General features: G+C 40.9%; 2 protein-coding genes and 2 pseudogenes across 2 annotated transcripts in view; 2 read left to right on the forward strand and 2 right to left on the reverse strand.

Moving 5' to 3' along the window:
- Positions 1–32,839: 32,839 nt before the first annotated feature.
- Positions 32,840–94,003, reverse strand: MREG (melanoregulin). The gene is made up of 5 exons (XM_037850153.1): positions 93,511–94,003; positions 76,476–76,635; positions 38,241–38,331; positions 35,221–35,384; positions 32,840–34,684 (listed from the first exon to the last, which is right to left on the reverse strand). The coding sequence occupies exons 1-5, from the start codon at positions 93,603–93,605 to the stop codon at positions 34,550–34,552; spliced, it is 645 nt and encodes a 214-aa protein (XP_037706081.1). The 5' UTR covers positions 93,606–94,003; the 3' UTR covers positions 32,840–34,549.
- On the forward strand, positions 60,204–74,538 carry LOC119544513 (annotated as a pseudogene).
- Positions 93,604–115,673, forward strand: LOC119543824 (annotated as a pseudogene).
- Positions 115,674–137,714: 22,041 nt separating this feature from the next.
- PECR (peroxisomal trans-2-enoyl-CoA reductase) overlaps positions 137,715–144,179 on the reverse strand; it is a 43,054-nt gene continuing 36,589 nt past the window's right edge. Inside the window, exons 7-8 of the mRNA XM_037848669.1 lie at positions 140,553–140,664; positions 137,715–138,328 (exon numbers count right to left, since the gene is read on the reverse strand). Coding sequence (XP_037704597.1) covers positions 138,243–138,328; positions 140,553–140,664 — 198 coding nt within the window. The 3' untranslated portion in view covers positions 137,715–138,242. The remainder of the gene's footprint in view (positions 138,329–140,552; positions 140,665–144,179) is intronic.

Genomic DNA, 144,179 nt, shown 5'->3' on the forward strand with positions numbered 1-144,179 from the left:
GAGGGAGTGAAGCGGAAGGGAGAACCAGTCTTGTGCTGGGCACTGCACAGGCATTCATGTTTATTAATACAGTGCAACCCATTGCTCAGAGTTTCCAGAACAGGGGTCTTTAACCGACAAGCCCCAACCTAACTGCCAGTCCTGAAGCCTGACCTAATGGCAACCAAGTGGAGATCTAGAGCATATTCTTCTCCACAAGACTTCTGGAAATTCCTACAGAGGAAAAAAAAAAAAAAATGATTGCCTCAGTCATGGACTTACACCCCGTGTGCTTCTCTCCACCACTGCATTCCCAGTTCAGTATGAAAATCTTGAGGACTTGTGGACACTAAATGTAGCTCTTCAACAGGAAGTGACTGAGGAGTTGCTGAGCCCCTCGTCCAGGACCTTGTCTCAGGCTCCAGACACAACTCATGAGTCTATCACCACCTGGCGTAAAAGTAGATAAATCAAACATGAGCCTGAGCTATAAAAAACCACATTAAAATAATACACATGAGCAAATGTAGCCCATGAGACAGGAGCAGTGTTGCTGGAAAAATCATTGGCTCAGAACAAAGGACTGGGTTTGGCCTCTGCATCTCACCAGGACTTAATCAGCCCCAATTGCTCAAATTCTGCTTGATTCCTAAATACTGAAACAGTAGCATCAGCACTTTGTATCCTCCTGTCTTCTGAGATGGAAGGTGAGCTTCTTGGTGAAAAAACGCTGATGGACCAGATTGTAGGGGAAGGAGAGGGAACACTTAAATTCATGCACTTCTGAATATAAAATAATAATAATAATAATAAAAGCATGCGTGAGACTTTCTTTAAGAGAGTTTTATGTTGGAGGATAAAAGAAGGCATATCTCAGACAGGTGTGCCATGACTACATAGACATTCTCAGTGAGAGACAATTCCAACTTGCTCCAGTGGAAAGCAAGGAGAAAACTTACCTCACCCGGCTCATGACACCAGAGCCACATCATGCTGAAAACCAGAGTTGTGCTTTCTGGTTCGATGGGGCACCACACCTGGACTTCTCTTCTGGTCTTCCGGCCTCTGTGGAGCCACGTACAAGTGTCCACCCCACTAAGAGCTGTGCCTTGGAGGCTGTCTGCGGTGTCCTCTGCAAGGCCACTTGCCCAAAACCAGGACCTACTCCCAGTCTACACCAAATGATTCCTTGTTTGCAGAAAACCCCGAGTCCCACTGAACAAACTGGTTTAAACCCTCAAGGCCTGTTCCAAAGGTATACAGCAAAAGGACTTATGAGAAGTCATGTCTGGAGACAAAAGGAAAACATTGGGTAATGGGAGCAGTCCATTCACAGAGGCTGGCTGTGGTGTGTATCTAGACATCCATCCTCAACTGGGGCAGAGAGCTGGGCCATGTCACCTGGACTCGATGGACCCACAGTGGGCCCCATTCATAAAACCGCACCCCATGGCCCAGAGCCCGGAGAGCCTCCATACTGAGGGCACATTTTCCAAAATGTGGCAAGTCCAACATCTAACCAGAAAGAGTCTGCATCTCCTTGTGGTCAATGTCTGAGACTGAGCATGAGGCAAGGCTGGCATTGCACAATGACTTTCAGAGCTGGAAGGGACTCCGGGGTGCATTTGAGGGTGATTTCAAACTGTGCCCCACGGAGCCCCAGGGATCAGAGCAAGCATCACAAGGGACAAGGGTAAGGCCGAGGGGGACTCTGGGATGCCTGTCCTGGCTTTGTCAAGAATGGTGTACCATTTTTCTATTTTATATTGGTTCCTTCTCTATGAATACTAGATAGCTTTGCACTCTGATCTCAGCTTGGAGCAATGTTCAAAGAACAGCTGTCCACCAAAAAAGTATAATTAAAAGCAATTGGAATCTATACTCAGCCTAGCACACCAAGATATCTTTAAAATCCATTTCTCCCAATATCTGCCAGTCCCAATAGCCTCTGCACAGATCTCAGCCACTTCCCTAAATCTTATTCTCCTTCCTATTCACAAAAGCCAGACCAAAAATTTTCCATGGCATCCAGGCTGGGTGGCTTGTCCACCTCTCTCCCCCCGGCTTCTAGGCTCAGTTTCCCATTACAGAGCTTAACCTAGCCTTTCTGGCTTTATTAGGGTTTCTTGTTTGTTTGTTTGTTGCCCTTGGTACGTTACCCACAGTCTGCTCCAGACAAGAAAACCCAGACACCAAAGTCCCAAATATGAATCCTTCTTCCTTAGAAGGCAGGGAAAAATGGAGAAAGATTGTGAATAATACAGTGGTGATTTTTCCCTTGTTGCATTGTGGTCCCACACAAAAATTCATTTTTAAAAGGATGCCACTGATCTCTTCCATCCTAAAGGGAGCCTGGTCTCTGAAAAGTCTAACTCGTAATCATTCCACCTCTACAGATCCAGTGACAAGGAATTCATTTCTTCACAAAGCAATATGCATAAATTCTGGCCATCTTTCATTTTTGACAGTGCTTCCTTAGTCAAATTTTTCATAGGTATTGAGGTCTGGCCAAAGGTCCTTCGGCTTAAAAACATTTCTCTCCATCAACCAGCAGCAATGTCTCAATGTCTAAAAGTCTCACACTGAGTTCCCAAGGACTAATTAAAGATAAATATATTCTCTAAAACGGGCAAACTTTCCCATCACTAACACCAGCCTCATTCTTTGAATTCATTTCTCAAAATTAGCTAGCCAAACCACCAGTGACACTTTGGGACATGGGGTTAGGAGTGAGGAAGGAAAAAATTCTGCAGTAGGAGGCAGCCAGGAGTGAAGGCCCAGAGAGAACCCACAGCAAAGTGGAGGAGGGGCTGGAGCTGTAGGAAAGATGCCCTAAGGCAGGCAGTGCTCAAGGCCCCTCTGCCCAGGCCCCCAGCCCCTGGGGTTACGTATCTTTAACGACCAGCTCACCATCCAAGAGGCCTGGGGCTGTCATAATATTATCAGTGCTTCAGATGTACTTTGGACTGGAGTACCCCTGGGCCCACATCAGCAAATGCTCCCCACTTGGCGAACTCACTAATTTTCTCTTCATTTGTAACAAAAAGAGCTCTACCTGGAGGCTCATCACCTGGTTCCAAATGCCCCACCTCTTCATTGATCCCTGTGATGCTGTCTGGTCCAAACTTCACCCTCTCAAGCCTGCCTAATCACTGTGCCTCTCATCTCCCAGTGGTGACCAGGGACTCTGTCCTGACCCAGCCCAGTCTGTTCCGAAGACCAGAGAAGCTCTGGCTCCCCAGAGACTCTCCCCTCAACCAGCCTTTTTCTTCTCCCAAGTGTCTCTAATTGTTCAGCAGCAGCTCTGCCTGGTATCTCCTGCCTCTGTCCTATCCAGGCCAAGCCTAGTTTCAGGAGCAAAACAATATGAGAGGAACTTTAGTTGACATCTTACTAAGGGACACATTTTGCAACTGACATCACGAATCCATCTTGCTGAATCCTTGCATTCTCAGGGCTCTCTAAACGTTAGCTGAATGAATGAATGAATGAATGTACAGTTTTTAGCATCTGGCAGGGGTGTTATGAGATTTACCAAAAAGAGGTTTCTTCAAGTGATATGTGTTCAACAATAACAACAGCAATGACAACAAACGTATTTCAAGGTTAATGCCCATTATATATCTGTTCTTGGAGCCCTATCTGACTCCAGGAACAGTGAATATTTGTTGTGTTTGTCCAATCAGCATCCATTCTCTCCTTTCTGATTCTCCTCTGGGGATTGTCAATCAAAGAACCTGGTCCTCCCCTGGCCAACATATGGTCTCATGGCCCAGTTGGGTCAATCAGGCCTCCCTCCCTCAGAAATTTGCATCTTTAGCCAAATGACCCAAGAATGGAAATAATTAGAGCAAATTCCTCCAGAAGGCTGTGTCCTGCTGAGATTGATCAATTGTTTAAGAAGCAGCATGGCACCACACGGGCAGTAGAGCAGCCTGCCCAAAATTTGAATGCAGATCTACCATTTATTATCCACGTGACCTTAAGATCTACTTAACTTTGCTCTGCCTTGGTTTCCTTTTCTGAATAACAGGGACATACAATGTCCACTGGGGGGGTCTCCTTATGTTCAAGTAAAGGTTTAGATTCCCAAGATGACCATAGGTGCTAATTTTGACATCATTCTACTCAGAAACATATCAGACGTTCTTTTCAGCACAGGAGTCCTGGCAACATTCACCCAACAGGATTCAAGTGCAAGGAGCCAAGATCCACATCAGGTAGGGAGGGGATCTGCCCTGGTTTAAAAGCCTCATGACTCACCCACCCTCTCCTAGGAGCTAGGAAGTCTTGCAAAAATCCCATGGGTATCAGCATTCAGGACATTACAGTTACAAGAGTCAGAGAGAAGCCCAAAGCTATAACTCCCCAACAAGTATTTATGGTTTTCACAGTCTGGGTGCAATTTGCCAATCAGGGGTCACTTTTACAACAAGCACTGTTGTCTAGCAACAACATGGTTGTAACAGAACCATTGAATCTGGTTCCCTGGGTAACAGCCAGGCAGTCACCCAAGGGTCAGATTGTCATGCAGCAGGGGAATTGAACTTCAAATCTTTCACCCACAAGATAATAACGCTGCCCACCTCACATTTTTGTGAGGATCCTGTGGTCAGTACCACAGTGCCTGGAACACAGGAGCACTCAATAAAAACTTGCTACTGAGAGTGTAGATTTCTGGAACTGCCTGTGTTTTCTCTCCTTTCTAAGGTCTTAATATTCATTTTATCTTCAGCTCCCTGGGCTACCAATAATCCTTCCAGTAAACTGAGTTTTGCTTAAGTTGGCCAGGGGACCTTTCTATGGCTTGCAGCTAATCAACTCTGATTATCCTGGAGTAGCCAGTTTGGGGGGGGGGGGGGGGGGGGGTTGTTTTGCAACCAGGTAGTCTAACCCAACCTGGCTCTCTGGCCCTCTCCTAAGTCACAGATCACTAAAATTATCACATGAGGGCCAGAAACGTCCACTATTTCCCTGACCCAAAGTGGTGTAGAACCTGAATCTGATGTGGCCTCCAGCTTTGTTGTTGAGGGTAAAAAGGGAAAAAGCCATGTTACTCTGGTTATCTTGCTCTGTGATGTTAGGTCACTGAGTTCATTTAGGTCACTTGAGGCAGAAGGTTGTCAGAGAAGGTAGGTTTAAGCAGAGAGTGGTTTCAGAGAAGGTAAGTTGTTAAAGCAGCTCGTTAGGGAGCCGGGAGTGAAAACTCAGGTAAACAAGATTAGGATGATCCCTGAGAAGCAAAGACCTCAGTCCAGAGAGGAGCTGGTTACACTAAATCTGTCACTAAAGCAGAATTACCACAGACGGTGTCTTCATTTCTCTCCCCTGCCTCTTGGTGGAAAGGGAGACGATCTCAGCAAATCTTGTTCCCCTCCATTTCACTGAGGTTCTCTCTGGTTTAGAAACAATATGACTTGTGTAAAGCAATTCTCCTCCTCTCTCCTTTTGATGGCTGTGGTGTCCAGTTTTTGGCACTGATAATTCCTCCCCTTGTCCCAGCTTCCCCAAGTCCCCTACCTCCAACACCCGGGTCAGGTCTGGTTTCTGCCCTGCTGCCTCTCGCACACTGACTACAACAAGCAGAACAAGAAACCAAGGCAGCTTCATGCCCCAGAGGTCTGGTTGGGTGTCCGTAACTGCTCTGCAGTTTCCATGCCTGTTCCCGGGCCTAAGGCACACTGGCTGAGAAGACGACTTCTTCAGAAAAGATGAGAGCATGAACGGGTATGAAAAGCTATCAAGGGACCTGATACAGGCTTATGACTCCCACTGCCATCTTTCCATTCAGAACAAGGTCAAGAAGGTACAGCCCATTCGAGCCTCCTATTGGGCTCAGTCTGGTTTGAGCTATAGTCCTGCCTGGCACCAACTAGTGCTTCCAAAATGTCAGTCATTTCCTTCATATATGATCACTATGTGCACTATTAGTTAACTATTTTACTTTGACATGACCCCCACCTTTTTTAAAATATAAATGTATTTTACCCTCTCCAAAGTCAAAATATCCATGCAATATGAACATGCTATTTATATTACTTATATGCTATATAAATATGCTATTTATAGAATTTCCATAACACTTATAGGGCACTTACTATTTGTCAGGCACTGTCTTGTCTTGTCAAATAATTAACTCTTCAAATATTCACAAGAACCTTATGAGGTAGGGGCTGCTATTATCCCCATTTTACAGATTAGAACATTCAGGTTTAGACTGATGAGGAAAACATCACATACTAACTAGTAGAATCAGGATTTGAATCAAGGTAGGAAGATTCCAGAACTTCAGCTTCACCTATGTTAACCTGAGTTAATCACTGACTGTGATATTCTGCCTGTTCTCTTTTTTTCTTTTTTTTCGTTTTTTTTTTTGTACTCTTTTTAATTTATATTAGAATCAAAACCTAAATATTAAAATATTTCTATTTCCATTCATATACAACCTTAAATCATCTCGCATACCACCAGTTGCATGTACCATGCTTTGCAACATACTAGCTGAGTGGAAAGAGCTCTGGACTTAGGAAGAACTTAGTTTCAATTCCTTTTCCACTGTTTACTGGCTGTGTGGCCTATGATCAGTCTAAGCCTCAGTTTCCCCATATATTGACCATAGTTGAAAGTGCCTTGGGGAATATAATTGCCACAAGTCAGCGTCATCCCCTCTGAAGTTGAATAAATGTTTAAAATTAAGGAAACCGTGCCCATACTTTCTCATTACAAAAAGCCCTTGCTGGTTGGAAAATCATTCAAATTAAAAATAGATCCTTATGTTCCCTTGTGCTAGAGATTGCCTCAGCTGCTGCCAATCCAGAATAAATTACTTCATGAAGTAAGGTCTGTTTATATTATTCTACTACCTGATGACTTCCTGTGTATAACATTCAAATGTGAGCATCTCAGCCAAAGACCTATAAAGCCACTTCCCCCACACTTTGCACTTAGCTGTGTTAAACATCTGCTTTTCTTGGCCACCTGAGTTGATGAGTTTCACTTCACACTACGGTGAGGTCCAGGTGTCAAGCGAGGACCCAGACAGTCTCTTCCCTCCATGCCTCAGGAGGGGGTCTGGGTTTATAGTCCCACTTCCCCCACAAGAGCTACAGTGAGGAAACCACTGCAGCTGGGCTTTATTACACTCAATCAGCGGCCATGATGGGGTTTTTTGGGTTTTTTTTTTTAAGGTAGCCGTCCGGGCTGAAGGTTGCCTTCTCACATTTTCAGCCAGGTTGAAGCTGTGGCCATCTGGAAAGAAAGACATGAATATAAACCTCGCTGAAGGCACTTTAGGAGCCCCTACAATGTAAAAATTCCTTATGTCCTTATGCTGGGAGTAATCAGTTTTCTAGACTGAGCCTGGGAGTGTGGGCAAGGCTGTTTTTGTTTCCTGGGCTGCTCAAGCGAATAGCATGAAATGGTTCAGCTTAAACAATGGGAATTTATTCACTTACAGTTTTGAGGCTGGGAAAATGTCCAAATCAAGGAATCATCAAGGCAATGCTTTTTCCCCAAAGACTGTGGTATTCTAGGCCTGGCCACTGGCCATCCCTGGATCCTCTGTCAAATGGTAGGGTACATGGCAGCGTCTTCCGGTCTCTTCCTTCTCTTTGGGGTCCTGTTTCAGCTTCTTGCTTCCTGTGGCTTTCTCTCTCTGTGTCTTAATTTCAATCTGCTTATAAAAGGACTCCAGTAATAGGATCAAGACTCATCCTAATTGTGGTGGGCCACACTTTAACTGAAGTACCCTCATCAGAAGGTCCTACTTACAGTGGGCTGACTCCCACAGGAACAGATTCAAGTTAAGAACATGTTTCTCTGGGATACATACAGCTCCAAACCACCACAGCTGTGCTGTTCCTTTCTGCTCCTCTTAATTATCAATAGGACATGTGAATAAATACTGTAATGTTTTTGGCCATAGTTTGATATCCTTTCAGGAACGGTGATCTGTAATTAATCAGTGAAACTCATATCAGAGATGCCTTTGGGGATCTCATTCCTGATTTCAACAACACTTCAGTATCAAAGGAGTTCTTTTGAACCCTGTGTCCATTTTCACCCTCCAGAACACATCTCAGTATAAGAAATAACTTCCCCTGGTACCTGATCATTGTGAGAAGAGAGGAAAAATAAATGAAGGGAAGGAACACCTCCAGACATGGGGAAAACATCTCCTAAATCCCACATGGCTTATCTCTGTGCACTCTGTCAGCCAAACCAGAGCCTTCCAACATGGAAAGAAAGTGACTCTCTTCCTGAAACAATAAGGATCATATTTTGGAGACCAGATCTTATTAAAGAAATGATTCAAAACATGTTGCAGCTGAACCAATACACTGATACCCCAGGCGCTGACTTTCACAGCTTTTGTATTTAATAACATGGGGGCCTCGGTGACTTGGTAACACTTCAGGGGATGGTAGTATAAATGGAAAATGGACCAAGAGCACAAGCTTACGTTCTTTTCTGAAATAAGATTTGCACACAGATTACTGTCTGTCCGACGTGCTTCCGTGCTGATAGTCTTGTCCTGCTCGTATTTTTCCTACGGCACCTTGATTGCCTATCCAACAAGCCCAGGCCACTTTTTTAAAAAATGGACCTGGTTGACTATAAATAAGTGTATTCATTTAGCTGCTTGGGTTTTCCCCTTCAAACATGTCTTTATTGTCAGGTATACATTAGACTTTGGTGTATACTTGAAGAAAAAATTGGCTTAAAAGTGTTGCCTGTCCCTCCCACATCTTCCAAAGCCTCTCCCTTTCCCTATCTACCACCTCCCTTTCCACTCCTGGGTTCTGTGTTCTCAATTCTTCTTATGGACCCAGACATATTCCTGTGCCTCCAACCTTCAGCCTTTAGATTCTGATCCACCATTGCATACTCAGGATGACTCTGTTCTAGGCCCTTGTTGGATACTTTTGTATGCATTACCCCATTTGATTCTCACAAATGCAAGATAGCCAGAATCCCTCCATTGTTCATGCAGGAAAACTGAGACACGTAGAGGTCACAATTTTGCAGTGGTTGATCCAGGATTTAGGTCTGGGTCTTTTCCAAATCCTGTACCTCTCTACTAAATAAACTCCTTCAACTTCACTTCCCTCTGGCTGGGCTACCTTGATTGTCATTAGTAAGTACCCACTCACCCTTTTATGAAAAGTACCCTCCCTCCTTTCCATTCACAGTCCTAGATGCTTGTTCCCAGCTATGCCAGGACCTTTCTCCCCTGGGTGTTGTATTTTCTCCCTTTTACCGAATCCCTTCCTTAACCTGACAATCCTCACGGAACCATTCTATCTTCTCTCTTCCCATCACAGCCAAAATTCTTGAAAAGTCAACTACACTCTTCTGCTTGCTCAATTCCTCAATTCTGCCCCTCATCCCCTTGAAGTTGCCCACCAAAAGGACATGTTCAATTGCTGCCAGTTTTTTCCTTTATTTTTCCAAGTTCTGATTCCATCCATACCTCCGGCAAACAAGCACATTCTGATTTTCATGCAGTTGTGTATGACAAGAGAAGATACATACATATCCAGATACACATTTTTATCCAAGCATTTTTCAAAGGCACCTTTCAAAACATTTTTCCGGATCTTTCCTTTCACTTTCAATTGTTAAAACAGTTTGAGCTACCAGGAAATAAGAACTATATCCTCTTCTTTTCAGTAGTGGGCCTTAGGACATGCATGCAATCAAATCAAAATCAAATAAGACATTTAATTCAAGCCATTCCTACCAAATGAAATCAACTGAACTCACTCTCCAAATACTAAAATTCCCATAACTTCAGAGAATGAGAGAAGTAAGAAAAGTCGCATTATCTAGGAGACAACAATTTCTGCTTTGAAAGTCAATTAAAATTACGTAAACGCCCCACTTTTGGTAGTTGGAATAGAGATGGAAAGAATTGTTGTTAACTCTGTCAAAAACTGGGGCTAAGAGCGTTAGCAGGAGTGTAAGGAAAAATCATTCTCGTGCCTTGCTAGTGTGAGTGTAAATTGGTAGCACTTCTTTGGAAAAAAATTTGTCAATATCTATCAAAATTAAAAATATACATAACTTTTGACCCAGCAACTCCATTCTTTTGGAATAATCCCCCAGGTCTCTTCATATCCATGCATAAAGAAATGTGTGTTAAAATATTCATGTGGCATTTAAAAACAAAGAGCTTAATGTGACATGAAATGATATTCAAGATAAGATGTGTATAAAAAGCAAAATACAGAACTGCATGTGTAATGTGTTATTCTTTATGGAGGTGGGGAGACACACACACTTGTATTTGAAAAGATTGTACACCCACAAACACACATATAAACCCTTTTATTTGAAAACAAGCATTTTATACCAGAAAATTCTCTCAGCAGTTGCCTAGGGGCTCAAAGTAGGAAGGAGATTTAATTTTCCTGTTATGTGGTCAATTCAAAGTTTGCCTTGTATGAGTATTAAAGCATTTTTTTTTTTAATGTTTCAAAAGCTTGGGCTATTTTGAACTCTTTTTTTTCCATTTAAGTGTAAAGAGTTGCTGTAAGATTTGGAAGGACTCTGAATTGAGATGTTTTAGCCACTGACCTAGGATGAAAGAGGTTTTCTGTTGTCTCCCACTGTTTTGCATTGGGGGACTGGTGATTATTTCACTGTTTTCAGAACCTTGAATGAAGTGTTACTGCAAGGCAAAGCCCAAATTATTCAATCTATACACATTCACACCTCACATTCACACCTCTTGGGTCAAACAATGGTCATCAATTTTGCCTGGAAGATGCAGCAAGGGGCAGTGTCACTGTCCCATGAAATATTTTTATGTCCTACAGGTTCTGGGTGTCAGAATATAAGCAGTGACCTTTACTAGCCTCTGTCCAGTCTGTTCCTATACTTGGTTTAGCTGGAGGCATTATAAGGTCAGCAACGCTAAGTAAATAGCATTCGATCATTTTAGCTATCCCCTCGAGCTCTCTATTCCTGGCACTCAGTTGCAAGTTTATGGCACCAGAGCAAGTCCAGACCTTCCATTTCTGACTCATAATATCTTTGCTCTTCTCCCCCAGGAATTGCTTCTCCTAGTATCATCTCAGCAGTCAACCTCACACCCCAGGAAAGAAAGGGAAGTTCCGGAGACCCTGATCCACCAGCCACCTCGGAAGCACCATTAGCCATCAGCAGACATTCTAGCACTTCAGGCAGTTCTGGTCCTTTTAACAACTGTCATCAGAAAGACAAATTGACAACAGCCACTACTGTCAAGTAGAAATAAATTTTTAATAATAAAAATAACGGCAGCAGACAGATCCTTTGGCCCTTTTGGAACAGCCATCCAGGGATAGTCTAGCCTTACAGTTCTATTAGTCCAAGCAGAAGCTGATGTTTCCATGCCACTGGAGAGCATTTTAGTCCTTAATCTCTTTTGCAAGCAGCAGAGGGCTTGAGCACCAAAAAGCAGAGGGCCTGGCTATTTATCCAGGTAGCCTGTGAATGAACGACTGCAGAGGAATGAGGCTCTTCTGTTTTTCTCACTAGTCTTTCTTTCCAGCTTTCCCGTAGGTTGTGGTAAATCTGAATGCCTAATTCTCAGAAACTTTAACTCACACTTTCTCCAGGTGCCAAACAATCTGAGAATGCTAAAATGATTTCGATAATCCACTTCCCCGTCTCTACTTCAGCTTCTGGCATTGATCAAGACAAGGAGACATTCTCATCTGCCCTCCTCATGTCATTCATATGCTGTCGAGTTTGACCTATGAGAGGAGAAAGACTTGTTGCAAGCAGACGATGTGAATTTATGTCTGCACGCTTAGTATACTGACCATTCCTGAATCCTCATGCAGTTTGAAAGAGAACATATTACAAGTAAAACCTGAATTGATTTTAGCCTGATTTTCCATGGAACAGGGACTTGTAAATCACTCCATGTGTCAGACTCTGCCCTTTTTCCCTGATCCAGTAATCACTTTCTTAATAACTTGGGAGAGCTAAACTTGACATTTGTAGCTACCATGGGCCCTGCCTGGGCTATTTATTTAATTCAGCTGAGAATCTGTGGTGTTATGTTCCATTAATTCACCAACAACCTATTTTAAATTAATGATTTTGTGCCAACTTCTTTTTGAAATGTTGGACTTGATATAAAAACAATGCAGTGAGAAGTAATTCTCCATTCTGGCTTAACTTTGTTATTATCCTAACTCTTCCCATAAGGAAAAAAAAATCTTCTAATGCTTTGAAGTTTCACATACGTATTTTTGTGTGTATGGTAAGAAAGGAGATCAAGTCTATACTTACTTTTCATACTTTAAAAGCAAGAAGAGGATTCTAAACCAATCCAAAAACCCCAGCAATTTTGAACTAAAGCCAAAATTATGAAAATTAGTTATAACCACGAATTATTGCTGGCTTTTAAACTGTCTCTAATACATGGATGCAATTTAGCCAGACATTGGGTTTAGAAAGAGTTTGAATGGTTGTAAAAGAAAATTTTCTCTTTCCCTCTTCTTTTTTTCCAGAAGAAATTGCTCAAGTACTATGATACTAAGACCTGAAGTTAAATTAACTACTGTTATTCATACTATTTCAAAAATTCAAGTGCAAAAAGAGTAAAGCTCTTCACCAATGTTTGTATAATGGAGGAAGAGGAAAAAGAATGAGTAATCAGATAGCCTTATTGTGATTCAAAGCAATGGCTTGTGCTAAATGCCCCATAAAAAGGTAGATTCTCTAGGATCACCCTTTCAACCCCAAGTCTGGCGGTTGATATTGTATATGACGACTAATGGGATCCATTTCATAATTCAGAAATATTGGACCACTTCAGCATGTTACTTTTCTCATCCAAATGTCTGTCTCCATTATAGGAAAGCAAAGATTTCTTTCCTAATTTTACCACTGAACTTCAAATGGCCTCTTTTGGTCTGAGCTATGAGGTCAACAAAAATCTGTCTGAACTGACTTTTCAGATGTACTTTTTTCCCCATCTTTATGACAGTGCTCTGATGAAAAGGAAGCAAATGTGCTCTTTGAGAAACATCCTACATAGCTTTCTTAACATCCTACTCTGTGGTGCTCCTTTCATTTAAAAGGTCCTCTTCTCCCCGTCCACTCATCCAACATCTCCTCACCCTCCAAATCACACGTTGTTCTCATGACACTTCTTACTCCCCTAACATCTACCAAAGAGCCAACCCCATATGAGCGCTCAAAGAATTGTGGAAGGGTGAAGCCATGCTTTTCTGCTCTTGAAGGATCTCTGAGTAGTAACCTTTCAAGACTTTCATGTACCTCCCATGCTGGAGCTCAAGTTATGGCTGAGGTTAAGTAAGATGAAACAGGTCAATACTTGGTCGAAAGCTTAACTATACTTGCTATCTCAGAGAGGCATGCTGGGGTACACCCTGTCAATACATAATTCCTTCCCTCTCCCCTTTCCTCATTTCTAAATGCTACCCTCAAACATTTCATCTTGGCTTTTTTGAGTTATTAGATCAGGAAGTTGCTGATCAATTTATTTTCCTGAAAGTACAGTCTGTTGCAAGAAAGAAAATGTTACTATTAGACAATGGAATATATACAGGAGTAGGAAAAAAATTGTAAAATACTTTGAAATGGACCAAAGAGATTATAAGATACCTTTAGGCATTGTCTAAGTATACCCTTATAGGTTATTTGATTCTATGGGGCTTCAGGGCCTTTCACTGACTTGGAGTTATTTTACAGCTCTGTAAGTTGTAGATTACTCTGCAATGAGCCAGTTTTACATCTATTTGTAAGTTGACTGCAGCATTACTTACCAGTTCTTTCAATTGTCCTTTGAACCAGTTGTAACATCTCAACTGGTGTCTTCATTAATTAATGAGTTAAATAAATATTTAACATGTATTCATTTTATAGCTGAATGAGATTCATGATTATACTCTATTTTTAAAATAAACTATCCTTCATTGAAAGGAATCCAGAGGACAATACAAAATTGTTCTTTACTTTCCCTTATGGAGGAAACCATGGAGTTCACCTCAGGTGAGCATCAGGGAGCCCCTCTTCTGGGGTATCTTTCCTTGTTCTCTCTCCAACCCCCATCCCTAAAATCTTTTTGGCTGGTTAGACCTACAACATGCTCTCAGCCAGCCAGTTCCACATCAAGGGAAGAGTGGAGAATAGTCTGATTTCTTCAGTTCCCTAAGCATGAAGGAGCTACAAGAAATATAAATCTTTCTATTATTAGTACTGATGACCGATCAGACCAAAACTCCAATGTGCTATGCTAATTCCAGTTGTCAAAGGTCCCCTCCCAGAAAGAGGGCAGGGAGGAAGGGCATAAAACTCCATTCTGTCACTCTGCTATTGCCTTCCTTTTCTTACTAAAAAGGTGTGTTCTCTAATTGGCCTTTCCATAAATGAGGATGCTTTCTATTGATCCACCCTACTCTTTTATGGCTCTCACCCTCTTCGATATAACATTAATTGGTCATTGGCAATAGGGTAAGCATGGCTATATTTGTTGGGGATTTATAGACCTCAAAGAGCTCACAGTTTTAAGGGATCACCCTTAAAGTGATCACCATACAAATGGTTATAATACAATGTAGCCATGCAACACTTAATAAAACTGTACACTTGCAGGATGAAGGCCAAGGACTAGATATCCTACCCTCCAGATAATTAACACAACCTAAGATTCAACAGAGCTCGCAAACCCAAGGTCCTTGACTTCTTTGACATTAAACTTGGATAAACGCAACCATTTCCAGACGAGAACCTATCTCCTATCCAAACACAAAATAGTTGTAGTGGTTTGGAGGCTTAATGGACCCCAGAAGATCATGTTCTTAAAGCTAACCATTCCTGTGGGTGGGACCTTTTGATTAGGTTATTTCAGTTGAGGCCTGCTCCAGGTGGGTCTTAACCCTATTACTGGAATCCTTCATAAGAGGATGAAATAGACAGAAAGAACAGAAGCTGAGAGAGAAGGACACACACAGAAGCTGAGAGAGAAGACCCCAGAAACAGAGGGGAAGCCATTGAAGCCAGAAGCTGGAAGCAATGAAATTCGGAAGAGAAGGGAGAGACCAGCAGACACCATTTGTCTTGCCATCTGACAGAGGAGTCCAGGTATCATCTGATGATGCCTTGATTGGACATTTTCATGGCCTCGGCACTGTAAACTTGCAAGCTAACAGATCCCCATTGTTAAAAGCCAGTCCACTTCTGGTATATTTCATTTCCGGCAATGCTTCATTTGGCTTTCAAGATGACAACTCATGAAAGGCAGAGTTAAGAAAGCTATCTTGATAAAAGTTTAAGTGATTGCTACACTCTGAATTGAGACTTGAAATTTGGGGGGTCTGGGGGAAAGGCAGGGCTGCTTGGAAGTGCCTCTCTCATGTGAAACAAGCAATTCATTTCCCCACCTCCAAGAGGCTTCCAGAGTTTGTCATGTTTCGTGAATAATTTTTAATGTAACTTCTAGGCCTTCCTCCTGATCCAACTGCTCAGGCCTCACTGGGTTTTTAAACTTTCTATTTCATTACAGTACAAACAACTCTACAAGCCGGCCTCCTGCTTCTCCCTTCAGGCTATGCGTAATTATTCATACTCAAGGTCTAAAGAGGAACATCAGCATGAAGGAAAAACAGACTAAGGAGTGAAAACAAATTAGCAATCCAAACAGCCCTCTCCCTGCCTGTCACGGGAAGGCCTTTGGTGTCTCCTCCTAGAGTCAAGGGGTTTTCTGAGAAGAAGATTAAAGGAGATATTTTCCGGGCTCAGAGAACAGACACTCTGTGAAATGTATATTCCTCCAAGGTGACCAGGAGGAGCTACTCAGCTGCAGAACCAGAGTGTGCCTTGAACCCCGCACGAGCCTCCACAGCCAGATCAGCCCGGCCTGGAGGTTTGCTACTCTGGACCCACTGCGCACAGGTCTGAAAAGTGTATCTCATATTTTCTTCATGCTTGGACAGGAACAAAAAGAAAAAGAAAGAAAAAAAAGAGAGAGGAACCATTAAGCTGTCTTTGGAAGTGTTGTAAAACCTTACCTTAAACCAATTATTCTCAACCAGGGTGATTCTGCCCCCCTCCAGGAGGCATTCGGCAATGTCTGAAGATATTTTTGATTGTCACAACTGAAGGTGAGAGGTGCGACTGGCATCTAGTGAGTAGAGGCCAGGGATGCTGCTACACATCCTTCAATGCCCAGAAAAACCGCCACAGCAAAGAATTATCTGGTCCAAAATGTCAATAGTACCAAGGTTGAGAACCCTGCCTTAAAGGAATTAAGCAGTAAAAATAGTATTGAAAAGAGAAATGAACCCAACTACTTCTCTCCTCACCCACCCTCACACACACACCCTCACACACACACACACATGCACACGCGCACACACACACACACACACACACACACACACACACACACGGTTGGCTGACTTCATAGACATGCAACCTGTGCCATGTTGGGGCATAATCTTGCATAGGGGACCCCACATTTTCATTTTGCTTTGGGCCCCACAAATTATGTGGTTGGTCAAAAGAGACTCAGCCATATATAGGAGCAAAACTATGTATTATGCACTGTACTCCCATTTTGCCCCCAAATTCCACTTAATCATACATTGCATCTAACTGTTCTGTTTTTGAAACCCCTTTTTGGTGGTATGGCAGAGCTGAAGCTGGAAAATATGCCTGAGTCATGGATTTCAAAGTGCCTGCAGATTCTCTTCTTCCCCATCAAACTGTCTAGAAACTCCACATTTTGCTCCATGTGGCAGGCAGTGGGGTTGTATGACTAAAACAGACATTTTCTCAAAGAGCCTGGAAAGAAGTGGTAGAGGCTGTAGAAGGTGTTCTTTCCTCCAAGTAGGAGAGCTCTGTCCCAATAACCCTTGCAGAGATGACAAAAATAATCTGGGCCAGGATCTTAAAACCTGTAATTAAACAAAATCAACTTCCCCATCTGTCCTCTTCCTGTACGTATTATGTTCTTTTGCATATTATCTTCTCCATTGTTGAGAAACCTATGAACAAGCTTAAAATACCCTTTAAAAATCAGGGAGGTAGAACCATCAATTTTGTTCTTTTCAATCACTTTTTCATCTATTACCATGGATCAATTAGCAACAATTGGTTGAGCCATTGTGAAGGGACATAAGACCCTTATCTACAAATAGCTCACAATCTTGCTGAGGCTCCCAAATGTATCCCTTGAAAATGTTCCCTTTAGGGAGATATATCAATCTCTAGAAGCACCAGAAGGAACACATAGGTAGATTATCTGCGATGGTTACCTGGAAAACAAATTCAGCTTTTGAATACTAGATGCGTGTGAGAACCCCCGCCTGGAGGGACAAGGCTAGGCTCCTCGCAGGAGCTGTATAAATGTGACTCTACTGCCATCTCTTGATGGGTCATCCAGCACACACGCCCATCAGACCTGCCGCTTGGGATGCCTGTAAGCACTTTAGAACCTCACTGCAAAAGTAAACGGGCTTTGAAAAAATATTAAAGAATGAACTGTAGTCCCTGCCACGTTAGCAAACAAGTGAGAACATCAGTAATAATTTCCAGGTTTACAGGCAATTTGAATGAAAACCATACATGCAGAGCAGAATTCAACACCACAGTCTGTGTGCAGGCAGCCTCGACCGAGCAGTGGGGCTCTTCAGGTACTTGCAAGGACTGTGGGTGAAGATAAAGGGGAGAGTTGGCAGTGCCTGATCTTAACAACTTCAGTTCTTCAGGGGTGTTGTTTGTTTCTATGAAGAAAAGGCCAAAAGCTGTGAGTCTACTTTTTTAGACAAAAGAGAAGTATGTTCAATGTCCCTTTGTAGGCATTACCTAAGACATGCCCAATTCTCTTTTCCCCTTTGTGCCTAGGAACACAGATCAGATTTGCAATAATAATGATGATGGTGATGATGTAGATTCCCCAGGGGTAGGGGCTTTATTCTGTCTACTGCTACTTTCCCAGGACTAGTGGCTGATTCATAGTGGGTACTCAAAAGATATGTGCTCAACAAAGGAACGGTACCAGCTATCATCCCTTGATGATATATTTGATGCCAAGTCATTTGCAGTTCTTATCTCATTTAATCTTTATAATAACCAATGAGGTTTTCATCCATATATTATTGACGAGGAATTGTTAAATGGCCAGACTGACCAGAGAGAAGAAAATTCATGTTATGCCCACATAGAGATAACTACATAATAATAATGAATGTCACTTATTGAGAAATTACTATGTGCCAGGACAATGCTGAGCATTATCTTATTTACTCCTATCAATAGCTCAATGAGATAAAAATTACTGAGTATTGCCATTTTGTAAATGAGGCTCAAAAGTGTAAAAGTTTGCCCAAGTTAGGAAGTAGAGAGCTAGTGTTCAAACCCAGAGCTAACTTACTGACCCAGCCTTCTCCTCCCCACAGCCTGCCTCTCATGGCATGCACCAGGCTATACGCCTTCCTTGGGAAGTCACCTGTGAGATTAACAGCAGTGTAAGCCAGCGCCCACTTGGAATGCCCATGAACTAATTGCAAGGTCTTTCCTCCTGAAATATTTAGTAACCTGGATACACAATAGAAAAAGTCCTGAACTGGAGACGCAAGGATTCAGGTTGGTTTGTTTAATGGTATGGAGTCTCCTAAACCCAATGACAAAGGTCAGAGAAGGTCAGCTGTAAGAAGAAAGCCTGGAACTATGGGCAGCAAGTTGGCTTCTCCACTTGGCTGCTCATAAACATCTCAAACTTAAAATATTTAAACAAAACTCTTGAGTGTCCACACAAAAACTTGTATACAATGTTCACAGCAGCATTACTCATAATAGCCAAAAAGTGGAAACAACCCAATGTCCATCAACTGATGAATGAATAAATAACATGTAGTATTGCCATACAATGGAATGTTATTTGGCAATTAAAAGGAATGAAGGATTGATAGATGCTGTGACATAGATGAAACTTGCAAACACTATGCTACATGAAAGAAGTCAATAACAAAAGAGCACATATTGCATGATTCCACTTATGTGAAAGATCCAGGATAGACATACTCCATAAGGACAAAAAGCAGATTAGTAGTTGCCTAGGGCAGGGGTGGTGGAAGATGGGGGGAATGGAGGGTGACTACTAAAAGATGCAAGGTTTCTTTTGAGTGACAAAAATATTCTAAAATTGATTGTGTTGGTTGCACAACTCTGTGATTAAATGAAAACACCATTGAATTGTACCCTTCAGTGGGTGGATTGTATGGTATATGAATTATATCTCAATAAAGCTGTTACCAAATGTTTGCATATGTATATGTATATTCAATATGTGCTTGGAAATAAAATGAATTTTCTAATTATCGGCGAGGGGAGCTTCGATATTCCATCAAAGCTGATCAAGCCAATTTCCAGTCTTCTTTTTCTCAGCAAATGGAGCCATACTCTTCCACAGACAGAAAGCTATGATTGGCCTTTGATTTCCAACCAAATCCACTGGCACCCCAAAATCCAAATCCATCAGCAACTAAAGTCCATTAATGTCTCCAAAATATATCTATATATCTCAACCTTTGCCATTTATCCTCATTCTCACTGCCACTGCCCCAGTTCAAACCACCACCATCTCTTATTCAGACCACTACAAAAGCTTCCTAACTGATTGTTTTCATTTTGCAATCTCCAATCCATTTCCTATAAATTGCAAGAACAATGGTCTTTAAATGTGGATCAGATTATGGTGCTCCCTGGCTCAAACCCCTTCCATGGCTACCCATTGCAAGGATAGAACATCCACTTCATCACCACGGCCCCAGCATTCTACCCTACCTCCTTGCCATGCTCCAGGCAGACTTGCTCTCCTCTGTACCTCATTTACGCCAAACACGTTATCATATCCAGGTCTTTACACTTGCCTTCCTTCAAATCTTTGCATGACTGTCACTCACCCTTCAGGTCTCAATTCAAATGCTCCCTCTCAGAGATGTCCCTGACCAACCTTCCTACAGAGATCACACCCAGTTCCACTCTGTTTCATCACAGTGCTCATATTTATAGCACTTCTTATCATTTGTAGTTACCTTATTGTCGCCTATTATTTTATCTCTCTTCCTCATTACAAAACAGGTTTAATGTCTGCCTTATCCACACACCTAATATGAACATTTGTTTTTAATGAAAGAGTGAATGAAAGCTCAGGACCAAGCCTGTAGAATCCCTATGTTTTGAGATTGGAGAGACGGACACAGAAAGGTCACTGAAAAGAACTATGTTCCTGAAAACTTCCCTGGTAGAAAAAGTCATGATCATGGGAAAAACAGGCTTAGAGGATCTCAGTGAACCTGTGAAAGACCTCACAACTATTTTTACATTTACTGAGCTAAAACAATAACAATAGCATATAAAGCAAAGAGAAAATCAGTAAGATTTTACAGAACTTAAAGTCATGATCCTGGGTGTGGTACAATTTCCCCTTTTATTATCCTATTTTAAATTCAACATTTTGGGGTTGTTCCCCTACATAATTCTAAAAAGATGATTATAAATTTATTCTGCTTTGTGAATAGATAATGTGGATTAAAGAGGCATTTTTCTTCTGGGTGTGGTTCTTCTGGTTATAGTCTAGCTATAACAAAGTTGGATGGTTTTCTAAAATTGAATGCCTCAGAGTCTCAGAGTCACTTTCCCCGATTTGTGACTCAAAGCAGCTGGCAATTTATGTGTATTCTTCCAAATTTCTTATTTTTGTAGAAAAATAAAGTGTATGTAGAATCAGTTGTTCAGGGATGGATTAAGCCATAACAAGAAGAAAAGTTGCCCAGACTTCAATAAAATGAGTAGCAGAGAATGTAAGATGGAGGCAATGGGATATTTGGGTAGATGTCTTGGAGGAATCACATCTTTGGCCCATGTTTTTCATCTCTCCACCATGCTGAACTGTGGAGCCTCAAGACTCGACTTAGAGGGTCTGGAGGGAGGGCTAGATATCTGTATGTTTGTCACTCTAAGGGGACTCAGACATGAAAGTCAGGGTTGAAAACACTGTTGTAGGCCAGGCTCTGTGGCAAGACTGGGTCACAGGAACACGAAGATGAGCAGGATTTGGGGCTTCCCTAGAGAAGCCCTTCTTTAAACAGGGGAGACAATAATGTAAACATGTATTTCAATACAATATGATAAAGACTCTAGGCATGTTGCTACGGGAGCAGAGAAACAGAGATGTCTCCAAGTCTGAGTCATTTTTTGTTCTGGAAGGATCAGGCAAGTTTGAGGAGTGAAATTAAGCAAGGACTCTCCAATTTTATTCGTAATTTTCAATTAAAAAAAAAAAAAAATTTTTGTGATCTTCTTTTTGAGAAAGGAATTCCCTTTACCACCCACCAATAGATCACGGAAAGTTTGAAACTGGTCTTTACTGGCCTATGTTTCTTTAGTGCTTGGTTTGCTAAAAAAATAATAATAACAAAAGGAAGCTAAAGGGACCTGATAAATTTTGTAAAACAGTATCACAGACTACATCCCATGCGAAAAGTGACCAATTTTTCATGGTTGGCTGTGGCTTGGGATAGGAGGTTGACCAGAAAGATCAGAACTTCAACAAAGCTAAGGCCTGGTAGATAGTTTTGGAGCTAGAATTTGGCTGACCATAGAGAATAAGAGGAAAGCTTTGGCTTAAAAATAGACAGGTTTTCTGAATTTAGTGAGATGTCCAGGGAAATTCTTATAGGTAGATATCTGGGTCGGATATACAAGCATGGTAGGACCTTGTAGCATCTTCGTTATTTACAGCATCCAATTGTGTGCCAGATTATAGCTTCCAAGGGATCTCAAATATATTCTGGTACTTCTAGCTACAACCAAATATAACAAGACATTCTTCTCTTTTTTAGAAAATAGCTATTCAGACAGATATGCACACAGATCTGGTAAAAGTCAGGTTGAAGAGTCATGTCTCAGAAACACTGTTTGGAAATAAAGAGACTTGGGTTTGACTCAGACTCTGCTATCAATTAGCTACATCAGTTGAGGCAATTGCTTAATCTCTCTGTGTCAGCCAGGTTCTCCAGAAAAACAGAACCAAAAAGAATATAAATATAGTAATATATTTATTATGAGGAATCAGCTCACGAGATTTTGAGGGCCAGCAAGTCCTCCAAATTCTTCATCTGAATTACTGGAATCCTTTATATGGTAGGTTGAAGGCTGGGAATTCCTGAAGGAGATATATTGAAATCCATAGTCTCAGTCTATAGGGGAGGCCGGAGAGGAGTAGAAAGTGTGGTTTCGAGGCAGAATTCCTTCTTATTCTTGAAACCCTCAGTTCTGACTTTTAAGAACTCCAGCTGATCGGATGGGGGCCACCCACATTACAGAGGGTCATCTCCTTTATTTAAAGTCAGCTGATTGCAGATGCCAATCCCATTTATGAAATACCTTCACAGTTAATAGGCCAGTGTCTTTCCAAACAACTGTACACCGTAACGAGCCAAGTTGATCCAAAAAGTTAACCATCACACCCTCTGATCCTCAGTTCACTATCTATAAAATGGAGACGCTAAAACCTGCCTAACAGGAAGATTAAAGAGTTGATTATGTAAAATTCGGTAGTTTTAAAAGTGATGGTGTGGGTATATGGGATTACTCTACTAGTTTTTCTACCTCTGTGTTTAATATTTTATCGTAGTAAAGTTTTTGTAAAAATAAAAAACAAGTAACGATGTCAGCGATCTTGCCTGTTGAGTAGTAAAGGCAGCCATCAAGAGTATTTCTGATTCTAATATTCAAATAAATGTCAAAGACGAAAACAATCTGCTTTGCCACAGAACTAGAGAAACAAGTAGACCCGAGGGGAACTTGTATCTTTTCTGGGTCAGAAATGATCTTATTTACCATCATCTAGTGTGAGTTGACTTTTCTCCTGCAAGAAACATTTACGTCCTTCACATTTCCATTTCCTGCTCATTGCCAAATGTTCCCTGGAATAAGCAACCTCTGAAATTTATTAAAACAAAACCTCTAAATCAGTCATAAAACGGGAGATTGGGGTTTTAAAAAAATGGCTTCTCCTGATGCAGAGCCGAGGAAATCCTGCTGCTCAGACCACGGAGTGAGTCAACAGCGGCATCTAGCGTTCAAACAGACGCTCTGCAAAACCTCTCCATGGACGAGGGAGGGTCCATTTGTAAACGTAGAATGTAAATCAGTTCCGTTTAACCAACCAACCGAAATAATTGAGACACGCTCACCTGCGCATTCATTGTGCTGCTTCTGTGCAGGGAAAGGACACAGATTGTCCTAATTCCGGAGGGACCGAGCATGGTGCAGATCTCGAGGTTAAGATGTAACTCAGCTTGTTCCACGCCACCCTTACTCCCCTCTGACTCAAGCTCAAGGGCAAGATGTTGTGCTCCAGAGTCCCTGGAGGAGAAGAGCCTCTGCAATTACCTAACAGCTGTAGTAGGCTGAATTATGTACCGCAGAAGAAAATGTGTTCTTAATCGTGGTCCACATTGCTGTGGGTGTGAACCCATTGTAAATAAGAGCTCTTGAAGGTCTGATTTTAAGTTAAGGTGTGGCCCAAAGGAATGAATTTGGGTGTTCATCCGAATTACTGGAAGAAATTCAGCAGACGTAGTGAGAGAAAGCCACAGGGAAGAACTAGAAGCCAGAAGTCAGCGGGAACCTGGAAGAAAAAGGATAGATCATCGCCATGTGTTGAGAAACCCAAAGACCCAAAGATTGCCAGCCAGCCAGATCACCTTGATTTGGACTTTTGATCTCTGAACCCATGAACCAATGAATTCCTGCTGTTTAAGCCAACCCATTGTGTGGTATTTGTCATAGCAGCCAGGAAACTAAGACAACAGCCTTCTTTTGAAGTAAACTGAATAGATTGGGTTAATTTGGGGAAATAATTCTGATTTTACATCAACTTTTTCCCTGATATCCTGGACTCCTCAGTGAATAGTGAATTCTGGGAGAAACTATGTAACCTATTACATTTTATAAGTGCGGGGCTATTTTTGACTCATGTATACCAGTGATTATCAACAACGCTTTTGGAGAAAAGATGAAATATTATTTGCAATGACAATGTTATAAAGAATAGATAAGCATAGATAAAGATAGCTAAAGATGGAGCTGCTCCAGCTAAAGCAGTGCTGAGGTGGGAAAACTGGATCCCCAAACTCTCATCCTTCTCTCGCCCCTCGTCACCTCCTTCCCCCTCTATCAATCTCCCTACACCTCTAACTCCTCAGCCCCATCCCACCACCGGCTTCTAAGGATTTTCTGCAGAGTCCTAGCACCTCCTTGCAAAAGCCCTTTAAACTTGGATCTGTTTTCTTTAGGTGACAAATGATGGAAAGAATCCCATAGATGCAGGCAAGGGATACAAGTTCCTTTAATATAGGTAAAGGGTAACTTACCCACACAGAAAGCTACAAAGAGCAGGAGGCTCTACAGCATTTTTCCAGCTGGAAAGACAAACTTCCCATGCCTTCAGTACCCACGAAGGCACTGCACCCCCCTACTCACCCTTCTGCTGATGGCTCTACCTCTTTGGACGGGGATGCCTTCAGATGCTTTGAGAATTCTCTTTGCAGCTCTTCTGGGAGATTTTATACCTTCCTGTTCCCTCCCCAGGGGTACCCACCTGTCTGCAAGTACTAGAAGCAACAGATCCAAGTAACAGGTGCAAGTAACTAGTGACAATGTCAGCAAAGTTCTGAAGGTTTACTGGATAAGGGGCCAACGGTGAGTATGCTGCAGGGCAACATCCCCCTAACAGTCTCATGTTTCAGACTTGCCTGTGACATATTCCCAAAAAGTTGTACCTTGGAGATTTTGTCATAAATATTCATTCATTCACTAAGAGAACATAATTAAGCATCTTCCAAACTACCCAAACTAAAAGACCGGCATTTTTATGGTTGGGAACCACTTGTTTCCCGAGATTATGAAATTAATGCATCTTCCAAACAAACCAACAGCCCAACCTTATAGCTGAAAGATCATCTGTATGGTTTATCAGAAAATAAAATGAAGAAAACTCCTCTTGGTTTCCTTCTCTTGGTCAGTACAGGCATGTGCACTGTATGACAGATGCGTTATCATTCTTATTCAATGCTTATTAATGAGAGTTAACACTGAGCAATTTCTGTAAGACAGGATTTCTTCTCAATAGCTTATCTTAGAATCTCTCAACCTCAGCACTAGGGACATTTGGGGTCAGACAATTCTTTGTTCTGGGGACCTGCCCTGTGCATTGTAGAATGTTCAGCAGCATCCCACGTCTCTACCATTAGATGTGGGTAGCACAGCCCCCGGTTTTGACAATCAAAAATGTCTCCAGATATTGCCAAATGGCCCCTGGCAGGGGTGAAGGTGGCACAAAATTGCCATAGCCGACTCCACCCCCATTGAAAACCATTGTCTGATATGAGTTAATTATATAGTTTTTACGAAAATCCCTAGGAATTAGATAGTGTTACTATTTCACAGCTGAGAAAACCAAAGCATAAAAACATTGAGTAAATTCCCCAGTTTTACTTAATTAAACTCAGTTTAGAGCCCAGCAGTCTAACTCCAGATTCTGATGCTCTCCACCACTCTGCTACATCCTCCTCTAAATTCCTAGTTGCCATCTATTGACCAAGAATAAACAAAACTCTGAGAAGAGCTAGAATATTCCCTGGCACTATCACGGTCTTATGGGGACTTATGAGGCCTGTGCAATGAAAGGAAAAATAAAAGTTAAATCAGATCCCCTTTAGCTTTGTCCTTCTGTACAAAACCTTATTTTCAGGCCATTCTGCTTGGGGAGTTACCATAAAATTTTAAGAGCAGCCACAAAACAATATTTCTCTACCTTCATTTAAACTCTCTGTGGAATTTTACCTCTCTACCTTTAAATTTCCTCCAAAATCTTTGGATTCATGATTTACTCAGGGACCACAGGAGGCTCATTTGAACTTCATAACAACCACTATATAGGAATGGGAGTAAAGCAATTAAGTAACTTGCTCAAGATTACTCAGCTTGTTAGTGAAAAAGCTGAGCTCCGAATGCCAAAGCTTGTGCTTTTAGCTGCTGAAATGAACCATCCCCTTGGTGTCACCAATCCTCATGGTAAAAGTACAGCTCCCCACACCTGCAGCAACAATCGACATGCTAAGCCTGCGGGGCTTGTTGTAGAGGACACCGGCATCGCACGGAGGATTCATCCATCCACCACCGTCCACGCCACTGGGGCCAAGACTGCAAGCATCTCCCAGTGTCCTATGGGGCGGCGGAGGGGGGTGGCACAAGGAAATTACTTGTTCAGTCTTGTCCTGTTCTTCTTTGTGTCTCCTCAATGTAGGAATCAGGTGTGAGTTCATAGGAGCAAAGGTGGAGGAAAACATCAGTGATAAATACAGTACTAGACTCAGAATGTCTCTGCTCCATCACTGATCCTTTGTTCTTAAATCAAATTCTGCCTCTCAGCTCTTCCCCTAGAATGCAAGATGGATTCCCATTCATTCATTCTCTGAGCCAATATTTACTGAGATCTTCCATATGCCATCCAGTCCACTAGGCACGGGCATAGAGTGATGAGCAAACATAGCCATGGTGCCTGCTTGCTTCATGGAGCTTGCAGTTTGGGAAGTAGACAATAATTAATCTAGTAATTACACCAATAGATGCAAGGGGACTGCTGTATAAGAACCATGGAGGAAAACTGCATGATAGATACTATTACATTTCAGTTTGACATAAGGTCCTCAACAAAGCCTTTCCCATCACCCTGATGGGCTCAGGCTCCCTATGTACTTACAGCGTCATGCAGGATCAAGTTATCTTGCAGAATTTAACAACTCTGTGCAGCATCAAAAGTAGCATGGTGGAAAGAAAATTAAACTAGTGATCAGAGACCCAGGTAGTAGAGCCTGTGTTGTAGTTACTTGCTAGCTGTGTGAGTTTTGTGAAGTAAGCTGATTTAGGGGAAGCAAATCTTAATTTCCCCATTAGCAAAACAAGCAGTTTGGAATCAGGTCCCTGTGAGCTCTGAAATTTTTAGTTTGGAATCTCAAAGCCAAGAGTTAGTCTTGTGTCCAATAATACAGATTTAGACTTGTATTTGTAAATTGAAAACACTGCAGAACTAATAATTCAAAAACTAATTATAAAATATAGATGTAAAACTTTAGGAGTTCTTAGTCCTTGAGAACTATATCCTGCAAAATGAATTAAAGAGATATAGCCAATATCAAAGGCTATTTAAAGATGCCTTTCAATCTCTTTTGCCTCTATTATAGATTGAGGCACATGAGACAGTGGATAAGAGACCCAAGGCTAAAAGCTGACAACTAGATGAGAAAGGAAGAGCCCCCAAAAAGCAGATGTTTTGAACATGAAGCAGGTGTTGATGTTTATTCCTACCTGGCAGTTGCATAGATTGACATTGTTAAAATTTCAAAGTAGGAGTTCTCCCAGTAGATAAGGGACAAAGGAAACAGACACATAACAAGAGAAATAAAAGCAGTAAACAAGAATATGGAGTAGTGTTCAACCTAACTAAGAAACAGATATGCAAATCAAATCAACAGGAAGATACCATTTTTTCTTTGCCAAATTTTTATATATACCTCAGATATACCATATATATAGTATACTAGATACATAAGTATATATTACTGGAATATATAAATATATTTCAATGATGATAAAGATATGGTAAAACTATATTCTCATATATCACTGCTAGGGAGAGCACAATTGGTACAAGTCTTCTGGAAAACATGCACATAAAGAATGATTTAAATATGCGTGCCTTTTGATTCTATAATTCCTGTAAGAATTCAGGACAATGTGATATGCCTGAAGAAGTTGACTGAAGAAAAAAATTGGAAGCAACCTCTAAATGTCCAAAAATAGCAGAAAGATTATTACATCTAGTCAATTAACTATTATACAGCTTTGTAAAAATGATGCTTTCAGAAGCTACTTAGTAACAGAAAGTGTTATGACCTGTGAAATGTAACAAACTGTCAGTTCATGTGCATATCTTTGGCTTACACAATTTTTTTTAATTGACTGGGTAATCAACATTTTAAAGTCGATAGCGCTTGCATAAAAATCATGTTTTGCTCTTCTCAAAAAATCAGAGTACCTGGCAAACAGCCATTCTGCACAAGGACGATCATTGGGAACTGAAGTAACTGTTCTTCCCTTTAGGGCAAAGGACACATGACACCCTTTGATCCACAATCTCTACCCAGTGGTCATTAGGGGCATTTGAGTTCATGACCTCTAACCTAAATTCAGAAATCATGCTATAACACTGGACATATAATTTTCAAACATGCATTTGAAAAAAACAAAAAGAAATCTCTCAAAATGCAATGAATTGTGTTAGAAAGAGTTCTAGTATTATGGCTGGTTTTTCTTTTCTTTTTTCTATTTTAAAATTTTCTGCACACCTTGTATATTTTTAAAATGGGTTTAAAATGCATCTAAGTCAATGTGGCCATTCAGCAAAAACCAAGTTTTTTGTTAAACACCAGTAATCTCCAGCAGTTAGAAAGAGGAAGGTGAAGTCTATCAAGTCTCTATGTCTCCCTGTAACATATGAACTTTTGCATTAGTCCCCAACGCTTTCCTTTCTCACTGAGCCCTAGATAGCAGATGTCTTCCCTATCAGTAAGACAGTAGATCTTAGCTTGAAGAAGACAGCACTATCGTCAGAAGTTATGCCCAGGAGAAAAACATAAAGTATTGTAGCAGCTTGATAGGCCAACTGGTAATCCTTAATTTGAATGCATACGCAGCCAGCCACGCTACACCAAAGCCTCAACCCCACCTCCATTTTTTCAAATCTTATAAAACATTGCCCTGACCTCTGGTCAGTGTGGACAATTAAGAAGTGCTGTCTCTCCTTCCACTGCCGAGGGCAGGGACCCATGTAGTCTCCTAAGAAATCTGCTCATTTTCTTGCCAAGCTGGACTTGTCCAAATCATTCTTTGGTCTGTCTACCCTCACAGTTAGGGGGAAGGCTGTCTTACTACACAGCTTCTCACCTTGCTCAGAACACTCCTCATCTTGCTACTAGATGGGATGTTGAAATGAAAGCAAGTCTTAGCCCAAATTCTGCTAAATATGCAACACTTAGTAGCCAGGGGTTACACAATCAATTCCTATAACGCCAGAGAAGTACTGTCTTCTATTTTCAGGCACTATATTGAAATGAGTGTTTCAATGAAACTTAAATGACAGTTTCATTCTTAGGCAGACACAACATTCTGATAACAGGATCAGATAACATGTTTTTAGGTGAGTCCTCTGTGAAGTAGATGCACAAAAGACAAATGGGGCTCTAGCCCTCTAAGTGTCAGTGAACTCAGCAGATTCTTAACATCTTCTGCAAAGATGATGGGGACCAGTCTCTCTAGCTAGCCACATGTCTTGACTACGACTCAATTCATAAATGAACCGTCCGGTTTAAATTTTGATAAAAGACTATTAAAATGATTAAGCAACCATTTCTAGAAAGCGTATTTCTGATTAGGATATGTCAAATACTAAATACATGTCTCTAAGATATGTGATAAAGTTCACTTTCACATATACATATTACGTACTATTAATGCTGAAGAATTTTTAAAGTAATTTGAAAATTACTGCATAGTTAATTGGTTGGTTTTGAAAAAGTAAGTATCCATAGGTCTGTGCTTTATCTGGCTATTATAAGTGTTGTAATTTTATTTTGCATTCACAATAGTGTTCTCTCCAAATTTATACTCACTAAATACATAGATGATAGATGAATAGTAAAATCAAATAAACCCCATTTAGCTACTAAGACGAAGTGATCCAAGGATGAGATGTGAGCTAAGACCTGGTTCACCAACTCGTTTCTCCTCATCCCAATGTTTTAAAACAGATATTAAAGGATTTGAAAATCAGAATCACAAGTATCCATTTGTGTGTCAAAACTGATATAGAAGAATACTCTGGAAGCTAATAATAACACTTGTTGAAATATTGTAAATAGAAAGTTCAAGGGTCATTTCATACTGTACATGGCTGTGATTTGAAAGTTATGAAAGTATTCTTTCAATGCAACTCAAGTGAATTTAAATATGTTTCTTGTGGTATTAGTAATAGAGGAATGATAACAGTAATGAGGAATGAATAAATGCCTTAATCCAATTGAAAGGAAGTCAGGTTTGCATCAAGGTTCCTCTCTAATAACTGGAGAGTAATCAGATAAACTAGTTTGTGCTGTTGTCAATACAATTCTCCTCCAGAGATTACTTCCTTTCCTTTAAATAGGCAACTTCTAGAGAAACTTATACCTAACATCTCAAATAAAGAAAGGTAACTTTTATGATGGCTTTTAAAAACAATTTCACCACTTAGGTTAAATGAATTTACAGATAATAATACCTACTTAAGATAAAATTTAAAAAACAATGCCCTAACATCAAGAATAAATATATTTATTTATTAGTGTATTGATAATGAATACACTTATTATTAATGTATTGCATTTATTTATTATGTATTATATAAATACATAATCACATATTATGATTCCCAAAATGATTCATAATGAAATAATGTGTATTTCAATAGATCAATGCTCTGGCTTGATCATACCAAAAATAAAGTACCATGGACGTGACAGCTACAAATGCAGACTTGAGTACTGAATTGGTGACTCAGATACTGTCACAATTGGGTGCCCTGGGGGGAGATTGGAATGCAAGAAGTTTATAAGCAAATGCATGTGGAAGACTGAGGGAATGGGATCGTGAGGTCTAGCTCAGCAATTTGAAAATTTGTAGGGCTGGCTGGCAGGCTTGAAACTTTCAGGCAGGAATGACACTGCAGTAAATTGGAGGAATTCCTTCTTCTTCAGGGAAAACTCAGTTTTGCTCAAAAAGCCTTTCAACGATTGGATGAGGCCCACCCAGATTATTAAAATAATCTCCTTTACTTAAAGGCAAGCAATTATAGATGTTAACCACATCTACAAAATACTTTCACAGCAACACCTAGATTAGTGTCTGGATACGCTGTGTATCATAGCCTAGCAGAGTTGACACATAAAATTAAACATCACACATCCTAAGTGAATGCAAACAGTTTCTCATCTTCCTTTCCAAGAAGCATGTAAAGAATGCATTTTGCCAGATCAATAGCCACATACCAGGCATCTGAGACTGTGTTAATCTATCCAGCAAAGACGGCATGTGTAGCACAGTAACTGCAATTACTGTTACTACTTGAGTTTGCAATAGTCCATTTTCATCCTCCAGTATCCATCAAGTGTTTATAGGGGCCAGGGTGGTGAATTAAATGCAATTACAACAAGCACCAACACCTCTGTACCCTTTAAGTCTTTTAAGAGTGGCACTAATCTCTGCCATCCCCCCGGGATGCAATTTTTATTTTGTTTACTAGCTTGGCCCAGAGCTAGACAGTAACTAGGGACAGTTTCAGAAGCTTCCACTTGACTTTCCCATTAAGATAGTTTTTAACCTACAGGCTACTAGTGCTAGTTCTGCCAATACTTAAGTATGTTCAGTCCAATTATTCATTCTGGAAGTGGGCAGATGACCACTGGGTAATTCTGTAGATCCAATGAACGCACTGTGAGACCTGGAGTTGAACTCCATTTGTTATCTGAATCCCATAAGCCCCTAGTCTAAAAGAGGACCACAATGTTACTTCTGGTCCCTGAGTACAATGCCAACTTGGACCCTGTGTCCCACAGACCTCAAGATGCTTGTGTACTCCTCTTTCCCCAGTGTACAGTTATCCAAGTAAGTGGCCATAGGTCCTTTTGAGGAAGGACTAGGAGAACCATTACAGTATACACAAGCAAGGGTGCTGCAAAGACCTTCTTCTTGGGACTTAGGAAAGGATCCAGCCTTTCAGACACTAGTTTCTGGGTCTAAAAACTATCCCAGATCTGGAAATTTGGCAAGAGATCATAACTTTTTGTTGGGGTGGCTGTGCTCCACCTCCTGATCATCCATCCTTGAGAACTTTTGATTGTAGTGCTTGAGCAACACTCTTACTGGTTATCCATCTGTTTTACCCCTAGGGATGCCACGTTCTATCAACCAGCTCCAAAGCTGTTTGCAGATAGCCCTCAGACTTGGCCATTCATTGTGATAACTGTGCCCACTCTGCTTCCGACAGTTCATCCCGGACCCTGGGCCTCATGATTTCATCCTCGGCGCTATGAGCAAACCTACTTCTGAAACAGCATCTGGCCTACAGAGCTACTGCTGAGCTTCTCAATGAAGCAAATGCCCCCTCACCAGTGCAGTCCTTATCAGTTTGGTCAAAATGTCTGCTGTGTCTTCCTGGGCACCCCCTTTAAAAAAAAAAAAAAAGTATCCATGAGACATGAAATCAAGTGTTGTTAATTACAGGATTTAAAAAAAAATTCCCGGTGCATATTAAAATACTATTTATAGAAAATGTCCATACATATACTATCTGAAATCTTCCCCCAAACATGGATGAACTGTGAGAAGTACTATAGGAGTCAACATGGAGACACTGAAGAAGTTAAGAAAATCTTCCTGCCTCCTGTGCATCTGTGGATCTCAACCCTGCTGAGCTCACTGTGACTTCTCAAGTGGCCACTTCAGCCACCCTCGAGCCTCTCTCACAGTGTCCACTTGGTGGACTGGACTTCACCACTAATCTGTGCCTTGACTGGCTTTAGGAAGAGGAGAGCTCCTTAAACCCATTCGCATCTCAGCTTCTCTATCCTTTAATTTAAAGGGTTTATGGAAAGAATCTCTGTTCCTTCTTATTTCTCAGAAAGGTGACACATACAGACCAAAATGAAAAGTAAATATAGAAATCTTTTAATTCCTTGGAAGGAAAATGTCCTGGATAATTCCACGTGTTTTTATAATCATAGAGACGATCTTATCCTTTTTCATTCATTACTAAAAATAAAGACTATGGTAATACTTTATTCTCCATAGATGCAAACATTTTCATATATTATTTTGACATAAAAAAGGCAGAAAGACAAAATACAAATTTTTAGTACAAAGATTAAAACAATATAATTTTCAAAGATTTTTTTGTTTTATTGTTTGTGTGCGTTACTGTTTGCATGTTTATCTTGCAAAAGCCTATAAAAGAGAGGGAAAATATGTACAGAATAATTTAAACAATATGAGAGAGGGAATAAGCATTAAATATACATTTTTTAAAGTTTAGCTTACTTACTAAACTAGGGAAAATGTTCCTGAAGCATGTCAGTTCAGTTGGCTTGCAATGCTTTAATAAGTGGAGAACATGGACCTCTTCTAACAAATATTTTAAACATTTTGTACACAACCAAAAGATTTACTCAGGATATGGAAATTTTCAAGTCATAATTCCCTGGACTCACTAAACACAAGTTACTTTGAAACCTGAAGTCAGATGTGAAAAATCTGTAAAAGTAAAAATATGGTCATTTTTCACAGCAATCTACAGATAATTCCTAGAAGTCCTTAAAGTCTTTCCAATAAAAAGAAACCACAACCTCCGGGCAGGCTTCTTGCTTAAATAGAAGTAACTTCTGAAACTGGACTTCTGAATCTGTAGGGAGAAACAAGCTGCACTGGCAGCATCGCTTCATTTTGGAGAAGCCTTTGCAGAACTGAAGAAAGCTCAGCAGTGACCTTCTGCAAGGCAGTACCCCCTACTCAGCTCTAAGTCTGCAGGAGGGGTCCCTGGGCAGGTTCAACTCTCTTACTGGCATAAAGTAAGCTGGAAACACACCAAAGAGAAAAGGAGGAAGTAGAGGCCAGGTGTTCCAGCTTACAGATGCTCTTGCAGATAAAATGCCAAGGGCTTCTGGAGTAGAAATGGACAATATGACAAAAATGAGGCAACCTGCTCTTGATAACATGAGAATTTAGGATGTGTGCACCATAACCGAAGACAGAACTTGCTACATGTAGGTGCAGGAAGCCCTGCTTGTGGGCAGTCTATTTGGAATTCACTTCTGGTGCACTCTCCGAACCCTCTCTATTATCTGATACACTTGTATTTCCGACTAATCATAACTGATACTCAAAAGGATGCCTCGATACCCTTCAAGTTTCTATACATTCTTTTTAATCAAAGAAAGGTCACATTAGGCCTAGTATTATTTTGGTGTTAGCCTATATTACACGAAATTCTTTCAAAGGGGGTAATCCATACTTGGACTCTATGATAGTTCTATCAATCATGTCATTTCATTAACTAGAATATCCCATGTTCCTAATAGGATTAATGGTTAGAACTTATTATACAACCAAAAAAATCAAAACTGGGGCAATGGGTTCTCTTGGAATCTAAGCACCCATTATGAAATGGCCCACCCACTGACTCTTTAACTCTCTTTGTGGGTGCCACCTGAACATTTCACAGAGTAAGGCCTCATGAAGATCAACTACCCAGACCCTCAGATCGAGCAGAATTCAGAGTCCTTCATCTGTCACTCAGCCAGCCCTCTACTTGTTCACATATCACTGTCCAACTTTGGTTGGCTGCTGAGTCCCAGTAGAAGAACTTCATTTCTGCATCTAAGCCGTTCCTTTAGGGACTTGGAAATGGAAGGTAGTGTACTTCTTTCTGGCCATTTGCCAGGCATGGGACCCCAGGCTTCTTGGGGTAAGTTCGCCTGGCGATGTTAAAGAACTCTTCTGCAGCGTCAAGAGCAATGAGACGGTCCTGGAAAAACAAACCAACCAACCTAAGATTTGCCATGTTGATGGGAAAACCAACCTAACAATAACAAAACCTGCCCTAGAAACAGTAATGAGCGAGTCAAACATTTATTACATTTTTCTCAACAAATTTAGAGACACACCTAAATCCTTTACTTACATTACTCATGAAACATTCCACAACTTTTAGTCTTTTCAAATACTTTTTCAACCTTAGGTTATACGAACAATTTTCCCCACATCTCCTTGCCCTGTAAATGATTCAAAAGCTGACTGCACAGCAGAATCAGCTGAAAAATACAGATTCTTTAGCCACAACCCCAGCCTTAATTGCTCTCAGTGGGATCCAGAAATCTGAGCTGATAAAGCCCTCCAGGTAAGTCTGAGGACACCAGCATCATCTGCAACCTCATCCTGTGGTGCTGCTGGGGCTGGAGTGATGAGCACATAAAACAAAATGCAGTGTTACTTCATATGCTAAACAGAAAAGGTGAAACTTTAAAGGAAAATCAAGACAGATGGAAAAAGGCTTCCACTTACCACAACAAACAGATACCTCTCTGAGAGCTCCCAACTTGTTGGAAAAATACTGGTTTCTTCAGCCAGTTTTAACAGCATCTCTTGAGCTTTCCTTGTGTTTTTAGAATCACTGATGGTGCTGAGTTTAGTAACTGACAATAAAGAGTCTGCTTCCTTTTGAAAACCTAAGGTAAAAAAGAAATTTATCCCTCATTTAAAGTAAGGTAGCCACAAGGAAATGATTGCCCTGCAGTAAGTACTCAGAAGATTAAGGAGGGACCCAAATGTGGGTTCTATACAAATGTCAGAAAAGGCATCAATCCAGGAGCTGCTCCCCAGCTCAGTGTGATCAGCGAGGTCTTCAATCAAAATCCTTTTTGATCTTTCTTCTTATTGATTGTTCTTTACTTTTAAGTCTCGGATGCTCACCACTGACTGCTTTCTGTCCTTTATGGGGTTTTGAACTCTATTCCTATGCCCCACTCTTCTCCTCATCCTTGGTCCAGAACCCATATCTGCCCCCCAGTCTCCAAAGTGGTCACCTCCAAGCCCCTACTTCTCCAAGCCCTGATTCCCTTCCCTGGGACAGTATGGTTGGCTGGTTAAAATTACTCATGCAAAGGTATAAAAGACTCACAGGCTTAAATCTGCCAAGTTACTTGCACTGCAAAAATGAGATTATGAATACCTAAGAATACTGAGTGAGCAAAGAGGGTAAAGGTCCCATTCTACCCATTCCACCCCAAGTAAAGCAATAGGGGACTAGTAACTTGGCATCCCACTTTCGAAAAGTTATGATTCCAGGGTGTCATGTTCTCTTTCAAAGCAGAAGGATGGAGCACTTCAAAATTGATTCATTTTTACTTTGGGTATCTGTGTGACACCTGAGACTCAGAGCTAGAGTTCAGCAGCTATGAATGTCAGTATTATCCCATAAAGCAATGGTTAAAAAAGCTGTAAAAGAGATCATACTTCAATTAGAGATATGAATGAAGCACATCTGGTTAGGACTATGGCAAATCAGACTAAAGGGTTAAGGATGATATTGACGGTGTTTTACTTCAACTTCTGTGTGAGACCAAAGGAAGAGATGTTTATTTGGTGCAAAATCTATATTTTCCATATAATTTAACTTGTATGGTCAGTTTATTCAAACACCATAATTACATGGAACTTCGAACAGGGAGTGAGATCTGGTTGGTTTGAACAGGTTTGTGTGAAGCTCCAATACATCTCAAAGTAATCTGGGCAGAGAATAAAAATGTATTTGCAAAGCCCCCTTGAGGGACTGTGGAAAAATGTGGAAATACTAAATTTACCCACCTGGGGAATTAATGATATTCTCACAAGCACTGGGGACTACCCATTTAGAAGGCTGAGCCCTCAATCTTGGGGCCTGCCCTTATGAAGCTTGTTACTGCAAAGGAGAGGCTAAGCCTACTTATAATCGTGCCTAAGAGTCACCCCCAGAGAACCTCTTTTGTTGCTCAGATGTGGCCTCTCTCTAAGCCAATTTGGCAAGTAAACTCACTGCCCTCCCCATTACATGGGATATGCCTCCCATGGGTATAAATCTCCTGGCAATGTAGGATGTGCTTCCCAGGGATGGCCCTGGCATAGTGGGATTGACAAAGCCTTCTTTGACCAAAAGAAGGGTAGAGAAATAAAACAAAACAAAGTTTTAGTGGCTGAGAGATTTCAAATGGAGTCGAGAGGTCGTTCAGGTGGGCATTCTTATGCACTATATAGATATCCCTTTTTAGGTTTTAGTGTATTGGAATAGCTAGAAGGAAATACCTGAAACTGTTGAACTGCAACTCAGTAGCCTTGATGCTTGAAGACGATGGTATAACTATATAGCTTACATGGTGTGACTGTGTGATTGTGAAAATGTTGTGGTTCACACTCTCTTTATCCAGTGTGGGAGGGCCAGCCTCACTGGGAGCCATGTAAACCTGACTCAGCATCTCCATATAAACAAGTTGGGTCATAAAACAGCTGTGCTTTGATTTGAGGGTACAAAGCAAATTTGATGAATGAGACCATCGAGAATCTTTCCTGACATTTGGCATCTAGCACCACAGACTCCCTCAATTTAAAAAATGACCGAAATAAATATATGTAAGGGAGCATTAAAAAAAAAAAAAAGATGAGTAGTAAACTGGAGACAAAAATTAAATGAATAATGGGGGGAATGGAGGGTATGGAGTGTTCTGGGTGTTCTTTTTTACTTGTATTTTTATTCTTATTTTTATTTTTTTGGAGTAATGAAAATGTTCAAAAATTCATTGTGGTGATGAATGCACAACTATGATGGTACTATGAACAACTGACTGTACACTGTAGATGACTGTATGGTATGTAAATATATCTCAATAAAACTGAATTTACAAAAAAAGCAAATTAGGCAATATGCATTCATGAAAGAGTTCTGCAAACAGTAAAAAGTTATACCAAAAATTGATCCATTTTTAAAATATTAAAACAAGCTTATTTTATAATCTCAGTGCAGTATTTATTACATCACCACCCTGTTAGGATTAAGAAAACTAATATCCAATATTTACCCTAATGCCACAGGTATTTTTTCCCACCTTGAAGTTTTCCTTCCCTTTAGTCCTTCTGAAATTGCATACTGAGTTTCTTATCTCTCTTACAAGCAACATTTCTCCCAACCTGCCTCTCTTATAAAGCTATTACTAATTGGCCAATCGTCCCCATCTTATTCAGTCAACGCTCAATGCCCAAAAAATTCAATATAGTGTCCACTTGACTCCACTGCTCTTGCTGTCCTACAATGAGGACACATGGAGTAGCACATGGCAAATGTGTCCTCAAGACATGGGCTGGTGATAACAGACGTATCAGGTGTTTACGCCTGAGGATACAAGGAGGGTAGGAGTGGGAAAATAATTAGTACAGAGCAGCCTTCAAATTAGTCAATTACTTACATTCCTTTTACAAAAACCATGGTGGAGAAAGTGAAGGGTAATGATCACAACTAACCATTTTTCCCATTTCACTATCACTTTCAGACTCACCTAAATCTTCTAAAATGCGTTTCCATCTGTTTCTTACTTCCCTTCGAATATGCCGCAGGGTATAGATATCATAGTTGAGTTTTTGCCACTCCTGTAGGAAAACAAAAATTCAGTTTTATTTGTACCCTTTGGCTTATCTCATTCCTGAACTTCAAGTTGTTTAAACATGCAGCTCTCCTCTCCACTTATGTTCACGGCATGTCTGAAAGAAGAAAGAGAGATGGATGACATAGAATTGACAGAAATACCATCCACTACCATTTCTGGAGAATCTGTTTTTACCAGGCATATGCTCTTGACATAAATTATCTTATTTAAACTCTTCACATTACCTATTGTCTCTACTTCAGTGTTCTCACCTATAAAGTGGGGATAACGATGGCCAACATTCCTTATAAGATTGTTATAAAGTGTGAAGATGTAAAAGCACAATACTCACACACAGTGGGCACCCAATAAAAGCCATGCACTGCTAAGGTCATTTTACAGGTGAATAAATGAGGCCCAAAGTGGTTACTGATTCTATATCATCCAGCTAATACGTATCAAAATTGGTATTTGAACCCAGTTCTGGCTCCAAAATTCATAAGACTGGCATACAAAGAATTTAGGTCTCCCTTCATTAACAGAAAAAAGTAGACTTGGAAACCCCAAGTTTCTGGATTCCCAGTCAATGCTTCCTTCACCGTATCTCAGGACCTTTTTCATTTCAATTCCCTTGACAGGATGAATCTTTCAAGCATTCTGGAGAATTATTAAAGGGTTATCATTCTGAGCACTTCTTTATCAGTCTTAAGGGTAGCAGGCCATCATGGCCCTAATTCAGAAACTCAAATCCTTCAGAAGCATTAAAATCTTCATTGAAATAATCTTTCCTTTAAAATGTCATGGAAATCTGTTTCTTAAAGAGCCTTATCGTTGCAGAGCAGTCATTTGAGAAAGTATACATTCTCCTTTTCCTTAGCAAAAACATTAACAGTGCAATACTCCTGATGCACAGTTTAAAAGAACATCATTTCTAAATGCTCAATTTAAGATGCAAGTTCTGTGATATTTTGGCTCTTCTAACTGAAAATGTTTCAACGATGCTATTATTTCCCTTCTAAGCTCCTTTCAAGGCTTGCCTTGATCATTGCAAATCAACTTTCATGACTGGTTAAGAGAAATCAATTTAGATGTCATTTACAAATATTTATGGATATAACTTTGAAAATGAAAGCTAGCAAATAAAGTGTTTTGTTACGACTTCATCTTAGATCTTTTATCTGAGGATATGGCATCAAAAGAACATAGGCTTTCAGCTATTTTCTGGAAGTTGGGAAGTGGTAAATTCAAGCACTCCTGGTCCTCTTGTGTACTTCTGGTCCTGCGCGTGTGTGTACACGTGTGCATGAATGTGTGGTGACTGTGATCAGGGATAAAGTCTGACCCTAGAAGAGATCAAAGTTAACTAAGTCATCTCAGAAATATGTAACTCATCTTTAGCATCACGTTAAAACACACCATATCCCCAACAGATTGTAGTAGTTGTGAAGAGAAAATATCTCAAGTATCATTGTTTTCACTGGATAGGACTTAATATACTTAATTGGCATTTCAAGTCTGGCGTATTGGAAAAGTTGCTGTACTGGTGGAAGCTTGAGCCAGACTGTCCGGGTTTGAATCCCAGTTCCATTATTTATTCACAAAGTGACTTTGGACAAGTTCTTAACCTCACTCTGCTTCAGTTGCCCCATCTATAATGTGGGGATGATAATACTACCTATTTCATAGGAATATTGTGAGCATTAAATTAGTTAATACAAGTCTTTAGAACCAGGTTTGACACATCCACCCCCCAAACCAGTGGAGACACAATTAAGAATCAATCCTCCAAAACTCAGGGTTATTCCTATTACAGGAATGGAAAACATTACACCTTACATTACACAGCATCCTATTGGTGAGAATCCCCAGGAAAAATTTTTCTCTGCTCTGAGCATCAGGTACAGTTTGACTTTTCCTGAAAACTGTTTTGTTTTTCTGGATGTGGTCAATTCTATGCCTGATCAGTTTCTGCTCTTACCTGAAAATTTAGAGACCTTTCAAGGAAAATCTATAGTATTTAATACATTTAATACATTGAGTTACTACCATTTTTTGCTACTCTTTACGTCTTTATTCAGATTTTTTCTCTTTCTTTTCTTCTAATTTATGCTATTGCACTGTATTTTATATGTTACTTTAAATTAATTCTTTTTGGTAAAAAGAAAAGCTATAAATATACAAAATATTAGACAGAGCAGCCCTGTGTTTATCCTCAAGGAAACTGACTCTGCTCGCTAGACGGAATGAAAAGTGGCCAGACTCTTTAGCTCCACTTGATTAGAGACCCATGCAATCTATCTGCAGATGAGCTGGTTAAGACAGTCACAAAACCTCAAGTTATGTAACAAACCACCAGGTGGCTTCATTAACTTACGATTAAAAGTCTCCACTACTTTTCCTTTTTGTTCCTTATACTGATGTTTTTGGCCCTTGTTCTCTTAATTAAGCTGAGCCAATTGTCTATTTTTCACAGACCCATTCATCATTGGGTCATCCAGGATTCAGAATTTTTTCCCTTTCCCTTCCTGCATCCATCTGCCAGTTATTACCCTGTTCCTGAATAACAACAGTAAATGTTGCACAAATTCATCCAGTTTCAGTGTTTATTACTCTGATAAAATGTTTGATGGGGCAACAACATATAACTAGGAGTAAAAAATGAGATTTTAAAAATCTGCTAAGGATGGATCCACATCTGCTGCATCTTTACATTCCCCCCTTTTCCTGCAATGGCTTATACACTGACTGGCACATGACAGGCGCTTGTTAAGATAGTGGAATGAGATTATGTATTTCATGTACCATCTCATTACTGTTTGCTTTTGACAGGATAGCCATGGATAATAATATATAGAAGTACCCGCCGAATGCTTCATATAAAATGTAAAGCTCTAAAAACCGTACAAGCTGTGTAGGATTTTAACTAAGAATTGGCTTTTGAAAAAATAAGTGGTAAGAGGAGAATTTTAATTCTTCAACATATGGCCCCAAAAAACAAAGTTTAAATGTGGCAAGTGAAAAACTGTTGATGGCATAAAATCTTATCCAATCTTGTTTCTCCATAATTAAAGAAAGTAGCTCACCTACTCCCTGGCACTAGAGAACAAATCTTCTGATGTCCTTCTGCAGTTTTTAAGTTGTAATGATTTATTTTTTTAGGCTTGAGACAAATCATTTGAAAATAACATTTAAAGATCAGCTACTTAGTTTTCACAAGTGACTTAAGGCTCAATTCAACTAGAGATTGAAAGATGAAGTCTTATTTTCTAAAACAATCTTTTTTTAATTTTCCCACAATTTCTGAAATAATACACTGTGTTCAATGTGATGCTGTGTCCTAAACTCTCATAATGAGTGAATTAGTAAAAGTGTAATAAAAGAAATAGTGCAGAATTAATTCCAAAAGATACCTGAGAATCAGGTCAAATTGATAAATCACTGTAGATGTTTAGAGCTGAATTCTTGGGGCTTTTCACCTCTCCAGTTGTGGTCAAATCAGATTAGGGCTGCTAGATCAGTAGGTTGAGGCAACCACATGAAGGGCAGATCAAATCTCAACCTCCTGCATGATCCACAGCTAGCTCTCCTCCTGCTTTCCATCCCCATGAGCTGGCCTTGACCTTGACTCCTGGCTTAAGCTCCTGGAGCCCTCATTTTATCACACACAAAATGAAAACAACATTTGATTCTTGGCCAAACTATGTTATAGATAATATATCCATAACGTGAATAAATGAGATCGTTGAAAGGCATTTTTTTATTTCTTGTTAAAACAGTGAATTACACATTTAAAGAAATGTCCTCTAACACGGATTATATGTATTTTAAATATCTTAAACTCTTATAAAACTTCAAAAGGTACCGATTTATTTTTAATTAGAAAACAATATAATCACATGGAAATAAGAATTCAAAGAGAATAGAATAGTATAAAATGAAAACTAAAGTTTTACTCTCCTACCCCAGTCTCACTCAGAGTAGCTACTTTTGAACATTTCTTCTTCTTTTTTATTTTTTCTGGTGGCTTCTTCTATAACTCCAAATAATAAGGTTACACTTCTAATTCCTCATGTGTTAAATTTAAACTTCCTTTGTACTTCCTGCTATGGACAAGGGGGTAGTTTAACTCACTCTCTTCTCCCCAATCTCCTTGCAGAGGAGGCTGGAAAAGTGGGAAAACAGATTATCAGTAATAGTTTGGACCAATCATGAACCACCCCCCAGGGCTGGCACCTGGCTGCCCAACAAAAGCTGGGTTCTGGTGGCAAAGAAGAAAGGAAGGGGATGGACACTTGGGGAGAAACTGACAGGTGTGCTGTAAGCAGATATTTGATATTTTCTTCCCCAACACTTACTTTCCCCTTCTCTCATCAATCTGTCAAGTGCACCCAGATTTTATTTTGGAGAATAGTTCCTCTTATATTCTCAGATTGAAGAGTGGACCCTTGGTGCACTTGGTGCCAATACTTGGTGTACTGGCATACACCAATAACCTCAACTTTGGCTGTATATTAAAATCATTCAGGGAGCTTTTGAAAATACAAATGCATGGGATCCACTCCCAGTCCAATGAAATCACACTCCCTTGAAGGGGTACCAGGTTTGAGATTCACTGGCTTAAGCCACTTAGTATAACCCATCCCCCTGGTCACAACAATGGGTTCAGGGATGGCACATGACCTAACCCAAGCCAAGGAGATGCAATGAAATCCATGGGGGCCTCTAGGAGCAACCAGAAGAGTTGTTCCCTCTTCCTGGGGAGGCCGGGACGGGTGGTGTGAAGGTGTAAAGTCTGGAACTGCTTCTGTTGCTTTCACAACTGAGAAAATCCAGCAAAAGGAAAAAGTCAATGTTGGGAAGAGGACAAAATTGAAAGAATCACAGAGAAATGGAGCCTAAGGACTTTCTGGGTCTCTGGTCAAATATCATCTGAAGCCAATTCTACTTCAGGAATACTCTGAGTCAATTCCATTTAGGTTTAGAACACTGAAGTTCTTTTTCTGGCCCTTTGCATCTGAAAGATTTGTGTTACAAAGTACATTCATTTTGAGTACATAAACAAAAATGAAAATATAGACACTGACAAAATGCTAGTCTCATATTTTCCCACCTCTAGCATATGGATCTAATTCCCTAGGGATGGATATGGCTTATAGAGGATACAACGCTATTCCTGGATCTCAAGCTTTTTGTTCCAGGAGTGCCTTAGGTGATGTCGTAGATACAACAGCATGCCTTCTCTGTACTCAAGGCTCACCTGATGGTGGCTTCCCTAAATTCTCCCCATCAGAACAGAGCTTCTCCCTCTTGCAAGACTGTTACAACAGGGGAGAGAGGGTGGCTTATATCTTGCCGGCTAATTTCTTTCAAAGATCCGGGGGAGAGAGGTCTAACTACCATTGTTTAAACACTCCACTCCCTCACTTAAGAAGACAAGATAAATCCTTCTGGGTGGAATTAATGGTCAGTTCAAAGTTACATTTTGATTCATAATATTTTGAGCCAAAATATATTAACCATCTGAACTCCAGGTGTTAAGATGATCTTGTCTTCTGTCTTTCTTGGATGATGAAAAACCATCTTCAGAGGAAGATGCTCACAGTCTGGCTGAAATCTGCTTCATCTTCTTCTTTCCATACCCCAAGATCAGATTATCACAAACCGAACATTAAGGAGTGGTCCTTACGATAACTGGTCTACACAAAAACTCAGCCTGGAATGTCTTTCCCAAATTCTATAGATGAAGCTTTGGTAAACTTATGTAACTTGCCCACTGCCCAACCGCCAGTAGCAGTCAAGCTAGAATTCAAATCTAAGTGAATCTAATTCCAAAGCCCACATTCTCTTTAAAAGAAAAAGGAAAAATAAAAAAAAAAAAAAAAAAAAAAAAATGACTACTGATTGCTGCTTCCCCCAACCCAGCTTCTTTTTTTCTTATGCATTTATTGTTTAAGTTAGGTGACACATTCATATGACTCCAATTCAAAAGTTACTAAAGACTCTGTCCCCGAGCCATCAGTTCCCTCTCTGCAGGTCATTAAGTTACCAATTTCTCCTGTACCCTTCCATTTTTTCCCCATAAATGGCAACATACTATACTCTGCACTCTTCACTTAATAATATATTTTATTATATAAGGTTCTGGCTGCTCCTTTAGTTTGACTTTGTGACCATCTGGTACCATAGAGAAAAATAGAATATAATAAATGTATTCATTTTATAGAAAATGGGTCTCCTGAAATATTATATTACATTATTTTCTTAAATGTGCAGGAGTGAATGGAGGCAAGTGAGGCCTATCTGGTTGGCCTTTTTGAAGACACCAACCTGTGTGCTATCCATGCCAAATGTGTAATAATTTTGCCAAAAGTAAAAAAGACATCCAGCTAGCATGCTGCATATGTAGAGAACGTGCTTAAGAATCCACTTTGATGGGAAACATCTCTTTCCCAAAAAAAAAATTTTTTTTTCTTCCCTGTTATTGGTAGTTCTGAACATTAGATAATTTTTTTCCATGGGGTCAAAAGGTACCTAAGTATATGATTGTGAATGGAAAAATAGGGGACAGAAATCAGGTATTGGCAGTTTTTCCATTTTCATTTGTGTGTGAATTTTTAATATAAATGTGGGGACATAAAGCATTAATGTAAGTCAATATGTTTCAGCGAACAAGTTTCAACAAGTTCAACTTTATAACAATTATAAATAACCTGTTAAATTTTTCTGGATTTGCCAGCATTCGGATTTTTTTAAAACAAGTAAATTTCTTATTGATAACAACTAAATGGTGTTTGCAGCATTTGTATCACACAGTAGATTCCATCCATTCACTATACTTTTCCAACTGAGTTGTCCTACATGCAAGTACATGTTTTTAATGTTGTCTGTCTTCTGTGCTGTTCCTGTAAGTTTGCTATCAAAATATATTAAACTCCAAAAAAAAAAAAAAAATTACGCACCCACATGTATCGTGCACAATATATAACACTTTGGGAATTTCCACTTCAAATCAAACACTGACAGTAAAAGGAGAAACCATACAATTGTGGTTATAAAAAAAAACACTGCATTACAAAAATTAAACAGGTTCTCTATCGTAACTACAAAGTGTATAGTAGTCAAATACTTTTATGTCTTGGTAAAATGGATTCTTTGAACACTGTAACTGTTATCTCTTTCCTTTCAATTTTTAACAATTCACATCATCTTATGCTACTTTCTACTCACAATGAAAAGGGATTTTCTAAAAGAGAAAGCTCATTCTGACTGCTCCTCCAGTTAGTTTTCTTTCATTTTGTATCTAGTAGGAAATATCAGGTAGGAGAAAGATATGCAATACTTGGTGGGTATCTTGATTTTAAAAAGCACCTAACAAATTCTCTCATGTATGCCTTTCAGAGAAAAATGTGAGATGAATAATGCAGACTAGGGTACTTCTGTAGCCACTGAAGAGTACTTGAAACCGTTGATGTCAGTCTGGAGAAAGGTTTCTGGCAGTGCATGATAGGGCTCAGTTTTGGTGCCTAGCCACCACTTTTATCAGTGACTTGGCAAAGTCAAATGCCCCAAAAGTAGGACAGATAGCTAATACAAGGAATTCAAGAATCACAAATTGAAAACCTAACAAAGAGGGCATATGAAATACAATTAAGGGTTGAAATTTATCAGGGATAAATAAAAAATACATCATATTCTTTGGTTGAAAAAACCACCTGCCAAGTATCAGATGCAGGGACATGCCAACACAGCTGTCCATATGAAAAAGGCCTAGGGTTTGAATAAACCTAAAGCTCAAAATCCACCCAAAATATGGTATTCCATCTGCATTTATTGATTGTTTTTTTGTGCCGAGTATAGCCCTGGGTGCCTGCAAATATAAATAGTACACGGGCCCTGCCCTAAAGGAATGAAAATGTAGCCAACAAACTAATGCAATACTGCACTACATTATTAATAAAAGCATTGTTCAAAAGGAAGTAACAATCAATGTACTCTGCACAGAACACCTGGGGGACTCTGGATTTTGTCAGAATCATGCAGCCAGGAGGAGAGCAACCAAGGTGGTGTAGTGGTTGGAAACCACCATGGTGGCCTGGTGGATGGCTCTGGGAAGTAGAGGACTTCGGAAGGACATGATAACCTTCAAACTTAAACATCTGCTATATGGAAGAAGGATCCATTTTCTTTTTACTACATTGCTCCAAAATGCAGAACCAAGACTAACAGGTGGAAGTCAAAAGAGAAGAGTTTAGGCCAACGTAAGGAAGAGCTTTCTACTTGAAATGAGGGTTTTGTAAAATAAGGAGCCCTCCATCACTGGAATCAAAGTTCCAGGGTGAATATCATCTGTCAGAACCGGGTGGAAGACTGAAATATAATTTCTACAAGCTCTTTCAACATAATATATTTTTTTCTGTATCACTTGGCAAAATCCAAAATGGACTTAAAGGAGTTCTGCAAAAAGGAAACACATACACCCAATACTTATAGAGCATTTACTGTACCTTACATCACCTAAACTCTTTACATATGTTTACTCAGTTAATCCTAATAATGTGATATGCTATCTTGTGAGGTGGATACGATTATCATCTCCATGTTAAGAATCAGGAAACTGAGGCTCAGAGAGGTTAAGTAACTTGCCTGAGTTAGTGAGGAGCTAAGATTTCAAACCCAGGCAGTCTGGTTGTAGGGTCTATGCACTTAGCCACTGTCCATACTGCCTTTTAAAACAGGAAGGTAACAGATGGGCAAGGGAGGAAGGAAGGGAAAGAAGTTGAGGAAGAGAGGCCTGAAAGAGCAACTACTTACAGAAGACACCAAACTGAAGCCACAGCAGCTGTGGCTGAAGAGGAACCAAGAAAACACAATTCAAATCTTGGGAGAAAAACAGGACTTTTCCAGAGGCAAACTTTGCCCAGTCCCCGGCCAAGAATGCAACAAAATCTAAGAATGACCTTCTAAAGGATAGATTCACTGGGACAAAAGTGCTCTGGTACTTGCTTTGGGGTCTTCAGGTCTGCTGCCCCCTCCTCAGAGGAAGTGTAAAGGGCCTCAGAACCCCCTCCCACTTTTCTCATGCCTTTCTTCCCCCACATTTCATCTGCTCCACTTCATCTTTGAGGAGTGAGACAGACGCAAACCAAACCATTTCTTTCAAGTGCAGGAGGTGGTAGAGAGTGGCAGAAGCTGCAAAGGTCTGAGATCCTAAGGACTGAGGAGAAAAGGTGAGTATTTAGGACTTGAGTAAACTCACACCACAATCCAGAGGACTGAGCTGTGCTTGTCTGTAACAAAGAGTTTTGTGAGACTCGCTATACTTTCCTCCAACTATGGTTCAGGCTTCGGGACTGAGAAGCCACCAGGAAAGACTTACAAAGGTATGTGCTCTGTTCTTTCCCCCTGATGCCTCATCTCTCATCTCAAAGGAAACCAGCCATGTTCTTGTTCTTTTCTTGGGAAACTCCCTGGAGAGACTGCACCCTTCTTCTTCCATGCTTGTGAGATTATAGGATGCAAAGAATGCCTAATTCGGAAAGCCAGCAGAGTCTTCTAGAGAGCACACGTGACAAACCATAGTTGCACTCACATGACGGGCTTCCTCCTCCAGAGTTAATCAGCTGGCACATTAGATCATGCATCCAAATGCTTGACCTCACATGAGATGCCAAATCCAAGAGAAAAAGGATTTTGCAAGGATCTAGCTAACTTTTCTTAATACGTCAGCTGGTTTAGTCAATGTAGACAGCTACAACGCCCCCTCCCATACCCCTCTCGCACCTCAAGCTCCAGTCCATTTTCCACCCCTCCCTTCACGGCCATGTGGCTTGAAAGGGGAGCCTCCACTTGCTGTCCTCACATACTTCCCATTCCCCAGGCTCTAGCCAAGTCCTTGCCCCTGGCAATCTGCCTCCATCTGATTCCCTCCCCTGGAAAGCACGAACCTCCACCCTCCCCCACCGCACCAGCCACTAAAGCTAGACGTGTCTCATGGTCCTTTCCAAAGGTCCTCACCTTTTCTAAAGCATTCAATCCTCATGGCCACCCCTTCTTAACATGACTTTCTAGGTTTTTCTGGGAAAGGGGAAAAGGCATGAGCATTTATTAAGTGCTTACTCAGTAGAGTAAGCATTGAATCCTCCAAATGCCCCAACTTCTACTGTCACCACTTCTCTGTCAGTGACTCCCAAATGTCCTTCTTTAGCCCTGGCCCAAAGTCACAGCTCCAGGTCTCAGTTTCCATCTTTCTGCTGGATGTGTCCACACAGATGGCCTGCTGACATAGCCATTCAACAGATCCCAACCAGATGCACCCCAGCCCTCGCCAAGCCAGCTCCTTCCCTCTTAGGTCCCCTATTTGGTTAATCACTGCCCACTTCCCTTTAATTACACCTGGGGAGTCCAAATCCGTCACTTAACCTTATCGATTGTCCCTCGGTCACAAATATCCCCATTTTCCTATTCTCACTGCCTCTTCCTTTATTTGCCTAAATGGCTGCAATAACTGGTCTACCTGCTTTTAGATGCTAACATTTCCAGTCTCCTCTCAACCAGTTCTCCTCCTAATGGCCATTTTGGGTCATTTCCCTCTAGTCAAACTTCAGCAGTTTCCCACCACTTTCTGAATAGTTGTAACCCCAAAGCAGGTTCCCTGTGATCTAACCCTTGCAGTCTTGTTCTGGCAATTTCCCTCCACTCACATTATGCACCTGCCACTTGAGACCACGACTTCATTCTCCAGCTCACCTTGAACCTGCATGCCTTTGACCATGTTCAAATCACGGTCTCATTCCTCTTCTATTTAAGACCTACTCATCCTTCAATGGCACCGTCTCTGAGAAGCCTTGGTCTTTCTTACCAGTTAAAAGTAATTGCTTCTTCCTTTGAACTTCCTCAGCAACTTGTTTGTTATATCCACTATGGAAACTAGAGTAGTTATTTACAGTAGTTACATAGGTAATGTGTTATGCTCCCTTCCCTACTAGGTTAGGGGCTCCATGAACACAAGAACCAAGATTCGTCCATGTCCTACACAGTCTTCTGTGCACAGCAGGTGCTCCAATGGGTTTGCTGAACTCAACTACATAAGGTGATGCACAGAAAAGCCAAGGCCAGTCAGTGATTGAGTGCCTATTCTGAATATAAAAATCAGCACTAAATCTTATCAGGAAAAGCCATTTGCCTATAAACCATGCATAATCTGAACAAACAGGCTTATATATTCAAGACAGTTTGATTCCCATATTTTTGGAAAGCAACAAATGAACAAAAAGTGAAATAAAATGATCCATTCACCTCTTGCACTCTGTGCAGGATCAAGCATTTAATATTTGAGAAGGACTTTTCATCTACATCTCTTTAAATACTAATAGATATTGAGGATCCAGTGTGTGGCAGGCACTGTCCCAGGCACTATACAAGTCCTTGCTTTCATCATAAAAAGCCAACGAGATGCGTTTTATTAATTCTTTTCTGGAGATAAATTAACTAAGGCTCCAAGAGATTAAATAACTCAGTCGAGATCTCAGTTATGAAGAGGAGAACAAAACCTAAGCCTAAGTCTGTCTGATTCCAAAACCATAACTGCCACTCAATTGGGCCCAAATTAAGCTCACCACATTGTCTTTCTCTCACCACTATGGAAACTGAGACACACAGAGAGAAATGGAAGATATGTGTGCCTACTGTCCTTCCAAAAGCAGCTTCTGGCATGGCCACTCGGGCCTAGAAGACAGATGGGCCTCCCTCCTCTACTCTCCAGCTGCTCCTCGCCAATACTCTCTTCGCTGCCTAGCAGCAGGAAGTCGGATAAAGCCATCAGATTCCAGTGCGAAGGGCAGGCTGGGGAGACATGGCAGGGAAAGAAGGTGAAAGAGTTGGTCCAGCAGAGGCATCAAGGCTACCTACCCAGAGGGGCATCCTCTTTTAGCACTATAAAAGCCTGTTCTCTCCGTCCACCAGAAATGGTGGGTAAGTGGAAATGACAGGATTACATGTCAGTGTTCTGAGACAGCTGGTCCGCTCATTAGCCCTCTGTCACCACCTTGGCCCAAATGGCACAACATCAAATGACAAGAGCAGAGAAACCCAGTTTATAAGAGGACAAACAATAGACTTGCACACTGGAGGAGGACATGGCAGTGAGTGGATGCCACGGAGGAGCCAGTGCCAGGGAAGTAGCACTTAGGTCCGTGGGGGCTCCAGGACTTGGAGGCCCTCCACCGGCTCGCAAGTGCTGGCCCCATTGCTTCAGCGAAGACGTCTCAGCTCACAAGTGCCGGCTCTATTGCTTCAGCCTAGACATCTCAGCTCACAAGTGCTGGCTCTATTGCTTCAGCCTGGATGTCTCATCACTCCGTAGCACCCACTGCAAGAAGGGGCCAATGGGAATGAGTCTTTTCAGTTGGGCTAGACAAACTCTAAGGCAGATGCCTCTCCCCAGGTCTCATTAGACCCACCTACTCTGTGAAATGAGAACCCAGCCTCTAGATGACAGATTTACATCTGGGTCTCTTCCCTAATGACCTTCCAGAGCCTTCTACTTGCCCTTTCTCTGAATCCCATGGGAAGTTGGGCCTTACTGGGGCTCACGATGCCCTCTGGGACCAGACTGCTGCTCTGACCAGCAGGGCCCTGTGGCCCTATTCCAGATGCTCTGATACTTAAAAGATTAATAAAGTGAACTTTTCTAAGATCTGGCTCTACATAGCATGCAGAGCCTCAAACCCCAAATAACATCCTAAAATTGGAATAACTTAGAAAGGTACATCCATAACCTGGTTGCTAATGCAGTCCCATTTTCCCTTCATCTGTTTTGACCTAGAATGAGAGCTGGAGTTTTGACCTGGAACAGGTCAAACGCAAACGCCAAGTAAAGCTTTTCGACCTTTCCCTGTTTATTTTTATTGCACCACTCTGCTGGAGTTCTGGAAACAGGCTGCCTTGCAGCCAGAGGCCCCTGACCTAATTCTTTATCTGAGTTTAATCAGATTAGCCAAGGCATGGTTCACAACTCCTGCTGCAGAAGTGTGCCAGCAAAGCCACGGAAAGCAGCTTTGGAAAGCAGCTAAGCAATGAGATTCGGGTTTGTCTTGTCTACTTTGGGGGTTTCCAGCCCAAGTATGGCTTTGGGCTCAGGAGAAGGGCCAGAACTCTGGAAGTGATTTGACTCCTGCTGCCAGTGAAAGGGACAAGGACTTGCAGCTTTCATGTGACCCTGTTATTCCTAATAAACTTCCTGAAGCCAACTCAGAATTCTGTTGCTCCAGTCACTGCAGGGAAGAAGGACAATGAGTGGCTGTCCCCAAAGGCAAAAGATAATAGGACTAAATTTCTTTCATGGAGAGGAAAGGGGGACTTAAATTTCTGGCATGGCAGAACCAGCCAGTTCACTCAATTGCTTTAAGTACATACCTCCAAGGAAGGCAGCCCTCTTCAAAGCACTGAGGCAAGTTCAGGTTTAACAATGGCCTGCCTGAATCCAGAGTCTAGCAGACATCTCAAAGATCTGCCTATTCTCACCATCTAGACCTGTGTGTCCCATGTGGCAGCCGCCGGCCACATGTGGCTTTTGAGCACTTGAAGTGGGTCTGGTCCACGCTGGAGAGTGCTCTAAGTGTCAATTACACACCAGAGTTTAAAGACTTTATATAAATTGAAAAAAAGTAAAAGGAGCAGGTGAAATTCAATTTCGTAGTATATTTTATTTACCCATGGAGCCCAAACTAAGCATATAGAAATATTTTTATACCCATAATATCATTTAATCAATAGCTACACCTGGACAACTGTCTAATTAGTTTTAAAAGATCTCCAAGACAACAGAAAAGATGAATAAATTTGAATAAAAATTTGAAGGAAAGACAATTAAAATGATAAAAAGACAAGCAACAAACTAGAAAAACTGTTACAAATATAGCAAGGATTAATATAGAAAGAAAGTCATACTATTGAACAAAGGATATAAAGAGATAATTCACGAAAGGAGAAATTAGGAAATAATGTCCATTCTTTAATAATCAAAGAAATTCACAGCAAAACAGTGCATTTTGTGTTGCTATTGTTCAACGAAATTATTAAAGATAAAAGAAAATTAAAATGCCCAATGCTGGGAAGGATGTGGGAAAGGGGCTCTCTTATATTTTGGTTGAGAGTTATAAAATTGATGTGACTTTTTGGAAAAACAATTTGGCTATGTGTATCAAATCTATAAAAATGGGTAAAGTCTTTAATCCAAGAATATGAGTTCTAAGTATCTAATCCAAACAAATAATCTCAAATACAGAAAAAGTCAATGGAAAAGATGTGCATTAAAGCATTAATTATATATGCAAAAAGTGAAGGAAAAAGACCTAACTGGTATATTTGTGATCAGTGATGAAAGCAGAATATATACTACATCTATTGTTATCTCAAAAAAAAATAGAAGAAATTCAGTAAAATAGTATAATAGTGTTTATCTCATGATAGGATTATTTATGGGTGGTTTTTCTTTCTCCCGTACTTTCCAAATTTTCTACAATGGTCATGTACTTTTTTTTAAATAATCAGAACAGAAACTTGAAAAATTATTTTACAGCTTCCCTTGTTAACCTAACCTAAAGTCTAATTGCCTCAAAAATGGAAAAGGCTAATTTATGGGTAATATTATAATCTGAATTTATTTTTTTAAGTATTTACTGTGTTCTAGATGGCAACTCACAGGCATTAGCTCATCTGATTTCAATAATCCATTAAATGGAAAATCCTGCCAATAAATTTGCAAGTTCCTGCACATGTCGCAGGGTATTTAGCTGAAAACACTGCTGCTTCTGTAGGGCATTTACTCTTTATTCCAGGATCCCTGTCACCTACAAAGAGGAGAAAGCAGGAGGAGGGAGCTAGAGCAGGATATGAGAATGACAAGGACAGGTGCCCACAGAGCTAAGGCTGTTTCTGGAGATGGGGAGAGTGGTGGGCGGAGGATCATCCAGTAGAAACAGGCAGGGAGACGAGGGAGACATAGGAAGGGGAAAGAAATTAGAAAGTTGTAATTTGCTTTTTAACACCAACAGCCCCCAAAAGCTGACAGTTTCATTTTTCAACCTTAATATCTCTTACTGTAGTGGTAACCCCTTTTCTGATTAATCTTCCAGGATACCTTATTACCAGTGACATGACTTTAATCTCCCTATGTTTAAAAGCTGTTAAGTTGTTTCTGCTTGACACTGCATAATCCCAGTTCCTTTCTTCTTCACCTTCTCGGAGGAAGGAGTTAAACAACAGCTGACCTGTGACCCATTTACTCCCTTTATGTGTATGGGGGTGGGGGGATGCAGGGAAAAGGAAAGAAAGCAGGTAACCCTGTCTAATTTCATTGTCAACCGAACCTCTAGGTAACTAGGCTGATGATATTTGCTTGGAGGAAGAGACCTTATCTACAGAACACTCTTACCACGATGTCTCAGGCCAAAGTCACCCAAAAAAGCTTTGAGGCATAGCTTCCTGGAGAATGACATGAATGTTATGCAATAATCAGGGGTGTAAAGTGGAGCTCTTTCATAAGTTAAGTGCTTTCCACTGTGAGGTACCCAGTGAACCTCACTTAGACTCACCTATTATTCTGAGTTGGAGGTGCATGTCCAGTAAGGGAATGCAGAGGGGTCCTGGGGAAACATCCTCAATGCCCCAGACCTTTCTCTATGTCATCTGAGCATCTCGACAGCTGTACCTTTGAAATTATTAGTAAAGCTTGATACTGGGTATGATCTATGATCCGTGTGAGTCTGATTGGACAGTGTGTGTTTTGTTCACTCCACCTCCCAAGCACTTGAGACCTCCTTTCTAATTTTACCACATTTTCACTGTCTAAGCTAGAACTCTCTAAACTATCCATATTCTTTTAAAAACATGGAGCCACAAACTAAACCACTTCTCCAATCACACCAAGCTCATCTCCAGCACATTGCACCCCTATGAACACAACCCCAAATCACACTGACCCTTTCACAAGAGGTGTAAGATCTTGCTCTCTCTCATCTGTCAATAAAAATGGGGTTCCTTCAACAGCTAAGAGTTATTATTCAAATTCAGGTCAAATTCAGGTCTTCAGTTATTATTCAAAAACATTTTGCCATACAATTCCAGTATCTTATTTACTGTTCATGTTATTGCCTGCCATATTCAGAAGCTGCCTCGCCCACTCAAGTGTTTGTGGGTTACTCTAACAAGCCTAAAGTATGATGTAATGCCACAAGCCTCAAGGCAAAATAACCCCCAAGCTGAGGCAGTCCTGTAATTGCCTGGAGACTCGCTGGTTGACACATTTGTTTATAAATACCCCAGTCTTTACTGGCTATTAGAGACCCATGGATGACATTTTGCCAAGCCAATTAGGAAGCCGCCTTGTGAATCCTGAATGCAGCAGCCTTTTCCAGTTTTCGAGACCTTTGGTCTGTCAGTCTTCTGCCTGGTCCCTTTTCAACATGGCAGGCTTTAATCTATTCAAACAAAGCCCCTAACACAATTCCTGTGAATTTAACATCCCAAAATGTGGAGGTGAAAATGTGATGTGGCACTAATCCATGACTAGGTATACTTTGTCATGTTTGGAAATTACATTGTATTTTTTTAAAATTACGCTAATCTGACATAATATTTAATTGTACAATCATTTTTCAAAAGAAAAATTATCATGAAAATGAAAACACCAGACAATTCTCTCAGGTTCTAAAGACAACCTTTTCTTCCAACATATCATAAATTGGTGAGCACTGTCGTCCTCCTCAAAGGAACTGGTAATGTGCCCTTTCTATTTGGAAAATTAAATCCACACAATCATTTGAGCCAAATACTGAACACCAAACTAAAAGCAAAGCTTGGATGGCCTTGCACAGGGGTCAGCAAACTTTTTCTGCAAAGAGCCAGATAGTAAATATTTTAGGTTTTGTAGGACATAAGGTTTCTGTCACAGCTACTCAACTCTTATCATGGTAGCACAAAAGCAGCCATAGATATTATGTAAACAAATGGGCATGCTTGTGTTCCAACAAAATTTCATTTATAAAAACATAATGAGATGGACTTGGCATGTGGTCCACAGTCTGCTAGACCTGCATGTGGCATGTGACTCATAGTTTGTCAAACCTGGAATGGAAGAATCAAACCCACCTGTCTTACTCGCAGAAATGCAACCCCCCCCCCACACACACACACACACACTCCAGACACAATGCATGCATCTCACTCAGAGAGGATGAATGAGTTCTGGCTTCTCAAGATGCAGACACCCAGGAATCAACACTCAATGTTTCTTGGGTTAAAAGTTGTACTTTAGATAAAGAGACTTTTGGACCCAGCATTGTCCTCCACACCTCCCTTGTGTCAGATGAGAAAACAGGTCCAGAGAGCTTGAGTGGCCTGCCAAAGGTCACAGCAAGTTAGCAGTAGAGTCAGGAGACAGCCGAAGAGTTGGGCCTGAGCCCCAGGAGGCCTTTCTGCTGTGGCACCCTCCTGCTTGTGCTCGATACAGTAAGCATCTGCTTTACGTTTTAACACCCATGACCACAGCCCCGGGTAACAGAGTAAAGCAGATATGCTTTCAAACTTGTCTCAGCAGGAAAATAATTCCTTCCAAATGATATCTTACATAGAACCCCAACATAAAATGCTCATGAAAATAAGGGTGCTTTGGGTGAGCAGAATTTGCCTTTCTCCCTCTGCCTGGAACCACTTAAAGCTGCTGGGCACCCCGAAAGGATGCTAAGGATTAAGAAAACCAGGTAGTTCAAATGTGACTTTACATGGATTGTAAGACTACATATTGTTAAGATGTCAATTCTACCTGAACCAACTTACAGATTCAGCGCAATCCCAATTAAAATTTCAACAGCCTTCTTTGCAAAAATGGAAAAGCCAATTGTCAAATCTATAAGGTAGGATATGGGGTCCCAATTGGCTAATGCCATTTTGAAAAAGGACTCACACTTACTGATCTTAAAACTTATTACAAACACAGTAATCAAAACAGCATGGCCTCCTACGTGGGACATGTCTCCCTGGGGTGTAAATCTCCCTGGTAACATGGGACATGACTCCCAGGATGAGTCTGGACCCAGCATTGTGGGAATGAGAAAGCCATCTTGACCAAAAGGGGGTTAGAGAAATGAAACAAAATAAAGTTTCAGTGGCTGACACATTTCAGTGGCTGACTCCAGAATGGAGTCAAGAGGTCATTCTGGAGGTTATTCTTATGTGTTATATAGTTATCCCTTTTTAGTTTTTAGTGTATTGGAATAGTTAAAAGGAAATACCTGAAACTGTTGAACTGTAACCCAGTAGCCTTGATCCTTGAAGATGATCGTATAACTATATAGCTTACTTGGTGTGACCGTGTGATTGTGAAAACCTTGTGGCTCACACTCCCTTTATCTGTGTATTTTTCTGCTTAGAAAAATGGGGACAAAAATTAAATGAATAATAGGGGGAGATGGGGAGATGGGATGTTTTGGGTGTTCTTTTTTACTTGTATTTTTGTTCTTATTTTATTTTTTTGTAGTAATGAAAATGTTCAAAAATTCATTGTGGTGATAAATGCACAACTATATGATGATACTGTGAACAACTGACTGTACACTTTGAATGACTGTATGGTATGTGAATATAACTCAATAAAATAGAATTTTTAAAAAATTTAAATTTACTAGATTATACTGTGGGGAAAAAAAAAAAAAACAGCATGGTACTGGCACAAGTACAGACATATAGACCAATGGAATCATACTGAAAGTTCAGAAATAAACCCTCACATTTACAGCTAACTGATTTTTCACAAGGGTGCCAAGTCCACTCAATTGGAAAAGAATAGTTTCTTCAACAATGGTGCTGGGAAAACTGGATGTTCATATGCAGAAGAATAAGGTAGACCCCTATCTCACACCATATACAAAATCAACTCAAAATGGATCAAAGACCTAAATTAAGAACCAGAACTATAAAACACCTAGAAGAAAACAGAGAGCGCTTTCAGGATCTTTTGTTAGGCAATGGTTTCTTAGACTTTACACCAAAGCACAAGTAACAAAAGAAAAAAAAATAGATAAATGGGACTTCATCAAAATGAAAAACTTTTTGAGCATTAAAGGATTTCATCATGAAAGTAAAAAGACAATCTACAGAATAGGATAAAATATTTGAAAGCCACATATCTGATAAGGGTTTAATATCCAGAATATATAAAGGAATCCTTCAACTCAACAACAAAAAATAACCAATTTAAAAATAGGCAAAAAGTTTAAATAGATGTCTCCAAAGAAGATATACAAATAGCAAATGAGCACATGAAAAGATGTTCAACATAATTAGCCATTAGGGAAATGCAAATCAAAACCACAATTCAATATCATTTTACACCCATTAGAATGGCTACTATTAAAAAAAAACAAAAAAAACAAAAAAAAACAAGAAAACTACAAGTGTTGAGAGGATGTAGAGAAATAGGAATATTCATTCATTGTTGGTGGTAATGTACAATGGTGCAGCGCTATGGAAGACAACTGGGCTGTTCCTCAGAAAGTTAAGCATAGAATTATCATATGACCCAGCAATCCCACTTCTAGGTACAGACTCCAAAGAATTAAAAGCCAGGACTTAAACAGATATTTGCACACTGATGTTCCTAGTGGCATTATTCACAATTACCAAAAGACGGAAGCGCCCCAAGAGTCTATCAACAGATAAATGGACAAACAAAATGTGGTATATATATATACAATGGAATATTATTCGGTCATAAAAAGGGACAAAGTTCTGATCCATGCAACAACATAGATGAACCCTGAAGACATGATGTTGAGTGAAATAAGCCAGATACAAGAGGACAAATATTGTATGAACTCACTGATATAAAATAATCTGAATAAGCAAATTCACAGAATAAGAAACTAGAATACAGATTACCATGGGCTAAGATGGGATGGGGAATGGGGAGTTAATTGCACAGAGTTTCTATTTGGGGTGACGGAAAAGTTTTGGTAATGGATGGTGGTAATGGTGGCATAACATTGTAAACATAATTAACAGCACTGAAATACTATTTGAACATGGTTAAAAGCGGAAATTCTAGGTTGTATATATGTTACTAGAATTAAAAAAAAAAAAAGCAACCAATAGATGGCACAACACAAACAGGGAACTCCTATATAAATATATACATGTAAGTACTAAGAAAATGTTGTGGCCAGGTTTCCTGAAACTACCCCCCCTCCCCAACTGGGCTTGTACCCTCTGCCTCACCCTCCACAGTGGGGGTGGTTGGCTGGTGATGGTGGTAGTGGTGGTGGTATTGAGCTTTTTTTTTTTTCAGGGAAATTAATTTGAAATATTTTATACTAAAAAAATGTGATTTTATTTATCATCTGCTATCCTCTTGTTTCTACTACCCTCCCTCCTCTACCTTTCTGCCCTGCCCAGGACTCACCATTGCAGTGTCCTCTCTCCTTATCTCCCTCTCCATATCCTGCAATCAAAATTCATTAAATCTGGCTCCCATTCCTTTAGGCTTCTTTTCTTTGAAAAACTAATTTGTACTGACCTACTAACGAATGATAAATTAACTTTTTGCTAAAACATAACTAATCTGTCCCTGATAAGAGTTTAATGTGTTATTTTTCCCAAATATCAGATTTGAGTTTTAAAGAAGCCTTTAGGAGCTCAACACAGAGGTTTTGAAACTATGTCACTGACTTCTCCAAAGATGACTGGGGGGCTGCCTGGGATGAGGAAGTCTAGGTTCCTATCCCTACTCCAATCAGAACAGCTTTAATTTTATCAATTCCTTGGTAGATTTCATTTGGGTAGAAAACAAAGTTCCAAAGGTAACAGAAAAGTTTAAAAACCACAGACACATGCCGAAACATTGACCCATGATCAAGATCTCAGTCGTAACTCTAGCATGGAAGCTATTTTAAGGGTGTGAAGAATTCTGAAGCATCTGAAATTTCACCTCCCCTCCCTGCCCCCAACAAGCTGACACATTATCCATCCACAGTGTCATAGATGCTGGCAAAAGTCATGTCTGCTATTCAGCACTTTTTTAATGCCAGTTCTCTGAGTCCCAATCCCCCACAGCCAGTTTCATGGCTGCTAAAGCAAATACGGAAGCCTTTGAAGGCCAGGCTGGCTCAGGATTCCCAAGAGTCTGAGCTTCCCAGACTGATGAGTAACAGGTGCTGGGGGAAAGAAAAATTTTACAAAGGTAAAGGACAAAGATGCACTTTCTATTTATTTTTTAGCTTGAGAACACCTAAAACAGAATTCAAAATTCCCACTATGGCCAACAGGGGCCTACCTGATCTGGTCCTTGCTGGTCTCCCCAGTGTCACGCAGCACTGCTCTTTCCCACACCCTCTCTGCTGCAGCTGTGCTGGCCTTCTTGCCATTCCTTGGATACACCAAGCTCATTCCCACCTCGGAGTCTTCACATATGCTGTTCCCTCTGCCTGGAATGTCCTCCACAAGGCTCACTCTCTCACCTCATTCAGGTCTCACTCCCCTGCCCAGCAATACTTTTTATCCCTCATATATTGGCTTATTTTTCTTCAAAGCGCTCATCACTGCCTGACATTCAATATTCTTTTTTTATTTACCATCAGCCTCCCCTCATTATAACGTAAGCTCCCTGAACGTAGGTCCTTTGTTTACTGCCATACCTACAGTGTCTACATCTGACGACCCAAAAAATATGAGGACTTCTGAGCCTATCAGTGACATACCCACTGAACTCACAAAACAAACAAATCATCTATGAAGTGTGAGCTTTTCTACTTTGAAACTTCTAAGCATAATGAGTGTGATCCAAAGAAAACAAAAGCTGCTTACTAATGTATGCATATATGTAAAATGGTGGACTGGACAGAGCACAGATTTTGGGCCCCGAGTCCCAGCTCCTCCCTGGCTGGCAAGTCATTTAACCACCATGACCTCAGTCTCGCCAATAGCAAAATGGGGGTCGCCTGCCTTGTCAATGCCCCAGGCTTGTGAGGCCCAAATGGTATATGGAAAAACACTCCATAAGGAAAACTGCTATGCAAATACTATTTATTAGGACATGACAAACACAGCATCATAGTTGCCATGACTGCTTAAAACAGTGTAACTGTTAACCATGCTTGAAATCATCACCCTGTAACAATTTCATATTTGTCCTCCCTATTTCTATATATTCAAAGGCAATTTTTATTACCCAAACTTCACTTTAAAACAGGTAAATGATGAGTGCTAGGTCATGGATGAATATATTAAGTTGAGATCTGATGAGTCAATGAAATGCAATGATTTTGGACACTCAGCAATTAAAAGACTAGATACAATTGGGCCTGAACTAGGTCCTCTCGATGACCAGCTCTTACCCTCTAACAGATGAGAAGTTCACATAAAGATAAGCGCAGACAGATAAAGGTGAAAATATTGTGAGCAAGCAAAATGAAGAAAAGGATGGGTGAGACAAGCAGAGGTTCTGCTTACTTCCCTTCCTGGTAGTTTGACAATGGCCCTACTCTCAACTTTCTATGCTAGGAGAAGAGTCCAAAGGAATTGGGAGCAAAAGAAACAGGAGACCAAGAAGAAATCTTTCAAAAGTAGGGCAGAGGAACAGGTAGAATACATGGTATGAATGACAGCCAGTGTTTCAAAATCAGCAAAGGATCTGCCGGCTCAAAGGGTGATCATTTCTCAAATGCCTCTGCTTTACCTAACCCCAATCAGACTGGAAAGACTTTCTGGGCACGCCCAGGTAGGAGTCCACATTCTCCTGTCATACTCTAACTCAAAGATGTGCCCAATGCTGACTGCCAGGTCAAGCCAGGGCTCACCTCCCTAAACAATTTAGACTCCGGATCCTACAAGGTAGTTGGGGACGAGAAGGGTTCCGTTCTGCTCTTGCCTTGGTCTCTACCCTGGGGGTCCTCATGCAGGACCCTGTCCCCATTCCAGGAATCCTGGATGTTAAGTCTCTGACAATGTTTCCAAGATGTGAGGCTGTTCCAATTCCAACTCAGGAAAGAAAAAACCTGCAGCAACATTATCCATGGATGTACCTGGAAACCCAGGAAGGAAGCACTGAGCTGGCCTCTCTGCTCAGAAAGTCTCTTCTCCCTCATATTTCACCAATTGTGAAAAAGTGAGGTTTATCAGTTCCTCTTTCAAAATCACAAAGTAGGTTAAGTTCATCTGTCATTCACACCCTTCACTGAGTTACTCAGGTTTTCTCGTAATACCTGCTTCCTTTTACTCCTAATTGGGCTGAAGCTACACAGAGTAAATGGGCATTTAATTGGATGGAAAGATAGGAGAAAATTTTTAGTGCTGGAGGGTTGGGAGATGGGGTGTGAACCATGCTTGACAAGGAGCTAACTGAAGGAATATGAGATATTATATCCTGTAATATGAGAAGAGCCCTGGAGGCTGGGTGGCCCCGGGAGAGGGGCCTCCAGAAGTTAGAGGGGAACTCAGACCAGAAGGAGAAGTGTTCTGCACGGGAACAAACACATCTTTGAGCCACTTGGTAAAGGTAGCTCAGCCCTCCTCCAAAGAGTCCACTCCATCTCAGACACATCACCCAGTCCTTCCAAGACTCTGCAAGGCTAGGCAAAGGGATAATGGCTTAAGAGTACATCGCCATTCTCAGAAAAAATTGTGAAACCTCACTGACTTTGGACAGGTAACATTATATGAGATATAAGGTGACAAAGGGTATTTTAAAATTTACTCTGTTTTTGCAGACTGCCAAGGTTGGCTTGAAAGGGTGGACACCTTGTCCAGTCTATGTTCTGAAGGTTTCTCTCTTTTTCTAAGCTGTTGTCATTTCCACCTGCAGATGTCCTCAGGGTCCTCCAAATTTTAAGTGACCTCTGGGAAAGAGACCAGGACAAATAGATGAAAGGCCACATCCATGAAGCACTTACTGTGTTTAACAACAAACAAAACAACTGCAATGTACACCACATGTAGCTTGCACCTGTTTTCAAAACTTTCTGGTAAAGTCACCAAGACTGTCAAAACAAAACAAAACAAAACAAAAAACATAGAACAGGTTAAAGTACATTCCTATATTGGTTGTGCTATGAAAGGTAAGCCCAGCTACAATCCTAACGACTTGCCCAATACTGGGCCTGGTTAATAGCTAGAACACCTGGATCTTCTGGTTCTTCATTGACAATCCCAACTCCACAGCCAGGACTAACAACCCATGGCCCACACAAAACACCTCCCGTCCCAAAACAAATTGTTTAGGGAAAAAGGAAATTTATTATTTTTACTCAGGTCCACTTTTTGAAAACTGACCCAAGTTAAGTGCTTGAATAACAATGACAACAGCAGTGTGGTAAAATAACACTTGGATGTGACATTACTGCATGTAATAGGACAATCATCTGACAGTTATTTCCAAGGGTGTACCCTGTTTTTATTCATTAAGTATGTGGCCTGCCTCTTAAATTGCAAAACTATAAAATGACATGGCTTACTCCTTGCTTCTAAAGCAAGGTCAACCCTGCTGGTGCTGTAAATTGCACGTATAACAATTAGGTAACAACCAGTAGACAGGGACATGGTACCCAAGTAGAACAGGTTGCTTCATAGCAACAAAAATATGGTCTGGTTCCACAACACTGTGGGGATTTTAAGTGTGAGAAGCAGCAGATCTGAGACCCTATGAGAACTGGACAGGTGCTTCCATTCTCCCCCTACCTTACCACCCCATTTTAATCAAAACTTGACAGCAAGCCAAGCTGTTCTAATGAGCACGTCTCATAAATCTTCCAGAGAGTCCCAGCTGAGCCACGTTCTTGAGATGAAATCCCATGTCAGTATCAAGGGTTCTCCTGGGTTCTGTGCAATTAAGAGCCATTTTAGTTTATTCCAACCAAAGTAAGGGGTGGGGTGGTAGTGAGGGTGGAGGTGGTGAAAAAGCTGGCTTATAAAGCTCTGTTCATTAGCATATGAATTCACAGGCAGTTGAAGGGGACAAGAGCTCTGGAGAATGAGCCTGATTTATAAGTAGAAACTTGCAAAGCTGAAAGGATAAATGCTGATTGTCAGCTTTATACACATTCTGCCACCGTCCATTTCGGCAGATTTCCTCAAAACTTGTTCTAGCGCCTCCTAAACACACACACACACACACACACACACACACACAAACAGAGTAAAGCAAAGCAAGTCAGTTTAGAAAGACCCAGAGAAATAGCCACCATAAAGAGGTGCTGTGCAATAATAGAGAGGGAATTTCATTTTAATTTTTGTTATTTGAAGTAATACATGTATATGGTTTAAAATTGTTTTCAAACAGTACAGAAGGTTATAAAGTTAAAGAAAAGTAACCTCCCTCCACCCACTGCTACTCCCCAGAGGTCAACACTTCTACCAAGTTCATAGATTGCTTCCAGAAATTTTATCGCCACATACTAGCATAATCTGGTTTTACACAAATGGGATGCTATTACACATATCCACTTACCAGTAGATCACGAATATCTTACCAAGTCAGTACTTATAAATCCAACCTCATTTTTTAGCTGTATAGCATTCACTAATACAGCTGTATTACATATTTATTTAACCGGTATTCTCACTGGATATTTTTATTTCCAGCTTTTTACTTTTCAAAACAGTACTGCAAAGAACATATATCTTTGTATATATAAAACAGTGTGAGAATATCCATAGGATAGATTGCCAAGAGCAAAATTGCTGGGTGAGCTGATTTAATTTAGATTCAAGATTTAGGCTACTCCTTCTTAAAAAGAATTTCAGACTGGTGAACAGAGCCAAAATGACTGGATGGGGAAGCAGAGGAGCTATTTTGATCACAAGGGATACCACTCCAGGGCAACCACTTCCCATGGGCTCTCTTGTGCTTCAGCCAAGAGAAAAATGTAGCTCTTTACTGAATGCTGCCACCATCCATTCAGGCAGAGATTCCTCAAAGTTCAGTGACCTCATCAGTTTCTGTGTCCGCAGTTCACATTTCTGTATTAAATAATAAATCAAGAAAATGGAATGAGCCATTATCAATTGTAGTTGGAAAAGTGTAACTATCCAGGGGTAACAGAGATGACAGTGTTGTTTGGGAAGATAGTTAAGAGGTCTCACAGGAGAAAATAGAAGCGTTTCCTTGCTGAACATTGGTAGTGCATGAAGTTCTATTTGTAACAATTGTGGGTTTCACTCGGACAGCCGTTTCCAGGGCTGTCTACCTTCCGTTCCGTCTCCTGCCTCCTGCCTCCTGCCTTCTATTTCTAATCTGCTACTTCTAGTTAGCTATCTGCCCAGCCCCTTCAAGTTGATCCCTTATTTTAAATGCCTCCCATGCTCTCAACCCCAGATTCATCCAATATTACATTACTTTGGATTTCCCTAGATTCCGTATTTTGCAGCCTGCCCTCCCAAAGCCCTGTCCATGTCCAGTGCTCCAAGCTACTGCTCATCTGAGAGTGATGTCCAGAACTCAGCATCTACTACCGTCAAGGGGCAGAATGTCCTAACCAAATGACATGAATAACTTTATAGTGGAGATGAAAGCATCACGTTATCACATCTTGAGAACAGTGGTAGTTAACACAGTATACACAAAGTGCTTAGAGCATCACCTGGTACACGAGTGCTCAATAAATGTCAGCTGCCATCATACTTGTTATCTGATTCCTTTTCACCAAGCCCCCTTCTACTTATGGCCACTGGCTTCCCTCACAGATTTTATTTTAGGGGAGAGACTGCACTGACCAATCAAGCTTATGGTCCAGATAGTTATACGTATTTGGGTTATACGATAGTCTCCTGTGAATTTGATTAATGTCAATAAAACCCCATGAGCTAAAAAAATTCCAGGTACTCTAACAAAATCAAGTTCAGAAACCTGCAGAGCTGGTTTTGAGCAGAAATTACATCACCCATGGCATTGCAAGCCTGAGTTTTGCAGGAACAATCAACCAACCTCCCTCATTGACACATCTATCACATTAACTTAAGAATAGTTTTGAAACTGGAAGTGGGTCTATCCTATGATGAAAGTAGAAACTCCAATGCAATATCAACCAGCTGGTTCTTTTACTACATGGAGAGGTGGGGATCCAGATCAGCAAAGGATTCCCTACACTAAATTAATATCAACACCAAGAAATATTAGCCTTTCTGAGGTATGAAGAACTGACAACACTCTAACCCCAAAACAACCCTATTTGACTGCTTAGTGTTTAATAGCAGACTTCACTTTTGATAAAATTTACCAATTAGCAGATATATCAGGCAGTATTTAATCTTTTGTTGAAATATGTCCTATATGTAATAGTCTAGATACGCTTGTAAAAAATCACCTTTGCAGATTTCTTAAGAAGGAAATAAGGTGGACAGTGTCTTACATTCTTTTCTATGAGGTTCTGTGCCTGTAAGCTTATTTTAACATCCAGTTGGCCCTGTTCAGATTTAAACTTAAGACAAAATGAAATCATTTAGCAACCTGCTCTAAATTCTCAGAACCTTGTAGATTTTCCTTTTCCACTCCACAGCCAAGGACATTGGACCCCAAATCAGAAGACCATTTCTGCCGGACACTCTTGAAAAAAGCCATTTAACCTCTCCAGGTCTTGTTTATTCGTTTATAAATAGTTCCTCTACCTCAAAATGTTGCTGTGAGAAGCCAGGCAATGGATGTTGGAGAAGCCCTGACCTTATGACCAGCAGGCATCTCTGATGATCATGTATGTTCCAGGGAAACCAAATCCAACATGGAGGTAGATCAGCGGAGGCTCAAATTGATCTTAATCACTGGTAATTCAAATTTATAATTAGTCAGCTATAATTTAAAAAAATAAAATTTGTGAGGCAGCTTAATGGTTTCACTTTCTTCTCAGGCCCAGGTGGTTTATACAAGTTGTGAAAAACTAATGGAAAAATAAACTCCTATCAGTGAATTATTGTGCATATGCTTGTCAATAAATATGAGGTCTTTCTTCTGGAAATTTCCACAATACCAAAACACATTATTTCAGGAAACACGGAAGTGTGGCAATTGGTTACTTTGACAGTAAAGTGTTGGATACTGAGAAAGATAGCCAGCTTCCTGCTCTTTTCCCACAGCCACTGCATTTTCCAAGAGGTCTCCAACTTGTTCTCCATCCTATTTCATAGCCTGTCAGTATTCACAAGGTATTTTATCTCCCAGCTTTCATGTATCTTTCTGCAGCTCCAGGGGAAGGAGGCCAATAGGAACAGAGTCTAAAGTACAGTAAAATGAGGGGGCTGGTCATTACATCCTCATATGGATGCCGAGATTCAGCTACAAAAAGCCCCCAGTCCTCTGTCCTCTCCATTCCCCTCCACAGCCAACCAGCCTGGACGGGGGTTCTGCCAGCCATCCTTCTGATATTCAGTGGTGCTGACTTGGCCAGTTTCAACTGTATCTATTCTGCAGTGAAAACTGAACATTTTGGAGCTATCAGCTGTTTGCTCAATCTGGAAGTTAAGAAGGTTGATCGTATGCCCCAGCTTGTCTAATGCAGTCCCCATTTATATCTTTGGCCCAGTATAACTAATATTAGTATTCTCTTTTTCACAAGACCCTGTGATTGTGCCCAAACTGGACAATAAACGGTATGATCAACCTAAGGTTAAATAACTATTCAGCGCCATCTAGCTATAGAATATGGCAGAGCTAAGACTCTCACCCTCAAAACTGTCTGATTCCAAAGCCCACGTTTTTAACCACTACACATCCTACTGAAATTGCTTACATCAATTTTTCCAATATTTACTGTTTCAACGCCACCGGCTTACATAGGGCAGTGACATGCTAATTACTTAGTAAGAAGCATGACTATATTAATGCTAATCTCTAGAAATGCACGTATATTAAAAGCATAACAAAAGAAAACAAACAAACAAAAAACAAAAGTGGGAGGGCAAAGAGTAGAAAGGTACATCACCAACAGAGTGTCTGGTCTACTCCAGTGGATTTTTAGTACTCAGCATGATGACTGAGGTGCTGCAAATTGCTAAAGCAACAGCCTCTGGGGCATGTTACATGCCAGGCTGATACTGAACAAACACCAAAGGTGTGCACACTTGTGATTTAGTTGGTACAGGGTAAGTAATGGTGAACAAACACACAGACCGGAGTATCTATCTACTCAAGGCAGGAAGTCGACACACACCTGGTCAACTCTGTCCTTGACTGAAGGGGATCTACTAAAGCTTTTTCTAAGCTCACTAGAGAGACCAAGGCAGTGTTCCCAGTCATACAGGCTTCAAGTCGCACAAACTTGCACCACAGTTCCAACTCTCTTCTATCCCTAATTTATTCCTAATCATTCAAACGCGAGCTGAAATTCCAACTCTCCCACTCATTTCCTTCAAGACTTCGTATAGATGACTTAAAGCCTCTAATCTTAGTATTCAAATACCTCCTTCATATAGTTATTTTGAGAATTCAGTATTTGTCTGCAATTCAGCATAGCATGTTGCTTAGCACACAGCAAAATACTCAGTAAATACTGTAACCTACAAATCAGAGGGCAAGATTGCTTTGGTTCTCAGATCCTAATGAACTTTTTTATTCTTCCCAAGACAAATCCTCCAAGACCAAATAGTCACTAGCAAAGTAAAATAAAGAATGGTTGTGTTAAATAATCCAGATAATTGGGGGCCTTTGGGAGAACCCAGAATTATCTAGAGAATTGCTTCAATTTTCCATTGTTATTTGGCTTCTCCATGCTTGGTGTAAAACTTGCAGTCATAGCTCCAACAGTACAGAAATTGTCGAGAAATCAGAGGCTCTGCAAGGGCAGGCGTTGTCCAATTTGTGGAGACCTATTAAGACACAGCAAGGCAGAGCCAAACTGAAATATCCTGGCCTCCAAGTGCTTAATTGCTTCGTGGCTGGTACATGATCAATTTAACCCTCTCTCTCACCCTTCCTGACATGCTAGTCAACTCTGTTTTGTTCTATTTTGTTTCTTTCTGTACTAGGGATATGAGAGGATAAGTGTATAATCCAGACACTGGAAACAAGTCCTGGGAAGGTCTGTTGCTATTGTAAGCATTTTATAGGAACTGTTTATAATGCCTTGCAACGCTTTGCCAGCCAGAGTCCTGACCAACAGGAAAAACAAGCAAACTCCAAACCAGGAACATTTAATGATTTTGCCTGCATAGTTGTTAATAATAATAATATTTATTCATTCCTCAAGATTCAGCAGAGTGTGATATTCAAGGATCACCCCAATCACACAAGTGTCTAGTGACCACATAGAACCTAATGTGTAAAACAGGTAAGCAGGCACTCATCATGTGAGCTATACACATTTTTGAGCCTATCATCACCTAAAAGCTTTAAAATGAGCATATCACAGATTACACTTAAAAGTGTTTATGAGGATGATTTCTTTTTTTAGCATATTTCCTTAATCAAAAGTGTAGACGTTTTCAGTAGGGTAGAAATGGCTGAATGTCATGTACACATTCTTAGAAACCATACAGGAGCGGCCACTGAACTATCAGAAGGGATACCAAGGAACACAGGTCAGAGAACACTAAATAAAGTGAAGAAGGGCTGGAAGGAAGCGGAATGGAACGTCTTGGAGCTAGTGAAACAGCAGCTCAGGGCAGGAATCTTAACTAGCTGCAATCACCATGGAAAAGCATAACTCAGGAAACACGTGTTACGACTTTGTGAAACGTGGTCACGATCCTCATACCAAACATAGTTCTCAACCCACTGGTGTGAAGATGCCTTTCAAACTCATTGGCATCAACCAGTCACAAGCACAGGCTTTGGGCAGACTGTGCTCAGGCATTTTGGAAGATTTATTTAATCAGACAGTATCGCATCATCTCTCAAAATTTTAATCATTTTACTTATTATGTCTCCGTATTCACAAAGGCTGGGTTCAAATCCAGGCTCCACACTTATTAGGTGTGTGACCTTGAACAAGGTGCTTAAAATAAAAAAAAAATAATGATACCTACTCACAGAGTTGTTTTTAAGAGTAAATAGTTAATACATGTAAAGTGGTACATGTGACTGGCACTATTTTCATTATTAATATCTTGGAGGACAAGATGGCTCAATATAATTATAATTATTTTATACAAATAAATAAGATTCATTGGATATTTCATTAGTAATTATTAAGCTCCCTAGAACAGTGTGTGTTGTGTGAAGTACAACTAGTTTAATGAGAACGAATATGAGAATGATTTAATGACCCAGTTTTAAGGTTGTTTATTATTTCTTAGTCGAACATAAATTATTTTATTGCATATTTCAAAGACAAGAGCAATAATTTTTCAACTACTTGGAAGTCTGCAAATGCACCATTTCTTCTGCTGGAAGTCTGTTTCCCACCCGCTTTTGAAGGCTTGTGTAAACGAAAGTGGATTTGGACTTAGATTAAATAAATTACTCTTTACATTTTCTGATACTGCAAATTACTCTAAGTTCACACCTTTGCTTCATTATTTGCTCTCCTACATTTTTTTTTTCTGATTTATTTTCAATTTGGGAAAAAAATGAAAAGTTAAACTTAACTATTTGTAGCCCACACTCTACTAGCATCAGATTCAACAGCAAGATGTGGGTAATAACACTCTTGAAATTACTTTTCATATTCAGAGCACTCTAAATATGAATGTTCCTATTTCTTTCATGCTGTTGATACTCAAGGGAAAATACATAATGTTCAGTTTTCCTTAATACATTGCTTGAGTTTCCAAATTATATCACGCAAAAATACATAAGATTTCTTCTTCCTTAAGAGGTGGAATTTTTTTTTCCTTCAAAACCACATCACCTTCAGACACCCAGGGGAGTGAATCTCCCTGGCAACGTGGAATATGACTCCCGGGGAGGAATGTAGACCTGGCATCATGGGACGGAGAACATCTTGACCAAAAGGGGGATGTGAAAGGAAATGAAATAAGCTTCAGTGGCAGAGAGATTCCAAAAGGAGCCGAGAGGTCACTCTGGTGGGCACTCTTACGCACAATTTAGACAACCCATTTTAGGTTCTAAAGAATTGGGGTAGCTGGTGGTGGATACCTGAAACTATCAAACTACAACCCAGAACCCATGAATCTCGAAGACAATTGTATAAAAATGTAGCTTATGAGGGGGTGACAATGGGATTGGGAAAGCCATAAGGACCACACTCCACTTTGTCTAGTTTATGGATGAATGAATAGAAAAATAGGGGAAGGAAACAAACAGACAAAGGCACCCAGTGTTCTTTTTTACTTCAATTGCTCTTTTTCACTTTAATTATTATTCTTGTTATTTTTGTGTGTGTGCTAATGAAGGTGTCAGGGATTGATTTAGGTGATGAATGTACAACTATGTAATGGTACCGTGAACAATCGAATGTACGATTTGTTATGTATGACTGCGTGGTATGTGAATATATCTCAATAAAATGAAGATTAAAAAAAAAAAAACCACAGACATAGGGGACTAGTGGTTTGATGGACTGAGCCCTCTACCACGGGATTTGCCCTTGGGAAGACTGTTGCTGCAAAGGAGAGGCTAGGCCTCCCTATAATTGTGCCTAACAGCCTCCTCCTGAATGCCTCTTTGTTGCTCAGATGTGGCCCTCTCTCTCTAGCTAAGCCAACTTGAAAGGTGAAATCACTGCCCTCCCCCCTACGTGGGATCAGACACCCAGGGGAGTGAATCTCCCTGGCAACGTGGAATATGACTCCCGGGGAGGAATGTAGACCCGGCATCATGGGATGGAGAACATCTTCTTGACGAAAAGGGGGAAATGAAAGGAAATGAAGTAAGCTTCAGTGGCAGAGAGATTCCAAAAGGAGCCGAGAGGTCACTCTGGTGGGCACTCTTACGCACAATATAGACAACCCTTTTTAGGTTCTAATGAATTGGGGTAGCTGGTGGTGGATACCTGAAACTATCAAACTACAACCCAGAACCCATGAATCTTGAAGACAATTGTATAAAAATGTGGCTTATGAGGGGGGACAGTGGGATTGGGGGGGGGCATAGGGATCACACTTCCGTTTGTCTAGTTTGTGGATGGATGAGTGGAAAGGTGGGGGAAGGAAACAAACAAACAAACAGACAAGGGCGCCCAGTGTTCTTTTTTACTTTAGCTGCTCTTTTTCACTTTAATTATTATTCTGGTTATTTGTGTGTGTGTGGTACTGAGGGTGTTGGGGATTGATTTTGGTGATGAATGTACAACTATGTAATGGTACTGTGAACAATCAAAGGTACGATTTGTTTTGTATGACTGTGTGGTATGTGACTATATCTCAACAAAATGAATATTAAAAAAAAAAACCACATCACTCTGTTTTATAAAATTCTCTACCTATTTTATTTTGTGTGGAAAAGTAAATAAGCAATAGCAATAGACATGAAACTTGTTTAAATTTAAAGCCCCTCCCCACCCCAACAGCTGCCCCCTCCATATTCTAAATCAGTGGTGATTTCATTTTCCAATCAAATTGGACAAAATAGCAATAAAAATAAGTAGTGATAGTTATAACATTAATAAGCAATAATAGTTGTCATAGTAAATGTTCTTTATACATCAGGAGCCCACAGACATATTTTGTTTGAGGCACTTTTTTAAAAAATACGTGTATTATCATTCAAACACCTGGACACTTTATACGAAACTTTAGATTTTCTGCTTCTCATAAAAAAATCAAAAGCCTGGTACCTCTGGGTCTCCACCCCAGCATGGAAAACAGCTGGCTGGAGCTCAGCAGCAGCTCCCCTTAAGTCCAGTTTGTGCTTTCAATGCTATTTAATGTACCCTGGCCTACTTCGCTCCTTTACTGCAGGGCCCTCAAGGGACTGAGACTACCACCTCTCTGTTCTGCATTCTGGAATGTTTTTCCTAGTTTGCTACAAAAAGGAAGCACGATGACAACTCCAAAATTTTAAATGCACATTTTTTGTCCCAGCAATTCTATTCCTGAAAATAACTATGGAAGGTCAGACAAGTACACATGGACATCTACTGAAGCATTTCTCCCAATAGGAAAGAAAAACCTAAATATCAATAAGAATAAAAAATATATATATATGAACAAATAATGGTAAATCAATGCAAGAGAATATTAGACAGACCCCAAAAACAATAAGGTAAATCCAAGCATATGAAGTGGAAATATGTCCAAAATATATTAAGTGGGAAAAAAAAGCAAAGGTGTAGAAAAGTATGTAATGTATGATCTAATCTATGGAAGAAGAATAGATACATTAACATATGCTTTCATATGCAGCTCAAATTTTTGGAAAGAGACAAAAGAATTTTTTTACCATGAGTATAAATTACTTTTATCACAAAAAAAAAAAAAAAAGACAAGAGAAGAAAGCACCATAAATAGGGGTGTCACTTCAAATCATTTCATGTATAATCATCACTTCTTCATGTTATTTAGTTGACTGCCTGTCTTAGGTACAGGGCGCCTCTACAGTCAAGCTTGATTTCACTCCTCGGGCAAGGAAAAGAAAAAGCTCCTTCACAAGGCCAAGGACCAGCTCAGAAAAGGGCCACATAGGAAGCTGTGCTTTTTGAGAGTGCTTTGTAGCTCATGGTGCCTCCCCTACCATCTTTTACAAAGTGGAGACAACAGAGCAGAGAGGCAAGATCACCTCCAGAAAAGTAAGCTGCCGGCCTCCTATTTGACCCCTTTGAGCCCCTTTCACATTTGATGGGGCCCCTGGGAGAGGAAAGTGAGAAAGAGTTACTCTATATTATTTCCTGCTACTGTTACTGCTTTGGGTAGAGTGGGGAAAGAAGGAGGAGGAAAGAGAACTGGTTCTCTTCTCACCACAGAAATCATAATTGGTCAATCTAATGCAGGTCTATAAGGGTTTGCTATTCTCATTGAAGGGAGAACAAGACTAGGCATTCCCTTCAGGAAGGATGGCTCTTCTTGGCAGGAGCAGACTTTATGATGTGCTTTAGGTGTTACCAGTCAGGAGCAAAATTGTGCTGGGGACATGGAAAGCCAGGGATAGCACGGTGCATGGCCACCAATGGGACCTTGGAGTTAAACAGCCACTAACAGGACGCTGCACCTTTGAGTTAAGAACTGTGATGGATGTCTAGCAGAAGTGGACTCCATTGGCACTCCTCACCTAAGACAGGACAAGCATCAACAGCCGCTGCAGAACTCTCCAGCCAACCCTTCCCCCAGGCCTCAAGAACCAGAAGGCAACTGTCAGCCCTTCCCGCCCTATGGTTCTCACCTCCCACCTCCACCCCCGCCTCTGAATTCCCAAACACATGCCAGTCACATAAAAAGACCTGGACACATGGCACTACTAAAAGTTATCACCCTGCCAATATATGTTTTGGGAAAAATAGTTAGCAATTACTTAGCAAAAATAAAGAAACCCAGATAAGGAACATATTTTGTACTCTTAGGGATCCTGGAATTAAAGGACCTAGAGAAATAATCATATATATTATTAGCTAATCATCTTCTTAGGTTCATTAGTTACTCAATGTTTGATGCTGCAAAATGTTTGTTTTTTTTAATTATGTATCAGTATCATGTGGTCAGTATTAAAACAACAACAACAAAACAAACAAAACAACCCTTTATTGTGCAAAGCAAAGCTTGCATTGGGCCAGGATAGCATAGCATATTGAAAATGTATACTGAGAAGGTGAGCAGAGGTGGAGATAAGACCAGAGACAGAACTCAGGATCTGACAAGATGGCAGGCTGCCCTGCAGGATTATCAAGGAAACCCAGCATGTGCTGGCAGAACCAGTTCCCTGTATTAAAACAGAACAAGGTGAGAGCAACACCATTTATTTTCACGCAGTCAATGCCCTTTGAGGGAGGGACTTTTTAAACTGGAACTATTCCTTGCAGAAGAATACCCAGTGACATCCCCTAAAGTATGTTTCATGACCAAAGTTTATCACCCTAATGTAGACAAGTTGGGAAGAATATGTTTAGATATTTTAAAAGATAAGTGGTCCCCTGCACTGCAGATCTGCTCAGTTCTGCTATCAAGCCAGCCTTTGTTAAGTGCTCCCAATCCAGATGATCCATTAGTAAAAGATGCAGCGGAGCACTGGAAGACCAACGAAGCCCAAGCCGTAGAAACAGCTACAGCATGGACTAGGCTGTATGCCACGAATAATATTTACATCGATCTGATCATCAAGTGTGCATCGCTTCTCCTGTTCTGCATTTAATGGACACAGTCTTAAAAACATTACAGAATAAAAGTAAGACATCTTCAGTCCTTTGGTGATTCAATGCACATTAGCAAATCTATGTTTTGTCCTGATGCTGTTATAAAGCATGAGCAGAGGCTGGAAGTAGCATCTGGATTGTTGTGGAACTTGTAAAAGCAGTGGCCTTTGTCCTGCTTTTATTCATTTCCTCCATCATGTTTTAAGTATAAAGATCTGTGACTGAAGGTAGTTGTCAGGGTTAGCGGGCAGGGGTGTGGGTGTTTTTCTTTATTTTATTTTTATTTTTGAGGAGGGGGGTAGTTCTATCTTAATTTTATGAGCTCCCCCCCCCCCTTTTTACAGTGAACAAATTAAATGCATTGATTAAAAGCAGCTAACCAGTTGTTCTTTGGAACATACCCTCTGTCCAAGTCTAACTTTATTTAGATGCTATAGATGGACAAGTTTGATTGTTTGAACCAAAATGGGAACATGAAACAACCATCCCAGCCCTCGCTAATAACACCGTGACTGCTGTCAAAGTGTGGAATCTTGCCTTCAGAAAAAGAAGCTTGTGACCATTTCATATGACTTGTCTGGAAACTTCGGTAAATCTTGTTTCAGTAAAAGATTTTTGCTAAGTACCACACACACACACACTGAGGGAGGGGTCAGCAGACCTGGGTCTGGTTTCAGTTCCACCTCTAGCCTGCCATGGGATCAGGGGCAATTTGCTTCACCTCCCTGGGTTCCTGTTCCTTCTAGCTACAGAGGAGGAAAAGAAGGGAGGAGGGGGTATGCCTTGACTGGAAGCCCTTGAGGCTCTAAAACATTGGGGTAAACAAGCAAATCAAATCATTAGGCTCCCATTATCTAAGGCAAACAAACAAATGATTTGTTCTTCCCAGCATTTAGACTGATGAAAGAGGTTATTTCTTCACTGCAGGCAGAGGTGTCACAGATAAAGACCTTTTTTTATGAATACGTATTTATCAATTTGGTATTCTCCTTGGTGGGGTAGAGAGTAGGGTGAAGTTCTATATTGGACACAGGGGTGAGACACCTCCTCAGGTTGGCAGGACGCTTTATAGATGATCCCCTACAAGCCCCTACTCCCTACCCACACACACGGGGGTTTTCTCCAGACCCAAAGCCTTAGATACTTAAATGTCTCTGATTTTCTCAATTACTCTAAGATACAAAGAAACATGTAGTCTATATTTAATATAGATCTCTACCCAAGCCAGCAGATGAACACAGAAGCTAGAAAACCTGGGTGGCATTATTTGGAAGATGATAGCCACAATACTGTATCATGCAGTATAATGTATGCCAACTACTATAGCACTACCTTTGAAAGAAAGAGGAAGAGAAACAAAACTGTAATATCCTTTGCTGTTTTCTCTTAACCTATTGAATCTGCTCCTTTTTAATATTCTAACATTCCCACACCAATAACTTTAGGTTAAGAGTCGTTAGCAGTGGTTTCAAACCTTCTCATAAAAATCATCTCAAATATGGCAGATACACTGCTGTCTGGTCAATATGCACAATTTAAAAAGCTTTAGAGGGAAAAAAAATACAATTCAAGCCCTACGAATTCAGAAATAGTGATAATGCAAAGTCCCCTTCAGCCCGGCTCAGTATGAATCATCAAACCGTGGTTTGCTAAACAGGTAGAAAGATTAGCGATGGACTGCTGAAGCCATTTAAGATGACACATTATCTTCATGCTCTTTGCCATAACTGCCTTGCATGTAACTTTTATACCATTAACATAATAATGAGAAATGAGCCTCACCTGTTTATCGAGTAGATCTATCAATTGAGATCAGCTCTAATTATCAACTAGTGAGAGTACATGTTTGCTAAAATACTTGCCCAAATATCTCATCCTTCATTCTTTTCCTTTATTTCAAGGTGGTCTTCTTGGGGAGATCTCAAAAAGTGCTTACCTCTGAGTCTTTGGCCTGTTGATTACGAACGACTATCAAGTTGTACAGGATTCTGTCGTCATCTGCTTCTGTGTGGGACACATCATGAGGCACACTCCACAAATTCTTTTCATCATCCCTCATCAGAGTTGCTCCAAATGAGGAATATGGATTGTTATGACTATGGTATAAAAATAAAAGATGATTATTGTAATATACGTATATTTATATATATATATATTTATGCCAAAACAATCTGAATTGTCTTTAATAATTAAGCATAACCCACTAGAACAGTTTAAAAAACTTTAAACAGAGCAGAGAAGATGTAACCAGATGCTTGGCAGAGGTAATTACTACAACTAAACTTTAAATCAGCACTGAGTACCCCTGCAGCTAAGTAAGACAAAAACGGAAATCTGGTGGGGAGTAGAATTCTTGTGGGAGTAAAAGAAAACCGTTAAGATGAAGAGATGAAATTTTCCCTGGTTCTGAATTCAAGAAAGCACAGTAGATTGAGAGTACAATGGTATGGAATATCTATCATATCTCTTATACCAAGAAAATTAAGTAACAAATATGTAATACTTTCAATAAATACAACGTGGGATGTTGAGTAGGGATTTTGGTAGCCCCATTTCATATGTTTGTTTTATGATTTATCTTTTATAAGGTGGTACCTATGTTTGGACTTGGAAGAGATTAGTGGACGTGCTTGGACGTGGACCCAGTTAACTTCTGTGGTCCTTGAAAGGGAGCATCATGCGGGGGCCATTCATTTATTTAATATGTATTAGGCACCAACCATACATTAATCACAGGGCTCAGTAAAATGATGAGCAAACCAGACATGATCCCTGTCCTTGGACCTCAGTAGGGTCTAGACAGGGGAACACATTCATGAACAATCACATGAATATATAACTAAAGACTGTGATAAGCACTATAAAGGAGGAGTTCAGGGAGCCCTGGGATCATATGCAAGACAGTAATGGAAAATCCTCATGGGGGCAGGTATAAGGTAGGCATCATGAAGAAGGGGTGCTTGAGCTTTAAGTTGAAAGACAAGAACAGAGTTCCAAGCAAAGGAAAGAGCACATTCAAAGGCCCTGGGGTAGGAAGAAGTAGGGTATGTGCATTAGAGGAAAGAAAATATTGGCCAGAGAGTGCAAGGGAAGCTGGAGTGGTAGCTGGGGCCAGATACGCATGGTTTTGTAGGCCATGTTTTCCAACATTCTTCCATTGTGGTCCCTATTCCTGAGAGCAAGGCATCACACAGAAGCTGTTCAAGCAGGACTGTGACATGACATGAATAGTACTACATTTTTAAAAGATCTCTCTTTATGAAGAACGCTTTCCAGGGGTCAAGAGTAAATTTGGGAGCTTCATTAAGGTGCAATTGAGGTAACTCAGGTGAGCAGTGATATGTACCAGGATTAGAATGATGGTGTGGAGTTGAAGAAGAGTGTGCTATTCAAGAGTAGTAGCAGACAGAAGTGGGGGGGATGTGGTGATGGACTTAGTATGGGTGGAAGAAGTCAATGACAATGTCAAACTCTATGGCTTGTACACCTGGATGGTGAGTGACGCCATCCGCTGAGGCAGAGCTAGAATGGCTCATGGTCATGGGCGGGAAACACAACTGCAGGTATGACATGGGAGCAGCAACTGAGGACAAACAGAAGATGGCCAGAGAAGCAGACAGCACCTGGGAAGGTGGGATAAGAATAACCGACAGGCAGGCAGAAGGTAATGCTGCAATACCAACAAATGTGAAAATACTCAGAGATTGGCACTACGGCAATCTTTCAACAGGAAGCAAAGGAACAATCACCAGACTGGCACTCAGCCTCAGGAATGAGCCCAACAAAGAAGGCCCATGTCTCAGTGCTGGAGTGATGGGGTCAGGCTGCCAACCAGAGCTGGGGCTAAAGGTAGGGGTGGGACCTTGAAACCAAGGCCAGCAGGAGGTCAGCTACCTGAATTAGGCACAGGACTTAGAGAACGGGCAGTGCTCCTTGAATTCCTCTGGCTGCAGGTCAGAAGTTCAGGATCTGTCACTAGAGAGTGATCAGAGCTAAGGAGAAAGGAGCAGCTTATGCGGAATCAGACCCAGCTCAACTGCACCATGTTTTTACCCAGGCTGACTGACACCACACAGGATGCCACATAGAGAGCCCTACGGCTCGGCTCTCCTAAGAATGATGAGCCATGGAAAGGGGAGGCCAGTGATGCCTTGGTGCCCTGCTAATATGGACTTTAATGGGAGTGTCAAATGCATCCATCCAATCATTTATTCATTCAGTGGTTTAACAAACATTGAATGGATGCCAGCTGTATACTGGATTCTGGGCTGGATGCATTAGGGCCATGAAAATAAACATGACACTGTCTCTGTCCTTAACATGAATATAATGCAATAAGTGCCACTAAAGTAAAAAAAAAAAAAAAACTGTAGGAGCAGAGAGGAAGGAGTGATAAATTGTGCGCAAGGAGAATGAAGTTCAAGAAAGATATCATGGCAACAACGGCATCTAAGCCAGACCTGAGGAGTACACGTCTTCCACCAGGAAAGGGGAAAGATGTTCCTGGAAGAAGGAAGGACTTGAGCAGTGAGCAGTGTTGTGGGGCCCTACAGTGCCCTCTGGGTTGGGGAATTCCAAGTATTCCCAAGTGGCTACAGCATGTGGTGCAGGGAGGGAGAGAAACGGAGGGACCTGAAGAAGAAAAGGTAATTCGGGGTCAAATTGAGGATAGTGCTGGAATTAAGCTGTTTTTCTGTGAATTGTGACAAGTTATGTAATTTTGAGCCTTGTTAGCTTAGGGTTTTAGGGAAATAACTGGAAGTGCGATGAAGAAGGAACCGGAGGTGGCTTGGGAGGCTGTCACAAGCAACTGTCACAAGAGGTAGTGGGTGGTTTTCAAGCCATGGTCTTTGAAATCCCAGTGTCGGGGGCCCCAGAGCCACCATGCGGGAGGAGGGGAGGGGCAGCTGGGCAGGGCTCCCTGGTGGGGACAGAAGGAGCCCACAAACCAACCACAGCCAGAGCAGCTATGTTGTTTGTCTTATCTCTATTAGAGTTACAAGGAAGATTTCTTTGGGGCTTAGATAACATGGGGTTCTATTGCTAAATACAGTTTTAAACGTTTTGAAATATTGGTTGAGGTGAACATGAACGGGGGTGTGAACTAGGGGAATAGCAGAGAGAACAGAAATGAGAGGACCGATTCCAGCAGAATTTAAGAGGGAGAAATGGCAGCACTGGGTGATGAGCAACCTACAGGGGTGCAAGCAAGAGGAGTCAAGGACCCCAGGGGTGTGCTGCCTTCAAGGAGGCCACGGTGCCCCTGTGAGCCTGCGGGACCTCAGAGCTGTCCTGGTGGGAGTTGAGGATCCAAGCTTAGGGGTAAGGGCTGGCCTGGAGATCTCAATTGGGGGGATATGCACATGCCATCACATGGAAACCATGGGATCAGACCAACGGTAAAGCTATGCTTACTGAGCAGGTGTGGTAGAGGAGACTGGAGCAGTGAAAACAGGCGATAATCAAGGAAGAGAGAACTCTGGGAGAGAGAGGCACACGAGGCATCAATAAGTAACAGGAAGAGCACTGACGCCAACTTCTTTCTGCCTAACCTGCTTTCGCGGCCGAAGATAAACCACCACTCCATTTGCACAGTGCTGTAGCCCGGGCTTCCACATTCCATACCCCATGTCACCCAATCACCTGAGGTGGAAAGGATGGGTGACTGTTTCCCACTTTGCAGACAGGGACAAGAACACGGAGTTGCACCCTCCTAGCAGGAGGCCCCCGAGGGGCGTCTCCAAGCAGCCGCACGTGTGTCACAAGACTTGACATCCAAATACTGTGAGAGGAATGCAGCCACCAGTGGGGCAGCTATCACCTGCATGCTCGCAATGGAGTCAGGTCTCTCCCGTGTGTGAAATGTTACCTGTCACAAGAGTACACGCCAAGTGCACGGCTATCCCAGTAGCTGCAACTGCAGCTGCTGCCGACACAGTAAATGTTCCTTCTGGGGCAATGCAGCCTGTACTTTCTGGAAATTGGTCTTTTATTTTTCCCCAAATTCCTGTCATTTTTAGAAGTCTTGCCTCTCCAAAAAGTTGGTAAGTTTCTCCAGGGCAGGCTGCTTTTGCACATCAATGGGCACTTGGCAGTGCTTTAAAAGTACTTGTTAAACGGGACAAACAGAGCTGTAAGCCAGGTCCACTGAAGGAAATCACACACAAATCGCTGTGTCCACCTTTTAAAATTTTTAAATTTTAAAAATTTCTCTAATTCAGGAAATTTAGAAATCAGTCAGTACCTACCAGAATAATCAGTGATAACTGACCATGAATCTAGCCATCTTTTGCTTCACCAAGCCACAGCTTCTTTTCCTGTTCTAAGATTGTCACAGCCACCTCTCTGGTCACCAGTCCCATCTCTCTCTCTCACCCCTCCCTTTCTCTCTCTCTCTCTCTCTCTCTCTCTCTCTCTCACACACACACACACACACACACACACACAAACTCCAGGGTAAAACACTCATCTCTCATCCTTAATCTGCAAACTTGCATGAAGCCCTAAAAGGTCAACACCGGACTGCTGAGAAGTGTTCGTGTCAGCTCCATGCCTCCCGAGTTCTCCCAACACCCAGCCCTGCCCAGCAGCGCCCCCCATCCCCACCCCGGTGCCCCACGATAAGCGCGGAATCGGACAGCTTGGGTTCCTGGCCCTGTCCCAGCCATGGTATTCTGATTCATGACAGTTACAAGTCGGATTTCTTTCAGCCATGGGAAAGGTGGGGTTCTATTGCTAAATAAATAATTAGATGAATAACTGCAAAATTTCAGACTACTGGTTGTGGTGAAAGTGAATGAGGGTGTGAGCTCATTCAGAAGGATCAGAAATGACTGTGGGATCCAGCCTACCTCCCCAGGTCCTTCCACTCCTGCACTGTCACCCGTTCACCACCTCCCATTCAAGGCACACACCCCCCATTTTGTTTTAAAACTTTGGACCCTTGAAGAGAAGAGGCCAGAAAAGAGGAAAACCTAAAGCAAACTGATGGAGAAGCAGCTTGGGAACCTCTGTGTACCCAAGACCGCGAAGGGCTCTGGGGTGTGTGTCAAGAGATGCCCTGGGAGGTCTGGGTGGGTGAGTGGGGCAGGCATTCGGTTTCAGTTTCTCCCCCTTCCCATATAATGATTTCTAAAAGGTTCTCAAGTAACTGGGAGTGCCTGTTTTGCCCCTGGCCACCATCTGCGGATGATAAATTTTTTATTAACCTTGGGCATTTGAGAGGCTGTTTGGATGTTACCTACTAAGCAGAAGCTGCTTTTTCTCCCAAAAGACAGGATGAGATAAGTGTCAGATTCCACTCGTAATCCCACGTTGGGGCACAATACCAAATCCACTGGGAGTCTTTTCTTTCAACACCATCTATAGCTAAGATGAGACACGAGGTATGGACTTGCTGGGCTCCCTGGCTGGGGACAGGAGGTGCTAAGTACTACTCGGTTCTGAAGCTCTCTACCAAGAAGTCCCCCTAACACCGCACTACTAACGGTGTCCGTGGAAGGCCCCGCAAAATATGGCGCGCATAGGCTGGCTGCTGACGGCAGCAGTTCCAGTGACTTTACAGCTGCTGCTCCCGCAGGCTGTGTGTCAGAGATCACTGGTTTAAGACAGAAGCTCTGAAACAACACAGAGATAAAATCTCCGGTAAACAGTAACCTAAGGTCTAGAAAAACAGACCTCAAGAGGCTGCTTGGTGCCAACCCCTTGCTACTCAAGGCCTCCTCTGCCTCACCATGAGTCTCACCAGGAAACGTCTACCTATCAGCCCCCTAGCTTCTAGATCTTTCCCTTCCTCCTTCTATGGAAACTCCAGGTAAAAAAGGAGATGAATCTAAGATTCTCTTCTCTTTCCTCCCTCCCTCCCACCCTCTTTCCTTCCTTCTTTTTTTCCTTTGTCACTGCTTCCAAAAGGGATATTCTGGCTCCTTTCTCTTACCTCAAGTTTAAACACTGCTCCATAGACTCTGGAGCTTTTGATGGCCTTTAACCACCTAGGCTCATGACTTCCTTCAACACCAGAGAGATGACTTTCTCAACGTGAAGAAAGAAAGAAATCAATAATGGGCATCTCTTTTCTGGCCCCTCTCCCATGTGTTCCCGCCCTTCATGCTTTCCATTCTCATGGCTGAAGCAGAGCCCCCATCTGAATGGTGTCTGGCAGGTCAGAAGGTGATCCTGACAAAAACCCTGTGATGTAGGGAGAGCAAGCATTATCTTTCTTCCAGCTGAGGAGACAGTGAAGCTCAGGAGGATTAAACGTGACAGCCCCAGGGCTCAGTTCCTGTCCTCTTCTCTGCTGATTCTCACCCATGGTCATTTCACCTGCCCATAGCTTTAAATACCATCTACTTGAGGAAGATTCCCAAATCCATACCTGTATCCCCAGCTCAGACCCCTCCCCCAGATTCCAGACTCCTATAGCTAACAGCCTTCTTCCCAACTCCATTTGGATGCCAACTATACAACTCAAGTTCAAGATTGCCAAAACTTAGCACCTGGTCTTGCCATCGAACCGGTCCACAAGGAGCCTACCTGCTCAGGTGATGGCAACTCCATCCTTCCCACTGCTTGGGCCAAAACCTTCAACTTACTCACCCCCTATAACCAATCCATCTGAAAATCTCACTGGCTCTATGTTCAAAAAAATACCTACTTCTACCTCCACCACCCCTGAGCCAAGGCTTCTTAGCTCTTGTCTGAATTCCTGCAATAGTTTTTTCACTGATCTCTCTCTTTCTACCTTTGCCTCCCCCCCACTCCTAAGTCTACTCTTAACACTACAGCCAGAGTGAGCCTTTTAACATGTAAGTCAGAACATTTCACTCCTCGGTGGCTCCAAAAGACTTAAGAGTATAAGCCAAAGTCCTACAGTGGCCCACAAGGCCCCACGTGCCTCTTAGCGTTTCCTGAACCCCACCACTCACACTCCCACCTCAGGGCCCTCCCGCCTGTAACGCTTTCTCCCAGATATGCATGTACTTCACTGTCTCCCCTGGAAATCGTGGTTTAAACCTTACCTTCTCTAATCAGGCCCGCCTTGACCAGTCTATTTAAAATTGCAAACACACTCTCTTCCCCCTGCTTTTTCTTTTTCCTACTCATTTATCTTCAGATTTACTTGTTATGTTAACTATCTATTGTATGCTCCCCACCCCCACCCCGCCCCACACACACTAGAATAAAAGCCCCACAAGGACAGGGAGCTTTATCTGTTTTGCTCAGTGATGTATCTCCCTGGTACACAGCAGGTGCCCAATAAATATTCGCGGAATGAATGAACTGTCATTTCCCAAGTTCACAGGACTCTGAATGGCAGAAGCCAGGCTGGAATCCCAGTCTTTAGGATCATTCTTATTTTTTTAACTGTTTAAATTTATGAAGGTGGAGCTCATAATCTGTGGAAAGGAAAAGATGATAAACACATATGCTTATGTCAGGAGGTGATCAGGGCTACAAAGAAACAGCAGGGTAAGAGACGGAGGGGCCGAAGGGACTCTTTCACAGAGGGTGGTCAGGGAAGAACTTTCCAGTAAGGTAATTCTGAGCAGAGGCCTGAGTGAAGTGAGGGAGTTATCCAAGCTAATAACTGGGGGAAGAACAGTCTAGACCGAGGGATCAGAAGTGCAGAGGCCCCGAGGCAGGAGCATGCTGGGTGCATGTGAGGAGCCAGGAGGAGCCAGCGTGGCTGAAGGATGAACAATTTCATCTTATGTGCTGACTTTAAAATCTAAACCGTGCTTTATAGCCCCAAACCGGAAACCACCCAAAATCCCAACAACAGTAGAATAGAAGAACAAAGTGGCACACTGTTACTAAGCAATGAGAAGCAAGACCTGCAGCTATACACAACATGAACGAGTCTCACCAAGGCGAGCAAGCGAAGCAAGTCAGATGAGAACACACACAGGTGGATTCCATTTATGTCAAGTTTAAAAGCAGGCAGGAATAAAGTACATTTTTAAGATGCATTACATAGCTGGGACAACTATCTAGAAAAGAAAGGAAATGACTATCACAAAGGTCCAGATACAATCACAGGATTGGCAATAGACATCTCCTGTTCCAGGTAGTGGCAACCGATTTTCAAGTTGTTCTTTATGCCACACACATTGTTGGATGCTTTCAATCTCTGATATCACACATTTATACTCCAATTTTTAAAACGTTTTAAAAAAGAAAACCTAAGTGAGAGGCAATTCAGGAGACTCTTACCACCTATCAGTTACAGGCTGTACAGGGCTTCTTATTATATAAATGTCTTTAGATATATCCTGTCTTAACAAAATTAATTTCTAAAAGTTCACAAAAAAGTTGATGGCCTCACATATAATCGGCAAAAACCAAATATCCATTAACAGACTAAACTATTTGACCCAGCATTTAAGCAGAATTTATTTTTTAAACAAAGGTGCAGTGATAAGATCACTTAAAGATATCTGGAGAATAAAAGGTTCCAGGAAATGTCGATCACATGATACGTTAGAGAAAGAAACTTCATCTTCTTGAGAACTTCCGATGTCACTAAGACTGACTAATGTAAGTCACAAAAAGAGAAGAGGGATGCTGGGGGTTGCCTGGAAAGACACCCTTTAAAAGTCATCCTTATTCATTGTGAACAGCTGACTTCTCGGCCTCTGACTTACTGGACCTGAGGACGTTTTGCCCTGTTCCGGGAACAGCACTCACGATCCGCCCATTTCTCCTGGTCTTTCTTTCAGTGGGGCTGGGAGTGGAGCTCTTCCAGCCAGGAGAACCTTCCTGCCTCGGCAGGTGCTTCCTGTGAATCAGCGCCTGGCCCCAGGCTTTAGGCTTCGTGAACTGCAGGATTGTGTGGGAAGGCCGTGGACCAGCTGTGTCAGCCCTGCACAACCTGCTCGGGGACCTGGCTCAGGGAAACCCAGCAGCATGTTATGGCAAAAGAGCACTGGTTCTGGAGTCCAGTCATCTGGGCCATGAGCTGAGAGAGCTCACTGACAGTAACACATTAGCCAACATCTTCTTAAAGGCCTTCCAAGGGAAGAAGATGATTTGATCAGTGATGATGATTTGAAGTGAGACCACACTGAAATGGAAAACTCTTGATGAATGCAAAAGATTATTGCACTTGCAGAGTTGGTACCAATTCCCTTTTAAGGATCTTGAACCCTCCCTTGCCCCCTACCCCTCTTTCCCACTGGCACCTGGTTTCACGAGCCTTGTTATGGAAAGATAGGTCCAGTGTTTCTGGACCCCAGGCTACAACAATTCATGGAAAGTCTCATATTTCAAACACAATTTCTATCACACACAAAAGCATCAGTTACACACCTCTACATCCTAAGAGGGTTCTGCACTTTCTATGGCATTAAAGTATAACAGGATTTGAATCACACCTCTACCATAGTGTTTGTGTGCCTCTGAGCAAGTTACTTAAGGTTTCTGTGCCTTGATTTCTTCAACTGTCTATTGAGGATTACAAAAGTAATTGCCTCATAGGGTTAGGGTGAGGATTTAAGGAGCACACAAAACACAACAGTGCCTAGTACAGAGTAAGCACTACGTAAAAAGCATCAGGAGAGCTAGGGCAGGGGTGACAAGTGTCAGCCACACTTGCTCTGTAACCTCTTCTGCATGCTGGAACAGTAGGACTCAAACTGAACCATTTCTTTACGGCCTGTGGTCAGGGATATTCGATTCTGTTGCCCACACCTACAGGCCCAGATCAGCTCCCTTTTAGAAAGGCCCCACGTGTGGGCATGAAACAGTCACCCGGTGCAAACTGAGAGTTTATTTTATTTTTCCTTGTGGGAATTCCAGGCACTGTGGAGAAATAAAGCACTGACATCTGCTCTCTGTTCACTGCCCACGGACAGGTGCATAAGTCCTGTCATGAATGGGAGCTGCAGGTAAGAAGCACAGAGAGCAAGACCAATGTGAAAGCTCATTAGATGGTTCACTGGGGTGGCGGAAGAGAGAGCCACAACCTATCATCAGCGTTGTTAATTCTTTCCCTTTCTTCTTTTGCTTTGGAAAAGCTGGATAGTCATCATGCTTATCACTCATTAACAGCCAATAAAAATTAAAGACTAAAAATTATACTTCCCTGAAAAAGTTCAAAGTAACCCATGTGAAAGATGCTTTAGTGCATCTTTTAAACCACAGCTCTTTCACCTCCGTTTCCATCTCTGATCTCTGTACTGGGTATTACATGGCAGTGAGCTCTACAGTGCTAGGAGTTGCGCATTTCTCTGCTTAAAGGTGACAGCAGCTGTTTCTCCAGAATCGTATTCCAAGGGCCACAAGTCATTTTCAGATGGATTTTTATATGGCTAGAGCATGTTTTTATCACTGAAAGAAGAAAGTCATGCTATAAAACTGAAATAAAAACCAAGGCTTTGTGCCCAAACATTCTTCTAAAAATACCTTGTAGTGGATTGAATAGTGACCCTCAAATGAGAGGTTGAAGACCCCCTTCCCCTGGCACCTGTGAATGTGACCTTTCTTTGGAAATAGGGTCTTTGCAGATGTAATTAAGTTAAGGATCCCTCAAGATGAGCTCATCCTGGATTCAGGGTGGGCCCTAAATACAATGGCTGGTGTTCTTAAAAAGAGGAAGGAGAGGGAGATCTGAGACACAGAGACACAGAGTTGGAGAGGCACATGGAAGAAGGCCAAGTGAAGAAGGAAGCAGACGCCGGAGTGATGCAGCCACAAGCCAAGGAATGCCAGAAGCCACCAGAAGCTGGAAGAGGCAGGAAGGTTCTTTCCTAGAGCCTTTGGAGAGTATAGCCCTGCCGACACCCTGATTTTGGACTCCTGGCCTCCAGAACTGTGGGAGAATAAATTTCTGTTGTTTTAAGCCACCGGGTTTGTGGTAATTTGTTACAGCAATCCTAGGAAACTAAGACCCACTCTAAGTGTGTCTTTTAATTAGTAATATCAAGTCTTGAATCAAAATGTCATTCAGTGTTTTACAGACAAATAATCAATTAACTAGCCATTCCAAAAAAAATCCACTTGCATTACTATCCTATCCTTAATTCCTATTTTTATTTACTGTTTTGCTGTTGTTGTTTTTTGTCATTATTTCCTGCAGTTTAGAAATGTAATTGGGAGTGTAGGAAAGAATAGCGTGCAGAACTTCAGACCTTATACAGATGGTTAACAAGATGAATCCTACATGACTCAATCCTAAAATTGGGGTGGAGGCATGAAAACTGTGAGTGTATGATTCAAAGACTGAACAAAACCTTTGACATTGTTTGGGGCTAAGGCCTGGGATTAAGATAAGGTCATGTCTCCTTTCTCCAGGTCCAAACTTGCTCTTCTGCTTCATTGCATTAAAAATGTCTACTCACCTATTGCTGGCAAGGCTGCTCTGGGCAGCTGAAGAGTTGGGGCAAATGATCAAGATTTATATCCCTGGGCCTTAAGGTTCCTTCCTGGTCCTACAAACAGTCTTGCTAACCCTGTATTCTATGTCAGGTCAAAGAGAATCTCAGCTAACACCAGCCCATAGAAAGAGGACAATCTGCAACAGGCAGGGCATGGAACTAGAGACTGTCAAGCTAGGAAAGGGCCTTTGAAATCATGCATTAAAATCTGATCACCCCATTTTACAGATGAAGAAATGAAGGACCAAAGAGGGTAAGAGAGTTCCCCAAATCCCACAGCTGGATAATGGCAGAACTAGGACAGGGATGCAGGCCCTCTAACACCCACTAGGCTTGGTTCACAGTCCCAGGATGTTTCTGCATTTAGGTAGGAGAATTCCAATAATGAAAGTCATGGAAGAAGGGAAGGAAGCTGGGGCCCATAACTGAAGGGGCTAACGCTAGTGATAGCTACCAGCTTCTAGAATATAAATGTAGTAAGTTACTTTTGGAAAATGTTTGGTAGTTTTCTGAACTTCCTACAGTTCAAGGCACAGACTTTGAAGTCAGATAGACATGGATTCAAATCCTGGTTTCTGACTTACTAGCTGTAACTTTGGCTTAATTACTTAAGCCCTCTAAGCTCTGGATCCCTAATCTATAAAAATGGGGATAAATAACACCCATCTCATTCGATCATAGTGATGATTAAATGGCAGAATGTATATAAAGAAATCTCACTTATGCCATAGTCTACACAGTCTGAGAATGCTAAACCCAGATTCAGTTTAGAAGTCACCTTCGGAGGTGAGTGGAGGATATGGACATGGAGGGATACATGGGGGTTTCTATTCTATTGTACATGCTTTATTTCTTAAGGTGGGTGCTCGGGGATATGAGTATGCATTCTATTATTCTTTATGGCTGTTGTGTGTTTTAAATATATATATTTTAAATTTAGACATAGAAAACAATTAATAAGCAGCTATTAAGATCATTATTGTTCATCAAAAAGTGTTTATTCAGGTCTAACTACATGGCAAGCACTGTGCTGCACACTACAGGGGAAACTAAAGTAAGATTAAGTCCCTCCAATCTAGATTAGAACCTTCAATCTAGCAAGAGTTATAGCACCCACCTTTTAACTGCAATACCAGGCAGAAAGAGAGGCAAAAAGAAGGAAAAGAGACACCATATTCTCTTGGGAAGACTTTCAAAGGCTCCTTCACAAAGGTGGCAATTGAAATGGGTCTTAAAAACTAAGTTGCATTTTAAGAAGTAGAGAAAACAGAAAGATGTCTCAGGGAATGATTATGGCATTGGTAAAGACACCAAGAGGGACCCTGCCACAAACAGACTGATCACAGGCAAAGAGGCTACAGAAGGCAAAATCAAAGAAGCCAGGGGAGAAGGAAATGTGAAGGAAGGGGTGGAGTATTCCATGTGTCCCGAGGAAAGAACAGCAGAGTTCTTTTTCTTCTAACTTCTAAAAGAGCAACTCTCATGTGATTATACAAGGGCCAGAAACCAGATTTCACAAAAGTGGGTGGAGAAGGAGGAGGCAGGGATTCAGTTGACAACTCTTTAAAGACGTTTTTCAGTGACGCAAAGGACAGAAGAAGATGGTAGATGAAAGGGACAACAATACTAAGATGAATTTTTTAGACAGGGGAAGCCTCACAATGTTTCTAGACAGGGGTGAAAGAAAGAATAAATGGGGCTGCGCTGGGTTGAGTTGTGTACCACAGTGTGGACCAGTTCTTGGTCTGGGTCTGCATTCTGGTGCATGTGGATCCATTGCAAACAGGGTTTCTTGGAGATATTACTACAGTTAAGTGGTATCAGGCTGGGCGTTAATCTGTATTACTGGAGCTTTAGAAGCAGAGTAAAAGTCTGACAGAGAGAAGCCTCAGGGCACAACCAGAAGCTGGAAGGCAATGGAACTGGAAGAGAAAGGAGAAGACACTGCCATATGCATTGAAAAGCCAAGGACCAACCATGACTCCCAGAACACCACAGTTTTGTGAAAGAAGGTGTCACCTTGCTGACGCCTCGATTTTATCCATCTCCTAGCCTCAAAACCATGAACCAATAACTTCCTGTTGTCTAAACCAAACCACTGTGTGGTATTTGTTTTAGCAGTTGGGAAACTAAGGGGGAGAGAGAACTATAGACGCAAGCCAAACAAGGACACAAGGACAGACCTTTCCTCTCAGGTACAAGATTCCAGAAAGAGCAAAAGGGACAAGGTCAAAATTTTCTGCAAAATTCTTCTGTAAACCTACAACTTCTCTAATTTAAACACACACACACACACACAAATACACACACAACAGTTCTATTCTGCAGAAATGACCCGTTTTAAAAATAAAAATAAAAACCATAAGTGGCATTGTCAGACCAGCAAATGGGCTGGAACTAAGAGCTGTTTTTCCTGAATTAACAAGAGTCCCTGATGTTTTTTGGAAAAGGACTGGGGGTGATTATGCACACAAATGACATATGTCTCCCCTGACCACACCTCCTCCAGGTAGCCTTGGAGCATGAAATAAACTTTAAAACCACTCTTTTAGGATAAAGGACTTCATTAGGGGAAAAAAAAGATACACAAAAGATACATAAAACCTATTTTATAAATAAAAAAAGATGACATGAAGAATGAAGTGCTCAATAAAATAATAATTCAGACCCATCTGGTCACATAATTTTACTATATCAAGATTTCAAACCAGCCACTTTGGAAAACAGTCTGGCGGCTCCTCAAAAATTTAAATATAGAATTACCATATGACCAAGCAATTCCACTCCTAGGTGGATTCAATTCCCAAGAGAATTGAAAACCTATGTCTGCACAAACACTTGTATATAATAAATGTTCACAGCAACATTATTCATAACAGCCAAAAAGGGGAAACAACCCAAACATCCATCAACTGATGAAAGGGTAAATAAAATATCCACACAATGAAATATTATTTAGCCATAAGAAGGAATGAAATGCTGATATATGCTATTCAGAGGCCATATATTATTTGATTCCAATTATATGGCATGTCTGGAATAGGGAAATCTATAGAGACAGAAAGTAGATTCGTGGGTACCTAGCGGCAGGGCTGGGGGGTGGGGTGGAGAGAGAGTGACTGCTAACGGGTATAGGGTTTCTTCTGGGGGGATGAAAATGTTCTGGCATGAGATGGTGATGATGGTTGCTCAATTTTGAGAGTATATAACTGAATTTCACACTTTAAACAAATAATAGTAATAAACTTTAAAGAAAAGAAAAAGGATTTCAGATCAGACCTTCATCTAACTTCAGCAGGAAAGACTATGCAGGACTGCCCCCTACACACACACACTGATCCACATATCCGCTAGTAAGCTTCTCTTCCCAAATATTGTTACACTGAAATGATGCCAGAGTGGCACAAATCACATCAGACCAGTATACTCATATTCACATGCTCAGAAGAATAACAACGATAATTCATAACTAAAATTTACTGCATGTTTACTATGCATCAGATGTGATACTAAGCAGTTTACTCATAGTATCTCATTTAATTTCTCACTGCAACCCTCTGAGGTATGTACTATTATTATCCCCATTATGTACTATTATTATTCCCATTTTACAGACGAGGAAATTGAGGCCAGATAAGTTTAATAACTTGCGCAGGGTCATCCAGTTGGGAGTTTAACCCCAGACAATCTAACTCATGAAAACTATGCTATTCTGCCCCAACTGACCCCTTCTTCTTAAAATGACTTGCAAAATTCACAATGTGGGCAGGACATCTAGATTTTGAAAATGAAAACTATTAACTCAAACAGCACTCCTCAGACAGAAGATTGCAACTACCCAAGGCTTTTGAGTATGAGACCCAGCTGGGGGCCATATTTCCTTTTATTAAAAGCATCAACAAGTTAAGTCAGTAACCTAGACATGAAATTATAGATTGTTATCCACCACTTAAAAAAAAATTTTAATTAGAGAAGTTGTGAGTTTACAGAACAATCATGCATACAATACAGGATTCTCATATACACCCTATCATTAACACCTTGCTTGGTATGGTACATTTGTTTCAGTTGATGAAAGCACATTTTTATAATTGTACTATTAACTATAGTCCATGGTTTAATTTAGGATTTCACCATACCCACCACTTTTAAGACTAGTGTTAGATTACTCCTTTTCTCCTGCCCCCAAGAAGCTAATAATCTAAGTGGGAACACCATCAGCAAGAGCAAACAAAAACACTGTGTATTGGTATGTATGAATGTTTACATATATAGAATATACATGACAGACATGTTTACATACATGTTTGTAAACTGAATATTGAGGGTCAGATGGTAAGTTCTAGGTCCTAAGTCATAGAAAAGAGCTGAATAAGAGCAAAGAAATTAAGGAAGACTGCTTGAGGGAGGTTGGAAAATGGCATTTAGGAAGGGTCAGGAAGGATAAATGTCAGTGAAGCAAGCGTGGAGGAAGTTAGAAAAGAGGATTGTTTCTAGAGCAGGAACAACTGCCTGATTAAATCAAGGAATGCACACTGAAAATAAGAGTGGACATGTAAAAAGGGGTTATGTAGGATCTCAAAAGTCAGGGGAAGTGCTTGCATTTGACATAGTAAAACAAGATAAATCATGCTTAAAATTTTTTTAAAGATCTATCATATATTAGATGCATACTTCAAAAGAATCACCAGCTTCAATATTTGCTTACCCATCCTTGGATTTCAGCCTTATATACCATTACCTAATTTCATTATAAATTTTCTGATTCTGTCACATCTACCCCAAAAGGCATGCCCTAAAAAATTTGCTTAATTTCAAAAAAAATCCACATAGAAAATAATTTCTAAAATCACTGGCGTTCAACCTTATATAACATTACCTAATTTCATTAAAAATATTCTGTTTCTGTCACATCTACTCCAAAGGCATGCCCTAAAAAAAATGCTTAATTTAAAAAAAGTCCAGATATAAAATGATTTCCTAAAATCATAGTCCTGAACAAAACTACATTGTATGGTTCCTTCACAAAGCCACTTAGCGCATTGGCAACAAGCATTAAATTTCCTCACACTTCATAGCTTAACCTTAGTGAGTCAACAGCCTAGTGTACAGGCTGTCTTTGAGATAATATACATTTTTTTAATGTGAAAAATATTTCCCTGTGCTCAGTCACTGAAATTGTCTTCTTTCGTTAATAAAATTAAATGACAAAGCATCCAACTTCTTCGCTGAGTGAAACAGAAATTCACAGGGACATAGTTTACCGAAATATTCCTATCAAATATACACTCAGAGTTGTATTTAACCGGACTCCTATAGGAACTACTCTCAGGTAGCGCTTCACCCAAATTCTTGGCACTTTCCACAGGCATCCACCTGGATCTCAGGTGCCTGCGAGTACTTGTGCTTTGGGTCAATACTCTTACCTACCAAAGGTCAACAAACCCAAGGAACAGGAGATTCCGTCGGGGACCAAGGGCTTAGCTTGCGTCAAAATGCCCGTCTCCCCATCTCAGACAAGCATACGGGTGTCCACTTTCCGTGACGTCTGGCTGCGGCCAGGTAACCCCCAGACTCCCGCCAGCGCCGCGCACCCACCTGACCAGAGGCTCCTTCTCAGGCACGGCGGGCTCCTCCAGGCACTTGCACGGGCAACAGCAGCACACGGTCCTCAGCCAGTCCCTCAGCCCCATGGAGAGCGAGGTCCCCCACCACTGCTGGCTGACTCGGAGAAAACCGCCTCAGCGAGCGATCGCGGCTGGGGCACGGCCACCGGGCCAGCGTCCAGGTGCGGGGATAGTCGCGGCCCGGGCGTCGCGGGCCGGTCCGTGCGCATCACGCCGCGGCCGGGGACGCGGTTGAGGGAGGAGGCGCCTCTGCCGCCCAGAACCCAGAGCCGCGCTCCACTTGAGTTGTGTTCGGGGCGTGTGTTTCGTTGGGGCTTTTTGTCCTCGTTCTTTTTAATTCCCCGGGCGTAAATTGGGGCGCGTGCGTCCCCGAGACGCTCCGCTGCTGCCCTCTAAGGAGGAAGTAGGGACTCCAGCCAGAAGGCAAGATCCCAGGACACCGAAGGGCGCAGCGCGCAGGGCGAGAGCCCCGGGCTGGGGGAGGGAGGCGCAAAGCCCTTGAGTCACAGAGCACGAGGTTGGCTGAATCTTTTCCTACGTTTTATTGGCTTCACTCCTCGAGGAAATAAAAGAGCCTCCTCCCCAACCCCCACTCCTTCAAAACAGAGTTTGGGGCTTTCGTTCTTTCATTTTTTTTTTTTTTTTTAAACTTGTCAGCTACACACAGAGTACAAGTTTGCAAGAAAAAATGGAAAGCGGTATAGAGGTGTTGTTAAGAGATACAGACACACATAAATTTTTTTTTAAATTATTTTCAAGCTTCCCGGTTCTTGAGTAGCCCCTCAAAAAAGACAACCACTATCACTAGCTTCCGTGATTTTCCAGAGCTGTTGTTCTATGCTTGTACAAACTCCTAAGTATAGGAACATATATACTCCTTATTTTATTTTATTTATTTTAATTTATTTATTTTATTATTTTATTTTTATTTTTATTTTTACTTTTATTTTATTTTATTTTATTTCATATTTTATTTTTTACCCAAACAGTGGTATACTCCACACCTTTCTGCACCTGGCTTGTTTTACTTAGTATATCATGGAGACTGTTCCGTATCAATACATGTTTCTCTCCCTCTGTGGTCTTAATTGCACAGTCATATGGATGCCTTTATATTATTTAACAAGACTCCTGTTGATGGACACTAGGTTAATGCCAGCCATTTATTATTAAAATAATGCTAGAGTGAACATTCTTGAACCTATGTATTTGGACTTTTCTGTGCCTGGAGAAATAAAAGTATATCTACTGAATAAATGTTTGGAAATTGAATTGCTGAGTCATCAGTAACATGACTTTAACATTTTGGTAAATCTTGCCAAATTACCAAAGAGGTAATCCCAATTTATACTCTGACCAGCATCTTATGAAAGTATCTATTTCCCTAAATCCCCACCAACACAAGGTACAATATAATTTGTTTTTATCTCTGCCAATTTGATCTGTTCAACAAATTTATTGAGCATCTGTTAAATGACTGGCATGTTCTAGGCACTGGGGACTCAGCAGTGAACAAAACAAACAGAAATCCCTACTCTTGTGCGGCAAACATTCCACTGGGGAGTTAGACGATAACGGAAGCAGGTACGTTATTTAGTATGTTAAAAGGCGATGTGCACTGTGGAGGAAAAGAAGCAGAGGAGGGGATAGAAAGGGCCAGGGATTGTGTGTGTGTGTGTGTGTGTGTGTGTGTGTGTGTGTGTGTGTGTGTGTGTCAGGCTGGGGGGTTTTAAATGAAATAGTCGGGGAAGGCCTCTTTGACATGGTGACATTTAAGCAAAGACTTGTAAGAGATGAGCAATTTAGCCATAATATCAGGGGAAGAGCATTCCAAGTAAACGAAGACTGCATGTAAAACCCCAGCAGAGAGAGAATGATATGTAGTGTGCTAAAGAAAGAATGCGGAGTCCAGGGTGCTAGAAAGGAGGGGGCCAGGAGAGAGCAATAGGAGTTGATGGCATGGGGACCCTGCAGACCATTGCAAAGACCTGGATTTTGCTCCACATGAGCTAAGAAAACCTTTGGTGGTTTCTGAGTAGAAGGAGCAATAGGATCTATTGGTTGCTATCTTGAGCAGGGACTGGGTGCCAGGTTTGGACCAAGGTGGTAGTGGTAGAACTGGTATGAAATGCTCAGATTCTGGATGGAATCTGAAGGTGGAGTCAACTAGATTTGCTAAAGAAGTGGAAGCAGGATGTGAAAATAAGAAAGGAGTGGTTCCCAGGGTTTGGGCTCACAGGCTGTGAAGGTTGACTCGTCATTGCTTGAGATGGAGAAGAGCGTGGGAGGAGCAGGTTTGGGGAGGGATGGGGTGAGGAAGAAGAGTGGGAGTTTATTTTCAGAAGTCTAAGTAGCAGAGACCACATTTTGGCAGCCCCACTTCCCGTTTCAGGAAGTTTATTTTCAGAAGTGTCATTTCTCATGGGTGCTTTGTCCATTTTAAAAGTGTGTTATTTCACAAAGTCTTGTCCTCGTCTGGCTACACAGTGAAGCCATTGGGACTTATCAAGTGCATATTCATTGAGAGGCTACTGAGGGACAAGTTAAAATAAGAGAAGATCCCCGAGGACTGTGATTTAATTGGAGAGACTATAGACCCATCATGAAAAGTTAACGGGACATGCCAGTCCCAGCTCTCACCAGGAGGCACAGGCCTTAGGTATCAAGCCCAGAACCACGTTGTTTATCACATGCAACTGGTGTCTGGATGAAGGAGTCTGTGTGTTGTTCTTGACAGTAAACTTCCTACTGGCTGGCAAATCCCCTTGATGGAATGTATGACATTCTGAAATTAGGTTTTTGGATTTTGAGTCAATCCACCTAGGTTCAGGTTGCACATGCACAGAAGGAGGGAGCAAAATGTGAACTCAGCCACCAACAGGGTCTGACAGCTCCTATAAACTCTTGAAGGTTGGGTTTGTGAAGAATAGAGAAATTGGGGAAAGCGAGAGCTCCTGGAAAACATAGATGTTCTGCCTCTTTATTGACTTTGATCTTAGCCAAGTCATTTAATTTTTCCAAGTCTCAATTTTTTAATCTGTGAAATGGAGATGATGAGTTCTGCCCTACTTACTGGCACAGATAAGAGACTCAACTACGATCAGTTTTAAAATCATAAAACACTGTAGAAATATAAGAATTCAATACTACTGATCAAACCCAAATAATCTAGGCCTGTTGGGCAAAACGTCAGCTTCTGGTACTACTCGGCTTGTATATGACTGTATTTTTTTTCACATTTGTCTCTCTGCAATCTACACATATCTTTTATGTGGTCTGTTTCAAATAGGATATTTCTAGGTATTTGTTAAACCGTGACAGTTAAACAAATTTCGTCAAGAGGTTAATGCCCTGCCTAGCGTTTGCCTATTCTATAATGATTATTAATATTTTAAAATTTATTTTAAGTTTTAAAACTTACAAATGAAATACATTCTTCTAAAACAGTGAAACATTACAGTTAAGGCTAAAGTTCTCTCTGACCACTATCCCCAATCCTGATCCAATCCCCTCTTTGTTCTCCCCAGGGTAACCGTTGTTATCAGTGTGGTACAACCCTTTATACATATATACATATATTTGCCCCTGTGATGTAGAAATAGCATCGTTGTGTGTGTTGTTATTATTGGCAGAAAGTATTGTTTTGTTTAAATGTAAAAGGTATGCATTAATCTCTCTGCAACTTGCTTTTTCCGCTCAATAATATGTCTCAGAGATCTATTCTTGTTTATATACAGAACACTACCTCATTCTTTTTAACCAATGTGAATATTCTATTTATTAGCTAACTGAGGATTATTATATCAGTGTTTTTCATACTGCTCATCTTCCCAGAAGTTAAATACCTTCAGGATTTCCCTGTTTTTGGTGAACTGGCCCTTTATAGGAATAGCAACACTACCAAACCCTCCAGCTTCAGCTTCTAGGTAGCAGAGACTACATTTTGGCAGCCCCACTTCCCATTTCAGATATTTGCGGGAGAGTCATGTGTCAGTTTCCCTTTTTTTGAGTGGTGCTAGATTGCTCCCACTGCCTGAGTTGACGCCACCACCAACCACAGGCAGCAGCATCTGACATTTACCAAGAGTCCCCAAGCACCTGACATCGGGGGAGTAAGCAGTCCCCCGGGGCAACCAGTGACTCATAGACCCATCAGCTGCTTGTTTTCAAGGCAAAACTGCAGGCCCATACTTTCAGGTTACTCCGTGGCAGGGAAAATCCTCAAGTTTCCTTCGAAAACAACTAGCATCGTTTGGAATCCTCCTCTCTTTAATAATTTACTGATGACTTCCCAGAGTTGGAGGAAAAGTCATAGGCAGGGAGGGATAAATTAGAACATCAGATTATCCATGCTCCAATGCCATGCCACGGGTGCAATCCACAGAAAAGCTGTGTGTGGAGCAACATAGCACAAGCTGGTGTCATTTCAGTTATTCATTCAACAAATATTTATTGAGCCAGGTACTAGAGAAATATGATGAACTAGAATGTAGGTTCATTCATGAAGATGGGGACTTTGCTCTGTTCTTTGCTGGGGATATTGCAAAGAACTGGGGATATTGAGTCCCGTGGTAGGGACTCAATAAATAAAAAGATACCCTGCACCCCAGCATCTAGAATTGTGTAGGCACATAGTAATTACTTAATAAATATGTTGAATAATTGCATGAAAACAGAAAAAGAGCTATTTAGTGACCCAGAATTTGCATGAGACATTATAATTAATTTCTGAAGGGCCTATTTAAGAGCTGCCCAAATCCAGTACAGAAGAGTAAAGAGCGTGGCCTTCTTTAGGGAAAACAGGGATCCTCTGAAACAGGCCAGTACCTTCACAAACTCTGCATTATCAGTCATCCTGAGTGACCCAGGATGGAGAGCCAAAATGCCCTGTATCTCTGGAGAAGCTGGCTCAGGGAATGGTATGACTTGATGTCTCCAAGGTAAAAGCCAACCAAGGGTCCCTGTAGGGTCTCTTGTTTCTGACTCTGCAGTACCCTTCGCTTTTCCTTTTGGTAACAGCACTTTGTTTTCCTTTGAGGAATGCCCAATCCCCCAATTCCATAGGTTGGGCATGACAGTCAAGATACTGCCTCACTCCTCACCCCCAAGGGGTGGGCATGTGACAGCCATGGGCCAATCAGACACTCCCTCCTGCAATTTGAACCTTCAGGGCAAGAACCTAAATATAGGAAAATGGCTGGAGTTGAGACATGAATTATTTTGGAGATGGCATCTTAAAGAGCAGGTCCAACAATAACTGCTATTTAGATGCTTGAAGTTTTCCTGTTCCTATATTTCCTAAGGTATTTTCCATAATTCTGTGGGCTACTCGATAACCAGTAGATTAGTATTTTTTCTTTTCTTTTTTTCTCCAAGTTAACAAGGATCAGATTCTGCTGCTTTCAGAACCTAAACCCACATGGTCCCTCTGAGATGGGCGAACAGGCAGGAAAAGGGTAATTATGTGTGTATGACAAGAGAGAGCTAACCATGAAAGATCACTTCTCTTTTAGGCTGGACATGTGGAACCAAAGTTTGGTTTAGTCAAGTGAGATTTTTATTTCTGTTTCTCTGTCTCGGCTGCTTTTTCTTAAAGAGAAATAGAAAGTGTCTGTCATCTGAGAATCCTACAGTCATATGACTCTGGTTTTCCATATGCAAATTACTTTATATTCTCAAACTGTTTTTATTTGGTACAGTCTGCTGATCAATTTCACTGGTCCCCTCCAAACAAATACTCTAAGAAAATCTTAATAAGCAGAGTCTTTCCTCATTCTTCAGTTTCAAGTGGCAAACATCCTTTCCTCAAAATTCGGTAGAGTTTCTTTTTTAAACAAAGTCAAATGTAATGAGATATATTGAATTATGTACCCCAGAAAACACAGTTCTTAATCTTAATCTGCCTTCCTGTGCGTATGAACTCATTGTAAATAGGACCTGTTGAAGATGATATGTTTATTCAAAGTGTAGCCCAAATGAATAGGGGGTGGATTCTTAATCTGAATTTTATAGAGGCTTTAGGGAGAGGATCCAGGATTCCCAGAGAGAGAAAGGAGAGGACATTTGCCAGTGAGGGAAGGGAAGAGATTCAAGCCAAGGAACCCCAAGGATTGCAGCCAGCCAGCACCAGATGCTACCAATTCCAGGAGGATGCAGGCCCTCTGGCCTCCAAACAGTGAAGCAATAAATTCCCATCACTTAAGCCAACCTATTGTGTGCCCTTTTGTAGTTGTTGTTATGGTAGCTAGGAAAACTGATACACTTAGGAATAATTTTGCCCTTTTAAAGCATTCCTTGGTGAAAACAAAAATGCATGAAGTATAGTCTAGAGGAGACAGAGCGTATACCCAGAACTTCTTCTTCAAGAAAACTGACACTTACAGCCCTACCATGAGGGGAGTGCAACCCTGTTGTGTGTCACCTCCATCTCACACCTTTTTGTCTAGTTTTTGTGCCTCTATCCTCTGGGTATGCATCAGCTCTTAATAGTGAATCACAAAAAATATCACTCAAACTTGTTTATTGGCTCATGCAACTGGAACATTCAGAAGTATTGCTAGCTTTATACTTAATTGGGTCCAGGTGCTCAGAAGAGAGTCAGGGTTGATCTTCTTTCATCTCTGGGATCTGCACTGGTGGCACTCTGAGGTTCCTAGTAGCCCTGAGTTTGCATCATCCTTTCTGCTAGTCATCTCAGCAGAAGAAAACAACAGCTTCTTTTCCCAATCAGTCCTTCCACAGTCTTAGGCCTTGTAATGGTTAGGTTCATGTGTCAACTTGGCCAGGTGATGGTGTCCAGGTGTCTGGCCAAGCAAGCACTGGCCTAACCATTACTGCAAGGACATATGTGGCTGGTTTATTAAATCATCAGTCAATTGACTGCAGCTGTGACTGATTACGTCAATGAAGGGCATGTCTTCCACAATGAGAATTCAATCAGCTGGATTTAATCTGATCAGTTGAAGCCTTTTCAGGGAGAAGAGGAAGAACCTTCACTTCTTCGGCTAGCCAGTGAAGTGTTTCCTGAGGAGTTCATCGAACACCTTCAACAGACTTGCCAGTTCACTGCCCACCCTACGGAACTCGGACTCGTGTATCCTGCCCTATGGAATTTAGACTCATACATCGCCACAGTTGCGTGAGACACTTTTATAAAATCTTATATTTACAAATATCTCTTGTTGGTTCTGTTTCTCTAGAGAACCCTAATTAATACAGCTTGGTACCGGGAGTGGTTCTTGAGAAACAGTCTTAAAATGGGCATTTACAATTGGTTTTCTACTTTGATTAGTGGATTCAAAGGCAAAAATGTCTCCATTTCCAATCATCAAGATGGCACTGACAGTCCATGGCATGAGTTGGCAATGGAGATTTGCAAAATATCACCATTTGATTCTCCTAATCATACCCTTCTGCGAAGTAAGGCCCTGGGTGATAGTGTTTTTGACACCTTAACAGAATTTGTGGGGTTAAGAGGTATAATGATGTTGGCTGGTTGCTCTTAGATATGCTGGATAAAAATACAAGAGAAAGGGACGAGCTAAAGGCTTCAAATTTGAAAACTTAAGCACTATATGATAGATGTAAAGTTTTCTACGTGTCCCCTGAAAGAAAATCTTATTTCCTGTGGTTGCAGACTTGAGATTTCTGAAAACCAGACCCAGAGTCTCATTGTGCAAGTAGGAGATTTACAACTCAAACTAAAATCTCATCCACGCAGGGTGTCTGATGTTAAAGTAAAGGCATTGATTGGAAAAGAACGGGATCCTGAAACTTGGGATGGGGACATATGGATTGATAATAATGGCAGTGAGGACACTGGAACCCTGGATTTTGCTGAGTCTTTGCTAGATATACCTATAGTGGTCTGTCCTGAGGAAACAGCCCTCCCACCCCCACACACACCTCCAGCCTGCCCTGAGGAGAGAGCTACCCAACCTCCAGCCTCCTTTGAGGAAACAGCTTCCCAACATCCGCTCTGCCCTGAGGAGCCTGCTATCCAACCACCACCTAAAGAGATTAACCCTTTAGTGCCTGCTAAACCTATAATCATCTCCCCTGAAGAAGCAGCACCCACTCCTCGTCTGGAGAGATTAATCCTATTTCAGGAGATGAAACTGCAATGGAATGTCCTGAGGTAGGCTTGAGGGATACTTCTAATTCTTTTCATGACCCACCCCCACCACCAGTCTTTGCTTCAAGACCTAAAACTAAACTAAAGTCCCAACAGACCCTGAAGGGTGAGGTATAAAATGTGAACCATGAGGAAGTACATTATACTCCAAAAGAACTGATGAGTTTTCCAATTTATATAGACAGTAATCAGGGGAAGATGTGTGGGAATAAATATTAAGGCTGTGGGGTAATGGTGGAAGGAATTATAAAGTTGGACAGGCTAAATTTATTGATATGGGCCCACTAAGCAGAGATTCTGCATTCAGTGTTGTAGCTCATGGGGTTAGAAAGGGCATTAACAGTTTGGGTGGTTAGCTGAAACATGGATCAAAAGGTGGCCGACATTTCTTGAGGTCAAAATGTCAGAACTGCCCTGGTATAATGTAGATGAAGGGATTCAAAGGCTTACAGAGATTGGAATCTTAGAGTGGATTTATCATGGAAGACGTGCTCACAGACCCCTGGAACGTCCAAAGGACACACCTTTTACAAGGACTATGAGAAATAAATTTGTGAGACTAGCTCCATCATCCCTGAAGAGCTCTGTAGTCTCCTTCTCTGTAGGTCAGATGTTACTGTGGGAATTGCTGTCACTGAGCTGGAATCCTTAAACACAATGAGGATAATCAGATCCCGAGTTGGCAGAAGCCACGTGGCAGTAGTTAATCACCAAAGACAAGGTGGCGTGCCTACTGTAATGGCAAACAGGCTCAAAGCAGCCTTCCCCATGGGGACTGTGATGGTTTGAATGTATTATGTCCCCCAGAAAAAGACATATTCTTTGATGCAATCTTGTGGGGGCAGACATATTAGTGTTGATTAGATTGGAATCAATTGAGTGTTTTCCACGGAGAGAAGACCCACCCAACTGTAGGTGATAACCTGATTAGATAATTTCCATGAAGGCACAGCCCCACCCATTCAGCGTGGCCTTGATTCGTTTACTAGAGCACTATATATGCTCAGACAGAAGGAGTGAGGATTGCTACAGCCAAGACGGAACTTTGAAGAACACACAGGAGCTGAGAGAGGAGCTGCAGATGAGAGACAGTTTGAAGACAGCTGTTGAAAGCAGACTTTTGCTCTGGAGAAGCTAAGAAAGGACAAACGCCCCAAGAGCAACTAAGAGTGACATTTTGGAGAGAAGCTGAAGCCTAGAGAGGAACGTCCTGGGAGAAAGCCATTTTGAAACCAGAACTCTGGAACAGATGCCAGCCTTGTGCCTTCCCAGCTAAACAGAGGTATTCTGGACACCATTGGCCATCCTCCAGTGAAGGTACCCTCTTACCTGGGAAATTTTATGGCCTTAAGACTGTAACTTTGTAACAAAATAAACCCCCTTTATAAAAACCAATCCATTTCTGGTGTTTAACATTCCGGCAGCATTAGCAAACCTGAACAGGGACCTACGGCCTTTTACCAGGGTAACTGTGCATTGGGGTAAAGGAAATGATCAGATATTTTGGGGATTGTTAGACACTGGTCCAGAAATGACATTAATTCCAGGAGACCCAAAACATCACTCCAGTCCACCAGAGTAGGGGCTTATTGAGGTCAGGTGATTGATGGAGTTTTAGCTCAGGTCCACCTCACAGTGGGTCCAGTGGGTTCCCGGACCCATTCTGTGGTTATTTCCTAAGTTCCAAAATGCATAATTGGAATAGACATACTCAGCAACTGGCAGAATCGTCACATTGGTTCCCTGACTCGTGGAGTGAGGGCTATTATGGTAGGAAAGGCTAAGTTGAAGCCACTAGAACTGCCCCTGCCTAGCAAAATAGTAAACCAGAAGCAATACCACATTCCTGGAGGGATTGCAGAGATTAATGCCATTCTTAAGGACTTGAAGGAGTGCAGGGTGGTGATTCCCACCACATCCCCATTCAACTCTCTTATTGGTCTGTGCAGGAAAACAGATGGGTCTTGGAGGATGACAGTGGATTATCATAAGCTAACCAGGTGGTGGACTCCAATTGCAGCTGCTGTTCCAAGATGTGGTATCATTGCTTGAGCAAATCACACATCTCCTTGTACAGGTATGCAGCTATTGATCTGACAAATGCTTTTCTCTAAATAGCTGTTCATAAGGACCACTGGAAACAGTTTGCATTCAGCTGGCAAGGCCACAGTATACCCTCACTGTGTTGCCTCAGGGGTATATTAACTCTCCAGCTCTTATGTCATAACATTGTCCGCTGGGATCTTGATTGTTTCTCCCTCCCACAGATATCACACTGGTCCATTCTAGTGATGATATCATACTGTTTGGACCTAGTGAGCAAGAAGTTAGCAATGAATCTAGATGTGTTGGTAAGGTATTTGCATGTCAGAGGATGGGAGATAAATCCAACAAAAATACAGGGGCCTTCCACCTCAGTAAAATTTCTAGGGTCCAGTGGTGGTGGGGCATGTTGAGATATCCCTTATAAGGTGAAGGATAAGCTGTTGCATCTGGCCCCTCCTATGACCAACACAGAGGCACAATGCCTACTTGGCCTCTTTGGATTTTATAGACAAACAGATTTCTCATTTGGGTGTGTTATTCCAGCCCATTTACTGAGTGACCAGAAAAAGCTTCTAGTTTTGAGTGGGTCTGGAACAAGTTGAGGCTCTGCAACAGGTCCAGGCGCTGTGCAAGCTGCTCTGACACTTGGACCCATATGATCCAGCTGATCCAATGGTGCTGGAAGTGTCAGTTGCAAACAGAGATGCTGTTTAGAGCCTTGGCACATTCCTATAGGAGAATCACAATGCAGGCCCTTAGGATTTTGGAGTAAAGCCTTACCATCCTCTGCAGATAACTACTCTCTTTTGAGAAACAGCTTTTGGCCTGCCTGTTGGGCCTTAGTAAAGACAGAAAGCCTAACCATGGGCCCACCAAGTTACCCTGAGACCTGAGTTACCTATCATGAGAGTTTGGGTGTTGTTGGACCCACCAAGCCATAAAGTTGAGTGTGCATAGCTGCACTCTATCATAAAATGGAAATGGTATATTCGAGATAGAGCTCGAGCCGGTCCTGAAGGCACAAGTTACATGAGGAAGTGGCCAAATGCCCATGGCCCCCGACTCCTTCCACCTTACCCTTCTTTTTTCAAGCCCACAGCTACGGCATCTTGGGGAGCTCCTTACAATCAATTGACTGAGGAAGAGAAAATTTGGGCCTGGTTTACAGATGGTTCTGCATGATATGCAGGCACCACCCAAAAGTAGACAGCTGCAACACTGCAGCACCTTTCTGGATGTCCCCTGAAGGACAGTGGTGAGGGGAAATCCTCCCATTGGGCACAACTTCAAGCAGTACACCTGGTTGTTCATTTTGCTTAGGAGGAAAACTGGCCAGAGGTGTGTTTGCATACTGATTCATGGACTTTTGCCAATGGTTTGGCTGGATGGTAAGGGACTTGGAAGGAACGTGAGTGGAAAATTTGTGACAAAGAAGTCTGGGGAAGAGGTTTGTGGATAGACCTTTCTGAGTGGGCAAAAACATGAAGATATTTGTGTCTCATGTGAATGCTCACCAGAAGGTGACTTTAGCAGAGGAAGATTTTAATAATCAGGTTGATAAGATGACCCATTTGGTGGATACCAGTCAGCCTCTTTCCCCAGCCACTCTTGTCATTGCCCAATAGGCTCAGGAACAAAGTGATCATGGTGGTAGGGATGGAGGTTATGCATGAGCTCAGCAACATGAACCTCCACTCACCAAGGCCAACCTGGCCACAGCCACTGCTGAGTGCCCAATCTGCCAGTAGCAGAGACCCACACTCAGTCCCCAATATGGCACCATTCCCCAAGGTGATCAGCTTACTACCTGGTGGCAGGTTGATTATGTTGGACCACTTCCATCATGGAAGGGGAAGCAATTTGTTCTAACTGGAATAGATACATGCTCCAGATATGGGTTTGCCTTTCCTGCATGCAACGCTTCTGCAAAAGCTACCATCCATGGACTTATGGAATGCCTTATCCACCATCATGGTATTCCACACAGCATTGCTTCTGATCAAGGAACCCACTTCATAGCAAATGAAGTGAGGGATTGGGCACATGCTCATGGAATTCTCTGTTCTTACCATTTTCCCCATCATCCAGAGGCAGCAGCGTTGATAGAACAGTGGAATGGCCTATTAAAGACTCAATTACGATGCGAACTAGGTGGCAATGCCTTGCAGGGGTGGGGCAGTGTTCTCCAGGAGGCTGTATATGCTCTGAATCAGCATCCACTCTATGGGGCAGTTTCTCCCATAGCCAGGATTCATGGGTCCAGGAATCAAGGGGTGGAAATAGGAGTGGCACCACTCACTACCACTCCACTAGGAAAATTTTTGCTTCCTATCCCCGCAACCTTAAGCTCTGCTGGTCTACAAGTCTTAGTTCCACCTGCTTCCACCAAGGGACACAACAATAATTTCATTGAACTGGAAGTTAAGACTGCCACCTGGCTACTTTGGGCTTCTCATGCCTCTGAATCAACAGGCAAGGAAGGGGATTACTGTACTGCCTGGGATGATTGATCCTGACTATCAAGGGAAAATAGCATTGCAACTACACAGTGGAAGTAAAGAAGAGTTTTCCTGTAATACAGGAAATCCCCTAGGGTGTCTCTTAGTACTAACATGCCCTGTGATTAAAGTCAATAGAAAATTGCAACAACCCAATCCAGGCAGGACTACTCATGGCCAAGAAACTTCAGGAATGAAGGTTTGAGTCACCCTACCAGGCAAAGAACCATGGCCAGCTGAAGTGCTTGCTGAGGGTAAAGGAAACATGGAATGGGTAGTGGAAGAAGGTAGTGATACATATGAACTATGACCATATGACCAGTTACAGAAACGAGGACTTTGATGGCATGAATATTTCCCCTCCCTTGTTTTTGTTTGAGTATGTTTGTATTTGTCTGTAAAGCAAAAATATTTGTTCTCTTCTCTAACTTATCCCCTTATCATATGAAATAAGCTGTATTGCTCATTTTGCAGTATTTAAATTAAAGGAATCAATTTTAAGAGTCATGTTACCCAGGACTTCCACCCTAATTCTGGAAAGATTTAGTGCATTTCCGGTTGTACTCAGGACAGCTGAGTACTGTTAGGTGGAATATATGTCGGTTATTATTCTCTACTTAGAGATAAAGTATGTTTTTAAGGTGATGTGTATAACTGCCAAGTTGACAAGGGGTGGACTGTGATGGTTAGGTTCATGTGTCAACTTGCCCAGGTGATGGCATCCAGGTGTCTGGTCAAGCAAGCACTGGCCCAACCGTTACTGCAAGGACATTTGTGGCTGGTTAATAAACCAGAAGGCTGGTTATTAAATCATCAGCCAATTGACTGCAGCTGTGACATCAACGAAGGGTGTGTCTTCCGCAATGAGAGAATGCAATCAGCTGGATTTAATCCAGTCAATTGAAGTCTTTTAAGGGAGAAGAGAGAGAACCTTTACTTCTTCAACTAGCCAGGGAAGCTTTCCTGAGGAGTTCATTGAAACACCTTCATCGGAGTTGCCAGTTCATCCCCACAGTTGCGTGAGACACTTTTATAAAATCTTATATTTACAGGTATCTCTTGGTTGTGTTTCCCTAGGGAACCCTAACTAATACCAGCCTGAATCCCACTGGCTTGCAATGGAACCAATCGCTCCATTCAGACAGAGGGAATATATCGACTGGGCAGGTTCAAGTTTGCTGCTCCCCCTCACAGTGCTCAAGGGAGGAGGAACCGGGGAAGGCCAGAAAAGGAAACCACGTGGACTAAGAGTGGGAGAGGGACAGTTTCCTTTCAACCAGAACCACAAAAGGTGTGTCTTGGTTTCTGAGGGATTTCATAACAAAATTCCACAATTAGATGGCTTAAAACATGGAAATTTATTGTCTCACAATTCTGGATGCTACAAGTCCAAAACTAAGGTGTTGGAAGGGCACGCTCCCTCTGACGTCTGCAGAGAAGAACCTGTTCCATGCCTTGCTCCTGGCTTTTGGCAATGGCTGGCAATCCTTGGAGTTTCTTGGCTTGTGGCATAACTTAATCTCTGCCTCGTTATTCACATCGCTGTCTTCTCTCTCTATCTGCCTTTTCACGTGGTGTTTTCCCCTCCTGTGTCCTGTGCCCAAATTACCTCTTCTTATATATAAGGACACCAGTCTTATTGGATGAGGGGCCTGTCCTGCTCCACTGTGATCTCATTTTTAACTTAAACTAATTCCATTTTCAAGGACCCCTATTTCTAAGCAAGTTCATGTTCACAGGTGCTGAGGTTAGGACTCCAACATGTCAATTCCACCCATAACAAGGTGGAATGGATTCTGGCAAAACAAGTAAAACAGCTGCCCAATGTCCACTGCACTCAGTAATGGCGTCTTCTGATACACTGTTTCAAACATGGTTGTGTGTGTCCAAGGAGCATCTGCATTCTGGAAAGGACAGAAAAGACCCCAAAAGGAATAACCCATGGATCCGTCAGGCCAAAAGCCCATCAATAAGACTACAGGAACTTTCTAGAAGAGGGACTTCAGAATCCCACTGCATCCCTAAAATTTCAGATCATTGATTGATGAGTTCAGCAACATCTACTCCTAAAACCAAAGAGAAAGAAATGACTTCACTGAATGTAAAGGAGCTCCCACAAGAGGCTGTTAGCACAGGCAGAGGTTTCTCAAAAGGCAGATCACTAAACAACTGCATTAGAATCACTAGGGACGCTAACTGAAACTGCAGATTCCTAGGGCCTTCTTGAGGTCTTCTGAATTGCGAGCTCTCAGGTTTCAGCCCCAGAATCTGCAATTGTAAGGTGCTCCCAAACAGGGCCGGGACTAGAGTGGGGCAAGCAAGTTGCCTTGGGTGCAAAATTTAAGGAGGCCCTCACTCTCAGGCATGACCCTGCACTTGCATGACCCTGGGAGTGATGCCTCCTGAAATGATGCACTCTGGCACCTGCTCCTCTCACCCTAGTCCAGGCTCTGCTCCCAAGGCTTGGGAATTCTCAGGCACAAGTTTGAGCACTGCTGGCAGGGTTCTTAAGAGCATGGGCTTTGACATAATAGTGCCTCCATGTGGCTGTGATGAGGACTAGGTGACATTATACAGATAAAACCCTGAGCACAGTTTCATAGGAAATAGGAAGTACTCCCTAATTGTTACATACTTTGCTGTTGCGTGTGTACATACTTTATTCACATCCCACTCCATCACCTTACATAGCAAATTGTGACCACCTTAAAATTATTCGATTCAACAAATATATATTGAGTATCACCTTCATAAACATGGCACAGTGCTTGACCTCTTGGGCATTATAAAGATGAAAAATAAACAGTACTCAGCCTCAGAGGACCACCCAGAGAAAATCTATCTGGACCAAAACTTAGAAAATTCTGAAATGGAAAGTGTCTGTGTTCATCTGTGCCCACAAGATAACCCATCCTTTTGGTTTTCCATAATGTGCCCTTCCTTACCTCACCTTCATCTTTCCCTTGCTATACTGTTACCTCTAACTATACCCTCATAGCTAACTTGCCTGCCGTATCTAACTATAGTTCCACAGCTAACTATCCTGTTATAGCTATCTATACTCCCACACCTAAATACCCTGCCATATCTAACTATATTCCCAAGCTAACTACCCTGCCATAACTAACTATACTCCCACAACTAAATACCCTACCATATCTAATTATACTTGGACAGCTAACAACTCTGCCATAGCTAACTATACTCTCAAAGCTTACTACCCTGCCTTAGCTAACAGTCCCATTTTAACTCTATTCCCATGGCTAATTATCCTGCCATAACATTTAAACACATTTCAGATGCCCAGTACAGTCTCAATTCTAAGTCGCTCGGGTGTGACCTAAATCCAACATTTTCCCACCTCTGGAAGACTATCCCCCATGACCCCAGTATTCTAGGCTCCCCAAAGTCTCTCCATAGTATATGTGATGAAATCTAAACATAAGCCAGCTAGCTTGGATCCACTGATATGCCACACTGATTCCTAATTTAACTCAGCTCTACTTGATAAACATTTATTAAGCATCAGCTGTATGCAAGATATCAAGAAGTCATAAAATAGGAGAAGACATGCATCAAAAGCTATAATACTGTACAGAAAACATGAACCCTGTTCATGTTTGTGATGATAATTCCCAAGGTTGGCCCCCAATTTTAAGAGCCAGATCCTACCAATCTAAGTGCTACATTTATGCCTTGTGGGTCTTAAAATATAGAATATAGGGTACCTAGAGATAGACAGAAGCTAGAGAATTGTTAACTAGGTTGAACTCAAATATTTGGGAATGGATAGAGGCAATGGAAGCTGGTTATTGGGATTATAAATAACAGTGCCAGATTGTAGGTGCATTTGATTGACAATGGTGGTTTAAAGTCATGTATGTACCTCCCAGAGTAATTTGGGCAGAGAATAAAAATGTATTTGCAAAGCCCCTTTGAGGGAGTGGGGAAAAATGTGGAAATATTAAACTTCCCCACCTGGGGAATTACTGATAGTCTCACAAGCATTGGGGACTACCAATTTAGCAAGCTGAGCCCTTGATCTTGGAGCTTGCCCTTACGAAGCCTGTTGCTGCAAAGGAGAGGCTAAGCCTACTTACAATTGTGCCTAACAGTCATCCCCAGGGACCCTCTTTTGTTGCTCAGATGTGGCCTCCTTCTAAGCCAACTTAGCAGATAAACTCACTGCCCTCCCCCCTCTATGTGGGATACGACTCCTGGGGTGTAAATCTTCCTGGCAACGTGGGACATGACTCCCAGAGATGAGGCTGGACCCAGCATCATGAGATTGAGAAGCCTTCTTGACCAAAAGGGGGAAGAAAAATGAAACAAAATAAGTTTCAGTGGCTGAGAGCTTTCAAATGGAGCTGAGAGGTCATCTGGAGGTTATTCTTAAGTATTATATAGATATCCCTTTTCAGTTTTTAGTGTATTGGACTAGAAGGAAATACCTGCAACTGTTGAACTGCAACCCAGTAGCCTTGATTCTTGAAGACGACTGCATAACTAGATAGCTTACATGATGTGACTGTGTGATTGTGAAAACCTTGTGGCTCACACTCCCTTTATCGAGTGTATGGACAGATGAATAGAAAAATAGGGACAAAAATCAAATGAATAATAGGGGAGGATGGGGGGATGGGATATTTGGAGTGTTCTTTTTTACTTTTATTTTTATTCTTATTTCTTTTTTGAGTAATGAAAATGTTCAAAAATTGGTTGTAGTGATAAATGCACAACTATATGACACTGTGAACAGCTGATGGTACACTGTGGATGATTGTATGGTAGGTGAATAAATATCAATAAAATTGAATTAAAAAAAGTCATGTATGTAAATAAGTTCTTGCATGAACTACTACAAATGTGAAAAAAATAATAGAGGGGTATATGGGAAAAAAACATAAGCATTGCAAACTATTGACTATAGTTAACAGTAATATTTTAATATTCTTTCATCAACAGTAAAAAAATTTACTACTCCAGTACTATGGGTCAACTACAGGGGGGATAAGAGTATGGGAAGATTTGGGTTTTATTTTTATTCTAATTTCTGTTCTGCAGTAATAAAAAATCTCTAAAATTGATCAAAGGAATGTATGCACAATTATGTGATGATACTGTAAGCCAGTGAGTGTATACTTTGGATGGTTTGTGTGATGAGTGACTATATCTCAATAAAATTGAAAAATAAAAGGGCAAAAAAATGATATAGGCTAAAAAAAAATTATGCCTGTGGGTATTTAGTTTTCCATTCCTTTATATAACTTCTTATACAACATAACACAGAGATACATAATCAGGTCAAAACTTGGTAACTCTTCCACACAAACTCTACACAAGTAACGATCCTGGTAAACTTCCCCATAACGGTTATATATAAACTTTCCCATAATTCTCTATGCTATCACCTCATGGGCTTCAATTGTAAATTAACTATAGTTTCTTCTGAGATGGAGCCATGATCTGAAAAGGGCTACAAAGCTTTCTTTCATTCAAAAGACGGAAAGTTGCTGCAGCTGCAATAACTCTGTGGACTTAGATCTTAAAGGACAATAGCAGTATTGCATGGGGGAGTTAAAACCGGCCTTCAAGCTAAACTCTAAACCTTCTAGGAGACTGCTAAGTCAAGCAATAAATCCTCCCTTCTTTTTGCTAGCATTTGCCAAATATCACTAATTATTGCATTATATATATTTCATTTGATCTTATTAGGCATTGTTACTTGATTTATTAACCTGAAAACCACACAGAAATGTGCATAAGTCATGGCATTTATTTCTTAAACTATATAAAGGGAGTGATTTAAATAAGCAATTAAAAATTGAAGGTTATTTTATTTTGTTTTAATTAATTAATTACTTTGTTGTTTTTTGATCTATTTAAATAAATTTGTCTTGGAAACAGCTTGATAGCACAATTCAAAAGGTGGAAGCACAATTATCCAGAGAAAGAGCTGTCTTTTGTTTGGTGAAATGCCTTCATGGGCTGTTTTGGGCTGTGTAAAAAATCCCTCAGACATATGATATAGGAGAGAGAAGAAGAGAACTAAATTGTTCTTCCTAGTAAAGGAGGAAAAGTATGAGTTTCTCCAGGGGATAAATTGTTGTGAGGAACAGGGAATGGAGAGAAGCTGGAAGTGAAAAGGTGATTCAAGGAGAGAGGTTAGTACAAGAAGAGCATCGACAGTGAGATGTTTCTAGAAGAAGGTGATAAAGAGTGAGCCCATCCATAATAAGACAGGAGTAGGTGCCAGTAGTTAGATGGGGAAAAAGTTAAACTCTCAACAAATTGATAGATGCTTAATATTTTATTTGACCAACAGTAAGTCCCCTTTCAAGCATGTCTCCAGTGTCCCTTTCAAATATCATGGAGCTTGCTAATCTATGTCTACAGAGCCCCACCCTCCCTGCTCGTGCTGAAGGTTCCCTCCATCAGCTTCCTCTCTGCTCTGTTATCAGTTTAGAATAGCATTGTCACTTCAGGTGGGGGTTTTAAACTGAGCCATACCTCCTTAACTCTTACCTTTCCTAAATGTACCATAAAAAGACTAGGCATCCCATTTTTTTTGTCCCTTGGCTACTTTAACTTATCTTCAGAACTCCTGAGTCCAAGGGAGACCCATCCCTGCTCAGTTCATATTAAACAATTATGGTTTCTTGCCTACAAAAAATGTATTATAAAGACAAAGAACTAGTGTAACAGTTTGACCCAAAACTTGAGTATATCCCCTTAATGGTTCCTGGCACCAAGATGTCATTAAGAAGGTAAAGGAACCTTGAAAATGCACATCTTGGCCAGACGGGAAGCCTGGTCTCTGCAGAAAAGACTCACAAATAAAGGCAAAATCCTTAATTGCCACCTCCCAGAAGAGGTTGCTTAAAGATGTTGAGAGGAAAATATTTTAAAATTTGGAGAGAAGACTTGTTTACAACCCACAGAAAGCCTCCAGGAGCAAGGGAACAAAGCTTTTCAGCCTAGACGAGGCACAGGCCTTCATTCATTCCCTGGAACATCTTATGTAACCTTGCAAAAGATCTAGTATCGCAGGGTGGGTCCCCAGGGAAAGAGACCCTGAGATGAAGTCAGCAAGCAGGAGGTTTATTGGGGAGTACTGTGAAGCCAACACATACAGACGGAGAGAAGAGAAGGAAGCACAACTGGCAGAGGAAGGAGTTGAGCTTCTCCCTTAAGGGAAGCCTCAGCCAGCCCTATGAGGAATTCTGAAGACAGGAGGACCCTTCATATCTGTTCTGATTTGGAGCAGGGAGATTGGGCTTTTAACCTCCATGATACTCAGTCTTTGAATGAGGACCTCTGGGAAGGGGATGTAGTCCTGAGTGAGGCAGCTGTCTTCAGCTGAGGTTATCCCAGAAGGGGCTGATAGGAGAGGCAGAGCTTCCAACAGCTGAACTAACAAACCCTTCATTTCGAGGGAGGGTCTGGGTAGCATATCACACCAAGCACTGTGCCTAGAAACCCCTAGCCCTATACCCATTCTGGGGAGTGTTCTATAAGCTTGGGATTCCCTTCTTTTGGAAATGTCAGGAATCCTTTTATCAGAGTAATGTAAGCTTAAGCCCTCCAGACATTATCAAATAAAACCTGAATGCTCTTAGGTTGGAACATTCTAGAAGTAAGGTTCAGGAAATTCTGTCCACTAGTAGCAGTCCCAACCACGTTAAATTGATTAAAAACCTCTTGGGAGCAATCCATTATACCAAAATAAATGCTCCACTGCAGGAGCCATAATTTTGAGTAACTTGAAATTATCAAAACGGAGTTACTCGCTCCCTCGAGTAAACTGACATTGCATAAGGCAAGTGAGGTTGAAAGAACAGTTTGTATTTAAAGTCAAGCATCCTGTTCAAGCAGGAGGCATTGATAAATACCAAATTGAAATAGGCATCACTATAAACAACTCATTCAAATGTGGGAGCTCATTCCCGCTTACAAGCATTTTTTTGCCTTCAAAAGGAGGCGTTAGGCGGCGAGGGTCGCGAGGGTAGAGGACTGTGCGGGCGGCAGGAAGCTGCTGCTTTACGGGCAGCCCGCGTGCGGCTCTTCCTTCCCTGCGCCCCAGGCCTCCGCGTCCGCCCCCGCACGCCCCTCTGCTCCGCGGCGGCCTGCGCCCGCCGCCCTGTGCCGCTGCCTGGACCAAGAGCTGCAGCCTGCTGCCTGGGCCCCTCAGAAGCCTCCCCCGCATCTTCTTGAAGATGACAGATGGCTTCTCCCGCAGCTGGTGGGGGTCCTCAAGGCCCGCGAGGGCGAGGGGGCAGACACCCTGCGGATCAAGCCCTGCCACCGTGTGCTGAGCCTCTCCTTCCCCTTCTGGCGCGACCACGGCTCCCGGGAGGCCACCGAGGGCTTCCCGGCCCAGCACGGCCAGCTCCGCACGCCCCTGCGAGGGAGGCGTGCGTGACAGCACAGATTGTGAGTGTGGATGAAGTGAACGCTTTGTCTTCTCTAATGAGTGTGCAGTGATCGATGTGCCATTTGGGGGTTCAAAAGCTGACGTTAAGATCAACCCCAAGAACTATACCGATAATGGATTGGAAAAGATCACCAGGAGGTTCACCATGGAGTTGGCAAAGAATGGCTTTATTGGACCTGGCATTGCCGTGGCCGCCCCAGACATGAGCACAAGATGTCCTGGATCACCGACACCGACGCAGCACCGTTGGGCACTACGATATGAGCGCGCACGCTGGCGTCCCCGGCAAGCCCTTGTATCCACGCGAGCATCTCGGCTACCGGCCAACGGGGTTTTCCACAGGATTGAAACTTTTATCAATGAAGTCCATAAATGAGCATTTTAGGAATGATATTTGGACTTTGGACATAAACCTTTGGTTGTTCAGGGGTTTGGTAACATGTGCCTGCATAAATCCAGATGACCCAAAGGAACTGGAAAGACTTCAGGATTGCAACATGGCCTTCCCCAAGTCAAAGTCCTATGAAGGGAGCTTCTTGGAAGCAGATTGGCACACTTGGAGAGTGCCAATTGAGGACAACTCCAGAAGCTGATAAGATTTTCCTGAAGAGGAACAATATGGTTATTCCTGATCTCTACTTGAATCTGGAGGAGTGACAGTGTAATCTTCCTTTCGGTGGCTGAAGAATCTAAATCATGTTTGCCATGGCCATCTGACCTTCAAATATGAATGGGATTCTAACTACCACTTGCTCATGTCTGTTCAAGAGAGTTTGGAAAGGAAATTTGGAAAGCTGGATGGAACTATTCCCGCTGTACCCACAGCAGAGTTCCAAGACAGGATATCTGAAAAAGACATTGTGCACTCTGGCTGAGTGTACACAATGGAGTGTTCTGCCAGGCAAATTATGTGCATGGCCATGACGTATAACCTGGGATTGGGCCTGAGAACAGCCACCTAGGTCAACACTATTTAAAAAGTCTTCAAGATGTACAGTGAAGCTGAGGTAGCCTTCACATAGATGGATCACGGCTGACTTTTTCATCACCCTCTTCACCTGTAACTTCTGCAAACCTGTCACAAGTTTACATGTAACCACAGATATTTCTTTCTCTCATGACTAATATATTAGGTAACCGACACCATTCTCAACAAGTCATCCAAATCAGTCCCTTAAGGAGAAACAAAGGGTTGGGGATCAAGTACCAGCTGATGAGTGTGGAAGTAGGGCCACATACTTATTTTTAAAAGCTTCTTCACCTGGCTGTGCCACCTTGCCCCATAGCTGCCTCCCAACACATTAAATAACCTGTTGGTTGGGGTCAGCAACCGGTTGTCCAAGAGCAGCCAATTGCTTTGCATCCTTTTTCCTTCTGGGCATGCTGTAACTTGGATACATTTAAGAAGTGGTGTGGCCTTTTCAGAAGTCGGCATGGTCCTAAAGTAAAGTGATTAGTATTTCACTTCAGCAAAATAGCTCAATTTTACAGGTTGCAAACAATAAAAGCTTTCTCTTTATGCATTTTATTCTTTTAGAATAAAATAAGTACATGCTACAGTAATAAAATTTCCTATAATCACTTAACAAACCTAACTTTGGCTCAAGCAGTGAATGCCTATGAATGTACAGAAGTATTTTAATAACATAATATTAATAGCTTATCAGTTGTGTGTTGTCCCACAAAAATTAAAAGCCAGATGGTGAATTAAGTTATCTTCATAATTGCAAATGATGGGGGCTATTTTTGTTAAGAATTTGTAAATATAATTATGATGCATATTCCAAAGAAAGGAGTACCCTCCTTATCATGTTAATTAATTTTTCTTTTCTTTTGATGACCTATTGTGTTGACTAATTGAATAATAATTCAAGTACAGTAACCCAGGGAAAAAAAAAAAAAACCACTTACTTGGCCTGCCTGTTTGGAGACTGGCTGGCAGGTCTGACATTGCCAGTGGCCCCAACTCTGCCGACTTTCTGAACTCTTCTGTTTTGGAGGCCTTCCGTTCTTCACACAAGCTTCAGTAGCAAGTGGGCTGGAAAACAACCTTGAATGGAGTGTTTTGTTTGGGAGTTATTTGGCCAGGGCCTTTTGAAAAGCAGTGTCCCAATAAAGTACTAGATATTTATGTAATGAATGAGCTTATTTTTAAATTAACAGTAATACTCTTTTAGAAGTTTCTAACTACTTTGTAACTGCATGACTTAAACTGGGGATAAAAGCAGTTTGTAAAAATCTATCCACCCCCACCCCCAAAAAAGGAGTTTGGATTGTTGTGAGTGGTACGATCTTATCACAGGTTTGTTAAAATAAAAATGATGTTCAGGCGGGGCAAGATGGCAGACTGGTGAGCTGTATGTTTTAGTTACTCCTCCAGGAAAGTAGGTAGAAAGCCAGGAACTGCGTGGACTGGACACCACAGAGCAATCTGACTTTGGGCATACTTCATACAACACTCATGAAAACGTGGAACTGCTGAGATCAGCGAAATCTGTAAGTTTTTGCGGCCAGGGGACCCGCGCCCCTCCCTGCAGGCTCAGTCCCGGGGGAGAGGGCTGTCAGCTCCGGGAAGGAGAAGGGAGAACTGCAGTGGCTGCTCTTATCGGAAACTCATTCTACTGATACAGACTCCAACCATAGATAGACTGAGACCAGACACCAGAGAATCTGAGAGCAGCCAGCCCAGCAGAGAGGAGACAGGCATAGAAAAAAAAACAACACGAAAAACTCCAAAATAAAAGCGGAGGATTTTTGGAGTTCTGGTGAACATAGAAAGGGGAAGGGCCCTGAGGCGCATATGCAAATCCCGAAGAAAGCTGATCTTCTCTGCCCTGTGGACCTTTCCTTAATGGCCCTGGTTGCTTTGTCTCTTAGCATTTCAATAACCCATTAGATCTCCCAGGAGGGCCCGTTTTTTTTGTTTGTTTGTTTGTTTTTTAATCCTTTTTTCTTTTTCTAAAACAATTACTCTAAGAAGCCCAATACAGAAAGCTTCAAAGACTTACTATTTGGGCAGGTCAAGTCAAGAGCAGAACTAGGAGAACTCTGAGACAAAATGCAATAATCCAGTGGCTGAGAAAATTCACTAAACACCACAACTTCCCAAGAAAAGGGAGGTGTCCGCCCACAGCCATCATCCTGGTGGACAGGAAACACTCCTGCCCATCGCCAGCCCCATAGCCCAGAACTGCCCCAGACAACCCAGTGTGACGGAAGTGCTTCAAATAACAGGCACACACCACAAAAACTGGGTGTGGACATTAGCCTTCCCTGCAACCTCAGCTGATAGTCCCCAGAGTTGGGAAGGTAGAGCAGTGTGAATTAACAAAGCCCCATTCAGCCATCATTTCAGCAGACTGGGAGCCTCCCTACACAGCCCACACCAGCCCAGAACTGCCCCTGGGGGGACGGAACTCACCTGTGACATAGCACAGTCATCCCTCAACAGAGGACCCGGGGTGCACGGCCTGGAAGAGGGGCCCACTTGCAAGTCTCAGGAGCCATACGCCAATACCAAGGACTTGTGGGTCAGTGGCAGAGACAAACTGTGGCAGGACTGAACTGAAGGATTAGACTATTGCAGCAGCTTTAAAACTCTAGGATCCAGGGAGATTTGATTGTTAGAGCCACCCCCCCCTCCCTGACTGCCCAGAAACACGCCCCATATACAGGGCAGGCAACACCAACTACACACGCAAGCTTGGTACACCAATTGGACCCCACAAGACTCACTCCCCCACTCACCAAAAAGGCTAAGCAGGGGAGAACTGGCTTGTGGAGAACAGGTGGCTCGTGGACGCCACCTGCTGGTTAGTTAGAGAAAGTGTACTCCACGAAGCTGTAGATCTGATAAATTAGAGATAAGGACTTCAATTGGTCTACAAATCCTAAAAGAACCCTATCAAGTTCAGCAAATGCCACGAGGCCAAAAACAACAGAAAATTATAAAGCATATGAAAAAACCAGACGATATGGATAACCCAAGCCCAAGCACCCAAACCAAAAGACCAGAAGAGACACAGCACCTAGAGCAGCTACTCAAAGAACTAAAGATGAACAATGAGACCATAGTACGGGAGATAAAGGAAATCAAGAAGACCCTAGAAGAGCATAAAGAAGACATTGCAAGACTAAATAAAAAAATGGATGATCTTATGGAAATTAAAGAAACTGTTGACCAAATTAAAAAGATTCTGGACACTCATAGTACAAGACTAGAGGAAGTTGAACAACGAATCAGTGACCTCGAAGATGACAGAATGGAAAATGAAAACATAAAAGAAAGAATGGGGAAAAAAATTGAAAAAATCGAAATGGACCTCAGGGATATGATAGATAATATGAAACGTCCAAATATAAGACTCATTGGTGTCCCAGAAGGGGAAGAAAAGGGTAAAGGTCTAGGAAGAGTATTCAAAGAAATTGTTGGGGAAAACTTCCCAAATCTTCTAAACAACATAAATACACAAATAATAAATGCTCAACGAACTCCAAATAGAATAAATCCAAATAAACCCACTCCGAGACATATACTGATCACACTATCAAACACAGAAGAGAAGGAGCAAGTTCTGAAAGCAGCAAGAGAAAAGCAATTCACCACATACAAAGGAAACAGCATAAGACTAAGTAGTGACTACTCAGCAGCCACCAGGGACGCAAGAAGGCAGTGGCACGATATATTTAAAATTCTGAGTGAGAAAAATTTCCAGCCAAGAATACTTTATCCAGCAAAGCTCTCCTTCAAATTTGAGGGAGAGCTTAAATTTTTCACAGACAAACAAATGCTGAGAGAATTTGCTAACAAGAGACCTGCCCTACTGGAGATACTCAAGGGAGCCCTACAGACAGAGAAACAAAGAAAGGACAGAGAGACTTGGAGAAAGGTTCAGTACTAAAGAGATTCGGTATGGGTACAATAAAGGATATTAATAGACAGAGGGGAAAAATTATGACAAACATAAACCAAAGGATAAGATGGCTGATTCAAGAAATGCCTTCACGGTTATAACGTTGAATGTAAATGGATTAAACTCCCCAATTAAAAGATATAGATTCGCAGAATGGATCAAAAAAAATGAACCATCAATATGTTGCATACAAGAGACTCATCTTAGACACAGGGACACAAAGAAACTGAAAGTGAAAGGATGGAAAAAAATATTTCATGCAAGCTACAGCCAAAAGAAAGCAGGTGTAGCAATATTAATCTCAGATAAAATAGACTTCAAATGCAGGGATGTTTTGAGAGACAAAGAAGGCCACTACGTACTAATAAAAGGGTCAATTCAGCAAGAAGAAATAACAATCATAAATGTCTATGCACCCAATCAAGGTGCCACAAAATACATGAGAGAAACACTGGCAAAACTAAAGGAAGCAATTGATGTTTCCACAATAATTGTGGGAGACTTCAACACATCACTCTCTCCTATAGATAGATCAACCAGACAGAAGACCAATAAGGAAATTGAAAACCTAAACAATCTGATAATGAATTAGATTTAACAGACATATACAGGACATTACTCCCAAATCACCAGGATACACATACTTTTCTAGTGCTCACGGAACTTTCTCCAGAATAGATCATATGCTGGGACATAAAACAAGCCTCAATAAATTTAAAAAGATTGAAATTATTCAAAGCACATTCTCTGACCACAATGGAATACAATTAGAAGTCAATAACCATCAGAGACTTAGAAAATTCACAAATACCTGGAGGTTAAACAACACACTCCTAAACAATCAATGGGTTAAAGAAGAAATAGCAAGAGAAATTGCTAAATATATAGAGACGAATGAAAATGAGAACACAACATACCAAAACCTATGGGATGCAGCAAAAGCAGTGCTAAGGGGGAAATTTATAGCACTAAACGCATAATTAAAAAGGAAGAAAGAGCCAAAATCAAAGAACTAATGGATCAACTGAAGAAGCTAGAAAATGAACAGCAAACCAATCCTAAACCAAGTAGAAGAAAAGAAATAACAAGGATTAAAGCAGAAATAAATGACATAGAGAGCAAAAAAAGAATAGAGAGGACAAACATCACCAAAAGTTGGTTCTTTGAGAAGATCAACCAGATTGACAAGCCCCTAGCTAGACTGACAAAATCAAAAAGAGAGAAGACCCATATAAACAAAATAATGAATGAAAAAGGTGACATAACTGCAGATCCTGAAGAAATTAAAAAAATTATAAGAGGATACTATGAACAACTGTATGGCAACAAACTGGATAATGTAGAGGAAATGGACAATTTCCTGGAAACATATGAACAACCTAGACTGACCAGAGAAGAAATAGAAGACCTCAACCAACCCATCACAAGCAAAGAGATCCAATCAGTCATCAAAAATCTTCCCACAAATAAATGCCCAGGGCCAGATGGCTTCACAGGGGAATTCTACCAAACTTTCCAGAAAGAACTGACACCAATCTTACTCAAACTCTTTCAAACATTGAAGAAAATGGAACACTACCTAACTCATTTTATGAAGCTAACATCAATCTAATACCAAAACCAGGCAAAGATGCTACAAAAAGGAAAACTACCGGCCAATCTCCCTAATGAATATAGATGCAAAAATCCTCAACAAAATACTTGCAAATCGAATCCAAAGACACATTAAAAAAATCATACACCATGACCAAGTGGGGTTCATTCCAGGCATGCAAGGATGGTTCAACATAAGAAAAACAATCAATGTATTACAACACATTAACAAGTCAAAAGGGAAAAATCAATTGATCATCTCAATAGATGCTGAAAAAGCATTTGACAAAATCCAACATCCGTTTTTGATAAAAACACTTCAAAAGGTAGGAATTGAGGGAAACTTCCTCAACATGATAAAGAGCATATATGAAAAACCCACAGCCAGCATAGTACTCAATGGTGAGAGACTGAAAGCCTTCCCTCTAAGATCAGGAACAAGACAAGGATGCCCGCTGTCACCACTGTTATTCAACATTGTGCTGGAAGTGCTAGCCAGGGCAATCCGGCAAGACAAAGAAATAAAAGGCATCCAAATTGGAAAAGAAGAAGTAAAACTGTCATTGTTTGCTTTTGATATGATCTTATATCTATAAAACCCTTAGAAATCGACGATACAGCTACTAGAGCTAATAAACAAATTTAGCAAAGTAGCGGGATACAAGGTTAATGCACATAAGTCCATAATGTTTCTATATGCTAGAAATGAACAAACTGAAGAGACACTCAGGAAAAAGATACCATTTTCAATAGCAACTAAAAAAATCAAGTACCTAGGAATAAACTTAACCAAAGATGTAAAAGACCTATACAAAGAAAACTACATAACTCTACTAAAAGAAATAGAAGGGGACCTTAAAAGATGGAAAAATATTCCATGTTCATGGATAGGAAGACTAAATGTCATTAAGATGTCAATTCTACCCAAACTCATCTACAGATTCAATGCAATCCCAATCAAAATTCCAACAACCTACTTTGCAGACTTGGAAAAGCTAGTTATTAAATTTATTTGGAAAGGGAAGATGCCTCGAATTGCTAAAGACACTCTAAAAAAGAAAAACGAAGTGGGAGGACTTACACTCCCTGACTTTGAAGCTTATTATAAAGCCACAGTTGCCAAAACAGCATGGTACTGGCACAAAGATAGACATATAGATCAATGGAATCGAATTGAGAATTCAGAGATAGACCCTCAGCTCTATGGCCGACTGATCTTTGATAAGGCCCCCAAAGTCACTGAACTGAGTCATAATGGTCTTTTCAACAAATGGGGCTGGGAGAGTTGGATATCCATATCCAAAAGAATGAAAGAGGACCCCTACCTCACCCCCTACACAAAAATTAACTCAAAATGGACCAAAGATTTCAATATAAAAGAAAGTACCATTAAACTCCTAGAAGATAATGTAGGAAAACTCTTCAAGACCCTTGTATTAGGCGGCCACTTCCTAGACTTTACACCCAAAGCACAAGCAACAAAAGAGAAAATAGATAAATGGAACTCCTCAAGCTTAGAAGTTTCTGCACCTCAAAGGAATTTCTCAAAAAGGTAAAGAGGCAGCCAACTCAATGGGAAAAAATTTTTGGAAAACCATGTTATCTGACAAAAGACTGATATCTTGCATATATAAAGAAATCCTACAACTCAATGACAATAGTACAGTCGGCCCATTATAAAATGGGCCAAAAGATATGAAAAGACAGTTTCTCTGAAGAGGAAATACAAATGGCCAAAGAAACACATGAAAAATGTTCAGCTTCAACTAGCTATTAGAGAGATGCAAATTAAGACACCAAATGAGATACCATCCTAACACCGGTTAGAATGCTGCCATTAAACAAACAGGAAACTACAAATGCTGGAGGGGATGTGGAGAAAATTGGGACTCTATTCACTGTTGGTGGGACTGTATAATGGTTCAGCCACTCTGGAAGTCAAGTCTGGCAGTTCCCTTAGAAAACTAGATATAGAGTTACCATTCGATCCAGCGACTGCACTTCTCCGGTATATACCCGGAAGATAGGAAAGCAGTGACACGAACAGATATCTGCACGCCAATGTTCATAGCAGCATTATTCACAATTGCCAAAAGATGGAAACAACCCAAATGTCCTTCAACAGATGAGTGGATAAATAAATGTGGTATATACACACGATGGAATACTACGCAGCAGTAAGAAGGAACGATCTCGTGAAACATATGAACAACATGGATGAACCTTGAAGACATAATGCTAAGCGAAATAGCCAGGCACAAAAAGAGAAATATTATATGCTACCACTAATGTGAACTTTGAAAAAATGTAAAACAAATGGCTTACAATGTAGAATGTAGGGGAACTAGCAATAGAGAACAATTAAGGAAGGGGGGAACAATAATCCAAGAAGAACAGATAAGCTATTTAACGTTCTGGGGATGCCCAGGAATGACTATGGTCCTGTGAATTTCTGATGGATATAGTAGGAGCAAGTTCACAGAAATGTTGCTATATTAGGTAACTTCTTGGGGTAAAGTAGGAACATGTTTGGAAGTTAAGCAGTTATCTTAGGTTAGTTGTCTTTTTCTTACTCCCTTGTATGGTCTCTCTTTGAAATGTTCTTTTATTGTATGTTTGTTTTCTTTTAAACTTTTTTTTCATACAGTTGATTTAAAAAAGAAGGGAAACGTTAAAAAAAAAAAAAAACAAGGAAAAAAAAAAAGATGTAGTGCCCCCTTGAGGAGCCTGTGGGAGAATGCATGGGTATTCGCCTACCCCACCTCCATGGTTGCTAACATGACCACAGACATAGGGGACTGGTGGTTTGATGGGTTCAGCCCTCTACCACAGGTTTTACCATTGGGAAGACGGTTGCTGCAAAGGAGAGGCTAGGCATCCCTATGGTTGTGCCTAGAGCCTCCTCCCGAATGCCCTCTTTGTTGCTCAGATGTGGCCCTGTCTCTCTAGCTAAGCCAACTTGAAAGGTGAAATCACTGGTCCTCCCCCCCCTACGTGGGATCAGACACCCAGGGGAGTGAATCTCCCTGGCAACGTGGAATATGACTCCCGGGGAGGAATGTAGACCCGGCATCGTGGGATGGAGAACATCTTCTTGACCAAAAGGGGGATGTGAAAGGAAATGAAATAAGCTTCAGTGGCAGAGAGAATCCAAAAGGAGCCGAGAGGTCACTCTGGTGGGCACTCTTATGCACACTTTAGACAACCCTTTTAGGTTCTAAAGAATGGGGGTAGCTGGTGGTGGATACCTGAAACTATCAAACTACAACCCAGAACCCATGAATCTCGAAGACAGTTGTATAAAAATGTAGCTTTATGAGGGGTGACAAGGGGATTGGGAAAGCCATAAGGACCACACTCCACTTTGTCTAGTTTATGGATGGATGAGTAGAAAAATAGGGGAAGGAAACAAACAGACAAAGGTACCCAGTGTTCTTTTTTACTTCAATTGCTCTTTTTCACTCTAATTATTATTCTTGTTATTCTTGTGTGTGTGCTAATGAAGGTGTCAGGGATTGATTTGGGTGATGAATGTACAACTATGTAATGGTACTGTGAACAATCGAAAGTACGATTTGTTTTGTATGACTGCGTGGTATACGAATATATCTCAATAAAATGAAGATTAAAAAAAAAAAAAAAAAAAAAAATACATAATGATGAGCAAAATAAGCCAGGCAAAAAAGAGAGATATTGTATGTTACCACTAATGTGAATTCTGTGAAAAATGCACAATGTTTTATACTGTAGAATGTAGGGGACCTAGAGATACCAATTAGTGGAGGGGGAATGATAATCTAATAAGAACAGTTTATGATTATGATTATGGTTTGTAAACTTTCTTGGATATAGTAAGATCATGTTGGAAGCAATAGAGTTATTTTAGGTTTTTTTTTTCTCTTATTCCTTTGTTTTCTTAGGGGTTGTTAATTTTCTTGGGGTATGGAAGGAACATGTTGGAAGCAATGTAGTTATTTTAGATTATTTGTTTTTCTTACTCCTCTGTTTGGACATGGTTTATTAATTTTCTTGGGGTATGGTAGGAACATATTGGAAGCAAAGTAGTTATTTTAGGTTATTTGTTTTCCTTAATCCATTGCTTTGTTTGAAATGTTGTGGGGTTTTTTTGGTTGTTGTTTGCCTGATTTTTTTTCAATTTTTTGATAAAGAAAGTTAAAAAATTGAAAAAAAATCAGTAGAAAAATGGGAGTAAAAACTAAATGACAAATAGGGTGGGATGGGGGGATGGTTTGGGTATTCTCTTTTCACCTTTATTTTTTATTCTTATTCTGATTCTTTCTGATGTAAGGAAAATGTTCAGAAATAGATTGTGGTGATGAACGCATAACTATATGATCATACTGTGAACAGTTGATTGTATACCATGGATGACTGTATGGTTTGTGAATATATTTCAATAAAACTGAATTTAAAAAAAAAAAAAAAAAAAAATGATGTTCAAAGATTTCAGGGTCTCCAGTGTGATTATCTGTTTGGAAAGGCACATCCAAAGAAACAATTTAAAGATACCTGATGAAAATCAAATATCTTTTATTGGTAAGAATGTGAAGAATTGCATCAGAATATTTCCCGTTAATGTGTCTGAGTGTGTTTGGTGACAGAGAGACAAGTTAACATATATTCATTTGAAGCTAAAATTTATGTGAATTAAACTATGTTTGAACAAATAACCACCCCTCCCCTCCACCACTCTGCCTCTATCACCCAGAATAGTCTGAAGCTTCAAAAGAGAAATTTAATTTTGAGATATAAAGAATAGTCCAAAGACCATGAAATAATTAAGGCACTAGGACCTTCAAAGAAGAAAAGAAAAATGAAGTGTCAGTTTAAAATGTGCCTAATAACAGAAACTCCTGTTATAGAAAAATGAAAGTCAAAGCAACTCTCCCCTCTCTCACCTTCTCTGGTAAAAGAAGTATTTATAAGCCGCATTGTTTTTCAAAAGCATTCCACTTTTGGAGATTTTGTATCATGTGCTGTCCAAATTTCACAGCATATTTAAAGCATACACTGAAATTTAAAATTGTAATATTTTACTTCAATTTTCAAGACTGTAAATTTTCGGCTTTTCTCTTCAGTTACTTCAGAAAGAAAAAATTGAGAATTTGAAGTCACATCATTTTGATTTCCACACAGGAATTTTAAATTCAGTCCTAAAACTAAATAGCTAAGGCTTTATGTAAATAAGTTGTAAAACATGAGATTTAAATTGAAATAAGCTACATTTGAAATGTGTTAACTGTTGTAAACAAAAGATGTCTTTTATGAATTGCTTCCAAAAAACTCAGATAATCTGAAAATATGTACAAATCAATAGAAAAGTTCCCAGTTGATCTTTCTAGGCAGTGTTTAAAGGTGTAATATCCAACATTTTTCTGGTAATTGTTTACTGCCTTAATTGTATTTTATCTTCATATACTCTGGATACTTTCTCAAATATATTTAGATTTTGGAAATTTGAATGTGTATAGTATTAAGGTAATGCACATTTGAATTTATCCTCCATTATTTGAGAAACTGGAATTCTGCCCGAGGATTTTCTATGCATGAAATAAAGATCTACCTATCTATTTCTATTTATCTATATCTATCTGTCTATCTATCTATCTACCTACTAAACACCTATCTCTATTGTCTATTTATCATCTGTCTACCTATCTAGGGGAGAGAGCAACTTTTGATTTCCTTCCTCCAGTGTGAATATAGAACATAAGTACTCAAAACCTATGCAGCAAGAAGAGGCTAGGCCCCCCTATAATTGTGCCTAAGGGCCTGCTCCCGAATGCCTCTTTGTTGCTCAGATGTGGCCCTCTCTCTCTAGCTAAGCCAACTTGAAAGGTGACATCACTGCCTTCCCCCCTACGTGGGATCAGACACCCAGGGGAGTGAATCTCCCTGGCAATGTGGAATATGACTCCCAGGGAGGAATGTAGACCCGGCATCATGGGATGGAGAACATCTTCTTGACCAAAAGGGGGAAATAACAGGAAATGAAATAAACTTCAGTGGCAGAGAGATTCCAAAAGGAGCCGAGAGGTTACTCTGGTGGGCACTCTTATGCACAATATAGACAACCATTTTTAGGTTCTAATGAATTGGGGTAGCTGGAGGTAGATACCTGAAACTATCAAACTACAACCCAGAACCCATGAATCTTGAAGACGATTGTATAAAAATGTAGCTTGTGAGGGGTGACAATGGGATTAGGAAAGCCGTAAGGACCACACTCCCCTTTGTCTAGTTTATGGATGGATGAGTAGAAAAATGGGGGAAGGAAACAAACAAACAAACAGACAAAGGCACCCAGTGTTCTTTTTTACTTTAATTGCTCTTTTTCACTTTAATTATTATCTTGTTATTCTTGTGTGTGTGGTAATGAAGGTGTCAGGGATTGATTTTGGTGATGAATGTACAACTATGTAATGGTACTGTGAACAATCGAATGTATGATTTGTTTTGTGAAAAAAAAAAAGGTAGAGAAGAGACTTTATAATTTGTTTTAAAATGAATAAAAGTCTACAACACCAATAAAAAAAAAAACAAAAAGAAAACCTATGCAGCTTTGTAACCAGAGCATTTACAAATAGGAATCTCATTAAAATACTAGTGCAAACATTAAATTCCTAATAAATATTTTACTTTTAAAAAAAGGGTGAAAATAGCTTGAAGGAAGGGGAGATAGGGAAAGATTGAGGCTGTTGAGTTAGGGAAGGAAAGAACATGCTAAAGATCAGGCAGAAGGCATAAGGAGCACTCCCACTCCTAGGCTTGCAGATACAGAAACTCAAACTTGTTATGCCTCCCTCCAGCATTCTCAAAGTGCAAGGATGCTGGCTGATGCTCACACACTTACCAGAAACTGTAGTACATCACAGTCCAGACTTGCAGGAAATTCTCAGACTGGCTGAAAATTCCTATGGGCTGTAACAGTCCATTCTTTCCCTTTAGGGAAAGCTACATAGAAAATTAAATTTTTATAAGATTTCTTTCTGGACATGGATTCAAACACGGATTCAGACATGGATATCTTTTAGACTTCACATTAAAAGCATGAGCAGCAAAAGAAAAAATAGACAAATGGGACCTTTTCAAAATAGTTTTGTGCATCAAAGAGCTTCATCATGTGAGGCAAAAAGACAACATGCAGAAAGGGATAAAGTATTTGGAAACCACATATTCGATAAGAATTTAATATCCAGAATATATAAAGAAACCCCACAACTTAACAAAAGAAGACAGTCCAATTTAAAAATGAGAAAAAAAATTGAATAGACATTTCTCATGGTCAATAAACACATGAAAAGATGTTCAACATCATTAGCCATTAGGGAAATACAAATCAAAACCAAAATGAGGTATCATTTCACACCCGCTATGATGGCTACTATTTTTAAAAAATGAAAAATAACTTTTGGAGAGGATATAGAGAAATAAGAACACTCATTCATCGCTGGTGGGAATATAAAATGTTGCAGCTGCTATGGAAAACAATTTGGCAGTTCCTCAGAAAGTTAAGAATAGATTACCAAATGACCCACTCCTAGGTATATATCCAAAAAAATTGAAAGCAGGGACTCAAACAGCTATTTGCACACCAATGTTCTTAGCAGCATTATTCACAATTGCCCAAAGATGGAAGCAACCCAAGTGTCCATCAACAGAAGAATGGATAAACAAAATGTGATATATACATTCAATGGAATATGATTTGGTCATAAAAAGGAATGAAGTTCTGATGCTTGCTACAACATGGATGAAACTTGAAGACATTGTATTGAGTGAAACACATCAGACACAAAAGGACACTTATTGCATGATCCTACTTACATAAAATAATCAGAATATGCAAATTCATGGAGTCAAAAATGAGAATATAAGTTACTAGGGTCTGGGGTGGGAATAAGGAATGGGGAATTAATGTTTAATTGGTATGGAGTTTCTATTTGGGGTGATGGAAAAGTTTTGGCAATGGATGGTAGTGATGGAAACACAAATCTGTGAATGTAATTGACACCTCTGAATTGTTTATTTGAAAGAGGATAAATGGGAAATTTTAGGTTATAAATAGGTTACCAGGAAAAAAAACATAGACTGTACAACACAAAGAATGAATGTTAATATAAAATATGGGCCATATGTATTACAATATAATAATATTATTGCATCAATTATAACAGTTATCACACTAATGCAACATGTTAATAATAGGCAAAAGTATGTGGGTGACGGGGCATATATGGGAATGTTGTACTCTCTGCATGACTTTTCTGTAAACCTACAACTGCTCTAATTTGAAAAAAAGTTTTGCTGTCTGCTCTGTCTCTTGTTGAAATCTGTCCTATTATTAAATATTAAATATTAAACTAAATTAAATATTAAAAAATTCTCTAGGTAAAATAGTAACCATTAATTGGAAAAATGGGATAAAGCTCCCATTCATGTCCCCTCAATTTCTCTAATTTACATACCAACACATATGTAATACTGATGATTGCTAAGTCTCTTCTCTCTCCCCTCCTCAGTCAGTCCTATCAACACCAAATCGAGACTCAATGCCTGTAGGTGCATCTAGCCCCAGGAAGTCTCAGCTACTGTCCCCTGGGTTAGAGGTGCCTATTTTTAGGTCTTCTTGTCCTCCTCATCTTTTCTGTAAACTCTATTTGGACTCTTTATGCTTTTGTAATTTTTGTGTTTTTTAAGCCATCAAGGATTTTTTAAAGGCATCAGTAAATCCAGAAAAAGACTGTTCCTCTTTTCTTGGTTCATCTGACAAGAATCCAAAGAAATCCAGCAAAATAACTTTTGGTACACAGCTTTTAATACAGAAGGTTAAAATTACAGGGTAAGAAATTCTGACTTACATCTACTCTAAATCACCCATTGAAATGACTCTTTTTCTTTTTTGGCTATTGATATCCATGATAATTATTAGCATGTGGAAAAGATGATTCTGTTAAGTCATAACTGTATACTCTGACCAAATTTGTGATTCAGTCTAGACCAATGAAAACAAAAGCTCAGTGGTCCCAAATATCCAGGAGGCACCAGGAATATCATTTTTAATTTGCTGTTTTGTTTTAGGTTTTTCTAAATTTACCAATTGGATATAATTTTCTTAAAGCAGATGAACACAGGTACATCAATGCTACTGGAATAATTGAAACATGTTGTCCATTTCTTGCAACCCTATATCTTTACCCAACTGACCTGTGCTGGAGCTGATTAACCAGTAATGCTGACTAACCTAACGAGGGAGGCCGGCCAGGATCACAAGGGTTAAGCCCATTACCCGTGGAAAGACCCCAGGTCAAGAGGCAAAAACCTGGCACCACCAGACTCCATATTCCATTTGCAACCTGGTTATCCTCTTCCTCTGACCTCATGTATCCCCCAAAACCACTGGATGTCCAGTGCAAACTCCCTCCTGTTTCCCCCAAACAAACTTTGTGTATAATCAGCTAACTATTCCCCACATTGCCCCCATTCAAGTAATTAATTAGACCATTTTTATTTTACAATTCTTTATTTCTGAAATTTCCAAAGTTCCCCGAAGGTAGAGAGAATAGGATAATTAAGCATCTAACATATCTGTCACCCAGCTTAAACAATTATTAACATGGTGCCAATTCTGTTTCAACTGTCCCCCTCACTTCCCCATTTTTTTTTAAACTGGAGAATTTTAAAACAAATCCCAGACATCAGCATTTCTTCTCTAATGGGTAACAGCATTTAGAAAAATAACTGTCATGCCATCATCACATCTAACAAAATAGCCAATAATTCCTTAGTATTATCTAATAATACCCGACCCATATTCAAATTCCTCAATTGTCTCAAAGCTGTCACAAGAGTGAGTTAGTGGTAGAAGCCTGGATTTGAGTCCAGACAGGTAGATTCCAGCTGACTCTAAAATCTCTGACTCCAAGGAAAGAGAGTCCACCAAGAGCTCTGCAGGGACTGACGGAAAAGGCAAAATAAGCCGGGAACAGAATACAAGCTGGCAGAAAGCAAAAAGGTTCTTGATAACCTCAGCAAAAGGTGGCCTCCATCAGGAGGGTTTTCCAAGAGGTTTCCTCTAGGGAACTGACAACTGCCAGCAGGACTAGTTTGGAGGCTGCAGATAGGAGCAGGTAGGATGGAAACTAACTAGGAACGAGGTGCTGATGCTGCTAGCTTCAGGACAGGGCAGTTCCTGACAATCTGCCCCTTGCCAGGGCAGTATGTAGACACGCTTCTCTCTCACCTGAGCCAAGGCTGGTGGGAAGCTGACGTGAACCAACAGAGTGCCTTGGTTATCACACAAACCAAAAATATTGCTGTCCACAAGACTGACAATTTCAAAATGTCCCTTTAGACAACTGGAGAGTTGGGCTGTCTTAAAACCAGGGCTGGATAATCACTAGCCGTTAATCTAATGTATTTTTTTTGAATGTGGTTTATAATTTGCTAGTTGGTTTTATTTCTACAGACAGCTGCTTCAGGACTGTAACAAGGACTACAGAAATACTAAGTGAAGAAACCAAAGCTCACGGTGAATCTTTGCAGCCAGGACCTGGAATCCTAAGGTGTGGTCCAGCCAGTCTGGTGTTCCATGATTAACCACAAGGTGGCAGGTTTGTTTTGTTTTTGAGTCAAGCCTCTGGGTACTGTTAAAAATAAATAGGTTATTCAAAAAAAGAAAACAAGAAATAAGTATTGGTGAGGAAATGTAGAAATCTAAACTCTTGTGCAATTCTGGTAGGAATGTAAAATGGTACAGCCATTGTAGAAAATTTTGGTGGGTCCTCAAAAAAGATAGACATAGAACTACCATATGACCTAGCAATCCCACTTCTAGGTATATACCCCCCAAAAATTGAAAGCAGGGACGTAACAGGTATTTGTACACCAATAGTCATAACAGTATTATTCATAATATCCAAAAGGAGGAAACAACCCAAGTGTCCATCAACAGATGAATGACTAAGGAAAATGTGGTGTGTGTATATATGTGTGTGTGTGTATAATATACATATAATGAGGTATTATATAGCCATAAAATAGGAATGAAGTTCACTTGAAAACATTAAGTGAAATAAGTCAGACACAAAAGGTCAAATATCTTATGATTTCACTTATATGAAATATCCAGAATAGGCACGATTATAGATTAGAAGTTACCAGGGCCTGGTGATGGGGAGGAAGTTATTTCTTAATGGCACATAGTTTCTGCTTGTGCTAATGAAAAAGTTTTGCAAATAGATAGTGGTAATGTTTGCACAATATTGTGAATGTAATTAATGTCAGTGAACTGTACACTTAAAATGGTTACAATGACAAGTTTTATGTTATATATATTTTGCTGCAATAACATTTTTTAAATAAAACAAACTAAAAAATGAATGAGGCCAAGGGCAACCGTTTCGCAGTTACAGGATATGGCCCTGGAGCCTCCAGGAAAATGTGCCTTTCAGATCTGCTACGGGGAACATAATTGACTGACAGCTCCAGCAACTGCCCCTCTGGACTCACACTACACTCAGGCTGCTCCCAGACTACCACTGAGCAGAGTCAAGCCATTAACTCAGGCCTGTCCCTGAGAGATGAGGGTCTGTTCCAAAGGGTGACTTTGGCTCAAGGACTTCCCATGAGCCTGGTCAGCCTTGCTGGACTGTGCTGCAGTCTGAAATTCTTCCTGCCAGTTCTTCCTTCCGTCCCTCTCTCTTTCACAGCTGTCTGACCTTCACTACAGCCACATTCAGTTGGGGCCCTGAAAGACAGTCAAGAGAGAAAATCTTCCTAATGCATAGATTCACAAGCAGAGGGCCCGGTATCCACATTGGAAAGAAAAGCGGCTGTTGCCAATGGCCTGGTCATTTGGCTAGACATCTGGAAGGAAAAGGACTAGAAGTTTGAAGGCAAGGAGGTCTTGGGTAGACATGAGGATGAGTACATGGGAGTGGGCACAAAGTGTTATTTTTGTCCCACACATTAATGCCCACCAGAAAGTATCCGTCATGGAAGATACACTAAACAACCAAGTAGAGCAGATGACTCACTCAGCTGATGTTAGCTGGTCTTCATCATTGGTTACCCCAGAACTGGCCTGATGGGCACATGAATAGAGGAAAGCTACACGTGGGCTCAAGAGCAATGAGCCCACTTACCCAGGCCAATGTCATTATTGCTGCCTCTGTATGTCCAGCCTGTCTGCAACAGAGACCAACCCTGAGTCCCCAGTATGCCTTGAATCGACCATCCCTTGAATCGACCAACCGGCCACTGGGTGGCAAGTCAACACCGTGCCAGTTATAGATTTATAGCTTCTCAGCTCTATGAAAATGGATCTGAGCCAACACAAGCCACAAACCAAAAGAGCAGTGTGTATGGAAGGGATAACTTCCAAAAGGGTCTTCTATCAGCAAACCCTTTTAATGTGAATAATTATAGCATTGTTTTTGTTTTCTCGTCCTGTTATATGCCTTTAGCACCATGCCCTTATCCTCTGTAACATTTAGTACAATTGGAAATTTTAAATGTATGTATGTGGTTTGATTAATGATTCCCCACTTATCCTCTCTTTTGCTCTCACGTAAGCTCCACGAGGGCAAGATCCATATCTATTTTTTTTTCACCATTGCGTGCCCAACTCATATCATAGTGCTGAGCACATAGTAAGAGTTCAAAATTATTACCTGAATGAATGATTAAATCCGTTCAGGAATAGTCAGTCAACAGCAAAATTTACTAATAAGCATGTTAGCAAAGGAATATTTTGGCGAGGCATTATCAAGATGTATGCAGAAGTCCTAAAGAGTAGACTTGGGATTTTAGAATACAGATAACAATTATTTTCCAGTGATAACTCAATAAGAAGCTCTAATAGAGTTTTAGCTAAGGTATTGTTACGTAGGGTGGGCTCTATACCTTAAGCAGAAATAAATGAATGTCAACACTACAGAGATTTAAGGGGTTGTTAAATTACCAACACAAGGTAAATTTGAAAAGCAAGTCTTGCCTACTCCATCTTCCCCATCAACCTGTCTTAGGGCCACCCATTCTCTTGAACATCGTGTGTAATTCTTAGTACCTATGATATTATCATCTCCAGAAGGCCACTGTTAAAATGTTGTCTAAGAGGAAAAGAAAGATTTATGGTCTTTCCACATTAATGTGGATTCATCATAGCAATTTTCTCCCTCCTGTAAGGCATGGAGAGCCTAACATGAAGAAAATGAAATAGGTAAATATTAATGGTTATTGGAAAAAATAATAAAACTCTGGTTAGCCAGGGAACGGTAGGGAGAAGTGCATCTAGGATCCACCAAGGACTAATAAGTGAACATGGAAATACTTGGCAGGTATTGCTAGGCCAAGACGGTAAGCTGGAGCCAGCTTGTGTTGTGGCTGGCTCACAGCAGCTTACAAGAGCCAATTGTTAAATTTTAAAAAATTTTGAGAACCAGTTGTTAAATAGAGCCATTATTAAAAATTAAATTATCTAAACTTACAACTAAATAAATTAGATTAAAACACAGGTAATAAATATTTGAAACTCATGACTTCCTAATTATTTTGCTACATTTTACTATCTCTGCTTTTCAGGTTATTTTCATCGTATTATCTGGTGGAAATACTATATTATGGTTTGCTTTTAGCATCTCTTCTCAACTCTGGTATCTTCTCAACATCTGCCATCATGTTGATAGCTTGAAGCTGGCCATGGTGAGAAGATTTACACCACGGAAAGTGGCAAAGGCTACACATCGACCTTTCCCCCTGAGGGGCTGATTGTTAAGCATTTACCACTTCACCTATGCCAGACAGGGATGCTTGAGGGGAGGAATCCACCAATAAGAAGAGGCTGTCTATGGAACTGAAAAGCAGGGTTAAAATAAAGAAAAAAGAAAACCTACTTATTTCAGAATTTCATGGAGAGTTCAGAGAGAAGGTAGGGCTTGAGTAAGGCCATAAAAGATGGGTAGGATGCAGACAGATTGGGGAAGAAAAGAGAGGAGACGGCATGAGTGGCAGTAGGCTGTGTGTAGGGACGAGATTGGGGAAGAAAAGAGAGGAGACTGCATGAGTGGCAGTAGGCTGTGTGTAGGGACGAGACTGGGGAAGAAAAGAGAGGAGACTGCATGAGTGGCAGTAGGCTGCGTGTAGGGACAAGATTGGGGAAGAAAAGAGAGGAGATGGCATGAGTGGCAGCAGGCTGTGTGTAGGGACGTCGTGAGCACTCCTTTAAGGTGCAGGTGTGTGCAAACGTTCTTAGGTGCATTCCTGGGGAGCTAACAATGGGTACCTCAGGATTGGACGTTCCTATAAACTGACCCAAGGTAGCTTTCCCCACGTTGGTGTGCAGGCAAACTATCAGGAATCTGTTTAAAAGACAGACTCAGAGACTCATTCTCATTCTTTACAAATGGAGTTGGCATTTTAAACAATCACCCCAAACCATTCTAATGCAAGTGTCCACGGCATAGCCACACGTTGAGAAAAACTGATTTCAAGACTGAGGATGTCACATGAAAAATGTGAACTCAAACTTTTGGAGAGCGTGTCAAAGGAAAAGAGTTGCGTCTCACTTTACACAACAGCTGTGTTCCTGAAAAAAATGTGTGGGATCAAACTTTTGTAAAACCTCATATTTTAAATAACCTAGAGGCCTTCCATTAAAAAAAATAATAATCATGGTCTAAGTTTCCTGTCAAGTAAATGACTGTCCCCTCCCAAATCAATCCATGTTCATATAATGACTGTGCTTAAACAGATATATCTGTGCATGACATATATTAGTTATACTTCTTTGAAATTTCAGAATTAATTATTGATGAGTGCAACAATGGATGTCAGCTGGGTGTTTAATTAGGAAGCAGTGTCCTCATCAAAAGAAGATGAGGGGAAGAAATATTTGGAGAAGTATAAAGTGGTATATCAATGTAAAACATTGTTAAAATATCACAATTAAAAGAGACTCTGAGATTGGACAAGTAACGATGCAGCAGTGCGGAGTATTCACGAGGCTTGTTGTAAAGATTCATAGATTGAAAGCTCCTACAGCAGTCACATCTATTCCTGAGTTTTGATGGTTACTTAAGAGATTTGGTACAAAATTTATATACTCTGTAGCATACTTTCTAATATAACCTTTATGGTCAGTTTACTTAATGTACAACATGGTTGCATGGAACCTAGATTAGGAAGTAAGATTTTGTTATTCTGTACAGGTTAATGTGATACCCTGATGCACCCTGGGGTTTCTGGGGCAGAAAATAAAAAAGTATTTGCAAAGTCCCCTTGAGGGACTGGGGAAAAAGTTGGAAATATTAAACTTCCTCTCCTGGGGAATTCCTGATATTCCGCAAGCATTAGGGACTCCCAATTTAGTAAGTCAAGCCCTCAATCTTGGGGCTTACCCTTATGAAACTTATTCCTGCAAAGGGGAGGCCAAGCCTACAAAATGCCTAAGAGTTACCCCCAGAGAACCTCTTTGGTTGCTCAGATGTGGCCTCTCTCTCTAAGCCAACTCTGCAAATAAACTCACTGCCTTTCCCCCTATGTGGGACATGACTCCCAGGGGTGTAAGTCTCCCTGGCAACGAGGGAAAGGATGAGCCTGGCCCTGGCTTTGTGGGATTGAGAATGTCATCTTGACCAAAAGGGGGGAAAGAAATGAAACAAAATAAAGTTTCAGTGGCTGAGAGATCTCAAATCGAGTCGAGAGGTCAATATGGAGGTTATTCTTATGCATTACATAGATACTCCCTTTTAGTTTCCAGCGTATTAGAATAGCTAGAAGGAAATACCTGAATCTGTTGAACGGTAATCCAGTAGACTCGATTCTTGATGAGAACTGTGTAATTATATAGCTTTTATCGTGTGACCAAGTGATAGTGAAAACCTGGTGACTGACATTCCCTTTAACCAGTGTATGGGAAGATGAGTAATAAAATAATGGCACAAAATATATACATAATAGGGGGGGATAAGGGGTATGGTTCGGGTATTCCTTTTTTATTCTTTTCTTTATTTTGGAGTAATGAAAATGTTATAAAATTGACTGTGGCAATGAATGCACAACTATATGATGATACTGTAAGCCACTGATTATACTTTGAATGGATATGGTGTGTGAGTATATCTCAATAAAATTGCATTAAAAAAACAATATAAAAAATACAAAAAAAAAAGGAGAGACTGAGTTGTATTTAATTTTTTTATGTCTTATATCCAGAGACTTTTATGCTTGGTAAATCATATACTTTAAAATGAGCAGTGTTACTGATAAAGAAAGGGAAATATCTACTTCACCTCAGCAGGAAATGTAAGTTAATAGAAATAAATTTAATTGATTAAGATAAAGAATAAACATATGCAATTTGCTAACAGCAATTCATATATATGGGTAACTGCCAGAACAGACTGATTGAAAGCAGAATACTGAACCCTGATAAACTTATATAAACTTTTATATATATATCATACAAAAGGAGAAACCAGGAGAAAAAGAGAATACTTTGGATAGGAAATCAGGACACAAATCAAGTATTGCAAATAAATGCCACATGTATTTTATTTTTCTTGTGAATTAAAAGGCTTTATTCAAAATTTGACTTCATGAACAAAAACTACAAATTGATAATAAAGTTTTATTGACCCCAAAGTACTTGCCACTCCAAATCAGTCACTGTATAATTCTAGCTGTAGTAATCATAATTATGTGCAATTTAGGTTCATTGTCTACTTTTATAATTAAATAATGATGTCTGGGAGTTCATGACATCTCTAATTATTATTAATTTAATTTCATTTTTCAAATACTTTTCTTAGAAATAAAGAGTATAATCATAAAGTATGTTAACTTCCATTCCTAAAAAAATTTTTTTTACTCACAGGTGAAAAGGCATTGATTAGGATTCAAAAATACATAGATATAATTGATATAATTGCATAGATATAATTGATAACATTAAAAAAGCAGAAAGTAGTGTTTCCGTACCAATGATAAGCTATAAAATACAAAAGTACGTTTTCAAGATGTTAAGGCACTTGAGGACAAAGGACACCTCCTTGTTTCCTTAGTTTAGAGTTTAGCTTTTTCCTTATAAGATGCCTTCATCCTTTTGACCACGGAAAGGTCCCCTACTCCTTCAGGCCAGTTGTCATGATCTGTTAAGGAAGTGAAAAACCTTACATCACTTGCAAATCTGTTGACCTCATTTGTCCTGTTAGGTTCCACCAAATACCTTTTGATACCTTATCTGATTTACCCCCTTTTTCAGCAGGAAAAAGAAAATAATCAGGACATAGATTTTGAGAAAGACCTAAATTTGAACCCCAGCTCTGCTAGTTCCTCCTTTTTCCAATAGCCCTCAGTTTCCACTTGAGAATCCACAAGGTTCTGGGGGAGATCATCCCACCATGGGGCGTATGATCTAAACTGAATCAGTCAGTGCATTCCCTTCCCCTGGCTGCAGTGACCAGCTGAGGATGGACATGGACACCGGCCCAAAGCAAAGAGGGTCTCAGAATTTTGTTAGAAACGCTGAAAAAAAGTCATTCCCCCCATTCCAGTCCCTGATTCCCTCAGCCCCACCACATCCAAACAAACACGTTGCCTTAGGAGAGGCAGACTGTTACCCTGCAACCAGGAGAGCCAGCCTTAAGACAAAGCCAACATCATGAAAAGAAAAACAGAGGGAAGAGGAAAAGACACAATTGTACTTGATGAGATCACAGAGTTACTCTGAAGTCTCACCTGCTTTTCAGTTATATGAGACAAATTCATTTACTGCTTAGGTCAGCCTGAGGTGCAACTAAAAACATCCTATCTGAACAGGATGTTATGTACATTGTCTAATTTAATCCTCCCAATAGCTCTATGAAATAAATACTATATAAGTGTCCTCACTTTATAGAGAAGAAAATGGAGGCTTACAGAAATTAATTTTCCCAAGATCTTACAGCTAATAAGAGTACAGCCAGGTTTCCATCCTGGGCATTCTTACTCTAGAGCTGGCAATCTTAAAGAAAACACTACCCTGGGGGGTGGGGAGGAGGGATATATTCTTAAAAGAGAGAAGTGGCTGCTTTCCTCAAAAACTTAAAAAAATATCTTGTACTGATAAAAATAGTGTTAGATTTACAAAAGAAAATCATTTCACTAGAAACAAGAGAAAGCAGCCACATGGAATTTCTTTCCCCCTCTAAAGGAAAAATAATGTAACTCACCGTAACAAATACTCAAACCCACTGGGGAGGGACATAGAAAGGTTCTCTCCATCCTTACCATTTTAAATACCATCAGAAAATAATACTGCATAATCATGTAACTATATATGTCTTTCCAACTGAGCTCCCTAAAACCATAGGATCTTATATAATTACCATACTGATGTCACTAGTAAAGAAATAATAAGTAAAATTAGAATTTTAAACTCATTTATTAATACAAATAAGATCTTAAGACTTGATTTGACTATCAGCACATGGAGGTATAAGTTGAACCTGGGTCTCTGACATGAAATTCAAGTACACATGTATTATATCAACAATATTATAATTTATTAGTAGCCACTTCATCAACTATCTTTAAAAACAGAAGTCTAACTACATTTGTATTTTATATTCTTGTATTTTTGTATTTGTATTTTTGGAGTGATTTGGGGTCTTTAGCATGGACATGGCTTTTAACTTCTCTGGATCTGTTTTGTCATTTGTTAAGTAAGGATACTGGGCTCTCTGATTTTTTTTTTAGGACCTCCAATCCCCAAGTTCTATGATCCAGCCATGATAATACACAGATACACAGATACGCACACACATACACATACGAGATGTTTGTGTGTAATATCCATACTTGGTTGAATCTCATAAAACAATTGACTGGCTGATTTACTGAATGACTGGCTACAGCAATTTCATGTGGTTTCCCTCAGTATATATACACCACAAAGGGAACACAAAATGGCACTGTACCTCCCTTCCTGACCCACCAGGCCTGACTGTTCTGTTCTGATATACAAGCCACTTATCAGAGGAAAAAAGAGGAATTAAATCTTAAAAATCTGGCAACCTGTTGCCTCTTTTCTAGCTCATCGTTGTACATATATACTCATACTGAGGATATTTTTTAGGGTTCAAACTCCACCAACCTAAGCACACACATATACATACATTTTAATTTATAAATATAAAGCTAAGCTCTATCATAAAGACAGATATTTTCTGTGACTAGGAACGTTTCCTTTAAAAGCCATATCATGAATAGAAACATTTTGCTCATTTTTGATGTTCTATAAGAGAAACTCCTTACCTCTTCCATAACTACTTAAGAAAATCTGAAAAGCTGAATAAAAAAGCGTAGAGTTAGTGGCCACTCATTCCTGCTCACCTGGTATCTCCCACCAGTAAGTGTACAGAGACTGACCCCCATCCACGTCTATCAACTGTCCGGTGATAAAGGACGCTCCAGGAGAGAGCAGGAAGCAGACGAGGGAGGAGATCTGGGAAGAGAAACACAACAGGCACACATAAAAGCAGATGGCTCCACAGTGTCAGCTGCTTCACATTTCCAAATAAACACATTCTGAAGCCCATGACTGTAACACGAATTCTACAGTGCACGTCTACCATAATCTACAGCATACTGGCACCTGTCTTTTTCTATTGGAGCATCATTAAAGTCAGTTAAGTGACTGAGGTAAAGGTGGCAAGGTATGAAGAAGGAGCCTTAGACAGCGTCAGATAAACGACACAACGTGAGAAAGTCAAAAGTGAACACTGTGCTGAATCTTTGCCGTTTCCCATTTCAAACAATTCAGCTCCTTCTGTTCCTTCTGCACCTTTCACTGCCCACCACAACCCCACTTTTCATCACTGAAATGTGCCTTAGATATTCCGGTTCCTGTAACAGTCAATGCATCTGCATATTAATAATCGGGCATTCTGGGTTGCTCAGTGCACGGTCCTGTCATGCCCAGCAACACAGACTACATGAGTGCTCTGCAAAAGGGGCTTCAGAACCCCACTGCATCCCCTAAAAATTCAGAGAGTTGACTGCAGAGTCCAGCAATATCTATTCAAAAAGATAAAGAGAGAAACCATTTCACTGAACATAATAGAAGTCCCACAGGAGGCTGTGGCACAGGGTGATCCCAAAACACCAGCATTAGCATCCCTAGGGATGCTTTTTGAACCTGTGGATTCCTAGAGTCTGCTCCAGAGCTTCTGAATTGTAAGTTCTGGGATTGGGACTTGAGCTCTGGATTTTGCGAGAACTTGTAATATGTTAATGAGCTCCCAAGGAGGTCTGAGTCTGGGAGGAGGCAAGCAAGGTGACTTGGGTGCAAAATTTAAGGTAGTGCCAGTACAGAGTTGGCCCTGAGAGTGATGCCTCCTTACGTATTTGTACCCACATGCTGCCTGCCTCTCGTAGGTCCTGGCCCTGCACAGAGCACTGTGATCATAAATGTGTTCGCATGGCTATGCCTCTTTGAGATTCTGAGACCCTGCATGGCAAGCAACAGCCTTCTCTCCATCCTCAAATCCCCAGAGGCTAGTATAGAACTGCACTGTCCAAAATACAGGCCATCAGCTGTATGTGACTACTGAACACTTGCAACACGGTTAGTCTGACTGGAGACACACTGCAAGTATAAAATACACACCAGATTTCAAAGACTTCATATGGATAAAAAATGTAAAATATCTCATTAAGCATTTTATATTGATTACATGTGGAAATGATAGTGTTTTAGATATATTGGGTTAAATAAAATATATTATCAAATTTAATTTTACATCACTCTTTTTTACTTAATGTGGCTACTAGAAAATTTTAAATTATATATGTGTTATCTGCTATGACATGTAAAGAGCTTGGAAGTCATCAATTTTAGCCTCACAACAAGAAAAAAAGCTGAACAAACCAAATCAACCATTCTTCTTAGATCCATCAGCATGGGTAAACCACTGCCCCCAAACCTGGACAGACAGCAAATACAGAGAATCACAGCTTACAAGGAACAGAAGCCAAAGGAGCCACTATCAGTAGGAACACTTAAACTGTAATTGATGACTTGCTGGCGGCTCCACTGTGGCCTAGCTTGAGAGTTAAAAGCATCAAGGGTCCCACTCTTGGGGTGGGGGTGGGGGGAGCTACACTTTCATGAATTTTACCTCCAGGAGCCTCACCAGGTTCTCACCATGAAGACTGCAGAACAATCCCCTCTTGCTTCTTGCTTCCAGCAGCAGGGGCGTAATCATTTTGAAATATTCCCAGAGCTTGATCTTGCATTTTCTGTAATGAATGCCAGTCCTTGGGGGAAACTTCTTTACAAAACTTATCTGACCTAGCGGAAGGGCAATTAGCCAACTCCGTCTCCCTCTAGCCATCCCGTCTCATATAACGGGAGGCAAAATAAGGCTAAGCAATTCTTCTAAAGGGCACAGTGTAGGAACTCTGGCTCACCAAGAAAATGGGGATTTCATCAAAAGATTATAGAACACTTCCCCTCTCCAAACTTACCACCATATCAGCTCCAGGATAATAAGAGTATATTACAGCTGAGAGAACTACAAGATAGATTCGATTTAAGAGGAATTCTGGGAAAACCCAAAGACAAAAGGCAGACAAAAAAGTACACTAGAGGAAACTGAAGCCTTTGACACCTACAGCGACAGCAAACACTAAACATAGATAAAAATAAAACCTCACACTAAAGATTTATTTGCCTCATGACCTATTACCAGATGCATCATGTCCAGCTTTCAACAAAAAATTACAACGCATGATAAAAGGTAAGCAAAAACACAGTCTGAAGAGACAAAGTGAGTATCAGAAATAAACTCAGATCTGGCAGAGATTTTGGAATTATCAAACCAGGAATTTAAAATTCAAAATAACTATGATTAAGATACTAGTGGACAACATGTCAAGACAGATGGATAATATAAGCGAAGAGATATAATCTAAGAATAATCAAAAAGGAAATGTTAGAAATCAAAACACCATAAGCAAAATGTATAATGCCTTTGGGCTCATCAGTAGACTGGACATGGCTGAGGAGAATCAATAACTTGAAGATATGTCAATAGAAAGGTCCAAAACTGAAATGCAAAGTGGAAAAACAATGAAAACAAAAACAAAACAGGATATCCAAAACTGTCACGTGATTACAAAGGTGTAACATATACATAATGAGAATGCCAGAAGAAAAAGAAGAGAGAAAGGAAGAGAGGAAATATTTGCAATAATCATGACTAAAAATTTTCCAGAATTAACGACAGATACCAAACCACAGATCTGGGAAGCTCAGGAAATACCAAGCAGGATAAATATGCAAATACTCTACACCTAGGCAGATCATATTCAAATTGCAGAAAACCAAAGGCAAAGAAAAAATCTTGAAAGAAGTAAAAGGAAAAAACACTTTACTTACAGAGGAAAAATGATAAGAATTACATTGGACTGATCTTCAGAAACCATCCAAGTAAGAAAAGAATGGATTGAAATACTTAACATGTGGAAAGGAAAACCACCTTAGAATTTCTGTATCCAGACAAATGATCCTTCAAAAGGGTAGGAGAAATAAAGACTTTTTCAGACAAACACAGCTGGGAATTTGTCACCAGTAGACTTGCTTTGCAAAAAATATTAAAAGAAATTCTTCAGAGAGAAGGAAAATGACATAGGTCAGTGTGGTGGTTTGGAGCAATGTACCCCAGAAAAACATGTTCTTAAACTTAATCCATTCCTGTAGATGTGAATCCATTGTAAGTAGGATATTTTGATGAGGTTACTTCAGTTAAGGTAACAATCAGGATGGGTTTTAATCCTATTACTGGAGTCCTTTATATGCAGAATGAAATTCAGAGAGATAATGAGAAAGCCACAGAGGAAGCAAGAAGCTGAAATCAATGCAACCCAGAAGAGAAGAGAGAGGCCAGGAGAGGCTACTATATGCGTTACCCTGTGACAGAAAAGCTAAGGACAACCAGCCCAGTTTGCCACAATCTT

The sequence above is a fragment of the Choloepus didactylus genome, chromosome 9, assembly GCF_015220235.1.
Source record: "Choloepus didactylus isolate mChoDid1 chromosome 9, mChoDid1.pri, whole genome shotgun sequence".
Lineage (NCBI taxonomy): Eukaryota > Metazoa > Chordata > Mammalia > Pilosa > Megalonychidae > Choloepus > Choloepus didactylus.

Coding starts and splice junctions, on each gene's coding strand:
- MREG (XM_037850153.1), bottom strand. CDS start 93,605: ATGGGGCTGAGGGACTGGCTGAGGACCGTGTGCTGCTGTTGCCCGTGC. Junction 38,332..76,475: donor AACAGGCCAAAGACTCAGAG/GTAAGCACTTTT, acceptor GTTTTCCTACAG/GAGTGGCAAAAACTCAACTA. Junction 34,685..35,220: donor AGAGGTATCTGTTTGTTGTG/GTAAGTGGAAGC, acceptor TTGTTTTTCCAG/GACCGTCTCATTGCTCTTGA.